We start from the raw sequence: 143265 nt of genomic DNA, 5'->3' as shown, positions 1-143265 counted from the left end.
TTATATATAAGACATATTTAATATATTTATCAATTTTTTCTTAAATTAACCTTATTGCTATTTTTCTAATAATAATTAAGTAGGAAAGAAAGGAATGGAATTAAGAAATTAAAAATGCTTAGAGTTTTTTAGAAAGAAAGTATCATATCAATTAATTTAACTAACATCATTAATTTACTTAATTTAGTTAATTAGGTTCCTATATTAAGGACCAAAGAAGTATAAGATTTAGTTTCTAGTTCAATAATGATTGAATGTAATATTGAATTAAAGAAAAGAAAACTTTGATAAGTTTTTTATATTCAATATGTCAACTTCTCTAATAGTACATGATCATATATCCTTTTTTGTTTCATGTGAATTTATAATTAAAATTTATTAATGCTAATATTTTAAAAATCAGACATATGGTCATTTACGATTGAAAAACTTAACATAATAAATATAATAAATTTGATGTAAGTAGTGTTCTAAGCTAAATTCTTACTAGCAAGAACAACCTTTGTTGCCTTGTTGGTAGAGCCAAAAAAACCAGCTAAGCCCATGGGGGCGACCTATTTAGACTAAAAAATTGTGAGGGTCGGGTTTAGAATTTTTCCCTTCAAATGAGAAGTGGGCCAAGGGGCAGCCCTATAGGGCCAAGGGCTGTTTAGGCCTTTTTATATTTTTTTTAATTTTGTATGTAATTTTAATATTATTAATTTTTTTTATATTATTAATGATATTTTAAATATTTAGTTATTATTATCATTTTGAAATTAAATTTCACAGAATGGTTTGATTATTTGGTTTTAGACAATAATTTGTCTAATTAAATTTTAAAAAATGGGTTAATTTGGACTTAAATAATGATTTGATTTATATATGTGTTGATATTTTTAAACTATATATATTTGATAAGAGAGTATTTTTATGCTTATATAACTTGTGATTCTATAATTTGAATTATAAATTTATGAGTTTTAACAACCATACTTCTCATACTAAAATAAAATAATAGCTAGACTGTAAAATTTAAAAAATAAATTCCTATAATGAAGAAAAACTTGATATTTTTGCTAAGAAAAAAGACCATACTCATAAAAAAGATAAATTGATTATAGTGATAATAAAGTTTCAAAAAATTAATGATAGTATTTGTCTATTGCATATTTGCATTGTTAATAGAACTTTTGAATATTGTTGTTTTGTTGATGGATGTTTTAGATGTTCTTAGATATTGATGGATATTTAAATATGATGATATTTTATATTTTTGACTTAATTTCATTCATATTTATGTCTTTTATTAATCATTTTATTGGTTTGTTTTTATTTTTTAATAAAAAATGTGAGAAATATGAGAAATAGTATTCTTTTTTTTTTTTAAACAGGCTAAAAACCCGTGTGCCGATCCTGAGTCAATTTAAGGTCTGAGACTAACAAATTGATATATTTTGAAAATTTCAGTTTTGTAGAGTTGGCCTTTTTAAGCCTGTCAATTCTGTAGGGCCAGCCTTAAAAGGACCAAGCCGACGGATGTTTTTATCTCTACTTGTTGGTAGATAATATATAAGTTTTACGTCTTTCAAGAGAAAGACCTAGTGACGTGGACTGTTGGTTCATTCCCACTCATTTGTTTCGGTATAATGGGGTCGGTGGAAGTAAAAGCAACGCAAATCATGACAAAAAAATTTTTTATATGTTTATTTTGTTTATCATAAAATTATTTTTTAAAAATATAATTTAATTTTCACCCTAATATTTTCTAGGGAAAATCCCAAAAAAGGTCCTTGGAATATGGAAAATGCCAGATTGGGTCCTTAAATTTCGAAAATGACAGAATGGGTCATTGACCCAATCTGTCATTTGTGAAATTCAGGCGAATTGACAATTTTGCCCTCATTTATTCATTCACTACAATGATTCAAGGAATCACTATAAGAGTTTAGGTGTTACCTAGATTTGTGTAGCGAATAACTACTCACTTTTTCATAGTCAGGTGTCTTGTTATTAACTACAATTAATTCTGTAATCACTAGAACAATGTAAACATTACCTAGATTTGTGTAAAGAATAATTACTCATTTTTTTGTAGTCAGGTATCTTATTATTGTCAGGTACCTTATTATTAACTACAACGAATCTTGTAATCACTAGAACAGTGTAAGCGTTACCTAGATTTGTTTAGAGAATAACTACTCACTTTTGCTTAGGGGCAAAATTGTCAATTTGCCTGAATTTTACAAATGATAGATTGGGTCATTGACCCATTCTGTCATTTTCGAAATTTAAGAACCCAATCTGGGATTTGATATATTCCAAGGGCTTTTTCTGGGATTTTCCCTATTTTCTAAATCAAAGGAAAAGGATCATGTTATGAAGCAGGAAACAATACGCCATATGGGATTGCGCTTACTAAACAATAAGAGCAAAAGGCGTAACCTATTTGTTTTGATTACGAGGATAGCTATGCGTAGCAAAAAAATCATCTACCCATGCTATATAATTTTATGGTATATTGGGCTGCTTATATCTTACTTTTTTAATAGGAAAAATTACAAAAAAAATTCATAAAAATTACAAAATCATAAATTAGGACTCATTACAAGATTTATATAAATTTTGATAGCAATTGAATGGCAAATAATAACAAATCTTTGACAAAATACTTTATTTGCAATTTCTCAATTTTCATGATTTTTTTTTGTTGTTGCAATTTTCCCCTTTTTAATATACAGAATCTATTAGCCGATGTCTCAAAAAAGACAGTAATCGCACGCACAAAAATGGAGGACACTTTCACCAATCCCTTTAATAGATATATGCAACATTTCATAAATTCTTCGTATAGTAAACACAACATGTTCAGATGGAAAAAATCCTCAAGAAAGGGCTTCACACATTGCTCAGCGGGTATTATATTTTCATCAAGATCAGTATGGATTATGCATGGTCATTTTTTACTTCCAACGTCATTTTGGTCATCCACCATTCAACGCCAAAAATATTAATCCATCTAATTATAAATCTATGTATTACAAAATGAGTCTTGCATTAAAAAAATGAGCCGCTCTCTACTCTCGTCAACGAACTTCCCAAAGATTGGGGAGGGTGGTAGTCGGACTGTGGAAGAAGAAGATCTGCTGCAACGAGACACAAAGAAAATCAAGAGTAGTGAAGGTATTGTGGTGCTGGGCAGTAGAGAAGGTAATCGCAGATCGTTTAAAGAAATGCTCCGTGGTGATGTATCGCGTGCTGGGGCTTCTAAAGACAACCTGCATGAAGATGATGAAGTGATTGAGTCTATCCGTTCAGAAATAAAGGTTATTAAACACATGAAAGGCAAAATTGAGATCCCTGAATTTGTATTTACAGAAAAGGCTTTAAACAAAATCCGAAAGCCTTATCAATTCAGTCTGATTATCAAGGTGCTAGGCAGGAGGTTTAATCTGCGCACAATGACTGATCGACTTCAAAAGATGTGGGCAAAATCTGGAACCATAGAGGTGACTGATCTCTCTAATGACTTCTTCATTGTTACTTTTTCTGCTGTTGAGGATTATGAGTTGGCTGTCTTGGGAGGGCCGTGGATGATATCTGATTATTATGTTACCATCAGAAAATGGGAACCTAACTTTGATCCTAGATCTGAGGCTATAAAAGATGTTTTAGTTTGGGTTAGATTCCCAGACTTGCCTCTCGAATACTATGAAGAAGAAATTCTAGAAGCCATGGGTAATGAGGTGGGGAGCACTGTGAAGGTAGACATGTCAACATCACTAAGGTCTAGGGGAGGATATGCTAGAGTAGGTGTTCAGGTGGATCTCAGTAAACCTCTCCTCCCTGTTTACATATTAGATGGGAAAGAAAGGCCTATTGCTTATGAAGACTTACACCTACTCTGCTACGCGTGTGGACGCTATGGGCATACAATCAAGGAATGTCAACAAGAACATACAGAGGCTCAGGAGGGGGAAGGTGGAGAACAGAAGAAAGAAGAGAAGCTGTATGGTGAATGGACTACAGTTCAAAGCAATAGAAGATGGAGGAGGAATGGGGGTGTGAATGGGAAGAGTGCTCCCCACTATGATGCTAGTGGGTCAAGATTCTCAAAGCTTGATGGACTTGAAGAGGAACAAAATGCAGTTGCAGGTATTGAGACAGATATTGAAATGCAAATCCAAGAAGTAATCCCTGCTAAAGAATGGGTTAAAAAGAAAGGAAACACCTCAGTGCCCCATGCGAGCCATAACGAGGTCTCACAGATGGAAATCCCTTCTCAGAAGCATCAACCGAGCCCTGTGAGAGATTTAGCTCTATCCCAAAGATTGACTGAACAGAAGAGAAAAGCAAGGAGTAAAAGGGAGGATGTATCAGTTTCAGAACAGAAAAACAACGATTTGAATGGCTTGGCAGAGGGAAGAGAAGTTTTGGGAGAACTTGATACCAATATTGTTTATGAAACCCCTCAAGCGGCTCGAGAGCTCCAACTACTAAGAGGTGCTGATGCAGGTAGACCTCCTGAGAGTGATATGGTGGATATGAATAATCAGCTAGTGAAAGCTGATGATGATGTAGCCGTGTCAAGCATGCTTGGAGAAGGAGCAACCATGAACCTTGATTAAGTACTGTGTTCTTCTTACCAATTCTACTGTGTTATGGATCAAAACATACTGATTTGGAATTGTCGTGGTGCTGGCAGCATAGAATTTCGCAGGAGTTTGAAACTTATTGTGGAGGAAAAAAAACCTGATATAATAGGATTATTGGAAACCAGAGTTAGTGCTCACAGGGCAGATGGTCTCTTTAAAGGATTGGGATTTCAGAAATGGATTGTAGTACCTGGAATCGGTTTTTCAGGAGGAATATGGGTGGCTTGGAAAGATCAGAAGGTCTCCGTACTACCGCTTAAACAAGATAATCAGTTCATTCACCTGGATGTTGGTTTTCTAGGGGAAGAACGATGGAAACTAACTATTGCTTATGTCAGTCCAAGGGAAAAGGAGAAAAAGCTTTTCTGGGAAAGTCTGGAGGATATCTCTAAAGTAACTACAGAGAGGTGGGCTGTTATTGGAGACTTGAATGATATAAGGGGAGAGGTGGACAAGAGAGGAGGTGCCCCAATTAATCATAGAAGATGTGATATTTTCAATGATAGAATTGATAATTGCAAACTTATGGAAATTGGCGATTGGGGTCACAAATATACCTGGAAGGGTCCTATGATTCCAGGATATGACAGAGTCTTTGAAAAATTGGATCGTGGGCTTTGCAACGATGCTTGGAGATGTAAGTATAAGGAGGCAGTGGTTAAAGTTCTTACTAGACTGAATTGTTCTGACCACAACCCTTTATTATTATGCCTTAAAGAGGAAACTAGAAGATGGGGACAAAGACCTTTTCGTTTTGAGGCTGCTTGGTTGCTCCATGATGATTTCAAACCTTTTGTTTCTGCCAATTGGAGAGATGAGGGGTGCGTTCGTGAAAACTTGAAAGAGCTACAGCAAAAGTTAAAAGTATGGAATGTGGAAGTATTTAAAAACATTCAGAGAAGGAAAAGGCAATTATTATCTCGCATTGATGGGATACAAAAGAAACTGAGCAATATGTTTCGACCTTGGCAATCTCTGACACAGCTAGAGAAGAGACTACAAAAAGAACTAGAAGAAGTGCTGAAACAAGAAGAGGTTCTCTGGTACCAAAAATCAAGAGGAGAATGGATTCGGGATGGAGATAGGAATACTAAATTCTATCATATTCGTACTCTTTCTCGGAGGAGGAGAAATAAGGTTGCAATGTTGAAGGGGGAGCATGGAGAGTGGGTAGAGGATGAGGCTGCATTGAAAGAGATGGCCCGAAACTTTTTTATTAAACTTTTCAGCGAAGAAGGGGAGTTTGATTCAGAGGCAGACCTTAGAACACAAAGCACCTTTCCATCTCTAAATGAGGCAGAATTGGAAAGTATGGGGGAAAATATTTCTGATGAAGAAATTTTTCAAGCAATGTTTGCTATAGGTGCTTTTAAAGCCCCAGGTGAAGATGGCTTCCCGGCTCTTTTCTTTCAAAAAGAATGGAACACAGTGGGGAAGGATGTTTGTAATTTTGTTCAGAAGCTGTGGAATGGCGAAGAGGAGTTACATAGTATCAACCGGACCCTTGTTGCTCTCATCCCCAAGGTGGACAGACCTGAGAATTTAAAACAAATGAGGCCCATTGCTTTATGTAATGTGTTGTATAAATGTGTGACTAAAATTATAGTCAGCAGGTTGAAGAATAGTTTGAAGAAAGTGGTGGCCCCCAATCAGGCTAGCTTTGTTCCAGGGCGATATATTCAAGATAATATCCTCGTGGCTCAGGAAGTGATTCACTCTATGAAGAAAATCAAAGGGCAAAGGGGTTTTTTTGCCATTAAAATTGACCTGGAGAAGGCCTATGATAGATTGAGATGGATTTTCATAGAGAATGTGTTAAAAGAACTAAAATTGAAAGATGATTTTAGGGATCTAATTATGAGATGTATCACCTCTGTCTCTACACAGATACTATGGAATGGCTCTAAGACGGATATGTTCCTCCCTACAAGAGGCATTAGACAGGGGGACCCCCTCTCCCCCTACATATTTGTTCTGGCTATGGAAAAACTCTCCCATATTATCCAGGATGAATGCAGGAACGGTAATTGGAGAACTATTAGAATTGGTAGAAATGGACCAGAGATAACGCATCTTATGTTTGCTGATGACTTAATTGTTTTTGGTGAGGCGACAGAACTACAAATGCAAATAACACTGGATAGCTTGAACAAGTTCTGCTCACTATCAGGGCAGAAGGTCAATGCTGCTAAATCTGCTATATTGTTCTCTAATAATGTTAAGGGAGAAATTAGAAAAAAATTGACTACTATGTTTGGTTTTAAAGAGGAATTAGATCTGGGCTTTTATTTAGGAGTTCCTCTATCCTATAGCCAGGGAAAAGGAAAAAGCTTCAGATTTATTGTAGACAGAGTAAAAAGGAGATTGGCTGGATGGAAAACAAACTGCTTAAGTATGGCTGGGCGTACTACATTAGCTAAATCAGTTTTAGGGGCCATCCCTATTTACCCCATGATGGTGTCTCTACTCCCTAAATCTCTGCTGGCTGAAGTGGAACGAATTCAACGAAATTTAATTTGGGGTCATGACCCTGACACAAGGAAAATACACTTGGTGGGATGGGACCAGGTCCAGAAACCCCGGTGTTGTGGGGGATTAGGAGTGCTAAACCTGCAGGACATGAACATTGCTTGTTTTTTAAAACTAGCTTGGAACTTGAAGGCGAACAATCAAGGGCTATGGAAAGAGGTATTACTTCATAAGTATAATAAAGGTAGGGAATTGGAAAGTGATATCCTTGTCCCTCAGAATGCCTCCCCTCTATGGAAAGATGTTGCAGAGGTTTGGCAGACCTTAAGCAGTAACATATGGAAGGGTGTGGTAGACGGTTGCTCCATGAATTTCTGGAAGGATGAATGGGTTGAGAGGGGGCTGGTTTTATGGAATGAAAGAACCAGTGAAGTGAATGAAGAGGCTCTTCAATGGAAATTTGCTAATGTAATGACGAACACAGGTGAATGGGATTGGTCAAAGATAAACAATTTTGTACCAGCTCTGATTCAAGCTAAAATTCAAGCTTGTGTACCTCCACATGGCGAAGGGAGAGATTGCTGGCTATGGAAGGGTGGAAGAGATGGGGTATACTCGGTAAAAAGCGGATACAAACTACTCCGAGGAGATAAAATGGGAAGTCATGAGAAGATATGGGATCTAGTCTGGAAATGGAAAGGCCCAGAGAAAATTCGTTGTTTCCTATGGCTAGCTGCTCAAGATCGTCTTCACACAGGAGATCTAAGGAATAGAAGATGGGGAGCTAGTAGTGTCTGTGATGTCTGTGGAGACAGAGAAACTACCCTTCATGTGCTTAAGGATTGTAAATATGCGAAGAGTGTGTGGAGAAGCTTGAGATGGACTGATCAGGAGCTTAGAGGAAATTTGTCTAATAATGACACCCCAGAGCGTGAACTTATTCAGCAGTGGCTACAAACCAATTTAGATAACCAGAGAAAACATAGATCCTTACCTTGCGGCGTAATTTTTGGCGTAGCATGCTGGGTGCTTTGGAAATAGAGAAATGGAAGACTCTTCAGGGCCGATCTTGCTGATCCCAGATCATGTGTTGAACGGATCTGGCGACTTGCTGAGGAAATTGTAGAAGCTCAACAGGACATGATTCAGCCAAACAGTCAAACACCAATTATTCATGAGAACTTCTATTGGAAGAGACCAGAAAAGGGGTGGTTTAAAGTGAACTCCGATGGAGCATGTAGGGGAAATCCCGGCTTCTCAGGATGCGGAGGTTTGATTCGGGACGATCAAGGCAGCTGGGTCGGTGGATTTGCAGAGCAAGTGGACTTCTGTGGAGTCTTAGAGACAGAAGCTTGGGGAGCTAAGAAAAGCTTGGAACTTGCGTGGGACTTGGGAATCAGAAATTTGATGCTTGAGGTTGACTCTGAAGATCTAGCAAGGAAGTTGAAAGGCAAGCAAAGTGAAGAATTTTCTAGCAGTTTGTTTCAGAGTATCTATAAGCTGCTGGGACGATGCTGGAAAGTTAGGATCCAGGTAGTGCGAAGGGACGCTAACCAGTGCGCCGATGGTTTAGCAAAGCTCAGCTTTGTGAAGCAGGGACGATGGAGCCACATGGAAGACGTCCCTCCCCACATATTGCAATTGATAGAAAGAGACAGAATAGCAAGTGAAGATGTGAACGGACCTGGTGGGTTGTTGGATCATAATGATCTAGGCGGCTAGCTTTGTCTTTTCTTCGGGCTTAGCCCTCCTTTCCAACCAAAAAAAAAATGAGTCTTGCATTTAAGACCGGAAGAGTAGTATATAGTCAATCCAAATTATGTCTCAAATTAGTGTTGTCAGAGTCAAATTGAATAAGAAACCAGTTTTATATATACTGCCTCCACTAATTAATATAAAACCCAATTGACTAATTTGATAATATTAAGAAAATAACTAAATTACTTAATTATAGTATATGTTATATGATCTTTTTAAAATACTTATGTGTATTATTAGATTATATGTCAATTTATAAGTAAGCGAGACAAATTAATTTGAGAGAAAATGACAAATATAAATACTTTAAAATAATTTAATAATTTTAACTAAGTCTTATATTAAGAACAAAGTAGCGTGTACTTTTGTGTGTGTGTGTGTATGATTCAGAATACTTAAAATTTAAAAACCGGCTAAACGTGAATTGGTGAAGAATTAGTCAAAATTAACTTTTGTTTTTTATTTTTAGCTACACAAATTATGTTACTTTTTGGCTTTTATTTGCCTTTTGGTTAGTTTTTTTAAAGTGTATATTTGATGATTTATTGGTGGCTTTTTATCATGAAAGCATGTGCCGATTTGATCGGACAGTTAGCTGGGTATATCTGATGATTATTTTGGTGATTTCTAATTGACAATAAATATTTTTATTTTAATGTTGACATGATTGACTATAAATTTGTCATGTATAGTAAGAATATTAAGAAATAATATCTGAGATATCTTTATTTTTATACATATTCTTTAAATTACATTAATTTAATTAAAATTGATCGTCCAACTATTAAACTTGAACTGTCCGATTGTGAAAACATTGTCTCATCAGAGGGACAAAAGTACAATGTTATTAGCAACTGTCGAAGGGACAAAAAGTTCCATTACATCAAAATTCTTCTGAGAAAATTCTGAACATATAATAGGATTGGCATGATGCTGCTACACGTACTAGCCATTTAGGAGGCTTGCAGGGGCAAAGATCACGAGAGGAGAATGGTAGACAAGAAGTTAGAATTCAGATTGACGCGAAGAGAAGATTCTAAAATTGCCAAATAAAAATAAAGAACTAGGAAATTTACTACTTAAGTGCATCCAAAGTTATGCTATATACAGATCAACTGTATATCATTCTATCAATGGAAGCTTGTGGTTCAAATCCTTTTGCTTCTTTATAAAAAAGTGCATGTGTTATCTGCAAGGAAAGATGGATACCGAGGCTACCAAATAACTGAGAAGGCAACACATATAGTAATCCAATCCATTATATGAAAAGCTTTCACATACTTTGGATCATTAAATATTTGTGTCCCCCATTGGAGCATGTCTCTTCTGATAAATATAGTCCTAGGACCAAGACAATTTTATCAATTTCCTTAGAAACATAACTATCCAGAAAGACATAATGCTTCTTTTCATTAATATATCACATGATGTGAGAAATGGAAGCCTAACATGCATCCATTTCTCAGGTCGATACAACCCCCACTTCTTATTCATATTTAAGAGTCTCTCGTAATAAAAATATATATATATCAAGGTCATTAGTACTCAACATATATATTTACAGTGCTATATTGATCTCTCATCATTTTTAGTTAAAAATGAGGTTGTCTCTTTAGGATTATTCACTAAAGGATCAGAGGATCTAGGCGTTGAACGTAAATGAGCACTAACATCAATTGTTGGTGAATCTTGTGTACATAGAAGAGACTGCTGAGGCGATACTGACTCTTGCTCCTCTGCTTCAAGAGCCTTTTCCCTTGAAGGATGATTGCTTGATGAGTTGGATCGTCGTGTTGAATATGCATTCTCATCCCTTGCTGGTAACTCTTCTGGATATAGATAAGGCTTTTGAGGCAATTCCAAGTCTTGCTCGTCTCCCTCAAGCATCTCCATAACTCTGTTCATTGAAGGACGGTCGCTAGGCTTGGTTTGAATGCACCACAACCCAACGATAAGCATTTTCCTTGCCACTTTCATTTCTTCCTCTGTTGCATCTGCTATGCTAATTTCATTCCCTTCATTTAACTGATCATAAGCCCAAAAAGGAAAATAAAATTGACTTGATTGCTCAGCCAACACATTCAGATTCTTCCTTCTACCAGCCATCTCCATTAATAACATCCCAAAGCTATACACATCAGCCTTATAGGAGACTCCACCTACATTTTGGTAGAAAAGTTCAGGAGCCATGTATCCTATAGTTCCCCTTGCTGCCGTAAGAGACACAATGCTATCATTTGTCGGGTAAAGTTTAGCAAGGCCAAAATCAGAAACCTTTGGGATGAAGTTGCCATCAAGAAGGATGTTGTGCGGCTTTATATCAAAATGCAGAATTTGCATATCACACCCTTTATGTAGATATTCAATACCACGAGCTACTCCAAGAGAAATGGCATACAATTGATGAAGATTCAAGGATTGCTCATTGTCATTAGGTTTAGAGAGAATGTATTTGTCAAGAGACCCATTTTGCATGAAGTCATATACAAGAGCACGCTTTGATCCTTCCACACAATAACCTACGAGTTGCACAACATTAACATGGTGGATTCTACCAAGTGTTGCAACCTCGTTGATGAAATCCTGACCATTGGCTTTAGCCTTATCCAACATCTTGACAGCCACATCACGACCACTTCGAAGTTGTCCTTTGAACACAGAGCCATAGCCTCCTTTCCCAAGTCTTATTTTAAATCCTTTTGTCATCTTCTTGATGTCATTGTAGGAGTACCTTATAGGGATGATGTTGTTGTCATTTTGCAGAAAATCTTCAATGCTTTCATACATCGATAAATGCCTTTGTCGCCATTTACAGATCAAAAGGGCAATGACAAATGGAGCCCCCAGCACAAATTTACCTCCCGTATACATGACTGTTAATGAAAATTTAAATGAGAAAATAGATAATTAGAAAGTACCCTTTAACTGAAACTAGTATTGAGTTTCTATTGTTTGGCCAGTCATTGAACTGTCTACTCTTATGTTCTTAAAAATTATACAAGTTTGTTAAAGTCAAGGATTACCTAAGATGGCTGACGTACAAGCTGCAAAACAGAGGAAACAAAAATTGATATAAGTTTCTCTTGCGAGAAGGTACTATGATTAATGTGAAAACATTTAGTGCCACATTGGGTAGGCTGTGATGAAGTTGTTATATCAGTATGAAAGTGAGCTCTTGACACTAGCTATTCCTTCGCAAGCTATAAACAATTATTCATGTACCGTATAAGAAACGTAAAATAAAAATACACTATCATTCAACAAAGATTATATTAAAATGAACTAATAAGATGTTGGTTGAGATAGTAAATATCTCATCCTTGTAAGAACGAGGGCACAAATTCGAATCTCAGAAAGCATATTTGTTGAGAGGTTTTAACTTTAATGCTCCCAATCCGAGAGAGAGTCAAATCTAGAATAATTTGGGGAGACTATGAGTTTACACAAAATACAGTAAAATGAATAGCTCATGAAAGTAATCTCTGAAGGGGAAAAGGGTTGATGTAGGACAAATTTGAAAGTAAATTCATAAAAAAAATTTATATATAAGCAGCAGAAATTTATGACTTTTTTCAAAGAGATTAATTCTTTGATCCAGCGCAACTTCCATGCATGGAACCCAAAACGTTATGGGTTATCATGAGATGCCTTACCTGCGATAGCCCAACGGATCCGTTCAAGTATGCCCAATCTGGTTGCTGATGCCGCACCAGATGCACGAATGCATTAGTAGGGATATGTGGTAGAATATTGTAAAATAAAAAAAAATTCACTCACAATAAAATGATATCCAATGTAAACCAAAAAAAAAAGTTATATATTCCTTAAAACTAAGAAAATATTAAATGTATGATGGCCGTCACATAGACATGATACATTGATACGTATTTATTTGACATGTCACACATGATTTTTCTTAGAAATTAAGAAAAATAATTGACAAAAAAAAATAAAAGAAGGAGAATACTAGAGAATAACATGAGTTTTCGGTGGACATTCAAGTGCCAGCGTGCTAATCATTATATCCTTGTGATGGTGGATCACTTTTTCTCTTACACAATGAAAAACTATGATGGGTCGAGCAATTATGGTGGGGAATAGATTAACGCGATATAATTATAAAAAAAATATAGATAAATAGTTGAAAGTATAAAAATTAGAGTGACGTCTTTATATAAATAAAAAAAAAAGTTTAGGAGATAAACAAAAAACATCAAATATAATTTTTTTTTTTTTGGAAAAAAGTATGGTTCTTTTGATAAGTTGTACTTTAGGTTTTTGTTTTTTGGTTTTGCTGTGTGATGGGTTGTATCTCTCGGTTTTATTTGAATGGTTTTTTTTCCTGGCTGGCTATTGGTGTTTGTAATTGTTTTTTTTTTTTGGCAAAAAAAAATCCAGTAGGATAGTTTTGTAACTGTAATTCTAAACTTATTTATACCCAAGTGCCGAGAGACATGACAGCCAGCTATTTCGTCATTTGGTGGGATTTTGTTGTATTACCATTCTTATGTGAAACTGCGGTGTAATTTTTCCTCAAATTTAAAACAAGTTGTCCAACATAAAGAGTTCTTAATTCTTTTTTAAAAAAGAATATAATGTCTCTCCTTTTCATTACATCATCAAATTAAAACTCATTTTCACTCTCATTATCTTTTAATTCACATTTCAATTTCAATAAAAGATTGTTTCATAGACCAAATATGACCCTACTTTTCTTCCTTGGCAAAACTAAAGTTAATTACCAACCAATAATTCTTAAAATTAAACTACAACCTAAATTTTATATCTAGGATGAGAAGTAGTACTATCTTTTTTTTTTTTTTAACCTATGAAATGAGGTAAATTAGTAATCTCATTTTCATTACTCTAAACGTGAATCGCTCGAGTACTTATTATGAGTTTCAAATTAATGGTTTATATATAACAAAAAATCAGTTAAAATCAGTTAAAAGTAATAAATAAATAAGAAATATATTTTTATTTTAAAATATGTCCTTATAATAAATAAAAAAAAGGATAAAATAAAATGCATGGGAAAATATGATGGGAGTGTTTGGCAAAGAAGAGAAAATAATCATTAAGGGCAAAATTGAAAAAAAAAAACTATTAAATGTTGAGACAAAATCTAAATTGAACTTTATATAATGGACCACACCCTTTTCAAATTTAAAGCTTATAAATAGGATGGTGGGAGTAACTAAATACTTTGAACAAAATATTCAAGATATCTTTATTAATAAATTTGATATACTCTTCCGGTCCTTAGTATATGAACTAATTTAAGAGTTGATATTGGTCTTATATATTTCACCTATTTAATATGTTTATCAATTTTTTTCAAATTAATCTTGTTGATATTTCCTCAACAATATTCAAGTAGAAGAGGAAGGAAAATAATTAAGAAAAGTGATAAGGGTGTTTTAAAAAAATTATATTAACTAATTTAACTAATATCTTTACTCTACTCAAATTAGTTAATTAAGTCCTATATTAAGGATGGGAAGAGTATCCTATATTGATAACAATAACATTTAATAAGAAAATCGATTCTATCAAAATGCACTTTTATTCTGGTTCTTATTTTTATTCACAATTAAACTTATTTCATATGCAACAATCTAAAACTTCTTTTTTTTTTTGGCAACGCAACAATCTAAAACTACTCAACTACACAAGTTCGTATTTTAACAATTATAATATAATAATTGAAAAGATTAGATATTTTTATCCCCCAAAAAATTGGAGTCACATGCATAATGTTTTAACAATATGATCGACTTATTTCAAGGAATTCCAAAAACAAGGGATAAGGATAGAGAGAACCAGCATAAATTAAAGACCAAAAATGATAAAAATAAGTTCCAGTTACGTAGAGTGTATACGTATTAACAGGGTATTAAAGCGATTAATGGACTTACATAGACTGGGCCAACAAAGGTCAAAGCCGTAAAGAAGCATATGGTGGATGTCTGTGCAGGACCAAGACTGGTTGCTCTGCGTAGCAGGCCACGACGTCATATATATCAGTTCTATACCACAACCATCGTCTAATCCCAAACCACGGAGAGTTTCGTAGACAACATTCACATGTACATACGAATATGAAGACGAAGGAGCTGTAGCCCCCTTTGAAGTGTTGAAGCAAGGGCCTATGTCCACAAACCCAGGGGAATGCACAGGGTGTTCACACTTTACGAACATCATCATCATATTCCTGTAGTACCGTCCATGCCATAACTGAACTTCATTTTCATTGCTGTAGCATTCATTGCTAAAGTTGTCGTATGCTAAAGAATACTCAGGTAGGAAGGAGGAACCCAACTCCACAATATTAGCATCCCTCACTCTGATTATGTGTTTCTCATAATCAATAGACAAAATACTGTATCTCCCAGACTGCCAGTACATTACTAGTTGGTTGTGCTCGCAAGATAGGTTGTACCGGAGTTCACCACACTGCTCTGGAGAGTCGTTTAGAAGAAAAGGTCTGCTAAAATTAAGACCTCCAGACAAATGAGAACAGTTCTGGTGTCCACCATCTGATGCCTTGCAAGTTCTGCAGAATAACATTATCAGAAACAGAGCCACCAGAAATTGTGTTGATGAGGAGCACATGTCCCTTGTCATGATGATCTCAAAACAAAAAGTTATCAGTGATCTCAACTCTGGAAAGACATATAAAAGGCCTTCCAACCTTGTATATCTTACAATCAAGAAGTTTCCTAGAAAATTTTCTTTTGACACCGACAGTGTTGCAGCACCATAAAAAAATTGACAAACGTGTGTATATTCACACCGTCATAGAGAAGTTGTTTCTTATCACTGAGAGTTGCATAGAAATTATACTGAAGTTGACACTTGATAGGAATTCCAATAATTCACAAATTAGGTGAGAGTTTATTGACGTAAGCAGGTACATCATGCAAGGAAAACGTTAGGAAGCCACACTTGTCTGGAAAAATATCTTGGTTTCATACTTGAGATGAAATCAGGAACTTGTTATCTCATCTTGCTACTCCGGGGAAACCAGGAAATGGAAATCTCACCTGCAAACTCCTCCTTCTTTGCATGTTTGTTTCTAATTCTTGGGTTTTCAGAGTCTGCAGGAAGCTCGAATAGCTGTCCAGAACCTAAAACACAGTGCGGAAACCTACCTGTTCGGTTTCCTTTCTAACTAATAGGACGCCAACCAGCACAGTATGGGTACCCTGGGTTTGATTTACAATGTCCATCTACCAATCATGTTGTTCTTGAGCTCCCTAGGTTAGTCAAGTTCAATGTCAAACACATCGATTACAAAAACCAAATCATTCAGTTATATGATCCTTCTGGCTGTCTCTTGAGGCATGTCCGCGACCTCAATTTGTACCCTTCCCCCTTCCAATTCATATCCCCACGAGACTACACCCTTTTCAATTGCTCATCGCCAAGACATGGAGAATTCTTTTCAACGTGCCTCGACAGCTCTACTTATCAAGTATATGCTGTTTCTTCTGGCGCCTATATCGATGACCTAATTCCCCTTTTCTTGCAGCAAAATATTTGACATTTCATCTGTAGCACCTGAGACTTTTGGTGTTGAAAACACACTTCATTTGATGTGGTCTCATCCAAGGTGCAAATATTGTGAATCAAATCGAACGAGATGCGGATTCAACAAGAGGAATAGTAGTGATGATATTGCATGTTTTGAGGTTCTTTACAAAGGTGATATTCATGTCTTGCATCAAATTAAACCTGCTCCATCTTTTCAAGATGTATGTCATTTAGATAACTCGACCATAGCATGCATCCATGAATAAATATATAATATGTGTGTGTGTGTAATCACCTATAATGAGCATACGAAGTCACACGAACATACACATTTCTTGTCTCATGAAAAGCATTAGAGTCCTCACATGGTAAGTCATGATTGGGTTAAGTTATCATATGAACAAGCTAAATTGATCAATCATGTTAATTTCTTTTGCAGACTCATCACACAAATTTGTGATTCCATGTCAGCTTCAAGTTGGACTTGGTATTTTCTCCCCAAGGCCAATTGTTTTGATCTTGAAACTAAAGTCAATCTCTCACGTATGCAGGATCATGGGCTCACTTCTTCTAGTGGTGACGCCGGTTGTAATTCATTATGTTCGCAACTCCTACAAATCATGAAAAGAAAGCCAAGCAATAATTGAAAATTTTCTGAAAGATTATAGAGCTTGCAAGCCAACCAGATATTCTTATGCTGAAATCAAGAGAATTACCAATCAATTTGAAATCAAGTCAGGGGAAGGATCTTTCAGCACTGTGTTCAAAGGAAGCATTTCATCTGAGTTCAAAGTTGCAATGAAGATCCTCACTAATTCTAAAGGAAATGGTGAAGAGTTCATTACTGAAGTTGGAACAATGGGCAAAATCCATCATGTCAACATTATTCGGTTAATGGGCTTTTGTGCAGATGGCTTTAGAAGAGCCTTAGTTTACGAATACTTTCCAAATGGTTGATTACAAAATTTCATAAATTCACCAGATAACAGGAAAAGCTTTATTGGTTGGAAAAAGCTCCACCTTATTGCTTTTGGTATAGCCAAAGGCATTGAGTATCTTCATCAAGGGTGTGAACAACGCATACTTTATTGTGATATCAAATCTCACAATATTTTATTGGATGCTGATTTCACTCCAAAAATTTGTGATTTTGGGCTGGCCAAATTGTGCTCTAAAGATCAAAGCATAGTGTCAATGACTAATGCTAGAGGAACTTTGGGTTACATTGCTCCCAAAGTATTCTCTGGAAATTTTGGAAATGTATCTCACAAAGCATATGTTTATAGTTTCGGGATGTTGCTCCTTGAAGTAATAGGGGGAAGAAGCATCACCCATGACATCAAAGAAAATGCGACCCATATTTACTATCCCAAATGGATCTATAGTATTTTAGAAAAAAGGGAGGATGTAAGGATTCATATTGAGGAAGAAGGAGATGGTAAAATTGCAAGAATGTTGGGAATAGTGGGATTGTGGTGCATTCAGTGGCATCATGTAGATCGACCATCAATACAAGCAGTGGTTCAAATGTTAGAAGGAGAAGAAGACAAATTACCAATCCCTCCGAATCCTTTTAATTCTGAAGGTACATCAACCAGAAAAAGAGCCAGCATGCCTACAAGAAGTCTGATGCAAGGTTTAGAAATAATCCAAGAAGTAGAGTGACAGTCAATAATGATAAAATATTAACCGGTTTGGTTGATTTGGAAGTTTTCCTTTTGTTGTGTGCTGTTGTGTCATTTGTATGCGTATGTTGTTTGAGCCTTGTTTCTTGAGAATAGAAGGATGCAACATGTAAAGCATATATCTAAGACTTCTTTGTTTTTTCATATGATATGCGTTCAAACCGAGCATAATTGCAGTTTGTAATGGTCAAAATTTATCGCCAATAATTAACATTGGAAATGGATCATCGCTACATATTCTCTCTCAATATCTGCTCTCTTCATAATCTAGCTGTAATAGGCATGATTAATTATCAGTTAAGGGGGAAATATCTCATTCATTCTTAATTAGCATGTTTTTCATATATAAATAGCAGATAAAGCTTTCATGTGGGTTTGCTGTAAAAGGTTTCTATAATGCCCATGAAGTTTACCAAATGTTGGGGAATAATCCATAGATCGATATTTTAGATCACGTAAGGATGGGATAAAGAAGTATCAAGATATACAGAGAATAATATTATGAGGATGCAATTCCCATTGACATTCTCCATATATGTACATGTACTCGAAGTATATGTTTAATAAAAATTAAGAACACGAACAAGAAAAGTTGAGTTTCAAATTCGAAATATACAATTCCCATTGACATTCTCCATATATGTAGCAGAGCATAAGATATTAAATTGATAGTTTGTAATGCAATACAAAAACTGATGGAATCTCAGCTTAGAAGTTCGCGTAAAAGAGAAGAAATGAAATAACAATACTCCTCTAGTCTTATTTACAGGACAAACAGAAAAGATATTTTTTGGTCCTATTTATGGGGTATTGGGAGAAATTTTTTGTATGGATATTCAATTTCACCCTTTATTTATTATTATGTTGACTTTGATTACATGAGATATAATGTATATTAAATAAAGATAAAATTAAAAAGTTGTTGAATTTTAAATGAGTGTTAATAAAGTTTAATGTTTTTCTTAGTTTGTGTGAAATATGTTATAAATAACTTATGAATAGGACCAGAGGAGTATATAATTTGCATATTTTTTTTAGACTTAGAACTCATAATCTATGTAAGTCTTATATATTCAAGTGCTAAATCGGAACATCCCTTCTCAGAGAAATTTGAATCTTGATTTATTACATTTGTAAGAGATTAATCTATTCTGCTAAACCTAATCTTTATTAGCTTTCTATTGGAGACTTGTTCTAACCAAAGACGCATAAAACATGTGGATATAATGAGCCAGCTCAAAATGATGCTGACTAAAATTCAACATAGTTTTTATTAAAATTAATTGTGTAAATCCCAACGTTTTCATGTAGAAGAAAAATAAATTTGTAGATGAGTTAGATTACTCAAAGACTCAAGATCAATGTATTTACAAAAATATTTATAAATTGTTTATCAATGAGATGTTGATATTGATAATAAGATTTAAATTCAAATTCTTATGAAATAAATATAAATTATATCCTTATTAATTGGATCAATTTTTTTTGTAGTACACATGCCTATTTTTTTCCTTCTTTTAAAGACACCTCCATTGCCCAAAATTTTCAGAACAAGTGCGATTTTAATTTACTTGTCCTTTAAAAGCGGAGAGCCAAATGAAACTGAATGAAGAATTGAAGCTTCAGCGAAAGTTTCCAAGACAACGAGATTAGATATGAATTTCGAATATGTGGTTGCTATGGCTTAGACGTCGTCAACAAAAGGGACAACCCTGTCTTCCATCCGTGATTCCTTTTCAAAATACATTGCACATTGGAATCAAAGCGATCGATCAATCATTTCTGGTCATCGCCAAGTGTGTGCAGATGGAAAAGTAAGTCGTCAAGAAGCCCTCATCTGGCCTTAATTTTTTCATCGGACTACTAGAGAAGCCCTAAGTCTAGCTATCCGCAAGGGCTTATTACGAATTAAAATAGTTTAGTGTGGACTTTGATGAGTTTGCAGGAAACTGAGACGCATTTGGGAAAACTCAAACGTGCCTGAAAGGATGGAAATTTGTTTTCTTTAATCTTTGTTCATCCTAAACAACACGGCGCATTGCATATGTTTTTTTGTCGGAAATAATAGATTAAGAGTCCAAATAAAGAAGATTAAACTGTTACTAAAAGGATGAAAAAAATTTGAGCACGAAATGGCTAAAGAAGAAAAAGGCCTGTCACCTAATTACTAGCCTGGCATGTATTTTTTTAGACTTTGACAAGTCTTCTTTCATAAAAGATCTCTACAAACATGTACCGATGAAAAGCCTGTCGGTCCAAGTTGAGCCGCTAAAAAAAAAAAAGTGATTAGCAATAAAATTTAGTTACAAAATTTTTATTTAACAAAAAACTTTGTTTCTGTCACTAATTAAATTAGTGACAGAATTACATCTCTAATTAGTGATAAAAAAATTTCTATCCCTAACTAGTGACGAATTAGTTAAGAAAATTTTTTGCTACTAATTAGTGACAAAAAAATTTTATCCCTAATTTGTTGTTAATCTAAATTTAAAAAAAAATTTAAAATGCCACTTGGCACCTGTGATAGTCACCGGCTACCACTACGTGTCACCACCAAATAATACCTATCAGATGTGACTTCTTCATGCCCAAATAAAAGACCTCATATGCCTATATTTGTTTTTATTAGTTAAGCTGTGATGACCTATAAAATTTAAAGTAAAATTATATATATAAAATATTTTTACCCAAACAATTATATATATACACATATATATATCATTAAAAACTAAAAATAAATTATATAATAATTTAATTTTTATTATGACAAAAAAATTTTAAATATTTGTTTTACTATTTATTTTATAACGTTTTATTTCTTTTAAAAATTATTTTTAACATAATATTAATTTCAAATGAAACTAATCTTGAACTTTAAATCATAAATAATTTTTTACAAATAATTTTTTAAAATTTAATTTTTATTTTTAATTAACATTGATAATATGTATTATATTTTTAAAAATTTACTCACAAATTTTTTGACGAATTAGCTACATAATGAAATTATAAATTTGGGAAGACAAAATAGATCAAAATTTTATATTTAAAATCAAAATAAATTCTTATCTAGCTTTTATATTTATATCTAGAAGTGGAACTAAAATAATACACGCTTCTCTCAATGAAATTGACGCAGGAAGCTTCACCAAGTTTGTCATATTGTTCACTGAGTTGGTCCGCTCTTTGTAGCGAAACCAAAATGAGAAATGGAAAAATGAAAATATCATCACATCATGGAGAGAAGTCTATTAACTCTCTGATTGTGTAGTGTTTGTCACGATGTCCATTGAATTGGCTCATTCTATGGAGCAAAGCCAAAATAAGAAATGGAAAAGTGAATTAATTATCACATCATGAAAAAAAAATTTATGCCTAAGTCTTATTTCGAAAATATTCCTAGCTCCAATAACTTAATTTTGATGTTGACTCACACAAGACCCATTTTACACGCTCTCAACCATAGGAACTGTGATTACGGTAGAGATTCATGATAATTAACTTTATATTGCAAAGTAATTTATTTATGAGTAAAATTCTCTTAAAAAAATAATTGTTATTTGGGACAAAATCTAAAATGCTAAACTATTTTAAAACAATTTCTCTTAGCATTTATAAATAGCTAACTATAAAGTACACTGCCTCCAATCATTATAAAAGAGCTAGTTGACATATTTGAGTAAATTAAGAAAACTAATTAAGTTAGTTATATGAAATAAATAGGTGTTGTCTTTCTAAAATATCCTTACTGATCAAATATATTGGTTAGACTACTATTATTATAAAAACTATCTTAAAAATATATATATATATATACCAAATATGAAGATATCATCACATCACGGAGAGAAGTCTATTAACTCCCAAGTGTGTGGTGTTTGTCATACTGTCCATTGACTTGGCCCATTCTATGGAGGAGCAAAGCCAAAATGAGAAATGGAAAAGAAAATTAATTATCACATCAGGGAGAAAAGTCTATGCCAAAGTCTTATTCCAAAAATATCTCTAGCTCCAATAACTTAATTTTAACGTTGACTCACACAAGACCCATTTTACACGGTCTAAACCATAGGAACTGTGACTAGGACAGGGATTCATGACAATTAACTTTAGAGTATGTTTGGCTCAATGAGAGGAAGGGGAGGGGGAAGGATTTTAATGGAGGGAAAGGGAAGGGGAGGGGAGGGGAGTGGAAGGATTTTACTATTATATTGTTTGGATTTATAAAAAAACGGGGGAGGGGAGGAAAAATATTTAATATGGACAATTTTGCTCTTATTTTATTTAAGGCGTGGGTATAATGGTCACAAACATGACAAAATATAGACATAATAGTCACAACATGACAAAATATGGCATAATGGTCATAATATGACAAAATATGCCCTTTTCCCTCAAATCCTCCCAATTTGGAGGGAGGGGAAATTTTAAAAAATTTTCCCTCCCTCCTAAAATTTGTGTGTTGCCAAACAAGGGGAAATGATTAAAGTCCCTCCCTTTCCCTCCCCTCCCCTCCCCTCCAAATCCCTCATACCAAACACACCCTTATATTGCAAAGTAAATATTTATGTGTATTCGGTTAAAAAAAACTATTTATGTGTAAAATTCTCTTAAAAAATAATTGTGATCTGGGGCAAAATCTAAAACGTTAAACTATTTTAAAACAATTTCTCTTAGTATTTATAAAATAGCTAACTATAAAGTATATTGCTTCTGATCTTTCATATAAGAGCTAACTGACTATTTTGAGTAGATTAAGTTAATTATGTGGAATAAATAATTGCTGTCTTTTCTAAAATATCCTTACTAATCAAATATATTGGTTAGAACTACTATTATTATAAGGACTATCTTAAAAAAAAAAAATACAACGATGAAGATATTATCACATCATGGAGAGAAGTCTATTAACTCCCAAGTTGTGTAGTGTTTGTCACACTGTCTATTGACTTGGTCCACTCTATGGAGCAAAGCCAAAATGAGAAATGAAAAAGTGAATTAATTATCATATGATGGAGAAAAGTCTGTGCCTAAGTTTTATTCCAAAAATGTCTCTTTCTCCAATAATTTAATTTTGACGTTGACTCATACAAGACCCATTTTACACGCCCTCAACCATAGGAACAATGATTAGGGGAGAGATTCATGATAAATAACTTCAAGTTGCAAAGTAATTTATTTATGTGAAAAATTCTCTTAAAAAAATAATTGTTATTTGGGACAAAATCTAGAATGTTAAACTATTTTAAAACAATTTCTCTCAGTATTTATAAAATGGCTAACTATAAAGTATACTGTCTCCGATCTTTAATATAAAAGCTAGTTGACTAATTTGAGTAGGAAAAAAACTAGTTAAGTTAGTTATCTGAAATAAATATATGTTATCTTTCCTAAAATATCATTACTAATCAAATATATTGGTTAGACCTGTTATTATTATTAGGACTATCTTTAAAAAAATTGAATGAATATAGAAAGATGAAGATATCATCACATTATGGAGAGAAGTCTATTAACTCCCAAGTTGTGCGCTTTTTGTCACATTGTCCATTGACTTGGTCTACTCAATGGAGCAAAGCCAAAATGAGAAATGAAAAAGTGAATTAATTATCATATGATGGAGAAAAGTCTATGCCTAAGTTTTATTCCAAAAATGTCTCTTTCTCCAATAATTTAATTTTGACGTTGACTCATACAAGGCCCATTTTACACGCTCTCAACCATAAGAACTGTGATTAGGGGAGAGATTCATGATAATTAACTTCATATTGCAAATTAATTTATTTATGTGTAAAATTCTCTTAAAAAGTAATTGTGATTTGGGACAAAATCTAAAATGTTAAACTATTTTAAAACAATTTCTCTTAGCATTTATAAAATGGCTAACTATAAAGTATACTGTCTCCAATCATTAATACAAGAGCTAGTTGATTAATTTGAGTAAATTAAAAAAACTAATTAAGTTAGTTATCTAAAATAAATATATATTATCTTTTCTAATATATTCTTACTAATCAAATATATTGGGTAGAACTACTATTATTATTAAGACTATCTTCACCAAAAAAAAAAAAAAAACAAAGATGAAGATATCATCACATCATGAAGAGAAGCCTATTAACTCCCAAGTTGTGTGGTGATTGTCACACTATCCATTCACTTGGTCCACTCTATGGAGCAAAGCCAAAATAAGAAATGGAAAAGTGAATCAATTATCACATTATGGAGAAAAGTCTATGCCTAAGTCTTATTCCCAAAAGGTCCCTAACCCCAATAATTTAATTTTGACGTTGACTCATACAAAACCCATTTTACACGCCCTTAACCATAGGAACAATGATTAGGGGAGAGATTCATGATAATTAACTTCACGTTGCAAAGTAATTTATTTATGTGAAAAATTCTCTTAAAAAAATAATTGTGATTTGGGACAAAATCTAAAATGTTAAACTATTTTAAAACAGTTTCTCTTAATATTTATAAAATAGCTAACTATAAACTATACTGATTCCGATCTTTAATATAAAAGCTAGTTGACTAATTTAAGTAAATTAAGAAAACTAGTTAAGGTAATTATATAAAATAAATAGGTGTTGTCTTTCCTAAAATATTCTTACTCATCAAACATATTGGTTAGAACTACTATTATTATTAAAACTATCTTCACCAAAAAAAATAAATATACAAAGATGAAGATATCATCACATCATGGAGAGAAGCCTATTAACTCCCAAGTTGTGTGGTGTTTGTCAAACTGTCCATTCACTTGGTCCACTCTATGGAGCAAAGCCAAAATGAGAAATGGAAAAGTGAATTAATTATCACATTGTGGAGAAAAGTCTATGCCTAAGTCTTATTCCAAAAATGTCCCTATCTCCAATAATTTAATTTTGATGTTCACTCATGCAAGACCCATTTTACACGCTCTCAACCATAGGAATTGTGATTACAGGAGAGATTTATGATAATTAACTTCATATTGCAAAGTAATTTATTTATGTGAAAAATTCTCTTAAAAAATAATTGTGATTTGGGGCAAAATATAAAATGTTAAACTATTTTAAAACGGTTTCTCTTAGTATTTATAAAATGGCTAATTATAAAGTATACTGCCTGCCATCTTTAATATAATAGCTATTTGACTAATTTGAATAGATTAAAAAAAACTAGTTAAGTTAGTTATCTGACATAAATATGTGTTGTCTTTCATAAAATATCCTTATTAATCAAATATATTGGTTAGAACTACTACTATTATAAGGAATATCTTAAAAAAATTAAATAAATATAGAAAGATGAAGATATCATCACATCCTGAAAAAAAGTCAATTAACTCCCAAGTTGTGTGGTGTTTGTCACACTATCCATTCACTTGGTCCACTCTATGGAGCAAAGCCAAAATGAGAAATGAAAAGGTTAATTAATTATCACATCATGAAGAAAAGTCTATGCCCAAGTCTTATTCCAAAAATATCCCTATCTCCAATAATTTAATTGACGTTCACTCATACAAGACCCATTTTACACGCTCTCAACCATAAAAATTGTGATTAGGGGAGAGATTCATGATAATTAACTTCATATTGCAAAGTAATTTATTTATGTGTAAAATTCCCTTAAAAAATAACTATGATTTGGGACAGAATCTAAAATGTTAAACTATTTTAAAACAATTTCTCTTTGGATTTATAAAATGGCTAAAAATAAAGTATACTGCCTCCGATCTCTAATATAAAAGCTAGTTGACTAATTTGAGTAAATTAAAAAACCAATTAATTTAGTTATCTAAAATAAATATTTGTTGTCTTTCCTAAAATATCCTTACTAATATAATATATTGGTTAGAACTTAGAACTGCTATTATTATCATGATTGTTTTTAAAAAATTGAATAAATATAGAAAGATGAAGATATCATCACATCATGGAGAGAAGTCTATTAACTCCCAAGTTGTGTGATGTTTGTCACATTGTTCATGACCTGGTCCGCTCTGTGGAGCGAAGTCAAAATGAGAAATGGAAAAGTTAATTAATTATCACATCATGGAGAAAAGTCTATGCGCAAGTCTTATTCCAAAAATGTCCCTATCTCCAATAATTTAATTTTGACGTTCACTCATATGAGACTCATTTTACACGCTCTCAACCATAGGAACTGTGATTAGGGGAGAGATTCATGATAATTAACTTCATATTGCGAAGTAATTTATTTATGTGTAAAATTCTCTTGAAATATAATTGTGATTTGGGGCAAAATCTAGAATGTTAAACTATTTTAAAACAATTTCTCTTAGTAATTGTAAAATGGCTAACAATAAAGTATATTGCTTCCAATCTCTAATATAAGAGCTAGTTGACTAATTTGAGTAGATTAAAAAAAACTAGTTAATTTAGTTATCTGAAATAAATATTTGTTATCTTTCCTAAAATATCCTTACTAATTAAACATATTGGTTAGAACTGCTATTATTATCAGGACTGTCTTAAAAAAATTGAATAAATATAGAAAGATGAAGATATCATCACATTATGGAGAGAAGTCTATTAACTCCCAAGTTGTGTGGTGTTCTTCACGCTGTCCATTGACTTGGTCCACTCTGTGGAGCGAAGCCAAAATGAGAATTGGAAAAGTTAATTAATTATCACATCATGGAGAAAAGTCCATGCATAAGTCTTATTCCAAAAATGTCCCTATCTCCAATAATTTAACTTTGACGTTCACTCATACAAGACCCATTTTACACGCTCTCAACCATAAGAACTGTGATTACGGGAGAGATTCATGATAGTTAACTTCATATTGCAAAGTAATTTATTTATGTGTAAAATTCTCTTGAAAAATAATTTTGATTTGGGACAGAATCTAGAATGTTAAACTATTTTAAAACAATTTCTCTTAGTATTTATAAAATTGCTAACTATAAAGTATACTGATTGTGATCTTTAATATAAAAGCTGGTTGATTAATTTAAGTTAGTTGAGTTAGTTATCTGACATAAATATGTGTTGTCTTTCTTAAAATATCCTCATTAATCAAATATATTGGTTAAAACTGCAATTATTGTAAGACTATTTTTAAAAAATTAAATAAATATAGAAAGATGAAGATATCATGACATCGTCAAGAGAAGTCTATTAACTCCCAAGTTGTGTGGTGTTTGTCGCACTGTCCATTTACTTGGTCCACTCTATGGTGCAAAGCTAAAATGAGAAATGAAAAAGTGAATTAATTATGACATCATGGAGAAAAGTTTATGCCAGAGTCTTATTCCAAAAATATCCCTAGCTCTAATAACTTAATTTTGACGTTGACTCACACAAGACCCATTTTACACGCTCACAACTATAGGAATTGTGACTAGGGCAAAGATTCATGACAATTAACTTTATATTGCAAAGTAAACTATTTGTGTGTAAAATTCTCTTTAAAAATAATTGTGATTTGGGGCAAGTCTAAAATGCTAAGCTATTTCAAAACAATTTCTCTTAATATTTATAAAATAGCTAACTATAAATTTTACTGCCTCTGATCTCTAATATAAGAGTTAGTTGATTAATTTGAATATATTAAAAAAACTAATTAAGTTAGTTATGTGAAATAAATAAGTGTTGTCTTTCTTAAAATATCCTTACTAATCAAATGTATTAGTTAGAATTACTATTATTATAAGAACTATCTTACAAAAATAAATAAATATAGAAAGATGAAGATATGATCACATTATGGAGAGAAGTCTATTAACTTCCAAGTTATGTGGTGTTTGTCACACTGTCCATTCACTTGGTCCACTCTATGGAGCAAAGCCAAAATGAGAAATGAAAAAGTGAATTAATTATCACATCATGAAGAGAAAAGTCTATGCCTAAGTCTTATTCCAAAAATGTCCCTATCTCCAATAATTTAATTTTGACGTTCACTCATACAAGACCCATTTTACACGCTCTCAACCATAAGAACTATGATTAGGGGAGAGACTCATGATAATTAACTTCATATTGCAAAGTAATTTATTTATGTGCAAAATTCTCTTAAAAAATAATTGTGATTTGGGACAAAATCTAAAATGTTGAACTATTTTATAACAATTTCTTTTAATATTTATAAAATGGCTAACTATAAATTATACTGCCTCTGATCCTAAATATAAGAATTAGTTAATTAATTTGAGTAGATTAAGAAAACTAGTTATGTTAGTTATTTGAAATAAATAGGTGTTGTCTTTCTTAAAATATCTTACTAATCAAATATATTGGTTAGAACTACTATTGTTATATAACTATCTTAAAGATGGTTGCTTGCTAGATTTTATTCAAATGGCACATCACCTCTAGTCAACTAAAACTAACGGCAAATGTAAGGTTAACAAACAGAAGGATTAACGCTAATTATAAAACAAAAAATAAGGATCAAATAAAAAGAAAAAAAACTATAGGACTGAATCAAAATTAAGTAAAACTATAAGGACTTGTAAATTAATTTTTTCAAAAAAATAAATATACAAAGATGAAGATAGCATCACATCATGGAGAGAAGTCTATTAACTCCCAATTGTGTGGTGTTTGTCACACTGTCCATTGACTTGACCTATTCTATGGAGCAAAGCCAAAATGAGAAATGGAAAAGTAAATTAATTATCACATCATGGAAAAAATTCTATGCCTAAGTCTTGTTCCAAAAATATCCCTAGCTCCAATAACTTAATTTTGACGATGAGCCACACAAGACCCATTTTACACTTTGTCAACCATAAGGGCTGTGATCAAGGGAGAGATTCATGATAATTAACTTTATATTGCTAAGTAAATTATTTATGTGTTAAATTCTCTTAAAAAAATAATTGTGATTTGGGACGTATCTAAAATGTTAAACTATTTTAAAACAATTTCTCTTAATATTTATAAAATGGCTAACTATAAATTATGCTGCCCCAGGTCCTTAATATAATAGCTAGTTAGCTAATTTGAGTAGATTAAGAAAATTAGTTAAGTTAGTTATTTAAAATAAATAGGTGTTGTCTTTTCTAAAATATCCTTGCTAATCAAATATATTGGTTACAACTATGATTATTATAGAGACCATCTTAAAAAAAGTTAAATAAGTATGAGAGATAAAGTGAATTAAATCTTATATTTAAGATTGAAATAAAAATAAAATAAATTTTCATATTAACGATATGAGATAGCACTTTAGGGGCTTAAGCACGAGGTGTCTACTAGGTCCTCTCAACCCACGAGGCGGAAACCAGTGGGAGTGTTCAAAGTCAAAGACTATCAAGTGAGAAGTGAGTCCAAAACATAGCGGACTTACATTGAAAGACGAAACACATTGATTCTCCTTGGAGGAGTCCAGGGCATGATATCTATATATATACTGGCCCAGGTCTATCATTAATATTATATACGAAATCCAACGTGGGTATATATTACCAATACAATTCCATTTCTGCTGATCATAGGAGTTAGTCTAGTAGAGAGAATTAATCCCTCACAATATGAGCAAATCATGATTTAAATTCTCATAGGAAGATATGCTCATATTTAATGTCCAACAATGCTTGAAATAAGATTGCCTCCAATAGGATGATGTCTTGTCATCTAACATTTTGTTAGAAGCTTCAAGGGCATATATTATTGCAATTCTACTTGACATCTATTATTAATAATAAATGGCATCAATTTATTTAAGCTTAAAGTACAAGAGACCCTGACATTTTCTAGAATAAGTCTTAAAGATACAAATTAAACATTTCATTAAATTTTGGACATTGTTTTATAAATAGAATGGGGGAGCAAAATCTCAAAATATCATTATTTGAAGGGAGAATTACAATTAAGTTCTATGAAAGAAAAAAATTACAAAAAAGTCTCAAAAATTGTCATTTCCATTATAGGACTTGTTATTATAGGCTGTTCATGTTATTATTAAGACTTTTTAGTAATTATTTCTCTTCTATGAGACTTGATTGTAATTCTCCTTTCAAAATATAATATGCAAGTTAAGACCAAAGTCAGACTTTACAGGTTAAAAATTTAAAAACCCAAAAAAGAAAAAAAAAACGCTGTGCAGCAATCAAGTGAGCTTTTTAATATAAAACTTGTAGAACTTGAGACTTCTGACTCTAAATCTTCACATTAACATCATCTCTAGCGAAGCCCGAATTGATGCGAGGTTTTCATTTGGTGCTTATCACAATAATAAGTACCATGTGCTTATTATTATAATGTAATTTAGACGGTTCATAATTTGATATGAATAGTTTAGATTTAAAATTTTTAATATGTAATTTTTTATGTTAGTTATGAAATTGTTTTTATTTTAAATTTTGTATTTACTAAAATAAAAAATTAATTAAAATATATAAAAATTTAATTTTAATCTAGAACATCCAAAATCAATCTAGATAGTCTAAATAATGATCAACACTCATGTGGACTGTGCTCTGCCCCCAAATTCACAAATGAAACTGATAATTTTATATGAACTATTAAACTAAAGTGTTAATAATTTGTTAATATAAAAATTATATCTTAACAAAAGTACATATTATTTTTTGCTAAAAAAAAATAAAAGCACATATTATTTGACAATGTTCTCATTTAAAACTTGTTTTAGAGGATAATAACATGTGATTTAGATCTTTTCTGTAAGAACACATTCTCTTGAAGAATACATCCTCAGTAGTTCAAATAAGTTAACTGAAAGGGTTAGAAGAGAAACAGAACTTATTTACGTCATAAATTAAGGAACTTGATAAAGAGCTATGCGATTTCAACACTTGTTCTTTGCCAGACAAGACACCTTAAAGGACATATATATCTGATTTTACTGATAAATGATACAACCTCCAATTCTTAATATAAAATTTTATTTGACTTTTATTTTGGTCATAAATATAAGATCCTAATCCAATTTGTCTCTCATATTTATTTATTTTTTAAAGATATTCCTTTTAATAATAGTAATTCTAACTCATGCATTTGATTAGTAAGGATATTTTAAGAAAGACAACACATATTTATCACAAATAACTAACTTAACTTATTTTCTTAATCTATTCAAATCAGTCAACTAGTTTTTATATTTAGAATCGGAAATAGTATGTTGTACCAATTCTTCGGAAAACATACCATAAAAAGACAAGCGCTTCTTTCCATAATTTATCCCACATATCAAATAAAAATGAAAGTCTAATATCAACTTCTCATGCTAATAAAGCAACAAACCCCCCCCCCCCCAAAAATTTCTTATTCACATTTGCGGTCTCTGATACAAAAGCAAAGATACTTGTTGGAAGCATCACTTGTCTCAACAAAGATTAATATACATTAGGATCAGTAGATCGCTGGTATCCAACATAAATTTACTATATATATATATATATATATCTCATATCCTAATTAAACATGCTTCTAAGCGTAGACAGACTTGTTGAACCTGAAAGATTTTGTTGGTAAATTTAGTGCATATTGATGACACTTCTGAGGCAATTTTGAGTCTTTCTCGTCTCCCTCTGGCATCTCTACAATTTCGTCCGTTGAGGAACATTCTTCAGGCTCAGATGATGTAATCATTGAACTTGAATTATTATCATCATCATCAACTGCAGGCAAATCTTGCGGATAAAAATAAGGCTTTTGAGGCAATTCTAAGTCTTGCTCTTCTCCTTCAAGCATCTCCACAACTTTGTTCATTGAAGGACGATCACCAGGCTTGGTTTGAATGCACCACAACCCAATGATCATCATTTTCCTTGCCACTTTCATTTCTTCTTCTATTGCATTTTCTATGTTGATTTCATTTCCTTCGTTTAGTTGATCATATACCTAGAAGGGAAAGTAAGATTGACTTAAATGTTCAACCAGCACATTCAAATTCTTCCTTCTCCCAACAATATCCATCAATAGCTTTCCAAAACTATAGACATCGGCTTTATAAGAAACTCCACCCACATTCCTATAGAATAGTTCAGGAGCTATGTATCCTATAGTCACTCTTGCTGTTGTTAGAGATACGACACCATAATATGTAGGATAGGGTCTGGCAAGGCCAAAATCAGAAATTTTTGGGATGAACTAGTCATTGAGAAGAATGTTGTGTGGCTTTATATCAAAATGCAAAATTTGCATGTTGATTCCTTTGTGTAGATAGTTAATACCACGAGCTACTCCAAGAGAAATGGCATACAATTGATGAAGATTCAAGGATTGTTCATTGTCATTAGGTTTAGAGAATGTGTATTTGTCAAGTGACCCATGTAACACCTCATTTAATTATATCCACATACACGATAAAACACTTTATTTAAAAGTCCATACGTATTTCTAATACTCCAAACATGTCATAATTTCAAAGTATTTTTCTAACATAACAAAATAAACGATCGAAGTCTTATAGTCATGGCAAATAAAAATATAATATAGCATGTACTTAAGGAGCACAGAAGCCGTTATGGCTCACTCCATCGGTGCCTTCCTTTGATTCCTACTAGATCATTCGCCTGAAAATGTTAATATAAGGAATGAGATCAAACATCTCAGTAACTACTAAAATTCTAATCTATACAAGCAAACCATATATAATATACAAAAATTCGTTTATATGTGTGTGAGTATATATTTTGTGTATGAAAATTAAGGATGTATAGATTCAACTTAATTTCATTTTCAATTTAACAATATACCAACATTATTTTCCAATATATCCAAAATAATGTAATATGCAACCTCCCTCATATCACCGTCCACCCTTATACAGCTGACTAGAGCCATAGGTGTAACATACTTTTCAAAGAGAGAGAGAGAGAGACAACTTTCTACCGAATTTGGTGGAAAGTTGTGGCATTTGACTTTGAAAGTAGAAGTTGGGAGAGGGTAGTAAATTAGAAGAATAAAAAAAATGGAAAGAAGGGTGGTGTAAGGTTGAAAAAGGAGAAGGAGTATTAAATGGAGAGAAGAAAAAGAAAAGAAGGAACAGACAAAGGAAGAATGTTGGGAAAGAGTAGCAAATGAAGGTGAAAAATTGGCAATAGTATTAATTGAACAAGGGAAAAGGGAGGACGTAGGTTGGAAAAAAAAATTATAGGGGACAATATAGGTTGAAGAAAATAGGAAGGGGTGGTGGAAAGAATTAAATGTGCAGGGTATTATATACCGTTATCTCGGTTATCTTTTTCCAAGCCAGAGGAAGAGAGCACGGAAGAGGAAGAGAGGTGAGAGAAGAGAAGGAGGGAGTGATAAGAGCTGCAATACGTGATCTGAAAGTTAGGACAAGCTTTGGGGATCATTTAGATACACAAAGATACTTCTTTTTATCAAATTTTCATTATACATATTTTTACTTAGAGATTTATATTATTAGTTTCATTATCATATTTAGAGAAAATTTTACCATTTGGATATGAAGTAAATATAGAGTTTTGACAACATATGATTGTAGAAATTTAAAGATACATTGTTAAAGAATTTTAATTGGTTTATATTTGTTCAATGACTGTTTTGAGAATTTTAGATTAAGATTTCAGTTGAAAAATTTGTTATTTAGACTTACAGTATGTTTTTACTGATTAAATTTAAGTTAAATAATTTATTTGAGTTATTTGATGTATTATTGAGATTTTAATCGGTTTGAATGTTAAATAGGTTAAAGATATATTTTTGAAAAAAAATTTTAAGGCTTGAAAAGTTGTAAATTGAGAATTTTATGAAATTAAATAAAGTTGTAGTTTGTTTATAATTCAAAGAAGTTGTTTGGTTTAAGAAAAGGTTTTAAATGAGATTATAATAAATGATCAAGAATTTTAGTACAAAATATTTATATGTTGGGTAATAAAGATATATTTAATTAAGTTATTAAATTTAAATAGTTTTATATGAAAATTTTATTGTCAAAATAATATCATATTTACTATAAATAGAAAAATTTGGGAGAGTTAATATATATTTATGTAATTTTAATTTAGAGGATAGTCTTAGAATTTTAGAGTAGTTTTGAGGTTATATTAATAAATACTTATGTGCAATTTTGTATATTCTTAAGAATTTTAGAGTAATCTTTGTGTGAATATTTGTAAGCTAAAGAGTACTAGGTAACTCTGAAAATTCTTTCTTGTATATGTGAATTGTGTATGATTGTATTGTTAATTTACTAATTTTTATATCATACTAAAATATAATATTATGATTTTTCAAATAAATGTTTTGATATATTATTTGATTTTGTTAAGATTTATTACTATTAATTATTATCAATATTTAAATATATTGATGGCTACGGAATTGTCATGAGTTGCTATTAAATGGTATATAAGTTTTATTACTATCTTATTTTTAATATATTTGAAGATGTATTTATGATGTGACATTATTGGCATCTGACATGCATTGTTAGGCTAAGGATAGAAGGAGATTGCATGAATATAAAATTATCACGTGGTATGTCATCATTTGGTGCACAGTAGATGACACTTGTCAGGGCCCCTTTTTTCCATGTTTTCCTTTGGCCGAGAATTCAATGGAGCTGTGGGACATGTGAAACCTCCTTATTTTATTTGCAAAGGAGGGGAGCCATAGTCCGAGCTTGAGCTCTATATCTTTAGCTGGATATATCTCTAGTATCGGTGAGCTTGGAATAATTCAGTAAAATGGATTAGTTTCTATCAGACTATGTGTTAGCCTATGACTCTAGTCAGCGGTATAAAGGTAGACGATGATATAAGGGAGGCAGCATATTGCATTATTTTTGGATATATTAGAAAAATAATATTGGTATATTGTTAAAAAAAATAAAATTGAGTTGAATGTATCAAATCCGTAGTTTTCATATATATATATATATATACACCCAGACACATATAAACGGATTTTTTTATTATCATATATAATTTGCTTGTATAGGTTAGAATTTCAGTAGTTATTGAGACGTTTGATCTCATCCCCTATCTTAACAATTTTCAGGCAAAGGATCTAGTAGGAATCAAGGGAAGGCACTAATAGAGTGAGCCGTGAAGGCTTCTGTGCTCTTCGGACACATGCTATGTTATATTTTTAATTCTCATGATTATAAAACTTTAATAGTTTATTTTGTTGTCATGTCAGAAATATTTTGAAATTATGAATTGTTTGGAGTGTTAGTAACGTATGGATTTTTATATGAAATATTTTATCAGGTATATGGATATAATTAAATAAGGTGTTACAATAGGCTAACGCATAGTCTAATAGGAATTAATTCATTTTACTAAATTATTCCAAGCTTACCAATACTAGAGATTTATTTGGCTTAAGATATAAAAGCTCAAGTTCGGACTATGACTCCCCTCCTTTGCAGATAGGGAGGTATCATATGTCCCACAACTCTAATAAATTCCAAGCCAAAGGAAACTATGGAAGAAGAAGCCCTGACAAGTGCCATCTATTGTGCACTGAGTGATAGCATATCACGCGGTAATTTATATCCATACAAATCTCTTTCTATCCTTAGCTCAACAATGTATATGCCATATGCAAATAATATTACATCATAAATATATCCTCAAATATATTACTAAAAATAAGATAGCAATAAAATTTATGTATCATTTAACATCAACTCATAATAATTTCAGACCTATCAATATATTTAAATATTGATCATAATAGCAATAAATCTTAACAAAATCAAATAACATATCAAAGCATGTATTTGAAAAATCATAATATTATATTTCAGTATGATATAAAAATTAGTAAATCCACAATATAATCATACACAATTCACATGTACATGAAAGAATTTTTAGAATTACCTGGTACTCTTTAACTTATAAATTATAAATATTCACACAAAGATTATTCTAAATTCTTAAGAGTCTACAAAATTGCACATAAAAGTTTATTAATATAAAACTCAAAACTATTCCAAAACTACTCTAAAATTTTAAGACTACTCTCTAAACTAAAATTACATAAACTCCCAGATCTAGCTATTTATAATAGCTATAATGTTATTTTGAAAATATAATTTACATATAAGACTATTTAAATTTAGTAACTTAAATATATATGTATATATTTCTTAAAATATAAACATTTTATATTAAAATCTCAATTATTTATTATAGTTTCATTAAAAATTTTCCTCCAACCAAACAAATTTTTTTGAATTATAAATAAATTGTAACTTTATCTAATTTCATAAAATTCTTAATTTATAATTTTTCAAGCCTTCAAAAATTATTTCAAAATATATTTTTAACCTATTCAATATTCAAACTAATTAAAATCTCAATAATATATTTAATAATCCAAATAAATTATTTAATTTAAATTTAATCAGCAAAAACATTCTATATCTTTGAATAACAAATTTTTCAGCTAAAATCTTAATTTAAAATTCTCAAAACAATCATTGAACAAATATAAACTGATTAAAATTTTTTATTAATGTATCTTTAAATTTTTACGGTCATATATTATCAAAACTCCACATTTACTCCATACTCAAATGGTAAAATTTTCTCTCAATATTATAATGATACTAATAATATAAAACTATAAATATATAGAAAATATTCATAAAAAAAATTTGACAAAAACAAATAGTTTTGTGTACCTAAATGATTCCCAAAACTTGTCACGTACTCTGCAATTCAACTCGCTTGCTCTCTTTTCCTCTCTGCCTCTCCCCCTCTCTTTCTCTACTTCTCACACAAAGTGAAAGGAAGACAAAAGCCGCAGGTATTTAATATCATGACATTTAATTCTCTTCCTCAATTTTCTTATATCTACACCCATCCTATTTTTTCTTCAACCGTCCCCTTTTTTTTTCTTTCCAACCTGCGTCCGCCCTTTTTCCTTCGTCAATTAATACTACTCCCAATTTTTCCACCTTCGTTTATTACTCCTCCCCAACATTCTTTCTTCATATGTTCCTTCCTTTCTTTTTCTTTCTTCTTCATTAATTACTCTTCCTTCATTTTTTTCTCTCATTGACTACCCTCCCCCAAAATTCTTCTCCAAGTCAAATCCCCCCCGGCTTTCCACCGAATTTGGTGGAAAGCCATTTCTCTCTGTTTTTTTTAACATATTAATAAAATATTACTAATTTTATATATTTATATTTTTTTAAAAAGTATGTTACAACCCAATGTTTCATGAACTCATATACAAGAGCACGCTTTGATCCTTTCACACAATAACCTATGAGTTGCACCACATTAACATGGTGGATTCTACCAAGTACAGCAACTTCGTTGATGAAATCCTGACTGTTGCCTTTGCCCTTATCCAACATCTTGATAGCCACTTCGAAGTTTTCCATTGAACACAGCGCCATAGCTTGCTTTCCCAAGTCTTACGTTAAACCCTTTTGTCATTTTCTTGATTTCTTTATAGCAGTACCTTATAGGCATGGTGCTGCTGTGGCTTTGCAGAAATTCTTCAATGTTGACATGCACTGCCAGATGTCTTCGTCGCCATTTATGGATCGACAGACCAATGACAATTACGATCCCAAAAATTCCTCTACAAAGGCAAAGTATAACTGCTCACGAAAATTTGAAAGAGAAACACACAAAAAAAAAAAATTAGAATGTGGGGGCTGGCCCTCTATCTCGAACTAACACGTCACTTTTATTGTTTGGTTCAAGCCAAGAAATTACCTAACAAAATGATGGCGGATAATATAAGGGCTGCGAAGCAAAGAAAGTGAGAGGTGATGTCAATTTATATCTTGAGCAAATAGCTAGGGCCACATTGAATAAAAGGGAAATTGTAAATATAATTATTTAAATTTAGGATAACAAAATTTGACAAAATACAACTTGTTATTTAAAGTGCACGGTTTAAGATTTTCAATTAAAGCTATGAATGTCAAGAATCTTAAAAATTTTAACATTTGCTTGAAGACAAATTTAGCCATAGAATTATTTTTACGATATGCATAAAAACAAAATTTTTAGGTCACAAAATCTTTTTTAAAAAAAAATTTGAACAGTAAAAAGTTCATCTGACACTCTAATTTAAATATTTTATTTTGAAGAATGCTATTAGATGAATATATACTTTTACAAAATTAAAAAATGTGTCGTGCTAAAAATGTTACAAGTTCCTTACCTCCTACCCGACGGTACGCAAATACGTAGCGAGCTACAAAGTCCTCTGATAATAAAACAACTATGTTAGTAATAAATAATATGGGGGATTTCTCCTAATTATAAATAATTTGCATATAGGGTGAAATGTTTTACCAATGATGGACTTTATCAGTTCTTGATTAAGTTATTATGATGCAAACCCATTTTCAAAAGACTCGATCCCAACACTATTCAAAACTCAAATTGGCAAGTTCACTCTTGATTATACATGTAAAGGAATCAGATTAATGTTTACGTGGGCTTCGATTCTGAGGGACACTTATAGCAAATTCTTTTCAGCCTGGAAGGTATGAACAGGACAAGAGTGAAGATATGTGGATAAAGACAAATGACAGCGAGGGATGTGGATTAAGTTTGTAAAGCCTCTCTCTCTCTCTCTGTGTGCGTATAAAGATGATAGAGTCGGACGCATGAACATTTTAACAATGTCTATGACAGACTCATTTGAACCCAATTCCAGAACCGGAGAATTTGCCTGATTTAAGTAAGGAAAATGCAAGAGTAATGAAGCTACAGCTAGAGTTTAAGGACTTGCCTACTAAACAGCGTAGATGCTTGATTTCGTTTTGATATTCCTTTCCACCAAAAAATTTCAAAGCCATAAAGAAGCATATTGTGGGTGTCTGTGCAGGACCAAGTCTGGTTGTTCTTCGGAGCAGGCGCAGGACGTCATGTATATCAGTTCTATACCAAAATCATCGTCTAACCCCAAGTCACCGAGAGTTTTGCTGCCAACATTCACATGTGAATACAAAGAAGAAGAAGAAGCTACAGAGCCATTTGAAGTTTTGAAGCAAGGGGCTGTGTCCACCAACACGGGGGAATGCACTGGTTTCTGCACCTTACGAATATCATACTCTGTCAGTTGATTCGATTCAAGTTCCACATAAACACCATCGAAAACGGATGGAATAATGGTGGGGCTATATGGATCGTCCCAATAGCTGAAGTTTAAGTCTGTTAAAGAATAGCCAGGCAAGGAAGGGTGATCCGACTCTACCACCCGAGTATCCCTCACTCGGATCGTACTATTCTTATAATTAATGAACACAACATTATACCTCCCAGATTTCAAAAGCATTAATAATTGGTTCTGCTCGCAAGATAGCTCGTAAATGGGGACACCACACCCCTTCGGAGAGTCTTCTAGCCGGCAAGCTCTCCTAACATTAACATCTCCTTCTGATGCCTTGCAAGATTCGTAGGATCCCATTATCAGAAACAACGGCACCAGTAATTGTGCTGCTGAGCAACACATGCTTCTTACCTTCAAGCTTGGTCCCAATTATATATTTCATAGATCCAAAAGTTGCCTGCAGGATTTCTTCTGACGTAACTGCATAATTATATATTGAAGAGTGGACAATAAACTACATAAACTAAAGATCCACAACCATATATTCCTTATCTTCAAGCAGTTGCAGACTCGGGTCCACTGTCAATGATTTATCTGAATCATGCAGGTACGTCATGTGAGGAGATCAGGAACATTGGACGTTTAGGTGCATCAATTTTTAATTAGTTCCTATAACTCATGTTTCTTACCTTAGACTCAAGAGTAAGTAGCGATTACAATTCCGTAATGACGTTTAAAGCCGAGTCCTCAGTTACATATTTCATCCGATCAAAAATTTGCCTGAAGGAATGCTTCTGAGGATGGCACGAGTTTGGCAGCTTCGCAGTACTACACATAAAGGGCTGTGCGCGGCATAATTATTGAAGATACTCAACCATTTATTTCTTATCATCATGACATTGGCATTTTTTCTGCCCGAATGGTCCTGATGCCAACACCTGAGCCCACTTCAATGATTTATCTGGATTGTGCAGGCATATCATGGGACGTAATCAGTGAAATTCGACCCTTATTCCTTGTACTTTGCACCAGTTTTTAATTTAGTCCCTATAACTTCAGAATTTGTAAAACGGTCCTCAGAATACAGCAAACAACTTCTAAAAAAGGTTAAATGTTACTTTGTGTGTTTGACATAAGGGATTTGGTGGCTCCATAAAAATTTTTTAAAATGCATAAGCCAGTTCGTCCATGTTCGCACCATCCGTCCTATCATTTCATTCATTTGATTCGCACCATCCGTCCTATCATTTCATTCATTTGAGTCTGGTTTTTGGTCTTTACTTCTCTATGCAAAAGGTTATTAACCGTGTGAAATACCTTTTGTACAAGTCTTCATTCGATGATATTGTTCCTTCAATGCCTTTGGATTCCATTAATAGATTTTACAAATTACACACACACGTGTTTCAGTCAAGAACACCACAGCTAAATTACAGAGTGTATAAGATAGAGAAGTTATGGCAACACTATAAGATAAATCTGAGAGAAGTATCCTCTCATTATTTAATTAATTTTTTTAATTCACGTTATAGAGAGTGTTAAGCAATGATATACATAATGATTGCATAAAAAAATGATCTAACTAATGAAAAAGAAAATGAGCAATGCCCCCAAGGCTCTGTTCTACTACTACGAAAACAGGGGCTTAAGTGAATGCATGCGTAGTTAGAAACAGATCTACCATTCGACCAAAGTGATCGTGGTAGTGTGGACCTTGTCAGTATATTACTGTCTCATTTTCCCACATTGCCTTGCCAGGGACTTCTATATAAATTTTAGTTAACTTTAAAGAGTAAGAAGGTGTTTGAATAGAAATAAAATTATGATTTTAAAAGTACTTTTATAGTATATGAAATAAACATATGTAGCAATTTATCTCGATCTATAAAAAAATATTTTTGAAAAGTATTTTTAGGTTACCAAACACCCCTAAATTTAATAACTCTTAAGAAATTTTGAAACTACAAAGACTAAATTAAAAAAAAAACAAAAATCTAAATTAACTCATTCTCAGAAAGCCAGAGGGGGGAGATGATGAGAACTTCAACAGTAAACTCCTTCTTCATCATTTACTTGTTGCTAATAGGTGGGTTCTCAGGATCTGTAGGAAGCCAAAGTAGCTGTCCAGAACCTGAAGCAAAATGTGGAAAACTTGCTGTTCGATTTGCTTTCCGGATAATAGGACGCCAACCTGAAGAGTGTGGTTATCCTGGGTTTGGTTTACAATGTTCCTCTACCAATTTTGCTGTTCTTGAGCTACCTCCTTCAATCAAACTCAATGTCAACCACATTGATTACACTTGCCAAACTATTCAGCTCTATGATCCTCATGGCTGCCTCTCTCTGCATCTCCCTAACCTCACTCTTCTTCCTCCTTCCCCTTTCCAGCTCAAAGCCAGGTCGTTTCTTGAGGATGATGACGACAACTTCACCGTCTTCAATTGCTCGCAGCCGAAAAGCTCCGAGGATGTGAAATTAATCTCAACTTGCCAGCGTAGATCTACCCATCACGTATATGCCATTTCATCAAGTACACACATCAGACGATTTCCGTTTTTGTCTTGCACCAACGTATTTAACATTTCATCCGTCCCAGGAGAGATTTTTAGAGATGATTACAGTCTTCATCTGAATTGGTCTAATCCTATGCGTAAACATTGCAAATCAACGGGAAGAAAGTGCGGGTTCAAGAATAGCAACATTAGTAATGAAACTGCATGCTTTGACACAGGTATGATCTGGTCTGCTTTTTGGACAAATCTAAATGGTAGACCATACCATGGATTCATTCATATAACTGTCGCTTCCAATGGATATACAAATTCACATGAACATGGAAAGCATCAAAATTCTTATTAAGATGAGTCATGGGGAGCGGGGTGTAAGCTACCCCTTGGTGATGCCCCCCGCTTCCTTTTAATTTTGGGCTCTTCCCAAATTTTTGTTTGTTGTTCTTTTTATTATTAAATTCTATACAAAATGAGTGATATTTGACATCTTATTTATAAAAAATGGTATAGTTTTCAAATTTTTGTGATTTTTTTAAAGATGTAGCACTCTAAATTAAAAAGAAATTGAACCATTTTCTACAAATAAAATATCAAACTATGTAGAATTTAATGGTAAAAAAATAGCAAAACATTTTTTTGGAAGAGCCCCAAAATTAAGGGGAAGCAGGGGCAGCATCTAAGTAGTAGCTGACACCCCTCTCTAAGTCATGTGGGCCTATGCTTTCTAAAAAGTCTACTATATAGAGAAATATAATAATATATAAGTACTTGAGTACATGTGCAAAGCTGACCAATATCATGTTAATTTATTTTTGCAGGTTCATCAAACAAGTTTTTAACCGAAGGTTAGCTTTCAAATTGAGCTTAGAATTTTCCAATGGAAGTATAGTTTTTTCTATTAAATTTGAGTTTTTATATACGCAGAGTCATTGTGGGCTCATTTCTTCTAGCAGCAATTATTGTTGCAGTTCATTACATCATCGATTCTTACAAATCACAGAAAGAAAGCCGGGAAATGCTTGACAAGTTTTTGAAAGATTGTAAAGCACTAGAGCCCACTAAGTATTTTTATGCTGAAATTAAGAGAATTATCAATCAATTTAAAGAAAAGTTAGGAGAAGCATCTTTTGGTGCTGTGTTCAAAGGAAACATTTCATCCCAATTCCAAGTTGTAGTGAAAATTCTTTCTGATTCCGAAATAGGAAATGGTGAAGACTTCATCATGGAAGTTGGAACCATGGCCAAAATCCATCATGTCAACATTATTCGCTTAGCCGGCTTCTGTGCTGATGGCTTTAGAAGAGCACTTGTTGATGAGTACTTACCAAATGGTTCATTACAAAATTTCATAAATTCACTCAGCCAAAGGAAAAACTTTCCTAGTTGGAAAAAGTAACAAGAAATTGGTTTAGGCATAGCCAAAGGAATTGAGTATCTTCATCATGGTTAGAGCCGGGAAAACGGGCCGAGCCCGTCGGGCCGGCCCTTTTAGGCCCTGAAATTATGAGGGCCGGGCTTGATATTTTTCTCTTAAAATGAAACATAAGCCCTGGAGGGCTGGCCCTGGAGGGCCGAGGGCTTAAAAGGGCCAGCCCTGGAGGGCCACGGGCCGGCCCTTTTAAGCCCTTTTATATTTTTTTATTTTTTAAATTTTTTTATATAATATTAATGTTATTAATTTTTTACATTGTTAATAATATTTCAAATATTTAGTTATTATTATCATTTTAAAAGTAAATTTAGTTTTAGATAATAATTTATCCAATTAAATTTTTAAAAAATGGGTTAATTTGGACTTTAATAATGATTTGATTTATATTATATGCGTTGATATTTTTAAACTATATATATATTTGATAATAGAATATTTTTATACTTATATAACTTGTGATTCTATAATTTGAATTAGAAATTCATGAGTTTCAACAGCAATGTTTCTCACATTAAAGTAAAATAATAGTTAGATTGTAAAATTTAAAAATAAAATTCTTATAAAGAAGAAAAACTTGATATTTTTGTTACGAAAGAAAAGTATACTTATGAAGAAAAGTAATTAATTATAGTGATGATGAAGTTTCAAAAGATTAATAATAGTGTTTATTTATTGCACAATTGCATTATAGATAAAACTTTTAGATGTTGTTATCTTGTTAATGAATGTTTTAGATGTTCTTAGATATTGATGAATATTTATATATGATGATATTTTATATGTGACTTAATTTTATTCATATTTATGTCTTTTATTAATAATTTCATTGATTTATTTTTATAAAAAATATGATAAATATAAAAAATAGTATTTTTTCTTAAACGGGCCAAAAGCCCGCGGGCCGGCCCTGGCCCTGTAGCTTAAGGGCCGGACCTAGCAAATTGGGGTATTTTTAAAATTCCAGCCCTGGAGGGCCGGCCCTTTTAAGCCCGCCAGCCCTGAAGGGCCGGCCCTGATTCCCGGCTCTAATCATGGTTGTGAGAAATGCATACTTCATTTTGACATAAAACCTCAAAATGTTTTATTAGATAATGATTTCACTCCAAAAATATCTGATTTTAGGCTAACCAAATTATGTTCTAAATCAAAGTATAGTGTCAATAACTAATGCCAGAGGTACTTTTGGCTATATGGCTCCCAAAGTATTCTCTTAAAACTTTGGAAATGTGTCTCGCAAAACCAATGTTTATAGTTTTGGAATGCTTCTACTTGAAGTGATAGGGGGCAGAAGGATCACAAATGATGCAGAAGAAAATGCAGCACACATCTACCATCCTGAATGGATCTATAATATTTTAGAAGGAAGGGAAGATATAAGAATTCATATTGAGGAAGAAGAGGATGGGGCTGTGGTGCATCTAATGGCATGCTATGGATCGACCATCAATACGGGTGGTGGTTCAAATGTTGGAAGGACAAGGAGACAAATTACCAATACCTCCTAATCCTTTTGACTCTGAAGGTCCTTCAACAAGTATAAGAGCCAGTGAGCCTGCTAGACGGGTGATGCAAAGTTTAGAAATAATCCATGAAGCAGAGTGAGAGTTAATAAATGTCAAATATTAATATTGGTTTTCCTTCTGATTAGTGAGCGTGGTTCTGTCATTGTTTAAGTTTGTAGTTTTAAGTCTTCAGTCACTCGAGTATATATAGAAAATGCAATATGTAAATATATGAAAGCCTTGCTAATTATTTATATGATCAATATTTATTTTCTTTTTGAGATGGAGATGCCAATAAGCTAGGAACTCTTTGGTATCGACTTGAGGACCTTGGATCGTGTTGCTTTTCTCTCTGTCTCTCTCTGAGTTTTTTGGTGCATAATAATCTGAAAATTAGCATGTAGCAGTCAAATTCCTAAGAGAGTCCTCAATTCTGGACTATTTTTTTTCCTCCAGTTAAGCATATGTAAAGTGCTATGAAGAATATATTACATCTGATCTGAATCCTGATGTTTTGAGCTCAAATGTAGACTAACTGTATCTATAGGTTGTATACTGTTTCATGACAGAGTGTAGCTTAGCATTGATACTTGGGAGAGACTCTTAGCGACATTTTATTTGCAAAACTAAGTAGAATAGACTTGAAGTGCATGTTAGGATATTTATATGAGTATTTATTACGTATTAGTTTAAATCTATTTAATATAGAATGGATGCTTCCAAACAATTTTGTATAATTCATTTAGGAATGCTTTAAAAAAGAACTTGGCCCATTGGCAATATTTTTTGATCGTTTCTGCTGCATATAAAAATAACAAGTGTTATCCAAAGAGACATAAATCCTGCCAATGCCAAATAACCGAGAACAACAAAATAATGGATTACGTAGAAAGCTTCATACCGTGAGTCATTAATGATCCGTGTTGCTAAGATCCTAATTCATTCTACAATGTCTAATGCATAAGGAAACTCAACACGAAGGCCTACCACAGAAACAAACCATGCTGACCTGTTTGGCCAAAAAAATAAAACTGTATTGATCTAACAAAAGGAAATATTCTTATTCATAATTAAGAACCTTGCAGAAATGTTTGGAGAACTATAAACAATGCTATGATGATCTTCCATCTTCTTGAGCTGAAAATGAAGTTGTTTCTCTATAATTACTTACTAATTGATCACAGGATGACACTATCGAACTTGAATGGTTACTAACATCAACATTGGGTACATCTTGTGGATAAAAATAAGGCTTTTGAGGCATTTCTAAGTCATTCTCCTCCCCCTCAAGCATCTCTGCAACTTTGTTCATTGAAGGACGATCATTTGGCTTAGTTTGGATGCACCACAGTCCCACAATCATCATTTTCCTTGCCAACTTCATTTCTTCTTTCGTTGCATTTTCTATATTAATCTCATTTCCTTCATTTAATTGATCATAATTCCAAAAGGGGAAGTAAAAATGACTTGACTGTGCAGCTAACACATTTAGATTCTTTCTTCTACCAGCAATATCCATTAATAACTTCCCAAAACTATACACATCGGCTTTGTTAGAGATCCCACCCACGTTTCTATAGAAAAGTTCAGGGGCCATGTATCCTATCGTACCTCTTGTAGCTGTGAGTGACACAATGCCATCACTAGTAGGGTAGAGTTTGGCAAGGCCAAAATCAGAAACCTTAGGGATGAAGTTCTCATCAAGAAGGATGTTGTGTGGCTTTATATCAAAATGCAAAATTTAAATGTTGCAACCTTTGTGAAGATATTCAATACCATGAGCTACTCCAACAGAAATGGCATACAACTGATGAAGATCTAAGGATTGCTCGTTGTCGTGTTTAGAAAAAATGTATTTGTCAAGAGATCTATTTTGCATGAACTCATATATAAGAGCACGTTTCAATCCTTCCACACAATAACCAATAAGTTGCACAACATTCATATGGTGGATTCTACCAAGTGTAGCAACTTCATTTATGGATTCTTGGTTATCAGCTTTGGCCTTATCCAACATCTTGACAGCTACCTCACGACCACTTCGAAGTTGTCCTTTGAACACAGAGCCATAACCTCCTTTCCCGAGTTTGATTTTAAACCCTTTTGTCATCTTCTTGATTTCTCCATAGGAGTACGTCATAGGCATGATATTGTTGTCACTTTGCAAAAAATTCTTCAATGTTGTCATACATTGATAAATGTCTCCGCAGACAGTTATAGATCAGAAGGGCAATGACAAATGGAGTCCCCAGAATGATTTTACCAAGAGTATGATAAACTATTCATTAAAATTTAATATTTAGAACGTACCCTTGAACTAGTACTTCATTATTAGTGCTTGGCCAGTTATTAAACTATCCATATTCACACTCTTATGAATTAGATAATTCTGTTGGAGTAGTCAAAGGATTACCTAATATAGTGTGTACGTAGTCCACAAGATCTGAAAAATAGAGAAAACAAAAACTAATATTAGCTTCCGTTAAGAGAAAATAACTGTAATGTTAAAAAAGTTAGTGCCACATATTGAATAAGTTGTCAAGTCGTCATGTTAGTATGAAAGTGAGCTCTTGGCATTAGCTGTTTCCTTCACAATGTATAAACAATTATCTATACATCGTATAAGGAAAATGAAATAAAAATGCACTATTATTCAATAAAGATTATAATAATTAAATGAATATGTCATAAAAATTATTTGTGAAAGGGGAAAAAGGTTGATGTCTAGGACAAATCTTTAACAGTAAATTCATAGAAGTTTTATACATGAGCAGCAGAGATCTCTGACTTTCTTTTTTCTGTGAGATTCCCATTACAGTGCAACTTGCAAGGATGTGTTATGCAGGAAGGAATCAAATAAGTTAGAAGTTATGATGGGGTGCCTTACCCTGGATAATCGAAAGGATCATTTTAAAAATGCTACTTGTTGCTGCTACACTAGATAAACAAATGTATTAGTACAGGGATATGGTATATATATTTTACTGCTAATATGCGGGCAAAAAATATATATATTACAGCTAATATGATAAAGATTGAGATTTTATTCTGTCTGCGTGTTGCTAGCTCTTCACTTTTAAATATTTAAATTTTTTTTATGGATTAAAAAAATTCAAATAGAAAAGCATTCTTTTCAAAATACAAGTAATATCTTCCAAATTTGTCAATAGCAAAAAATAGTCATCTCAGTGTCCTAAGGGTAATGGATAGACTCCTATTAAAAAATAGTCACCTCTGTGTGCTAAGGGTGATGAATATTCCTATTAACTAGATATTTTATTGCTTTCTTTATTTCATATACAAACCAAACGAATTCAATTTCATCCACACTAGTTTTTTAATTATATTTTTTATTTTAAAAATATGTACGATAACAGTGGAATGCATATGATACACACCCTGAACCAAAAAATGATATATTTTTCCCAAAAAATGGTTTTGTACCACATGTATAATATTATTAGCAGCCAGAATTGCATCAAAATTCAATAATGGACCATCAACGTAAGCAGGAAAAAAAAATTAATGGACTTACCTATTTGACAGCGTGGTTTCTCACCACCGACGCCGAGAATTATTTCATAATCATGTCCAGAATGTGGGCAGAAACTATTGATCCAAGAGAGCTCAAAGCCATAAAGAAGGATATTGTCGATGTTTGTGCAGGAGCTGGACTGGTTCTACAGAGCAGGCCACGAAGTCATATACATCGCTTCTATACGGCAATCATTCTCGAGCCCCACATCTCTTACGTATCCACTGCCGACATAGGCATACAAATTCGATGATGATGAAGAAGAAGAAGAAGAAGAAGAAGCCACAGAGCCATTTGAAGTGTTGAAGCAAGGGGCTGTGTCCACAAACCCAGGGGAATCCATAGGGTGTTCACACCTTACGTATATCATATTTGTGTTCAATCCATACCATTCCCAAACTCCATTTTCATTGCGCCCATCGATGGTGGAGATATATGGATCCCTTTGGCTAAAGTTGTAGTCTGTTAAAGAATACCCAGGAAGGGAAGAGGAATCCAACTCTACAATATTAGCGTCCCTCAATCGGATTGTGTAGTTCTCATAATTAATGGACACAACACTGTATCTCCCAGACTGCCAATACATTACCAATTGGTTGTGCTCGCAAGATAGGTTGTACCTTTGATCACCACACTCCTTTGGATATTCTTTTAGCTAAAAAGGGCTGCTAATGTTGTGATCTCCACATAAAATAGAGCAGTTTTGTGTCCATCTGATGCCTTGCAAGTTCTGTAGAATAACATTATCAAAAACAGAGCTACCAGTAATTTTCCTGTGGAGGAATACATGATTCTCAAGATCTCCAAATGAAGAGTAAATAAGAAAGAGACTTACAAAGCTAGTCAGCCATATATTTCAATGTTATTGCAATCAAGAAGTTGCCACTAGCCAACTTGATAGCATATATGATGTCAATATATAATTCATAAAGGCGTGTTTACACGTAAGGTGGTAGGTATGCCATGTGGGGAAATTATTGGGAAGCTAACCTTGTTTGAAAAAGTCTCTGAGACTTTGTATTTTAGATGCAACTGATCTTAGCTACTTGGCAAGCCAAACGCTGGAGATATGGAAACTGCAGTCGTAAACTCCTTCTTCTCTGTATGCTTGTTGCTAACTCTCATGTTTTTGGGGTCTGTAGGAAGCTCGAATAGCTGTCCAGAACCTGAAACATCATGTGGAAAACTTCCTGTTCGGTTTCCTTTCCGAGTAAAAAGACGCCAACCAGAACAATGCGGCTATCCTGGGTTTGATTTAGAATGTTCTTCTACCAAACATGCTGTTCTTGAGCTTCCTGGATCAGTCAAGCTCAGTGTCAAACATATTGATTACAAATCTCAAACCATTCAGTTATATGATCCTTCTGGTTGCCTTCCAAGGCATGTCCGCAATCTCACTCTAGTTCCTTCTCCTTTCCAGTTCATAGACCGAAATCTTAATGACTTTACAATTTTCAATTGCTCGTCGCCAAGAGATGGAGCGATTATTTCAACGTGCCTCAGCAGCTCTGCTTACCATGTGTATGCCGTTTTGTCTTATCGTGAGATTGGACAACTTACCTTGTTATTTTGCAGCAAAATATTTAACATTTCTTCTGTCCCACTTAAGATTTTTGATGTTGAGAACACTCTTCATTTGATGTGGTCTAATCCAATGTGCAAACATTGTGAATCAAATGGAACAAGATGTGGATTCAAGAATAGTAATATTCAACTATGATATTACATGTTTCGGGGATCGTCACAGTGGCAATATGAAACTCTTCCATCAAAACTTTTGCTCTTCTTTTTCAATACACATGTATGGTGATTTATATCATTTACATAAACTGGCCATAGCATTTGCCTAGAATGTTAATTATCTGTTCTAATAAACATACAAAATCACCACACATTTCTTGTCTCATGCCGAGCATCAATGTTCTTTACATGATAAGGCATGACTTCTTTGGAATACCTATATCAACATGCTTAGCTGACCAATCATGTTAATTTCTTTTGCAGGTTCATCAAACAAATACGTAATTGCAGGTTAGTTTCCAAAATGAACTTAGTATAATCTGCTGAAAGCAGATTATACTTTCTAAAACTAAATATTCGAGTTTGTGTTATATGTACAGGATCAATGATGGGCTCACTTCTAGTGGTGAGTACTCTTGCGGCAATTCTTTATATCAGCAACTCTTATAAATCACGGAAAGAAAGCCAAGCAATAATTGAGAAGTTTTTGAAAGACTATAGAGCTCTCAAGCCCACCAGATATTCTTATGCTGAAATCAAGAGAATTACCAATCAGTTTGAAGTCAAGTTAAGGGAAGGGTCTTTCGGTATTGTGTTCAAAGGAAATATTTCATCTGAGTTCAAGGTTGTAGTGAAGATCCTCACTAATTCTAAAGGAAATGATGAAGAGTTCATCACTGAAGTTGGAACAATGGGTAAAATCCATCATGTCAACATTATTCGCTTAATGGGCTTCTGTGCTGATGGCTTTAGGAGAGCACTGGTTTACGAATACTTTCAAAATGGTTCATTACAAAATTTCATAAATTCACCAGGCAATAGGCAAAACTTTGTTGGATGGAAAAAGCTCTATGAGATTGCTTTAGGTACAACCAAAGGAATTGATTATCTTCATCAAGGCTGTGAGCAACGCATACTGCATTTTGACATCAAACCTCATAATATTCTATTGGATGATGACTTGACTCCAAAAATATGTGATTTGGGGTTGGCTAAACTGTGTTCCAAGGATCAAAGCATAGTGTCAATGACAAACGCTAGAGGAACATTGGGTTACATTGCTCTAGAAGTCTTCTCACGAAATTTTGGAAATATATCTCACAAAGCAGATGTTTATAATTTTGGAATGTTGCTACTTGAATTAATAGGAGGAAGAAGGATTACCCATGACACAAAAGAAAATGCTCCCCACATTTACTATCCCGAATGGATCTATAATATTTTTGAAGAAAAGGAGGATGTGAGGATTCATATTGAGGAAAAAGGGGATGCTAAAATTGCAAGAAAATTGGGAATGGTAGGCCTGTGGTGCATTCAATGGCATGCTGTGGATCGACCATCAATGCAAATAGTTCTTCAAATGTTGGAAGGAGAAGGAGACAGATTACCAATGCCTCCAAATCCTTTTAATTCTGATGGTCCTTCAACAAGAGAAAGGGCTAATGTACAAGCAAGAAATCTGATGCAAGGTTTAGCAATAATCCAGGAAGTAGAGTGAAAGTCTGTAACAGTCAAATATTATATGAACTTGGTATTGTAAATATTTGCTTTTAAATTGTGCGGTTCTGTCATTGATTGTGTTTGTGTGTAGTTTTGAGCCTTCAGCACTTGATTATAGAAGAATATAATGGATCATAGAAAGCAAATAGCTAAGCCTTCTTGATTCTTCATATGAACATTAATTAAAATGAAAGAAGTACATTGCTATTCCGTGGCTGGAAAGGAAATAGAAACAGAGAAGCTTCGGCCACAGCTTCCAAGAGAATCAGACAGGTTGGATATGAATGGATGGAATTCCGTAAATGTTATGGTGCGCCTATGTCCATGTGGTCAAGGAAAGCAACTCCATTAATATCACCAATCATTTATATTTAAAAAAAAATCAATCATGAAAAGGAAGGATCCAAATACAGTTGTTAATCCTACCTTATTTTCCTCCCATCCTGCTTCTGAGTCAATACACTGATACTTGTGATTCCCACCAAATTCCTTCAAAAATCAGGAAAGACAACCTCCCAAAAGAATATATACGGTTAAGATATAAATTTGTCTTGAAAATTTTTATTCAGAAGCACTAGGCATTCGAAAGTTTTTTTTTGTTACAAATTTGCCTTGGAAGTATAAAATAGTAGCAATTTTACGCCTACCATTAAAAAAAACTAGTATTGACCGTTAAAACAGGGATACTAACCGTTAACATTTTTAATGATAAAAAATAAAATTGTAAGGATTTTAAATTTTTAGAAAAAATTTACACGAATAAAAATTTTCAAGTTCCTAATACTCCTGAGTCAACTTCCTGAACAAATTTACCTCTTAAGTCAAATATCTATATGCACAACAAGGCAAGGCAAGGCAAGGCAGAGACAGGGACTGGCGGAAGCCATAGCCTCGAAAAGTTTTAGCTTTTACTGTTATAATGGTATTATACAGGTATATATTTTATTTGTAGCCATTAAAGTTTACATTAACTTTTTTTTATGACAAAATTTATATTAACTTTCATACTGTATCTTTTTCATCTGGCTTCCTTTATTCTTAAATCCTAACTCTCTCCCTGTGTATGAAGTTATACTGCTCATGAATACTTTACCCCGTTTTATAAGAAATAAGATACATAAATATCCTAAAAATATTCACAAATGAGCACCCAGTACCTGGAAAATTTTTTTTTGCTTTTATATGTCCTAAGTTTCATTTTTGTAATATTTCTATCATGAACTGTTATTGACTATTAAGTTTAACTGTTAAAGACACAAGTCAGACTGTATAATTTAACAGTCAAACTTAACAACAAATAACGGTCAAAATATTTTTGCTGTAAAAATAAACTTTCGTGGCATATAAAAGTAAGAAAAAAAATTTTAGGTGCTAAGTGCTCTTTCATTAATACTTTTGGGATATTTAAGAACCTTATCTCATCATATAATATTTTTATTTTTTTCCAAAGAAGAACTATGTCTAAGAACCAAATTTATGAATCTTTTATTCCTAAGGACCACTAATGATGAATAATCATTGTTCCATTTGTAGATTGTGCTATTTGAGTGGTAAATAGTGTTGAATATATTTTTAGTTGTAAATTCGTATTATGTGAATGGTAAATGCTCATAATTTGAGGAGTAAATATTGTGCTATGTGAGTGATAAATACAAATACCTTCTTAATAACTAATTTGTGAATCTGATCCCTAACTAAAATTCTCCCTTTCTTCTGTATCTTCGCACAAATCTTGGCTGGATTCTAATTATAAAGAATAATTACAATTTAAAAAATTTTAAATTATTATCTATATATTTTAAGGGAGAATTACAATCAAGTCCTATGAAAAAAAATGACAAATAAGTCCTAGAGATTGTCATTCTCTACTGTAGAACTTGTCATTACAAGCTGCTTAAATTGTTATTAGGATCTTTCAAAATTATTTTTTATGAGACTTGATTATAATTCTACTATATTTTAACGAGTGAAATATTTATTTTTGGGAAAAAATAAATGCAACAACTAAAAAATGTCCAGAATTTAATAGATAAATAAGACAGTAGTATTTCAAAATAGAAAGTGGGCTGCCGACAAATGAAAAGGAAGCATCGTGCACTTTCCAAAGTTGGGGCTGTTAAATGAGAGGAGTAGCCAACAAAAGCAACTTCAGTGTCATCCTTGGCACAGAACATTACGAGCCAACTATCCCCACTTCGGAAGCGGAAAGTGCCCGATGTCTGTGTGTTGCTAACTCTATGATTTTACATATTTTAAAGGGAAAATTTCACTGTAGGACCGCAGAAGACAATTAATTTCAAAGAGTCTCTAAAACTTTCTGAAACTTCACTGCAGGACCAAGGGGGCAAAATGATATTAATTCCACAAAGAAAATGACGCTATTGCCCCTCATAATACTTATTGCAGGGTGACATGTAAATGGACTAATTTCAGTTGTAATAAAGGTATGTATGTTGCAAATTGACTAGTCCCACTTGCAAATGGACTCTCTCACACTTATTTACTCACAGGCACCTTTTTTCAGGTGAATGGGTGATACGTAAATGGACTAATTCTAATTGTAAATAAATGTATGTATGTTGCAAATTGACTAATCCCACTTGCAAATAGGTGCTCCCACACTTGTTCACTCATAGAGACCTTTTTCAGGTGAAAGAAGTGACATGTAAATGGACTAATTCCAGTTGTAAATAAATATATGTATATTGCAAATTGTCTAGTCCTACTTGCAAATGGGCTGTCCCACACTTGTTCACTCAGACACATTCTTCAGGTGAAGAAGGTAATATGTAAATAGACTAATTTTAATTGTAAATATATCTATGCATGTTGTAAATTATCTAACCTCACTTGCAAATGGGTTCTCCCATACTTGTTCACATGAGGGGCAATAGGGTCATTTTCTTTGTGGAATTAATATCAGTTTGCCCCCTTGGTCCTGCAGTGAAATTTCAGAAAGTTTTGGGGGCTCTTTGAAATTAATTCTGTACTGCGGTCCTTGAACGAAATTTTCCCTATTTTAAATGTTTTTATAGATTGAAAAAAATTCAAAGGAAAATCACTTTGTAAAACTCAGTGGTGCCTTCCAAAGTTGTCAATAGCAAAAACTCACCATCGTCTCAACGTTCTAAGGGTGATGGATTGACTAGTTAACTACTCTTCCTGTCCTTAATATAGGACTCAATTATTGAGTTGGTTTTGGTCATAAATATAAGACTCATTTTTTATATTTATCATCTTTATCTAAATTACCCTTATAAATACTCTCTCAACCATAATCAAGTAGAAGAGGGAGATGGGGTATTAAAAAAGATGATTAAGGTGTTTTAGGAAAAACGCGTCACGTTTCTTATAATTAACTAACTTATCTAACTTCTTTAATCTAATCAAATTAGTTAAATAGGTCCTATATTAAGGACCGAAGGAGTAATTAGTCTATAATCTACTATCGCTTTACCACCTTAAAATATTTTCCGAAATATATCTAATATTTTAAAATATTTTGTGGTACATTTAGAGTTTCAAAATATATTTTAAGTGTGTCTAACACTTTAAAATATTTTTTATCTTGGTGTTGGATGCACTAAAAAAAATTTTGAGTGTTAAACAAATCTAAAAAAATGTTTCAAAATACTGGATATACCAAACAATATTTTAAAGTGTCGGACGTATTTTTAAAAAAAAATATTTCAGAAGGGTAGATATATTACAAAATATTTTAAAATATTAGATACATTGAAAAAATATTTCAACTACTAGATTCACCTTAACTCTTTTTTTTTAATCATATTTTTTATTTTAAAACTTGTACGATAAGAATGGAGCGTGCGCATGCACGCCCACGTACACACCATTAATCAAACGTGACATGACTTTTGACCATTAATGATTCATGAAATTTGTTCCTTAATCGTTCGCATCAAAACTTTTAACAATAAAAGTCAGTACAGGTTAATTCTTATTTTAACAATCGTATTCACATATATATAATCTCCTGTCTTAATTATAAAATTTTTTTAATAGTCAACGAGATTTTATAATAAAACCAAAAGTAATATGATATTTTAACAATGACATTACTCCTCACTTTTAATATAATAAAATTAGTTAAATTAATTATTCATAATAAATAAATGTTGTCTTTTTAAAAATACAATTGTTCATCATGTGTATTGAAACTTTTTTCATGAAAATTCTTTAATACGATAATCACTATATGGATTATTTGGAACCAAATTGAATTTTCAACCAACTCTTATATTAAGGAGAGAAAGTAGTAAACTTATATGAACCAATTTCAAGTATAGGGGGAGATGTATTGATAATTTTCCCCTGAATTAGGAAAGAAAATGCAAATATAAACACCACTTTAAATCAATAATGGACTTTCAGCGATAAAAAAAACAAAGGGAAAAAAAGAAAGAAAGAAATCAAGTAATGGAGTTGCCTATCTGCAGCGTGGTTTCTTACCGCCGACACCGAGAATTGTTCAGACAAGAAAGGTCAAAGCCATTCAGCGTAGCATATAGTAACTCTTCTATCTTTGAGTTGAGAAATGACAAGTTTTTTTTTTTTTTTTGTGTATTACTGTTGTATTTGCCTGGTAGCTAGTATGTGATTTCATTTTTCATTCAAATAGAGTTTTTCCATCTTCTCGTGAAAGCTTTTTCTGTCGGCGAGCTCTTTTCTCAATTGGTGGGATGAAATGCTTCATTATATTTTTATTTATGTCATACATCGATTATTTAAACCATTCACAGGTTGAAGAATTAACTTAACTATGAATGATGTAACTTCATTCGAACACTGAGGCTATTAACATGGCCCGAACTGATTGGGCCTGTGGGTATTATAAGCTGAGAGAAGAGGGGGAACAGGTGGAAGAGGCAAGCCCAATTATAATAGATTTCCTTTATGGATCAGATACCCAGAAATTTTTTTTGGAGAAACAAATTGAGAAAATGACAAATAAAAACCTTGAAAATTATGAAATTGCAATATAGGTTCTTGAATTAACAAAATTACTATCAGAGATCAGATCTTTAATACGAATTATGAAATGTTAGTTAAAAGACCAAAATGTCCTTCCCTTCTTCCTCCTCCTCCTCTTTTATTCTTCTCTTCCTCTCTCTCTCTCCTCCTCCTCCCCCCCTTCCTCTTTCTTTTCCTTCTCCCCGAAACTCCTCTTCTCATCCGCACTCCCATCTCTATTCCTTCTTACATCTTCTTTGCACTGCCTTTCATTCCTTACCACTATTCACCACAATGGCCGAATTCTTTTTACTTTCTCTTATGTCTCTCCTTGTTGTGGCCACCTTCCTCTCCGTCGTTGCCTCCTTCCCTTCAAACTTCATCCAATCCTCCTGCAGCACCACCACATATCCTTTAGCTACCTGTATGGGCACCGGAAGTTTGGTGGCCATGTCAAAGTTGGAAGACATTGTTTGGGTTTTGCAAGTTGAAGATGAAGTTCCCTTGAGCAAATTAAATTCCTTCTCTTTTCAAGATTGTAGTTTGTAGATTATTAACTATTAATAGATAGATATTGTTTGGGCACTATGTTCATATGATGATCAAGAAATGCTAGTGACAAGAGAATATTAAGTGGATAAACTATGCTAATGTCTACTTATCAATGAATATTATAAAATCGATTGCTATCAAAGCACTCTTGGTTTTTTGTTATTTGGCTTACTATTGTTGTAATTTCCCTTAGTACTATTGTAACTACAAACTTGTCAGCAACATGACATGATGATATGGAAATGTTGGTATTTTGTTTATGGGTAGAATAATGTTAACATTTTGTATTTATCAGTTCTAGATGATAACAATGTTAATCTATTTAATATTTTGAAGTTAATGAGAAACACAGTCACAGTCTTGTAGCTTTACTTACCACACTTGTTATTTAACTTACCACTCTTGTCATTTTGCCAATGAAATGTAAAAATAATGATAACTTTTCATAAAACTTAATTTTATCATAAACCCGGTCACAGGCTTGTCATTTTACTTACATGACTTGTGATTTGTCTTACCATTCTTGTCATTTAGCTATGAAATGTGAAAATAATGGCAGCTGATCACAAAACTTAATTTCATTCCAATGACGCACTTGTTATTTCCCTTAACACATGTATCATTTCGCTATGTAATGTGCAAATAATGATGATTTCTCATTAAACTCAATTTCATGAGAAACCCAATGACACACTTGTTATTTTACACTTGTTATTTTGCTCAACCAGATTTTTGCTAAAACTAAAGTTACTATGAATAATTTTTCAATACTTTCGTTTTTCATACTAAACTGGTCATTTTTCATACTAAACTTGTCATTTATAGATAAATTGAAAAAAAAATGCCTATTTCTGCCAAAATTTAAGTTAATATGAATGGTTTTTCAATACTTATTATTTCTCATGGTAGACTTTTTATTTCCAAATAAATTATAAAAATGTTGCCAATTTTTGTTAAAACTTAAATTAAAATGAATAGTTTTTCGAAAGTTATTTTTTTATACTAGACTTGTTATTTTTCATACTAAACTTATGATTCGCAAATAAATAATGTGAAGGCATTATGGGTTTCACAACTGATGTAGCTCCAGGGACAAACATTGTCTCTTAACCACTAGTCTATCAACTTCAAGTCCTTTCATTTTGCTCCATATCTTTTCCCATATCTTCTCCAACATCTGCTTTACTTCTCCAACGTAATGACTAGAACCTCGAGCCGTGAGCTTTGGGCTTGAACTATATCCAACTCCAGCAAGATGATACAAACATAGCAGATCAGAAAACACTTTCTTCAAAAAGAAATTGGTTAGAAGTTAAGGGAAGTCTTGGACAACGAAGAAAGTTTAAAGCATTTCACCGCCCTCTGCATGCCCATCCATTTTGGTTACAATCGCAGCTCCAACTTCAACGCCGTACCATGTTTAAATACTTGAGCCTGATCAAATGCAGCTTCACCAATACTACTAACCATTCTGGACAAAGTAAAGTTGAGGAATTAGATATTCTTGGCTCTAGAGAGATACAAATATAGCAGATCAAAAAACATGGAAGAAAATTATGGTTTTGGAGCAAACGACTAAGTAATTTTTTAGGCATTTGTGGTGGTTTAATAAGCTCACAGGAGAGAGAAGAGAAGGAAGAGGAAGGAGGAAAGAGAACGAAAAAGAGGGGGAGAGGAGAAGGGCGAAAGAAAAGAAAGAAAGAATGGTTTTTTGGTCTTTTAGGTTTGATTTGATAATTGCAATTTGAGACCTGGTCTCTCCAAGCAATTTCCTTTATTCAAGTGTCTATTTTGCTGTTTTGTTATTTTAAGGGTCTTCTATTGTGATTTTCCCAAACAGATTTGGTTGTCAATTCCAGCAAAAAAATGTGAAAAATGATAATTAATAATATACTCATTCAATCCTAAATATAAGACCCATTTTATAATATAATTTACATTATGAAATTAGTCTTATATTTAAAACCGGAGGGAGTAATAAATAATGATAACATAAAGAAAGGGAGGAGAGTCATAGCTTGACTGAGATAATAAAGGCGCACAATAATAAAGAAATGCGATGTTTTTTATTCATTTGCTTTCAGCAATACAAAATAAAAAAATTTCGTTGACCTGACTGGACAATGATATTTGAGGGGGGAAAACAAATAAACAAATAAATCCTCATTCATTTGCTTTCAACAGTGCATGATTTGCTCTAACTTCAGAATTAATCCCGCCAACCTTTTTTTTGCTCTTTACTTTTTCCTGAGTCGTTATTCATCTTATCTGCAGGCTTTGAGAATAAATGGAAAATTCAAAGATCAATTCAGCAGCATAGCAAGTCAATCTTGATTGGCCAGAGAGGGCAATTTAAAAAAAAAAAAAAAAACAGCAACGAGTCAGCCTTCAACTTGCAAAAATCACAAGGAGAACGATGAAATAAAATAAGTCCGGCCGAATTAAATTAAACATTACCCCTCTGTTTTTTTTCCCAATACAAATTAAGCACTATCTCATTAATTCTGACTTCAAATTCTAATAATTTTATATGGTGGTGGCACTTCCCCACTTTCTGGATTGTCATTATTTTTGTATTCTTACCCACTAAACTCTGATCCGCAGTTTGAAGCACAACAATATGGTTCTCTGCTCCTAAAATAGTACTTTTTTTCGAACGCGCGTTTCAGGCGTTAAATAGTTTAGTTCTGCTGTATTAATATATTTTTAAGCATAATCCTTTGACAAATTCCATACGTTCACCCAGCAGAGCACTCATTCAATATATATAATTTTATTTCTGACAAATTGTTTATTCAATTTTTTTGGTTTAATTTTTTAATTGATTTTTTTTTTGGGGCAAATGAGCCATTATTTTCAAACAGTTGGTATCATGGACTTCTCAAATAAGAATATTGTCCTGATCAAGTTAGTTAATACTTAACAACAATATAGGGCAATACTATTTAACTGGACCGGCGCTATTATCGTTCTTATGCTTCCCTTTGTTGCGACGCAATATGAAGCATCGGCTTGCTCTAATCATTGTGGGAAGCTTGTGATATTTAATTTTTTAAAAAAAAGTTTTGCCAGTAAATAAAAAAACCTTTATTCAGCATAATGTCTATAATTAATGTGTTTTAATTCAAACTTTTTCGTGTAAGTTCATTATGATAAAAATTTTTATATCCATAAAATACATTTAACAATTATTGAAATGGACATAAAAACTTAAGTTTTCTGGGTTGGTTTGTTTGTTTAATTGTATATATAGAGTGAGAGGCAACAATCTCTCTTCCAGTTTCATAAAACCATTTCTATAAGTTTGGTTTGGCTAACGAAAAATTCGGTTGTCAATTAATAAGATTTATGTGAAGAATAATGATTAAAATATATTATAAACTAAATGAATTAAAGGGAGGGGAGGAGCCTCATAGCTTGACTGAGATAATAACCGTACGTACTTGGCAAGCTGACAAGGTAAAGGAAAGTAGGATACTATTTTTTTTTTTTGTGGGGTGAATGAAGGTCAAAGAAGCTCTACCTATGTATATTACAAAGAAACATATCGAAAGATTTGTTTCTTAAAAATTTTAAGTTGAAAAGTCTTTAAATCTATACAATTTTAAAGACTCAACTTACCAATAAATTTTAATAGATTTATTATCATGTTTTTAAAAATTACTATAAATTTTGGAAATTTAATTATAAGTACCTTTCCTAATTTCTAAATAGCAAGTTTCTAAAATTTAGCAGTAAATTTCACCCTATATTTTTTTTAATTAATTAGAAACAATCTGTAAAATATTTTAGCTTTTTTTTTCCGGGAAAAAGAATCCAGCAGGCAACCATATAGGTATCCAAGTGCTAATGATACACAGTCAAGAGACAAAAATGATACTCCTCCGTTTCTTAATATATGACTCAATTGTTGAGTTGGTTTTGGTCTTAAATATAAGAGTCATTTCTCATATTTATCAATTTTCTCTAAATTACCCCTATGGATACTCCCTCAACTATAATCAAGTAGAAGAGGAAGATGAGGTATTAGAAAAGATGATTATGGTATTTTAGGAAAAACGTGTCATATTTCTTAAAATTAACTAACTTATCTAATTTCCTTAATCTAATCAAATTAGTTAAATGGGTTTTATATTAAGGATCAGAAGAGTAATAAAAAAATGAGAAGATTATTATCCACCCATCCATCAAATCAAACTTAATTATTAATTACCGGATTTTCATTTCAAGCATATATGAATCATCCCCCGGGGTCCAATCTTATCCCAGCTTAGCTTTCCTCCTTCCACCGTATGAGTAGATTATAAAAAGGAGATTTCTAGGTTTTAAAGCAAACAATCCTTTCAGTTACAGTATCATCATCATGGGGAACAAGAACAAGGCCATCAAAGAAAGGAAACTGAGTTGGTACATAAAAGCTCCGATCCGATTCCTCACCAGGGCTAGGGACTTGTACGTCAATGGCATGAACCGCCTCTCTCCTCACTTCAACTCCGTCGACACCGCCTTCGGCTGCCCCGCCGCCCATCCCTTGGTCCTCCCTCGTAGCTTCAGCGCCGGGCCTGCCACATCCTCACCTTCTTCTGATGATTATAGGGAGCTCCTGAGGGCTAATTCTGTGCCTTACCGCCATCGCGGTAGGCTCGATCTTTCAGTACCTCAGAAACAGACGCGGTCACCGTCGTCACAGGCGCCGGGTAAGGCGTCTAAGATGGCGGTGCCCCGGAGTCGCAGCGTGGCAATCGGAAGGATCAACGAAGATGAGCCGTGTGAATTTGAAGAAGACCTCAAGACAAAGCCTTCTGTTTATGCTAGAAGCAGAAGCTACTCCGTCCGCAGAAGTGCAAGAGTACGCTCTTAGCAGTAAATTATTCCAAGTAACGTAAGGATCTGATCATGAGAATTCTTAAAATTCTTGTTTAATTTGTATATCTGTATTTTTGTGAGAATTATTATGTTATTAATTAGCTTCTTGATTTCTGCTCTTCGGTTATCTCAACCGTATTTGTGCGAAATGTTGAAATTGTTGATTCCAGAGTGTGTGTGTGTGTGTGTGTGTGTGTGTGTGTAGTGTGTCGTGATTCATGAGAACTAGAACCAGATTGAGTAATTCATGAGTTTCCATTCGTGTGAGTTTGGCTGCGTACGTACATAACTTCTCTTATCGAAAAAATTTAGGTTGTCCTCATGACAAAAAAACTGAAATGCATATGGATAATAATATAAGACATGAAGAAAAATGATAGAATGGAACAACAAACATGTCAGTAATTCATTGCTATTCTGAACCTTTCACTTTGTACCTCTCCCAATTCCGTACGTGTTAAAAACTGCAACAGGATTTTCTGCAGTTGCTAGCTATCTTAGCTTAATTCCTCAACCTCTATGAAGAGGGAGATGTAAATTTATCATAATTAAATAACATAAAAATAAATCCCGATGATTATATCAGCTGGTTAGGACTATTCTAACTAAACTACCGGTCTCGAGTTTGAGATGTGGAAATGTAGCACTTGAAAGATGACTTGACTTAGGATACTGGGTGCTTATACCAAAAAAATAAATAAAAACAAGTTAAAAAATTTGATCCACTTTTTGTTATCTGATATTTTGAAATTTGAAATAAAAATGGATTGTTTAAATTTATTATTATTATTCAAATCTCATATATTCTCCATAAAAAGTAATCAAGGCATGGAAAAGGAGAAGCTATAAATATTATGGGTGCGGTTGTACAAATCCGATCTATAGTTATATGGTATTAATGATGTATATTTGACTTTATATTAGAAATTAAGAAAGCCATGTCTTGCTGCAGTTTTATATAGTGGGGTTTCAAACTTTCAATAATGGCGAACGAAACTAACGTGCATGCACTACTACTACTAATTGATAAGTTAAGGCTTTCACTTTAAAGCGCCAACTTGTAGGATGGAGAAAATGTTTGATTATTAAATTAAGTGAAACGACTGAAAATTGCGCAAATAAGAGTGTGTGGAGCAATATAATTTGCAGCTATAATGGTACTCATCAACCGCCATGACTCACGCCTATTGTGATGATTCATATTCATATTACTCTTCTGATCCCTAATATAGGACTTAATTGTTTAGTTAATTTTGGTTTTAAATATAAAAATTATTTCTCAAATTTATCAATTTTCTCTAAATTACCCCTCTAATACTCCCTCAACCATAATCAAGTAGAAGAGAGAGAGGCGGTATTAAAAAAGACTACCATGGTGTTTTAGAAAAAACATGTCACATTTTTTATAATTAACTAACTTATCTAACTTTTTTAATCTAATCAAACTAGTTAAATGGGTTTTATTTTAAGGATGAGAGGAGTAATAAATATAACTTGTTTCCTGAGGCAAGCAGCTTCCCTGACTTTCTTAATTGTTGGTAGACTTGCTGATACTTCGCAAGGTTGAGTAATCCATACTCAACTATCTTTTCCACTTCCCAAAAATAAATATCAACTCATGAAATAGCTGTTTATTATTTAAACCAATAATGTTTTTTAATTAACTCGTGATAAGATATAATATAAGGGCCATAAATATAGTTATGTTCGTCATGTTTTTAATTTCGTCAGAAGTTTGACAAACAAACAGGAATCATTCATATTCACGTGTGGGACCTATATATGTATGAATGTAAAATACTTTGGCTGGTCTTTGATGTAAGAACAAGAGAACTAATTTATAGATATTATACAAATTAGTTAAATTAATTATTTATAATAAATATGTGTTATTTTTTGAGATTTTTTTCTAATCATGTGTATTGTAATTATTCTTTAATGAAAACCGTTATGATATATAAAATTAACAAAAATGTTTTAGAAAAAAATTATCAATTTAAAATAGAAAATAAATTAATTAAAGTCTTATATTTTACGTCAAAATAAATTTTTTTGTTTGGCCTTTATATTTAGCGGTATGAATTGTTGACAAAGTTGATTGGAGCGGATAAGAACAAAGTCACGGTAATTTCATATATAATAGGACTTTTTCAACTATTGCCAACTATTCCCCCTTTTATTGTTAAAAGCTCATTTTGTTGAGCAGAGATTGATGGCATTTGATCAGTTAGCCTCAGCCCTGAATTCTCTTTTTTTTTTAAAAAACAGAGAGAGAGAAAAGTACAAAATGTTAAAAGAAAGTCAGAGGAAGGATTTATTCATTTCAATAACTAATATTTAATGTTACTGCCTTTTTTAATTTTTCAACCAAAACATAAATAAAACGTAATTATTATAATATGATCTTTTTATTTCATGAAATTTAAATTTGATAATTTGCTCTAAAAGAATTGAGTCCTGAAATATATGTATTCTAATTAATTTTTCTTCGACACATCATTTATATCTCCGTCACCTTTTCCTTTACTAGGAAAACCAAATATTAACTATGAGGAAAACCAAATACAACTATGCACACATGGTTGCGAAAAAATGCTTAACTATGAAAATTTTGAATTTTAATAATTTCATCCACAATATGAAAGGAGTTATTGGGCAGAAAAGTTGAACTGAAAATTCGCTCATATCATATTTTATAAAATATGGACAATAGAGTAAACTTTGATTTTAATATGTTGTATTATAAATTAAATGATATAAAAATATATTTTCACAAATTAATATCACAGAAGTGTAGTTTTTCTTTTAAATAAAAATATGTTGAAGCCAGTGTTAAAGTCTTCCATCAAGATTTCATTTTTTATATCAATTCAAATTAAATGGTTGAGCTTAGTTTCCAGTCCACAGTTTGTTGAAGAGCAAGCCCAAGGATTATATTTTTCAAAGAGTTCTATACAATTCTAAACGCCCGCCGCATTAAAGTCGTTTCTTCTAGTCTTCTAAACACATTAATAAAAGCCTTCAATGCTTTGATTTCAACTCGTTCTTCAACTGAATTGTTTTTATTTTCAACTTTCAAAGTAGAAATCTCACGCAAATCAGATGTAGAGTGTAGACCACAAAATATCGATTTTTTTACATATTTTTAATAAAAATGAGCAAGGGATTCGGTCCCCATGAATCTATATATAATATTTAAAAATATATACTTCCTCTGGTCCTGTATATAAGCTTCAAGTAACCAAATCACGTCTAACAAATTAGCAGCTAAAATTAATTAAAAATAATAAATATGTCAGAAATATATTTTTTTAAAAATTTGCTTTTATTTATTAAGAGAATAAATGAGAGAGGCAATAAATAAATAAAAATGATGAAAGAGAATATACGGGGTAATATTAATGAGAGAATAGGAATACTAAATACAATCAACTAAGGTTAAAATAAAGGGAAAAAAGTAATAAATGTTTAAACAAACTCAAAAATGAAGCTTATAATTTGGAAGCAGCCTCTTTTTTAAAAGTAAAGTTTATATATAGGACCGGAGGAAATATTTACTGGGAAAACTAAATCACTTTGTCTTGTATCCCCACTTCTCTCTCTGTTCTTCTGTTCCAGTTCTACTGCAAATCGTTGGTCAAATGGATTATAATTACTTGTTACTATATGTTTGTGGAAGATATTAATTATGATTGAGAAACGTGGAATTTGAAGCAAGCTGGCTTTGCATTGAATCGTACGTATAGCAAACTAAAGCACGAAAGTGCCTCTAGGATTTGACGTAAGTTCTTGGTTGATTACAAACCGGGTCCTGCCAGTGAAGATTTTGGCGTATAGGATAATGGAATATAAATATAAATGGAAGGTAAAACGTCTCAAAACTCTCGAGTCTCGAGTAATATCCAATTACTTAATTAATATTCTTACTAAAATTGTTTTCATTGACTATGTAATTGAGCAGCCTATCTAAGCTACAATAACGTAAAATTTACTTTACTAATTCCAATAAGAAAATATATGAGAGGATTCTCCTGTTGTCTGGATTTCGGCTCACAAATGGAAATTCAGAATTTTATAAAATGTCACAGAAATAGTGTGGTTAAAATCAGTCTCACTGTATTCTTCCTATTTTTTCTTGATTAACTAGTGTGGGTACTTTAGAACATTTCTCCGTCTATATACAGAGGTGGGATAAAATCTGAGTTGTGTAAGAAGTAAACCAACAACCACGGCAACAATAATAGAGTAACAGTAGTACCATCTCTTATTTTACTTTAATTTCATAAATTATGTAGATGATATGATTTATATCTTCATATTTCTCATTGTATTGAAGCTGAACTGAACAATAACAATCGATGCTACATCCTCGACAGGGCTAGAATACAGCTCGATATAATAATAACCATGCACAAATTGTCATTTAATTGTACCAAAAAATTGTCATTTATTTATTTTTCTAAGTATAGGTATCCTTCAATTGGATGTAATTCTATTCGAGACACTATTATGAATGTTTTTTTTAGCCAAAATTCGAACCTTGATTTTTTACGTAGTGAGAAACGTATTTGTTTTTTAGTTAGACCCAATTCTTGGTCGTGCTCCGATTTTTACACTGGTTTTTACTCATCTTTGTACAAAGAGGGCCTTAGCCCAGAATTATAAAATCGAACTAATACTTCAGACTACAATATGAGTGGGCTAGGCTTAAAAGTTAGAACCCATATAAAACAACTTGATCCATTAGGCCCTTGGACTAATCCGGTTAACCCATATTATTCTCTCTCTCTCTCTATAGAAAACTTTGACTGACTTACCATTTATTATTTTTTTTTTCAATGAACTATTAAGATTTGTTTAGTGTTTATCACTTCATACTTTCAGATGGAAGAAGATTTGGAGCACTTGTAGATTATTTTTTCGCTTTCGTTATGTCGCCCTTTATTATTAGTTTTTTTTCCCCTGACCCCTTATTATTAGTTTTTTCAATAGTTATGTTAGCTTTTTTAAACGTTACTTGATGTTATATAATACATACGGATCTCTTTTAATATTTTTCAAATTATGGAAAAATTCTCCTAGCAAATTATAGGGTTCATAATCATGCCTGCATGGGATGCATATTAAATGGATAACCTATTAAGATTGTAGAACTATAAAAGATGTTTTAAAAAAAAAAAAAAACATTGGGTGGCTAGCCTGCTACCTCATCTCGGTTTGACATAGGCTACCCGTTAGATTTGCTGAAAATCATTGTTATTTTTCAGTCAAAATTTAAAAAACAAAACAAATTTTACCCTAGTACAATGGGATGTTTTACAGCAGGTAAATGGAAACTATAGAAGTAGGTAAAATAGACTAAAAAAATGGAAACTATTATACTTGCCCTGGTGATAAAATAATTTTATGCAAATAAAATAGAATAAAAAAAAAATCTATATATATATATATATATATGTGTCTTCCCTGTTCCCACGCACACAGACGTTTATACTCTTTTTTTTTTTTTTTTGGTCAACACAGACGTTTATACTCATATGCCTTCAATCTCGATTGATTCCTCGAAGTTTAATTCTTTCTGAGGTTCACTGCTTCAGTTCAAGTACCAAGACAAAAGAAGACCCAGAAGGCGTTTCCGTATTGAAGCCAAATCAGCAGCACTACTGTCTCAAGTTCTCAATTTTGGTCGTTCGTTTGGCTTTCATGAACCGGGAAGAGAGAAAACGCAGGTTCAATGAGGCCATCGTTGACATGCTCTTTCCACCTCCGCCTAAAGATGAATCGCCTCCATCCCCAGTACTATGTTTCTCTCACTTCCCCTCTTCCTTTCTTTTCTTTTCTTTTCTTTCACTTTTTTCCTGCATTCGTTTTGATGGTAAATGTAATAGTGTCGTCATCTTTAGCCAGAGGAAGAGTCGAATCCTGTGCAGGCTTCGATCGAAGGTTTTGGTTCTGATGCTCTTCCAGGTTCGAACCCATATAATTTGTTTCAACTGTAACTAGCACTCGCAAACAGTAACCAAACTTCTCTTTTTATGGAATTATGACTTGTAGATACTTTGGATGTTTATGAGAATGCATCTACAAGTACCGAGGAACAACAGGAATCTGACTTGCCAAAGCTAACCAGGGCTCAACGGAAGAAAATCCGTAACAGGAAGCTCAAGGAAGAAGCCCTCCGTCGCGGAAAACTAATCGGGCCGTTGTTACCCACCGATCAGCACGCGGATCACCCTCCAGCTGTTCGATCAAATGCCTCTGAGAGTCAGGAAAATTGTGGACCAGACAAGCCAGGTCAGAATCATTTGTGCACTTCTCGTTGTGTTCTCCATGAAATTAACAGCTCGATATTATTGGGACGTTTATTATCACATGACTTGGTTTAGGCCCTCAAACCTCGAAGAAAGTAAATCAGCGAAGGAAAGCAAAAAGAATGGCGAAGGTGAAGCAAAACTCCTCTAATGCTGAAAATCTCAATCAACACTCCGCTTCAGAACCTTCTGTTGACCTGAAGGAAGACCATTAGCTTCTGATTTCGAAGGATGATGACTCTTCTGTTGAATTTTGCCGTTGTAAACGGGAAGTACTTGACCAGTGCAGTAAATATTACTTATCTGAGATGTTAGCTTATGTGGTTTGAATTCGTGAGAAAAATGCTTCAGAGTTGCATTGTAATTTGTTACTTATTAGAGGATCTTACGGAGCAACAGAAACCTGGTAACTGATGTGAGTACTGTAATATTAAACGGAAGGAATTTCAATTTTGACGATAAGATTTAGACTTTCAAAGTACAAACACATGAGCAGCTACGAAATAAATCAGCTTGTTATTGTTTGACACAACAGATACAACTACAATTTTGCAGAAACATCAAGTTAATTTATTTCTCTACTGTTACAACCTACAGGAAGATCCAAATTGATATCCATTCATTTTGCTGACTTGAACTTCTTGATGTCCTCAAGGCAGGCGTTTTTGAAGAGGATTACATCCACATTAACACGGATCAAGCGATACCCACGATTCTGATATTGTTCACGTCCATCACCTGCGGCTCCAAACCTCCCCAAGAAAGGCCCAACTCCGTCTTTGCCTTCAAGGCCTAAAACTGTCTTTTCCACTTCGTCGATCATCTTCTTCACCCTCTCATTCTTGGGGTTCGTCAAGCAACCTATGCTGGCGCTCAGGTCAAGCGGGCCCACCATTATCATGTCCACACCGTCCACGCTCGCAATGTCTTTCACGTTCTTGACGCCCGCCTCTGATTCTATCTGACAAATAATCAGCAACTCCTTATCGGATTGGTCCGGGTAATTCGGATCGAGCCCGTATCTCGACGCTCTGGCGATGGATCCGGCCACTCGAACTCCGGCCGGTGGATATCGGCAATACGACACCGCCTTTGTGGCTGATTCAGGGTCATCAATCATGGGGAAAATGATACCCTGTGCGCCGAGGTCGATGGCCTTCCTGACCCAAACGGGGGAGTTCTCGGGAACGCGGAAGATGGCGGGAGTTTGGGTGGCGGCGAGTGCGTGGATACAGGGGAGGGCATCTGAGATTCCGCCGGGGCCGTGCTCCATATCGATGAGGACAAAGTCGTAACCGACGTAGCCTAAGATCTCTGCGACTGTCGGGGAGAAGCTGAGGAGAGATACCCCATAGAGGACCTCGCCGTTTTGGACTCGGAACTTGAGAGTTTTCGTGGTGATGATGCTGCCATTGTTCATGTTCTCCATTACCAGTATAGAAGGGTTGGTGAGTGCAGGATGACCGAAGAGCTAGCTCATAACGGAAACGATTGTGGAAGAAAGCTAATTGAACAAGTCATTTTAACGGTAGAAGAGACAGATAACTCATTGGACGCATTATACTGTAGCATGGAGGCAGTCCTGTGACAAAGCACAGTTGCGGCTATTTGGCTTTGGGAAGTGGGAACGTCATTTTTCATTCTCCAAAGTTTTTGTCTGTTCCATCAACTTCACTTTCATACTGAATCATGGTCGAAGAAACGCAAATCAGGAGTGCAACTCTTTTTTTTTTTTTTTTTCCGGCGTAGTACATTTTAAACTTCAGCTATCAGAAAAAGTTATAACAAATTTATTGTTTTTCTTACAAAATTTATTTGTCGAAATGTCATTTATTAAAAATTAGTTTTTGTAACGAGATATATAAAACAATTGAATATCAGAACATCATAGAAGCATATCATGATATTGCTATACATCTAAAATGCACAGAGAGCCATTCCAAGTGGTCAGGATAGAGAAGGGAAAGACATAACATAAACTTTTTTCTTGGGGTCCACATAAAAAAAAAAAAAAAGGTACAATATTGTGAACGAAAAGCAAGCCTAACTGGAAAGCTATCCAGGACTATTGGCAATTTGGCATGCATAACCTCAACAAACGAATCGGTTCCCGTTTTCCGCTTCTATTGCCCGGATCTTGATATGTGGCTCCCGCGCCCTGTTGGCCCAAATCAAACCCGCATGAGACACTCATTGGCCCAATATGGCCTAAAAATTGTAAAACTACCAGAAAACATAACACGCCCTAGCTGAACAATGCTCTGGCTTTATTTTTTTAATAGAGCATATAAAATTAATTAAATAAAAAAATAAATAATGACCTGAAGGATATGTCAGGCAGGGTAATCGAAAGGGATAGGAGAAACGGAGTTATCCAGTAGATCCGGGTGTACGTAACCATAATTACGCAGCACCTGATTATCCGCAAAATTGAGAGCCTTCTTCATTCCATTCCAACAAGAGTCACCTGAATACATCTCATTGTGGTTTCCATTGCAAGGTTGGCAGCCGGTGAAGTGTGTTATGAACGGCCTCCTCCAACTCGCCTCCTCCTTCTTCAGGTACTTCTCCCTCGTCTCACTGTAATTCTCACTCACCATCTCTGCATGTCTCCTCCTTAGCCTCTTATCTTCTCTATCCACCTCATTGTATCTCTCCGTTATATTCTCATATGTCCCCACTAGATCCTCCCAGTAACCCGAGAACGCGTACTCTGTTTCTAAGTAAATCTTGTTCCCCCATTTCTCTTTCTCTTCCACGATCAAGTAAGCCAGCCCCGCCTGATCATCCGACTCCGGGTAATTCTTGTCCTTAAAGGTGTTTTTCTGTATTTCTCCCCACTTTTTGTACTCCGGTGACTGTGGGCCCATGTTTGCCCACTCTTCCATGAAGTCCAACGACCACTGGCAGTTTCTGATCAGGAACACGCCGGCGTTCAGGCCCATCGAGCTTTTGTCCTCGTGTACCAGGCGAGGCCACCCTTGAAGCATGAGGTTGTGGTTTTTGTAACGATGCAGTGGGAGCTTGAAATCCATGTCTGTGAACATGGCGTCAGAGTCGATCCACCAGATCCACTCGACCTCCGGATGGGCCATCATCGCCGCTTTTATCATCGGATACTTCGACCAGTATGTTTGCATATTTGGATGAAGCAGCACGTTGTTGTAGAAGATGTTGTAGCCGTGGAGACGGCAGTAATCCACTTTGTTCTTGAAGAACCCGAGAAGCAGGTGATCGCCGATCGGATTCTGACAAGGAAACGGCTGAGATCCCGTCACCATGAGGATCCGCTTTCGCGCTCCTGGGATGAACGACGGATGACGTAACAGCCACTCTTTGCGCTTCTCGTCCCAGTTCTTCATCGGTTTATCTAGTGTGTAACCCATTTCAGGGTCATCGTAAAAGGTTTTCTCCGGCGGGTCGTGTCGGAGATCAGGACCATGCGTACCAGCACCACAGATAAGAGCGCCGTCGGGACCTTTGAGGGATTTCAGTCTAGTGGTGACGGACTGAAAGTTGGGGGTCTTGGGAGGAAATGGGGCTATGAACGACCAGAAACCCCAAACCACGAAAACAGCAGCAAGCACACCTCCGAAGAAGACACAACCATCGGAGAACCATACGGAGGATTTGTTTCTAGAATTCGACCTGGCCATGATGGGCTAATTGTAGAATAGGAGGGCTCCGGAGATGCCATTTTATAGTAAAGGAGACGGCGGTGGCTTAAAGCACTTACCAGCTGGCTTTTGGTTTTAGCCCACTTAATTACCTGGTTGGCGGGTCTGATATATAGCCGGGTAGCGTCTCGTCGTGGAAACGATTTAGCTTGCGTTGCGTGAACCATATTTGGGAGTGTCTCTGCTAAAGTATAAATTAGCAGAGGTCGTCAATGGTGGAAAAAGAGTAGAAAATTCCAAACTCCATCCCTGAAATTAAGTACAAAGTGGTGGATTCAAACGTGTAGGAGCTGGAGACGAAAGCTATTTATATTGTGATGCGCATTGTCGTCTACATAATACTAGAGGGAGGTAACTGGTAAAGTGTTTGCATGGTTTCTGCACTTATGTTTACGTGTACAGTATAGAAAATATAGTTCATGTTTAGGCACGTGGTATGTAAACGACAGTTCGCACCGCCAATTCCCTTTCTTTCCAATTCATCTTCATTACCCAGTTCACATGATACTCATCCTACCCCTAATATAATATAATATAGTACCTAATTGAGTTAATTTTGGTTTTAAATATAAAGATTTATTTCTTATATTTATCAGGTTTTCTTAAATTACCTCCATGGATACTCTATCAATCATAATCAAGTAGTAAAAAGAGGGAAAATATTAAGAAAGATGATCATGGTGTTTTAGAAAAAAAAAAATGTCATATTTTTTATAATTAGCTAATTTACTTAACTTCTTTAATATAATCAAATTAGTTAAATAAATATTATATTACGGAACGGAGGAGTCCCACAGAAATGAGAATAACTGATTTCAATGCTCACCATTATCATGCACACTGCTGTGTGAAATCTATACTATTTAGATACAATTTTAAGGGTATAAATTTAAAACTTTTAACTAATAATTTTTAAATAAAAAATTATTTTTAAGAAAACGGACAGTTAAAAGATCATATTTATTTTGGATTATCTACATAATAAATGAAAACATTTTTAAAAACAAAATATAAACAATTAAATCTCAACCCATAATATTAAATTTGAATGGTTGAGATTTGATAAGTATCATGGTGCTCATTACTTTGATAAACACCGAAACTAGTTTTGAAATGAGATGATATGTATTTTGATGTTAGCAATAATAATGTTTACGTATTATATGTGACTTGTATGCTTAAATTCACTGGATTATATACATATGTGTGTCTCTAGTGCCTTGGAAATGACTTCCTTTTTTCAATGTGAAATATGGTAGCTTCTTCAAATATAAAACTTATTTAACTTTTCTCTTAGATTAAATCAATTCGATTACTAGATCGAACACGGGAGTGGATGCATAAAGTATAATAATTTCCCTTTATAATAAATCTGCGCCTGATCTTTTCTTATATTGTTTAAAACTTATACTATTAAATTGAGGTTAAATGTGTACAGTCGAATGTGATATACTACTTACCATGTCATAAGGGGGGATAAAATGTTACTCCTCCGGTCCTTAATATAGGACCCAATTCTTGAGTTGGTTTGGTCCTAAATATAAGACTCATTTCTCATATTTATCAATTTTCTTTAAATTACCCCTATAAATACTCCCTCAACCATAATCAAGTAAAAGAGAGAGAAGGAGTATTAAGAAAGATGATTATGGTGTTTTAGGAAAAATGTGTCACTATTCTTATAATTAACTAACTTACCTAACTTCCTTAATCTAATCAAATTAGTTAAATGGGTCTTATATTAAGGACTGAAGGAGTATGTAGTATAATATCACGTGATATATTGCCGATCGAATATGTGTTTACTTTTAATATAGTTGTGGGGACGTAAACACTCAGTTGTCTTTTATATCGATGTTATCTAATTTAACTAATTAGTTTTTGAATAAAACTTGCTTAGCGTAACTTTTAGCCTGCAATGGTGTTAATTTATAAATAAAAGTAATTATTTATCCAATACATAAATAAAACTAATGTAAATTTCTCAGATGATACATTCTCAGTAATCAACCAATAAAATTTAAATTTATCGGCATAATTTTTCAAGTTTGAACACAACTATAGATTTGAGACTTGTATTTTTAAAAACTAATTTGTATCCTCATATGTCAGGAAGGTCTACAGTAAAAGTGATATATTTACTAAGAGAATTAATTGAAAAGTATCAAAGAAAAGGAAAAAAATTTGCATATAATTTTTATTGACTCGAGGAAAAACTCATGATCGTGTATTGTTTAAGAAGTATTTTGAAAAGTCTTGGAAACAATAAAAGTGTATGTGTTGTACATATTAAAATTATACAACATATGCATGAGAGAGTAACTATTAGTATAAGAGCATTTAGAGCTAAGACAAAATAGTTTTTTATAAGGATTAGCCTATGGTGGGATTGTTTGAGTTTTAACTTGTTTGACCTAATTTTAGGTTTTTAACTAAGCATATACAAGACGAAAGATATCAACTCTAAACTTGAGTTGCAGAAGATCTTAGAGTTGAAGGACTTCTGGCTGAGTAAAAGTAAGATATATAAAAATATAGAATGCTACCCTAGTCTTTGTTACAAGTCATTTGTAACTCATTTTCACATGCCAAGGAATGGATTAAATTGATAAAATTATTCAAATTTACTCTTATTAAAAGTCTTTTCTCTCTCATTATTAACAAATCATTCTCATATATCTATTCTCTTTTTTTCTCTTCCCAAATAAGAATTAAACAGGGGTAAAACTGAAAAATAACCCTTCTTAGATTTGTGACCAAAAATTTCTTTTACAAGTGACTTAATTATAATAAGAATCAAAGTGGTACATGCATTCCAATTTTAATAAGAGGTAATCTAGAAGTCATTTGAAGATTAAAATGAAAGATTATTTATCAAATTATACTTCAAGTGAGGCAAAAGAATCCAACAATGATTTCTTATTTCTGTTTGAAAACAATATCATTCCAGTTTACGATTTACTCCTTTCATAAATTTACAATTGCAACTACATGCAAACCACTACCAAGCAAAGAGATTTTTTAGTCTTTGTTGTTTTGGGGACGATGGAGGATAAAGTAGAAGATTAAAAAGAAACGGTGAAACAAGGTGGAAAAGGACACAATGAGCAGAAAGAACAAGTAATTGCTAATTTAAGGAGACGTTTTAGCATATGACATGCAAAGAACTTGGATTATATATATGTAGACGAAACAGATTGCACAGAATTAATGTATTTTCCCAATTTAAAACTAGAATGCGGTGAATCTTGTCGCGTTCGGATTCAATGCCAGAAGTTAATTCTCAAGCTCAATACTTTATACTCCTCCGGTCCTAAATATAAGACTTTTATACCAGTATGTATAGGGGTCTTATATTTAGGATCAAAGGAGTATCGTGTAGAGCTCAAACACACCTGTAAAAGGAACAAACACATATATTATAATTATAACATATTTATCGTCTTTTTAAATTGAACGCTGCATAAAAGAAAAATATTTTAAGGGGTCCAAATCCTTGATTAAGAAAATTTTAACCTTAGCCATTTGGCAAGGCAATCTTAATCCAGAAACAAGCCCTACGAAAACAATGCGGCTTAACTTGATTGGAAAATATCCCAGGTCAAAAAGAAAACTTGATTGGAAAATATATTTGGGTGAGGATAATGCAGATGAAGTCTAGGAGTCATGGGCAAAGATGGAAATAAGTTAGATTAGATTAGGTTTTAACTGAATAGGCTTGAGGGTACGATAAAAATCTAAAGCCTGATTTTAAACCTGAGTGTGTGTGTAAAAATATTTTTTTTTTTTTGGCTTAAACTTGTTCCTTTAAAAGGCCTTACAATGCCTGAAAGTCTTTTTAAAGGTCTATTTAAAATGTAAGCTTTTAAATAAACTTAAAAGCCTATGTCTCACTGATATATAACATTTCAAGCCTACTTAGAAGTTTTCTTAAGCTTTTAAATATGTTTTGAGGCTATACAAATATTATATGATTTAATTATTTAAATAGATTCAATTTAAACTGATAATAAAATAAAAAAATTTCATTCATTATAATATCTCATAATTACAAGTTTACAATAATACATATAGGATAATTTGTTTATAATAGTAAAAGAAGCAATGATCCTAAGAACTCATCATGATGGCACCAATAATCTTATATTTCAACATAATTTCTTGTTGTACTTTTACAACGGAAATCAAGATGACAAATTCTTACCAATGAGATTATAATGATTCATTTGAATGTCATTAAAATAAATTTATAGCAATTACTCCTCCGGTCCTAATTATAAGACCCAATTGACTTATTTGAGGAGATTAAGGAAGTAAGTTAAGTTGGTTATTTATAATAAATAAGTTGTCATTCCTAAAATATCCTTGCTAATAAGTATATTGGCTAAAACTATCATTATTAGAAGGATTATCTTGGAAAAAAAATGCATAAATATAAGAGACAAAATGGATTGGGGTATTATAATTAGGACCAAATAAAAAGTCAAATGGGGTCTTATAATAAGGACCGGAGGAGTATTATGTTTCATCAAACAATGCATATTAAGGAAGAAAGAGTGAGTTAGTATTGCCATCTTTGAGTGATTGAAGAGAAGAGAGAAAAAGGCGAACAACTAATGAATCAAAGAGTTGAGTTTATATGTGAATGACAGGAGGTGAAACTTTAGAATTAAAACTTAGTAATTTTATAAATAATTTATAGGGGAAATTGCAAAAAAAAGACTTTGGAATTGCAAAAACGCAGATAGGGACTCTTGACAACTTCACTTTGGGTTTTGACAACTCAGGGCATATTATTCTTGTCAAAACCCAAAGTGAAGTTGTCAAGGGTCCCTATCTGCGTTTTTGCAATTCCAAAGTCTTTTTTTGCAATTTTTCCTAATTTATAAAATTAGTGTACATTGAGAATCCCATAAAAAAAGTTTAAAATTACTAAATTCCAGATCAAAATAGATTTTGACTATTCTGAACTTGTAAATAGCAATACAATTTTGTAGGAATTTTTGATTCAAAATTTAGTAATTTTAAACTTCTTTTTATGTGATTCTCTCTAATTTATATTATATATAATAATGCAAATTTAAAAAAAAAACTAAACGCTTAGAAGAAGAGAGAGGGGGAAGGGTAACGTTACAGCAACGCAGTGGCTATAGGAAATTGGGAAAGGAGGAAAAAAAAAGAAAAGGAGGCAGCAGAGAGAAAAGAAAAGAAGAGAAACCGTTTTTCATTTAAGGGCGTGTTTGTATTTACTTTTATTAGTTTATATAAATCGACACAAAATTTTTTTTACATATCTATCTTTTATCCTGTAAATAATTATTAAAAAAGTATTTCCAAACAAGCTTAATCCTCCTCTCATCCTTTAGCTTTCTCACTCTCCTCCAGTAAATTTGATTTTTTTTTTCCCCGGTAGAAAGTAAATTGGAAATTTTTTTTTTTTTTGGTTGCCCAGAGTATCTTCCCACCCGAACGGTAAGAGACTAATCTCTCGGGGTACTGTCAGGTGCCGTAACGGGGACCCCTCCCAACAGTATCTTTTCCATACGCACCGCCCCAAGGATCGAACCTAGGACATGATGTTTAAGGGGCCCAAGTTCCTTCCACTTGGACCAACACTAGTTGGTAAGTAAATTGGAAATTGTAATGGAGGGTCAAGTATTTTGACAGTGATTGGGCCGCAGATGAAGTGGGTCCTCAGTTCTGAAGGTCCAAAATAGACATTTATGAGACACCCAATATATTGCTCTCCAACCGACAAACCCAGCCATTCCCACATGCGGACGAAACAGAGACTCCATAATGCTATGAGGATCACATTATTGGGTTGCATGTCCCTGGCCGAACAAAACAATTGTATCATTTGAGTCACATGTTGTTCTCAAGACTTAAACAAGTCGTTTTTTAGGTAATACTGTATACTCCTCTGGTCGTGGGATAAAGAAAGAAAGTATTTTTTAATCCTATTTATAGACACTGAGAGAAATTTATTGTATAAATGTACAATTTTACCCTCATTTATTATTGTATTAACTTTGTTTATATAAGATATAATATATATTAAATAGGGATAAAGTTAGAAAATCATTAAATTTTAGATGAGAGTTAATGAAATTTAAGGTTTTTCTTAGTCTGTGTGAAATATAGTGGAAGTACTTTATAAATAAAACCGAAGGAGTAATAGTTTACAAAATTTATTAAGTAGTCCATTTTAAATAGGTTTAAATGCGTAACATTATCTTTTGACAATTATTGAAAAGTATGTATTCTTCGTAAATTTTTATATCTACTTATTATAAATTAATTTAAATAAAAAGTATTTTGATCTACAAGTCATTCTTATGTTTAATTTTTTGGAAAAAAAATCAATGAAAATAATTTGATAATTGTTATTTAAATCCATTGTTGATGATCACCCAAAAAAAAACAAAGTCAACACACGGGTGTACAGATACCACGAATATCTCTTCGTGTCACGAGACTCACGACTCACCATTTCTAATTGAATCTGTTGGTTTCCTAGGAATAATTAATTGCTTTAATTTCTTTATAATTACACGTTACTCCTACTTATATATCACCCGTTTGGCCACTTCCTTTTATGAATATTACGGAAAATAGATGCTGAGGTGGCGTAAATCGTATTCGAAAATACACGTATATTTAGTTTTCATTGTCATTAATTTCTTAACCCACATGTATCTTGCCGTTGAAAATAATCTCATTTTGAGAAATGATTTGGTATTAAATGTGTATACCTATTTCAATAGAAATTTCAATCTTTTTTTTTGGTAAAATAGAAATTTCAATCTTAACTATAAGGAACTAACTTATTCCACCAAACCTAACTCTTATTATTTTATTAACATGAATGCTAAATAAAAAGATAATAGTCCATATAAAACACATTTGGGTTAATATAATTTTAGTCATCTGTGTTTATTTTTATTTTAATTTTGGTCCGTCAAATTTAAATCATAAGTTTTAGTTCTTTAAATTTTTTTTCATTTAGAATATTGGTTTTTATAACTTAATAAATACTCCCTCCGTTCCTTATTATAAGAGACAAATAACCGAAGTACATTGATAAAAAAAACAGTTAAAATTAGTTAAGAACAATTAATGTGTAAAAAGTATAATTATTTTTCTAAAAATGCCCTCATTAATAAGGAGAGAGAGCATGAGAGAGAACAATTAAATTATTAAAAGAAAGAGAAGTGGGAGGGAGAGAGAGTGTGAGTTGGAGATAATAAATATAGATAAAATAGAAAATCAACATACAAAAATAGAGACAACTTTTAAGTGTCTCTTATATATAGGAACATGTCATAAGCATCAAATGTCTCTTATAATAAGGAACGGAGGGAATACCAGGATAATTTTGTCTCTTGAGATCTAAAACTTATTATTTGAAATTTGAGGAATCAAAAATTATATTAAGTCATCAGATTTTGTAACAATTTTAAGTTGGCAGCACAGCACAATTGTGAGCAAAGACATAGACGTCAAGCCAAGTTAGTTGAAATGGAAACAGTTTTTGGGTATAGCGAAGTGATAAAAAGTGTCGAGTCGTTTTCAACTTCCCAGGTCGGGGGGAAAACAAAAAGAAGTCATTTTCAACTTCCAGGCTTTCACCGAGAAGCATAAATTAACAGACTGGCGAGTCAAGGTATAAACATGATCCAGTAAAAAAAATGACTATTGAAGAACAAAAGGTACAACCACCAAACCAACATTCTACATTTTCTAGGGATCCAGAACCAGAATAATATCATCATATACCGCTTCATTATGCATTAATTAAATGTCCCTTCGGGACATCCGATTATGCATTAATTAATCACTTCCCCCCACCAATCACTTCCACATGCACCAACCCATCATGACCATAAACATAAAATATACACAGAATCTCAGTGTGCATTGGTCATCCATAATTGGATCTCATTAAATAAGTGTAATTAACTTGTAATTTATTAATTACCTAACTCAGGTTCTCTCCTGCACTGCAGGGTAATCGAAAGGGATTGAGGCAACAGAATTATCCTGTAGATCCGGATGCACATAACCGTAGTTACGCATCACCTGATTATCAGCAAAATTCAGAGCCTTCACCATTTTGCCCCAACACATATCTGCCGTATACCTATGATTGTAATTTCCGCTGCAAGGTTGGCAACCCGTGAAGTGCGTGATAAACGGCCTCCGCCAACTTCCTCTGCCGTTCCCTGCCTCCTTTAGGTACGGTTCCCTCACCGCGCCGTAACTCTCACTCACCTTCTCGGCGTGCCTCCTTCGTAGCCTCTCGTCCTCCCTCTCCAGTTCACTGTATCGCTCCGTAATATTCTCGTACTGCTCTGCTAGTTCCTCCCAGTAACCCTCGAAGTAATACTCGGCTTCCAGATAAATCTTGTCCGCCCATTTCTCTTTCTCTTCTGCGATCAAGTAAGCGAGGCCCGTCTGATCGTCTGACTCCGGGAACTCCTTGTCCTTGAAGGTGGCTCTGAGGGTTTTGCCCCACTGTTCGTACTCTGGCGTTTGTGGGCCCATGCTGGCCCACGCCTCCATGAGGTCCAACGACCACTGACAGTTTCTGATTAAGAACACGCCGGCGTTCAGGCCCGTCCAGCTTCTTTTTTCGTGAATTAGATGGGTCCACCCGTGAACGATGAGGTTGTGATCCTTGTAACGATGCAGCGGGAGCTTGAAGTCCATGTCGGTGAACAACGCGTCCGAGTCGACCCACCAGATCCACTCGGCCTCCGGGTGGGCCAACATGGCAGCCTTCACCACCGGGTACTTCGCCCAGTATGATTTCATTCTCGGATGAAGCAGCGCGGCGTTGTAGAAGATGTCGTAGCCGTGGAGACGACTGTAGTCCACTTTGTTCTTGAAGAGTCTCAGAAGTAGGTGGTCGCCGATGGGATTCCGGCAAGGCGACGGCTGAGATCCCGTCACAAGGAGGATCCTCTCCTGCGCTCCAGGCACGAACGACGGGTGACGCGACAGCCACTCTTTTCGCTTCTCGTCCCAGTTCTTCATCGGTTTGTCCATCGTGTAGCCCATTTCGGGGTCATCGTAGAACGTTTTCTCCGGCGGTTCGTCTCGGAGATCGGGGCCATGAGTGGAGGGGGCGCAATTCGTACCGCCGGAGACAGTTCCTGGGAATTTGAATGATTTCAGTTTAGTGGCGACGGACTCAAAATTGGCGTTTGAAGGAGGGATTGGGGCTATGAATGACCAGAAACCCCAAACCAGGAGAAGAGCGGAAAATGCTCCCCCGAGGAAGAGGCAACCATCGGAAAAACAGCCAGAGGATTTGTTTCTTGAGCTGAACTTGGCCATAGAAGAGCTACTACAGAAATGTGAAGCCTCAGCAGACACCATGTTATGCCCGGAGAAAACGGAGGTGGATGAAGTGTATCATGCTTAACGCCTCTTGTTAATCGTCGCGTGATGGAAACTCTTGGCCATGTGAAAGACCATCGTTCGCAGGAGTACGAATTAGCAGAGCGCGCGACGGAGAAGATCACAACCTGCCTGAAGCTGAAACTACACACAACAGAGGGTTTTGGGAATGGCAGAGAGTGAAGAAGGAAGCGGAGTTGCCGAGTGGAGAAGCCAAGCCACGATACGCAATGTCGTTTATAGGAGAAAGAGCTAACTGGTTTCCGGCAAATAGCTAACGTGTTAGCAGTAGATTGCAGGGAGTGATAATAAATCACTATGGACACGTGGAGAGCGACCGACAGTTGCCCCGCCATATTCCTTTCATTCCGTTTCATTGTCTAGCTTTTACTTTTCACGCTAATTTAATTAATTGATTTGGACTTGGATGTCACAGGAAAAAAGGCGAAAGCAGTGAGGGGCCATAAAAGAATGCATGAGAAAAAGAAGAATCTTTTCTTTTGAACAATTATAATCAAGGTTAATGTCAGTGATGCATATAAATTAAGTACCATTAATTAGGTGTAAATATAATTTGGATTCCGTGGTATGGGTGCCCAATGAGCTTTAACAAAGCATCTTATGATCCGCTTTCATGTGGGAAATGATGGGGAATTTTCAAAGTAAATGTGACGTGTCTAATATCTTTCAAATCAATTAATCAAACCGATTAATTTGACACTTTAGCCCGTAAATTAAATCAACTCATTTGGATGTTAGCGAATGAAACAGTTGAAGCGTGCGTGAGTGTATGTTGACAATTTCTAATTTCATGTTAGGCTCCAAAACTGGGAGGCCGTGATTGTGGGCTTGGAAGAAGAATTGAAACTTTTTGGTAATGCATTTTCTACGCCTCAAGTTTCTCCGTCCTTGGAAAATAACATTAAAGATAGGAAGTTATTATTTTTGAATTGTGAATCCCATTTTTAATCTTATATATATATGACGTGTAAAGAGTTGCAGGCTGCATCCCTCGTGTTTTTTGAAAAGGTGGGAAAATGAAAAATAATATCCTTCAATCATGCATTAATTTATGGCCCAACACATGAAAGGAAAAGCCAATATCATCATATAATATATATTTATATATATATATTAATATGCGCATTCAAATGCTCAATCAGAGAAAGCATTGAAAACAATCCACACATAATCCAAATTCAATTAGTATATTAATTTTAGACGCCTATGGTCAATAATATTTTCAATTAAAATATGATATGTTATATATGGTATAGATGTAGAAGTTATCATCCGCCGAGTATATGTGGCTGTGTATCATATTACTATTATTATTTACAGTCATATTTTAATTTAATTTGATTAAAAAACTTGATAACATAGCCTCACACTAGTTTGTGCATTAAAAAAAAAAAAGGTTTTCTTGTTAAATACTTTAAAATTCCAAATTTGTACAAATAATTTGTAGTGGTGATAAACTTCTGGAAATCATCATATGATGGGGCCCTGTGTTGCACGGGAGCCTCATGTAATAAGTGGCGGTAGGGCTTGTGTTCAGTGAGGCTCTTATAAACCTACTAGATGATATAGATAGATCAGTTAATTTGGTATGTTACTTCCAGAAGGTCAGATTAAGAGACTTTCTACCTGAAAATGTGAGAATGCAAAATATAAAGCTCCTCCCACAAGAACCACCACATGATTCTTCTTCCTTTGAAAGCCAAGAATGCTGAAGTTGCTCCTCCCTTGGCACAGAAGCTCTCATTCTAAGTAAGCCACTAGTCCCCTGCTCGGCTACTCTTCAAAGAACCTGTCTTCCTGGTTCAAGACAAGTTTCTGATATCTTCGGTTTGACTCAATTCGCTTTTGGTTTTATTACTGCCTTCGTGGCTTCAGGACATGCAAGGTTTGATGCCACGTCTTCTTCCTTAATTAAAAAGAAAGAAGAAGAAATCCTATCAGTAAAGGACAAGTCCCTATGATTCTGTGATTCCTTCCCCCTCTTGACTTGGCCTGTCCCAGTGCCATTTGTGAGACCTTAAATGGCAGACTCCGTTCAAGGCCTTTACAATTACTATTTGTTTCATTCGATCTCTTCCTCCCTCATATACAACTTCATATTTAATTTGTTATTTTCGTCTTTCAAAAGGACATATTGTATTTATCTATCAAGGGCAGGTATTAAGAGGTTACAAATAATAGGTCAAATCCGAAACTTTCCACGTATATACCTTTCATGCTGCTAGCTAGGGTCATTAGCACATGCAATGGCATTTTGAACTGTAAAAATTAATTAGGCTGGCGATGAAGAGGATGAAGACGCAGTAAAAGAAGGCAGAATAATAGATAAAAGGAGAGTCAATACAAGTCAAACCAGGGATAATCATAAGGGAGGAGGGACACGGCTGAGCTATGAAGATCTCTATGAATGAAACCATAATTGCGAATCACCTGATTATCCCCAAAGTTCAAAGCTCTCTCCATCTCCTTCCAGCATTTCTCCCCATCATAACTGGGATTGTGTTCTCCATTACACGGCTGGCAACCCGTGAAGTGCGTCACAAACGCCCTCTTCTTCCTCACTCCCTTCCTTCTCATATACTCTTCCCTTTTCCCTCCGTACCACGCGCTCTCCTTCTCCGCGTGTCTCCTCCTCAACCCCCCCTCTTCTTCTTCCATCTCCTTGTACTCTTCCCTCACTTCCTCATAACCCTCCACCACTCCCACCCAATACGCTTCCAGTTCATATTCCCATTCCAGATATGTCTTCTCTCCCCATCTCTCTTTCTCTGTAAACAGCTTATAAATCAGCGACGACTGGTCATCTGGTAATGGAAATGGCTTGTCCATGAACGTTGATTTCAATATCTTCCCCCAGTTCTCGTAGTTCTCACTTATTGGGCCCATCTTGGCCCATTCGTTTATCATATCCATGGACCATTGGCAGTTCCGGATCAAGAGTGACCCGGCGTTTAGGCCCGTCCAGCTCTTGTTCTCTTTGTCTCCGTATACCATGTTGGGCCACCCGTGGACCACGAGGTTGTGGTTCTTGTATTTCTCCATGGGAAGCTTGAACTCCATGTCTGTGAATATTGCGTCGGCGTCGACCCACCAGACCCATTCGATCTCTGGGTGGGCCACCATGGAGGCCCGGATTATTGGGAGCTTGGCCCAATACGAGTCCATTTTGGGGTGGAGATGCGCGTTGCTGTACAAGATGTCGTGGCCGTGGATTCGGCAGTAGTCCACTTTGTTCTTGAAGGCTCGCAACAGCAAATGGTCGCCGATGCGATTCTTGCACGGCGACGGCTGTGATCCGGTCACGAGGAGAATCCGATCCTGTACCCCGGCGGCGAGGGATGGATGGAGTTGTAGCCACTTCCTTCGCTTCTCGTCCCAATTCTTCATCGGTTTCTCGATGGAGTAACTCAGTTCCGGATCGTCGTAGAAGGTTCTGTCGGGCGGTCCGGGCAATCCGTCTGAGCTGGTTTTGTTGATCCGGCCAGAGAAGTAAGAGTGGAAGAATAGCGTCAGGTGGAATCTGGTGGAACACAGAGTCCAGAGGAGAAGGAGAACGAAGAGCGTTGCGCCGAGGAGGAGAAGGCCATCGGGGCAAGGTTTCTTGCGAGGGTTGGGCTTGGCCATTTGGAAAGGATGAAGATTCGATTGGATTTGAAGAACAGTGTGAGTTGAAATTTATAGTGAGAAGGGTTGGTAAGTGGGAATATCATCAGGATTTGTGAATTCATTGGGTTGACTGCGAATGAGGCAAGTTCAGGAGTAATAATGAGAAGAGATTTCAGTTCAGAGGAAGAAGAGAGTAATTAGTGAGGGGAATTTAATGCAATTGATTTGAGGGATGATGAATGCAGATTGTGATTTTGAGTCTTGAAATCAGTAGCGAGGAGGGCCACTTAGAAGGAAGTTCCATAGCGAAGGTCATCAAAGTTGACCAACGTCGGGGCCCTCAAGTCTCAACGATAATATGGGAATAAGTTCGTACCGTCATGTCCTTTGCGGTGATTCCGTCGAACATAGAATCAAAATTCAAAGGATGAATAAGAATCCTCTCATCAATAATTCCATTAAATTTGTCACTAAAAAAAAAATAATTCCATTAAATTTGTTACCAAAAAAGAAATAATTCCATTAAATTGACAATTAAAATGAAAACAGTAAATCGTTGGCAAAAAAAAGTGAATGTTTTTCAGTTAAATTTATTTTCCTGTTAAGTTCTTCATGATTATTTTAAATTTTAATAACATTTAATAAAAAAATATATTGCACTGAAGTTAAAAATAGTCCCTAGTCCCTGGGTGCGCAACATAGTACCTTTTTTCAAAAAAAAAAAATGAAATTCAAACGGTAATGGAGAAAATTTAAATAAAAATTTCATATTTTCTTGTTATATTTTTTTGTGCTAAAAACATAGTAACATTAGAACGTTTATAATCCGGTAAGTATTTTACAGAGGACCAATACTATATTATACTACCTCCTATCCTCAATATAAGACCTCGTTTGATTTTTATTTTAGTTTTAGTTATAAGACTCCAATCCACTTTATCTCTCATATTTATATATACATTTTTCAAGATAGTCCTTCTAATGATGGTAATTCTAAGCAATAAATTTGATTAGTAAAGATATTTTAGGAAAGATAACATTTATTTATTACAAATAACTAACTTAACTTATTTTCTTAATTTTTTCAAATTAGTCAACTAGTTTTTATAATTAGCACTGGAAGTAGTACTAGTTTTAGTTTTATAATTAGGGATGCAAAGTTTTTTTTGGATGTAATTTAGGATATGCTTAAATTATTTTGGATTTGAAACTAATCTTTGTTGAACTGAGAGTATTTAAGGTTCAAGTCCTTTTAATAAATATGTTTCTTAAGATTTGAATTTGTCATCTATTTTTTAGGAAATGCCACTACTTACCAGTTACCACTCAACCAACAATATTTGCATCTTTACAATACTAATTCTTATTGAGTCAAAATTGATTTATGAAAAAAAAAGAAGATGGGAAATTGTGGAGCCTACCTCAATATCCATTATAACAAATACTTTTTTAGTTTTATTTATAGAACAAAGAGAGAAGAATTTTTTTTTTTATATATTTAGAGGATCTTAAGAGAAAATTTTTTATGGATGTACAATTTCACCCTTATGTTGGTTTTATTTAATTAGGTATAATGTATATTAAATAAAAATAAAGTTGAGAAATTTTTATATTTTAAATGAGAGTTAATGAAATTTAAAAAATTTTTTTGTCTGTCTAAAATATTTTTAAAATAACTTATAAATAAAATTAGAAGAATACTCCCTCCGTTCCTTATTATAAGAGACACTTGATGCTTATGCCGTGTTCCTATATATAAGAGACACTTACAAGTTGTCTCTACTTTTTTGTGTTGATTTACTATTTTACCCATATTTATTATCTCCAACTCACACTCTCTCTCCCTCCTACTTCTCTTTCTTTTAATAATTTAATTATTCTCTCTCATGCTCTCTCTCCTTATTAATAAGGGCATTTTTGAAAAAAAATTATACTTTTTATACATTAATTGTTCTTAACTAACTTTAACTGTTTTTTTTATCAACGTACTTCGGTTATTTGTCTCTTATAATAAGGAACGGAGGGAGTACTAATTAAGCACTAGGAGTTATTACGGGTTGGCTGTCAATGATTTATTAACCAGTGTTAATGACACACTCAATGCCTCCCGCTAAAATCAAGATCAAAGTCACCACTCAACACTGACAAAGTGACGAGGCTTTGGTTGAGAATGCTGCCGCCTTGAAGATGATATTCTGGCATCTCAATATAGCAGTCAGTCTCCTCAGTCCCTTTTTTTTTTTTCCCCCTCCCTTTCTGCGAATATTTCTACCCGGCAATGAATAAAATAAATATTCTTCTAAAAGAAAATACTTAACCTTATAATTTATTTTCAATATTTCATTAACTCTTTCTTGAAATCCAACAGTGTTTTTATTTTATCATTTTTTTGGTAATAAAAGTGACCCATTTTATCCTTATTTAATATACAATATAAATAAAATTAACATAATAATAAATAAAAAATAAAACTATATATTTATATAAAAAAAACTTCTCCTGCAATCACGTCATGCCATCTATGTTAGTGAAACAAGACTTGTTGCATCAAAACTGCTGTAAATAAGCGCAAGAATACCCAGCCTCTCAGAAAATTAGAGAAACACAAAGCCAGCATACTACAAATCGCTCCTCGATCGGACCAGAGAGACAATTAGAGAGTAACATCCATACTGTAAATTTCCATTACTGACTTGTTCATGCGAATACAATATGCATACACAGAATATGCCCGGCCAGATGCATAAACCCCTCCTACCAGGAGCACGACTATATCATAAATTTACATCTTTCGAAGACGTAAACTCTCCATTGTTATTGACCAAATTGTACCTATAAGCTAAACCCTAACATCGTCATGTGCATAGAAGCTCACTGAATCAACAACCACGAAGGTCACGCCACCTGAGATAAACCAATCCCGCACGATAGTGAGTGTATGCACCAGCTACCACTAATATATGAAATAATTGGTGGCTATGCCCAGCAATGTCAAATTTCCCAGGTTTCCAACGTTCTGGGATCCTAGTAGCATAAACTAGCGCTCCAATCCCATAGAGAGCGCCCATCAAAATCTCATACCCTGTTGTGCGGAACACCTCAGGTTCACCCCAGAACAAATAAAGCTTGTGGAGAATAGGTGCGACACCCGAGAGACCCATGCCGAAGAAGAGGGATGCCCGTATTGTGCGGAATTCTGGGTTCTGGAAGACCGGAAGGAGAGAAAACAAGATGGTGGAGATACCCAGCAGTGTTATGGATAGTAAGTAGAGGTTGCAGAGTAAGGGATTGCACATAAAAGAGTAATACACTGGAGGGTAGAAGGAGGTGGATATCAGAGCTGCAATTCCAGCATAGTCGAGCCTTAGCATGATGTATGCCATGCGCTCTGAGTGACAAGAGAGGAGGTGGCATACACTGCTAGCCAGCAAGCAAAACATGGCACCCCCTAAAAATGCAAAAAATGGCCACCTTGTAATTGGTCTCATCATCAACGGTGCAATTATGTTAGCTAGGTCCTCCTTCACACTATGCTGCAAGAAATAACCAAACAAATAAGCAAATGGCTCGTTAAAGCCAGTCAATCATCTAGATAATCTGATGAAAATTGTACGCGGAGCACATCATATCCTAGTGAACGTTATAATCATAAATTCAATGCAACTAGCAGGCCTGCACCAGGAACTTAAGCTTTCATTGACAACCAGCTATCATTATCATTTACTCTATGTTTCGCCTCAACTATGACATCTGAATTTCTTCCACAGTCTAAATATGCAATGAATTGTAACCTTGGTGATATAACTACCTAATACTACCTCCGGTCCTTAATATAAGACCCTGTTTGACATTTATTTTGATCCTAAATATAAGACCCCAATCCATTTTGTCTCTCATATTTATACATTTTTTTTTTCCAAAATAGCCCTTCTAACAATGATAGTTCTAGTCAATACACTTGATTAGCAAGGATATTTTAGGAAAGACAACACCTATTTAGAACAAATAACTAACTCAACTTATTTCCTTAATCTCCTCAAATTAGTCAACTGGTTCTTATATTAGGATCGGATGTAGTACAAAATTGAATCTGTGCATTAATCACTCACCAGTAGTCTGACAAACACACAAACTCAAAAAGAAGAAATTATAGGCAAGTAGGTAAAAGTGAAAGTTGCCCAGATATCAATAAGAATCCAAATCTTATGATATCCCTCTAAAAGAAGAATTAGAAAAACTAGTAGTCTGTTGTAAAGCAATTACCAGAACACAACCATCAGTATGATTACCACTGGAAAATCGTTCTGGCAAACAGTTATACAGAAGTTCCTTTACATGCCAACTTGAAAGTGATGTAAGCATATCCATTGAGGGCAATGAAGGAAGGCATTTCAGAAGTTCTTCTTGCAATTTGTGCAGATCAGCCTTCTTCACAATGCCATGAAAATGCTGAAGAGAATGAAGATCAACTACCTTCGGAACTTTCATGGCAGTGTATATGGTCAATGCCAGAAATAGGAAGAATCCAATCAAATGCCTGTAGTAATAACAATTTATGATTAGGAGTAAGAAAATTACATACAAATAAGAATGTGCGTTTCAGTGATCAATATTCTTAAAAGGGATTAGACGACAAAAGAAAAGCAAATGAATAAAGCAATGGATTCACATATTTTCTTTAACAACACTTAGATGGAGGAGGGAAAAGGAGGAGGAACACTAAACAGAAAAGGGCGAAAAGGAAAGGCACTGGCACAATTTTGTTGTACAAAAAGGCATATGACAATCCATGTGTATTTAATATTCATTTTCTGAAGCGTTCACAATAGCTTTTGAAAAATTTATCATCCACACAGCAAGACAGAGCAAATAGTCTATTCGAAGTAAATGGCATTTAGAAAATTGCACGTTTATTCTTTTAAATTAAAATCTGTTGCTTCCGTAATACATAATGGAGATAAGCTGCAATAATAGAATCAACCAATACATCCCCGGGATCTAATGAATGTTAAGAAGCAGTTCATTTACGGAACTCATTATGAACAAAAAGTCCAGGTCACATCCAATCCAATGGTCCTAGTTTTCCTTTCCAAATAGGCAACTTCAAACAAGTAACAAATTACATTTTCCGTCTGCAGCTGTACCAAGTAGTCTGTAAAATAATTATGATTAAGACACAATTTAATAACACTCCATCGCAGTCGGATTCATAGATAGTAATTATATCCTTAATTAGCCACTGCATGCCTTTTCACATCACAATTTATGGAAATTGTTAACACAAATAATTCTTGGCAACCTTATGCTAAGATGTACAGACAAGACATAAGAAATCAATATAATAAAAGCGATGATAAATTACATCTTTTAAATTCAATTTTCATCAACTACAGCAAGAAGTATTAAGAATAAGGAGGAAGAAACGCTAATTAAATAGTTTGATAGAAGAAGTCTTACGTCCAAACATTCAGTGTTTCATTATGAATGCTAAAGACACTGAGCAACGCCTGCTTCAAGGGCCATTCTGATCGGTAATGACCTAGAATGTATTCATTGTCTCTCAAGTAACCCGGCAAGCAGTGGTACTCAACCAGTTGGTACTTCACCTTCTTCCACAATCTTTTCCCCTTCCCCGCCCTAGCAGAACATCTCCCATGGTTCTCCATCGTTAATCCAGAAGACTCTACCATATCGTCATATTTCGCATGATGGCCAGCCATTCTCTACTACTGAACAAAGTGAAAGAAACTGTAAACACATACAATTACGAAGAAATATATTAAGCAGAGCTATATTCTGGCGTAGATAAATGTTGGCGTCATCCCATCAAAGAAATTTTCGCAAGCTATTCGATGCGTTCCAGATAAGAACAGGAAAGAAAAAAAAAATATTGGGAAAAGATCAAGATAATGCATAAGTACGTGAGAAACAAAAGATTCTTCGCTACATCTTCTATGCCCCTAAACATCAGCCTATGTGAGATCACAATAGAATATCAAATTCAGAAGATAATAGAATACCAACAGTCTCCAACACTGATCAAACAAAATTCCAAATAATACGAAAAGAATTACCTGAAGCCGAAGAACCACCAGCTAAGAACGACCCTCAGATGGAGACTCTTCTTGTAATATGTAATCTATTCAGAAATTTGTCCTGGCGAGGAAATTGAAGGCCGAAAAGAGCTGTAGTAAAGAGCGAAAAGAACAAAATATTGAAATACAGAGGGAGGGGGAGGAAAACGACCCCCCGGGGGGGGTAAAAAGGGCAAGTGGAGAAAATTCCAATTAGCTGACTGTGGAATGAAACGAATTTCCCAGCTATGCGGTGAGAGATTAACGATGGAAGAAAAGACGAGATCCCTGGACGAGATGCGGAGTCGTCGACGGACGGAGGAGTAGAATTATATATAAATACGTATGATTGTCTCGTCTGATTCGTTCGCTCCGATTTTGAAGGCGACTTACCTGGGTTCCTGGCTCTCCAGTTCTCTGGAGTCTTTGATCTGGAGTCTGAAGTCTGGACCGGGCGGGCTTCCATTTCGGTGGGAAATAAATAAAATTTATTTGTAAAAACTATTCCAATCCTTAATAAGTTGATTAATTGTTTATAAAAAAAAAGTTGATTAATTATTTGATTGATTAATTGAGTAGATTAAAAAAATTAATTTAATTATTTATTTATATAATTATATTTATTTTTCTTAAAATATTTTTATTAATATTATTCATTTAATGAAATCTTTAATATGTGTAACTATTATAAAGAGAACTATTTTGAGAAAAAATAAACAAATATAAAAATAAAATAAACAGAGTCTTTATTTAAAACCAAATTGAATATTAAATTAGTTTCTATATTAAGGATTGGAGATGTTGTTTAAACAGCTTGGATTTTTTTTTGGTCAACACAAAACAACTTAATTCTAATAAATTGGAAAACATGATGAATGATTAATATAAAATAATTATGTTGACAAAAAAATATATATGACTATTTTCCGTTCTTAATATAAAAGTTAGTTTGAAATTCAATTTATTTAAATATAAGAACTTAATCCACTTTATTTTTTATATTTATTTATTTTTCAAAGTAATCTTTATAGTAGTTATATGTGTTAAAATTTCATCAAATGCTAGTTCTAACTAATATACATGATTAGCAATGATATTTATTATAAATAACTAATCTAACAATTTTTTTAATTTATTTAAATAATTAATTAGTTTTTTTTATATTAAAGATTGAAAGTAGTATAATTAATTTTTTTTATTTATATAATTAAATACATGCAAATAAATATACCGACATCATATATGCAAATAAATATACCGACATCATATCATACTTAAATCTGAAATCACATATGGACATGATGAGTGATGTACAACTGACCGTTAACTTCGCCCTTAGGAAAGGGGGAAAAACTTCAGGCAAAAAAAAAAAAAGGAAGGGGGGAAAAACAGAAAATAAATGAGACTTGGATGAAAGAGAGGGGAAAATATCTTGGAAAGGACAAGGGGTTCGGGAGCATGCGAAAAGTAAGAAAGCGAAGATGTCCGCTCGTGAAGTTGAGTAGAAGTTAGTGTGCAGCACCACGTGGCCTAATATTCCGAAGCATATTACTCATACTTGTCGCCATTCTGAGGTCCCGTGCGCATTCAGCATGCCTTTCTCCCTCCTCGTCCGCAGCCACAATTAATAATATCATTCTCATTTTAAAATTTGAAAATTCATTATTAAAAAAATAAAAAAATAAAATGCTTTTACAAATAATTGAAAATATAAAATTACATCCTTTTAAAACGAGTTGCATCCCATCAAGGACTCGCTCAAAACTTGAGTCCCTGGATGCATTTGCAAAATCAATTTTCTAATTAGGGACTTTTTTATATTTATATTTATGTTGAAATCAATGTTATGCTAATTATATATCCACTTTAAACAGTAACCTAGTTTAATGTTTCATTTTAATGTTACAACAGAATTTAACATCAGTTCAATTATTTTATTATTTTATTCACCATAAGAATTTACCATTAAATATAAAATGAGCATTTGAATATAAATAATCTGACAAGATCACAAAATTCCAATTCGAATTATTTTCGCTTTAAGATGCCATCTAAAACAAAAGGAAATGAAAAACTTCAAACGAATTATCAAACTTTGATTTATCATTATGATTTTTCTTAATGGAGTATTATTATTATTATCATCTCCTCCTGGCCTTATAATGTTTCGTTTCCACTGCATAATTGCAAAAAAATTTCAAAAAAAAAAAAAATTGTTTATATTTTTTTTTTTTTGGTTACAAAAGAGGGCTGAACCCAAACTAAAAAATAAACTAACTCAGGTGGGATTAATTCCCACATTCTCTTTCTCCACACAAGCCCTAAGTAATCTGGGCAAAAATCATAAAAAGAGGATTTAGAAATTCCCAATTTAGCAAGAGCATCCGAAATTTCATTCCCGCCTCTACATATATAATTTAGCTCAACTTGCGATTGGAGATTCAGCATATCTTGGTATCTACATTATCATGAGGGGATGCAGTGTCTCTTGTTTCCTTCTTTAACAGCATATCAATCAAACTCTTGTAATCAGTTTAAAGCGCGAAATTTTTTTGCGAAAAAAATTTAAGTGAGTTAGGTTCTAAGCTTATCAGAGCCAGAGCATGTTTCTAGACTCAAAAAACACTTACAAAGATACTTATAGATCACCTACTAACAAGATTCTTATATCAGCAGTGGATTCAAACTTATGATTTTATGAGTTATGAATTGATTTCTTATTAACAGGACTAACTTTTATTGGTACAACCATCACTGTCTTGAAACCAAAATCCCAGTCTATTGCAAACCTTTGAAGATATATTTTAGCTTGCAAACACTACATTTCCCGATTTGATAAGAAAAGCCCACAATCCAGTGTCCGCTGTGATTTCTAATAACACCTATCCTGCATGTGCCCAATATCTTGACGCTGCTAAAAAAACGTTTGAAGAAAGTCAAAAACTTGATTATGTAACTGGGCCACGCCAAGGCCCCAACGCCAAATGGGTTCGTCTTTAGTCCACACTCACTCCATGCCCAATTTTCTAGATAATGTAAGCTTTCCTTTCTTTTTTTAGTAAAGATAGTATAATTTGTTCAAAAAAAAGATAATTGAAATATTATATTGATAAGGAAAAAAATCAATATATCTATATGTAATATAAAAGTGTAAAACTGTTAATAAGCCGTATTCTTTTTTTTTAATATACATAATAAGAAGGACTCCAAAATAAGCTATTATTTATGCAACACGTTACACAATACATTTTTGACACTGGACTTCATACTCCTTTTGTTTTTTGTTAGAAGCAAGCACAAGGGAAGGACACCCCATTCCGTCTCTAAGGATCAAACTAGACAAGCCTCTACGAGGCAACACAAACTTACACAAACCTTCATCATAGTGAAGACTAAAGTTCGCGAGCCAATCTGCAACAAAGTTATCTTTTTTGTACGTGTGATTTATTCACACCTGGGCATCTTTGTTTTGTGATTCTAACCAGAACCGAATAATTCTATTAATCACCGTCTTATCTTTCCATGCCTCTTGAAATAAATGAATTGCTACAAATGAATCACCTTCAATGATGATCCTAGTGATTCTCTGAGCTAATTTCAATTCATTACTATCTCCCCATAATTCTGCAAAAAGGGCATTGCAAGTTTCCAGAAAAATCACAAATCCAACTCCCATTCTCAGTCCTCAGCACACCCCCACACCCTGACACCCGGCGTCTCCTGGATTTCTTTAGTAGCACCATCAAAGTTAAGCTTCGCGCAAGCCACTAGGAGAAAAATTCCATTTAATGTTCTTCACACATCTGAATCTGCCTTTGCTGCCCCCTTTCTGGAAGTAGGTGTTACATTTCCCCAAATATTTTATGATGATCAGATTTTCATACTCTTAATTTTACGATAACCCAATGAAAAATAATGATGCTAGTATGCTAGCCCCAGTGTTTTTTATTTTTTGGCCTACGAGATGCTACCCCAATGTTAATTTATATCAATAAGTAAAAGAGAAAACCATCTTGCGGTTATTGTATCTTTTTTATTTTTTAATTTGCTACTTATATTTTTATTCTCTTAATCAATGCTTTAATTTTGCTTTATTATCACAGTTGCCCCCTATACAAATGTTAATGATACCGACATAGCAAAATTAAAGAATTTAATTCACAGAGGAAAATTCAAAAGTATCAAATTAAAAAGGATTATTTAGATACAAATTTGTCTTGAAAGTTTTTATTTAGGTGTATCAGGCACCTAGAAGATTTTCAATGTGTAAATTTTTTCTGAAAATTTAAAATAATAACAATCTTGTCCCTTATTATTAAAAAAGCTAATGTTGACCATTAAAATAATAATGTTAATCATTAACATTTTTAATGACAGGAGGCAACATTGTTATGATTTTAAATTTTCAGGATAAATTTGCAACTCACCTAACTCTCGTAAGTGAAAACTTTGAAAGCAAAATTTCACCTTGAATTATTTGTTCAACAAGAAAGATTGCTTGCGGGGCTGTGAATTTTGAAGGGTAAGTTGTAAATTGAGTCCGTAATACCCAATTTTAAAAGAAAGCCTTTTATAGATAACCTCAAGTTCAACACTTTTCACCTGTCACAGAATCAAAAGGAGGAAAAAAATCGATTCATTGAGAGGTCCATTGCAAAAGGAAGCTTCCTCTTTCAAGTCACTTTTTTGCGTTTATAATATGATTCGTAACAACCACCTCACGAGGTAGACAATCTCTGATTACACAGCAAATCATTCTCGTATTGTACCCACTGTCCTATTTGATAATATGTTCTGTGTGTCTCTCCTATTTGATATTTCCTGGTTCTCTCTTTGCGTTTTGCCCCTCCTTTTTGTCTCTTTCTTAATAAATTTTACTACATGCTTATATCTCAAGCAAGCTTTCAAATTGGAAATGGTTATCTTGTTTAAGCTTATATATGGCAATCTCTTTGTCTCTTCTCCAGTGGAGCCTCTTTATATTTCATCCTCCCATGCTGCTTGTCTCTGCCCTTTTGCTTCAAAAACTAATCAATTTTCTGTATTTGGCAGTGTGGCATTTGTGCTTGTTCAATTTTGATTAAAATGACAAGGTGGAATCTTATTTCAATGGACCACTCAATCAATCATGGAGTTACCATCAATGAGTAATTTTAAAGTAAATGATTGAAAATGATATTTAAAAAAAATGAAACACATGCTTTTTTAATTGCACGTTAATATATGCAAATTAATTAATAGTTCATATATTATAGATTTTTTTAATAAAGAGATCTATGTTATAAAATCAAAAGAGTTGTATAATTAAGATTACCGTTGAAGAGGATAGGGAATAGGAAACTAATAAAATGACACACATTTTTAATTGCACATTAATATATGTAACTTAATTAATAGTTCATATATTACAGATTTTTTTCGATAAAAAGATCAAATTTATAAGATAAAAAGAGTTATACAACTAAGATTACCATTAAAGAGGTTAGAGAATGAAAAACTAATAAAACATTAGTTTTGTTAAAAAAAATAATTTGAGAAAGATTGAAGCAGCATTTTGACATCCTTTTTTAAAATGCCATTGAGATGAGAATGATCATGTAGACTATTAATAAAATTTTCTTATAAGAAACAACATTAACCTGACTCAAGGATCTAGAGAGAAGTGGTGCTACTTGTGTAATTCCTGGAAAGGAGAAGTTCATATGTTGTAGATAGAGTCAAATGGAGTATGTCATAGCCTGCTATGTTATTTTACTTTATTTAAATAAACGCTGATGTGTTTGATTGACCTCATAATTCAAGCGTACGGCAACTTTGGATAAATTTAAATAGTTCACTTATCATCGAGGGTTGAATTACTTCTATTATTAATATTAAAAAAAAATCTAAGCAGTTAAAAAGACTAAACAATAATAAGTGATTCAAAATAAATATTTTTATTTTGCATGGAGAATATTCACACTCAACCCTAATTTCACAATAATTTTATTTCGGTTCTGTGTAAGTTATGTTGAGTTCAAAAAGTCATAACTATTAAGTGTTAAACATCCAACCCTTTAACTTGTTATAGAAGATAAGCCAACTGTTAGAATTCAAAGACAAAGCATGATGAACATTACGGCCCTCTAAATCCAACGGTACCCAGATTAGTACAAAACAGTTGCTTTTGTGCATCTGAACCTTCTTTTATCTCCATTGTGAATCCATACGAGTATGAAGATCTTGTACAAATATAATCTCCTACAGAAACAACGTCAGCTTGCATATTGTATTTTGTCACTTGTTTTTAACATGACAGAGTCGGATCTCATTCTCACAATGGCTTATTCAAAAAAAGAATCTTATTATTTCATGAAAAAATTCAACCAGTCTAATAAAAACTTTCCACACCTTACACTGAAAACAAAAAGAAGAAGCATCAACAACAAAAATTATTTCAATTGGTAAAGAGTCGGCTCATAACTCACAAAATCGTGAGTTCGAATCCCGCTACTGATATAAAGACTTTATTGGAGAGCAATATGTAAGTACTTTTACGAGCGTTCTCTGAGCCTGGAATCAGTCCTCATCTTGGAGAGATGAAGGCTCGGGACGAAACTCATCTAGACTTTCTTTGTATTTTGAAAAAAAAAAAAAAGCACACTGCACACACAATCACACCAACACACCAATGGGGGAAAAAGTAAAATGAAAAGAATCAGGAATGGAAAAATTGAAAGCAATTTCATGGCACTTGTTGGCCATCTTCTCTTGACGAAACACTTGTGAAGTCAAAGTCACGGGTTGTGATCCTTGCTGCTTTCTTGCATAGCTGCAAGATCAAGCACACAAGTAGGACTTAGGGGCAATGAATCTAAATTCGTTGCTGCAAAATGTTCTGATCGGAAACTCCTCTGTTTCATGAGGTTGTAACATTTCTGCACCATCTCCTGTGCTCAACATCAAAACCAACAAGATTGTCATTAAACGGTGGAAATTGAAAAAACCTTTATTTATGTTCTGTAACAACGTTGTTCAGGCTTACTCCGCTTATATTCTCGTGGAAGAAGCTTAGATTCTGTTCATCAACATATTGATTGGTTGTCCAAAGCAGAGCAGCGGCCGCTATTGCAGATGGAGGGTACTCTAAGAAATCGGTTACTGTTTAAAAGAAAAATAATCGAGTTATCATATAATTGTTTGGAAATATTGATAGCAGTCAAAGAAAAGGATAAAAACCTTAAAAATTGTACCTAAACATGTTCTGATTAGAATATCAGAGACACGAGAAATAATGTGATAGGAGGCAGAGCATGATAGCTTGGCCTTAGCAATGAAAAGATGAGCGAAATCGAAAGGAGTAACAGCACGCAATCGCCACCTGAGAGCGGCCATAACCAAAAGCTCCATTCTTTGAACTGTCTTAGGCTTAAACAAGAACCTAGGCTCTATCATTTGTAAGTCTACTAAAAGTGGCACCCTTGTTTCTTCCATTTTTGCCGCCACAGACAGGCAAGCAACGGCCACTAGCTGCAAAGGCCATGCTTCATCTTTCTGCACATATTAAAACCTTCATATTATGACAGAAATTTGCATTCTAAATTCTCTATCCAAATCATTCTCAATCTGAAAACTATACCGGCAGTGGGTGTGACAAAAGAAAACGATCAAGATAGTTCACAGATAGATATGCTGTCCCTGGTGTAAAACTGTAGTAACCTTGCACCTACACAATCAGAATTCAGAACAATATACATATATCTCAGCACCATTGCAGACAGGTCATGGATGATGGGAAGTTATATGAACGAACCTTCAGCATCCACTTTATGGCTTCTTCTCGAGCAGTTCTGAGCCATGCTTTTTCATGAAGCAGTGCAAGTGACTGTTGTCTTTCCTGTACTTGATCAACCTCGGAATCTAGTAAGGTTAAGACACAGCTTTCATCATCGGAATCCCATGGGACACTCGAAACCGCCAATGATTCACAGTTGGTAATATTGGAATCCGATGAAACCACCTCGCTAGCTGCTTCATTGCAGAACAAGTCAAGATTTACTAGGTGGTTCGGGGACACGGACATGGCGATTGAGTATGTGTATCAGCTGTAGAACAAAACAATGGAGAATACCCACTTGAAATTATTAGATTTATATGTGATTGTGTGAACATGTTACAAGAATCAAGATTACGTCATAAAGTTAATTTACAAGCCCTGCAAAAGCAACGTACCAAGGGGGACCCTGTACAGTTTCTCATGAAACTTCGTTGAAAGAGAAGCCAAGCTTGGTAGGACCGTTCCAAAGAGAACGGATGCTTCATCAGATGATTGTGTTTGTGTGTATATGAGAGCCGTCTCTATCATATTGACCATAGGATTGCAATTTTCGCATTATGCAACAGACATTAACTTATACACACACAGCTAACACCGATTGGAGAAATCACGGGTGGCAGTATGTAGATCAAACGCACCTACAGGTTGAACGCTCCTACTTTTGTTTTCTTTTGTTTTGTGAAGTTAAAGGCTATGATAGTAAGCCGTACAAGAAGAAACTTAGGTGCAAGTAGCAATGAGCTTGTCATACACATCAAACCATAAGAAGTTCCTACAGTCTATGGGAGTGAAGGCCGTTAGGTTGAATTCTTGTCATCATCATTATGACTATGACCATTTAATCTCGCATCAAGAGCTCCCTAATTTTATTAATGGTATTTATCAATTGGTGGTTACTTGAGTATTCTTTCTCAATTGATTTTAAAGCTTCTATAGAGTTGTTACACATACTAACTTTTCTTAATCTCAGGTCCGAATTAAGTTTGAGACGTTCAAGAATCCTCTTCCACCGGAACAAAGTGCTTGCAACTGAGAGCATAAAAGTTTCCTGTTGAATGCCCTAATATGGCATTTTGTCACATATTGTTAGACCATAGCATGTGTCAATATGTAAATCTATCTTGATTAAGTAGTTATACAACAATACTCACACATATTCTGTTATTAATTACTTTTCTGATCTTATTTATAAGTTACTTCCAACATGTTTCATACAAATCAAGAAAAACTTTAAATTTTATTAACTCTCATTTAAAATTTAACAACTTTCCAACTTTATCCATATTTAATATACATTATACCTCATGTAAATAAAGTCAACACAATAATAAATAAAAAATAAAATTATATCTCTATACAAAAAAATTTTAGGACTAAAGAATGTCTTCTCTCTCTATCCTATAAATAGAACCAGAGGAGTAAGTTATAACTAATCTATCTATGTATTTGATTATAAATACTTTGAGTCACTAAGTTTATTTTCCACACTTTCTGAAATCTTCACCTGTATTAATCAATATCAAGTAACTTCAGCTCTTTGGTTCGTTGATTTATCCACATCCAAGAGAACCCACCGTACTTTGGTAGGGCCGGATCCACCTAGATTGTTGACGTCTTTTTTTGCTCAGCTGCTAGTGGTGTTTCCATTTGCTTCCAATTTGGGGTCTTCAATGGCTTGCTAGGAGTTGGGGAAGATGATATCTTTCTAGATTGTTCTCTCTCTAGTATATTTTCCTGCATCTTGATTTCCACCAGTTTAATGAGCATGGGTGAAAATTCTTTACTATGCAGGTAATCTTATAGGTTTTTCATTTCCCATCTCTCGTTCTTGACATTTCATAGAATACAAACCTTCTTGCTATCGGAAAAAAGATGTGTATGTTACGCGTTGAATCTTTAACAAGTTAGGCAAAACTTCCTAAATTCTACGTAACATGAATAATATGAAATGATAACCTGATATAATTTGCTCATTACTTTGGCTTGTATCATGACAATATAATATTTGTCTATAGGCTATACTGAGTAGCTTGAGGGATGGAGTTATAAGTAAACCAAAATTATAAGGATTAAAAGATTAATTTTTTCCCCAAAAAAAAAAGTTGATCTTCTAAAAAAAAGTGAATATTCAAATCTTGATTTGGCACATTATGAGGAACTAGCATCTTGCTGTAGATTCAACCCCCATTTGTTCCTCACACACATATTTTTTTTTCTAAAGTTAAGGTATCCTCCTATTATAGGCAATCCTATTCGAGGTACTGTTAAGCACTAAATGTGAACACCTCTCCCAACAAAAGTTTAAATCTTGATTCACCATGTTGTGAGGGATTAGTCCTTTCTGTTAGACCCAACTCCAGTTGGTTGCTCACACATGCATGAGAGACTTGATGCGGATTACAGTTATTTGGGCTTGCAATGTGGGCCTGACGAAAAATCTCAAAGCCCAATGATGGTATTGGATTACAGGAACACAACATATTTTACGGCTTCGAAACCGGGTAAGTGCTGGGGCCTACAAAGTTTGGATCCAGTTTCCCACTATTTTTCCTCTTTCCATCTTTTCTGTTAACTTTTTGTTTTTTTTTTTCAGCCAACCATCTTTTCTGTTAAGTTAGTGTGCATAGCATTAATTAGTTTTAACTTTTAATCAAGCGGGTGTTTGGCATCCCCCAAAGTTGAATGGGTGGGGAAAAAGGGTGTTTTGTCCTTTATTTTTCTTTTTTTGACAAATTAATGCTCACGGTCTTTATCTTGATTTTTCGTTAATAAAATAATTTATAAAATTAAAAGTGACAAATACTTCTTTTCATAATTTCACAATTATCAAGAACACATGTTGTCATATATATTTATTTTTTTATAGTAAATTACGGTAAATTATACAAGTTTTCTAAATTTTAGCATTTATTTTCAGAATGTGCGTACTTTTCTTAATATAAAATTCGCAAATTTTCATGAATTTTGCTTCTAAATATATGCCGATGTGTCCTTTATTTTCAACATATGTAAGACTTTGCTTGTAAAGAATACAAGTCTTTCTTGAATTTTGTTGATATTATTCAAATTTTTTTATTTTGAAAAAAAAAAAGAACTTACATCAAATTTTTTACATTCATTTTATCAATTTTTTCAATTACACATGGTCATTTGTCCTATTTTATTCATAAAATAGAACACATGACCATAGGTAATTAGAGACCTTGACATAATATATATAAAAAATTTGACCCTGGTATTGTCCGAAAATGAAAATCTTGCCTATACTTTAAATTTTAAACATTGGAAACACATAGAAGCTTAATGGAATTAAAAATATCTGAGAAAATTTTAATTTTTAAAATAAAGTAGTTCAGTGAAATTTTTATAAAAAATGATTAATTTTTTAACACAATGACAGAGACTACAACTGTTAATTAGGCATCGACGACCACAAATATAAAAGAGGAATTAATGTGCAAAAACAACGGATGGTTAAGGGAAGTGATATTTTAACTCAACACGTACAGTCTAATCTTGTTTGACCTGCAAGTATCGTGGGCTGCTGCTGGCCATGCTTCCTCATTTTTTAATTAATTAGTTAATCATCAATTTGTTGTTATTTTAATTTTTTTCAAGGCAAGACAAAAACAGCCTGTGACGAAAAGATAAGGGCTAAGCAAGATTCAAATAAAAGTATAAAACTACGTCTCCTCAACGCTCAGCTGCTCCCTCAATCACCCGCCAGACACAGCTTAGTTTAAAAAACCAAACGAAAGAAAAACTCATTAGATCCTTATCAGCATGAAGAATACGTTAAGTTGATGCCCCATCTTGTCGTATTACCTTCCCAATACGAGTGATTTTCCCGGAACGACAGCAATAATATAAAGAGAAAGTCACTATACAATATACCAGAGAAGTTACATAATTACTAAAAAAATTTGATAAGTTTTAACGTAGAAAATGACAAAAAAATTTATACTGCTTACTTATTATTAAAAATTTTCATATTTATATTCTTTTTTTTTTACAACTTTATAGTGATTTCCTTTAATATAAAATGAAGAAGAGATTTCAAAAAATAATGAGGCATCATTATAACTCGTGGGAGTGTGGTGCCGTAGACTATATACAGATATTAGTAATAACAAATCTTATCTCATTAGGTGAAGTAGAGCACATAGAACAAATGATGTGTTCTATGAGTATATAGATTCATTGCAGGCAAAATCTTTAGATGGGTAGATTTACATGGAGCTTGAAAAATACTCCTCCGGTCCTAATTATAAGACCCAATTGACTTATTTGAGGAGATTAAAGAAGTAAGTTAAGTTAGTTATTTATAATAAATAAGTATTGTTATTACTAAAATATCCTTGCTAATTAAGTATATTGGCTAAAACTATCATTATTAGAAGAATTATCTTTGAAAAAAATGTATAAATATAAAAGAGAAAATGGATTGGGTCTTATAATTAGAACCAAATAAAAAATTAAATTAGATCTTATAATAAGAATCGGAGGAGTAATATGAAATGAATCTTTGAGTGACGATGAGGAGGGAGAATCTCAAAATGAGACGTCACTGACCTCTAAATATTCCAAAACCAGGTATCGATGTGATGATGCCCCGCAATAACCAAGAGTTGCTGGCCCGCGGGATGAGTCCCGAATTCGGAAGCCTGTGAGTTTAGACTTGATTCCATTACGTTACTTACAACAGCATCCCGCCAAAAAGATCGAGACTTTGAGGGTCTGTTTGGCTTAATAAGAAAAAGAAAAAAAAGAAGGAGAATTTAATGGAGGAAGAGAAAGAGTGGAATGATTTTAATATTACTTTATTTAGACTTATAAAAAAGAAGAGGAGAGGAGTTTTAATATTATTTTATTTGGTTCATGAGATGAGGGGAGGGAAAAATATTTTAACATGTACAATTTTACCTTTATTTTATTTAAAATAAAGACATAATAGTCTCAACATAATAAAATATGAACATAATAGTCATAACATAGCAAAATATTACCCTCTTCTTTCAAATTCTTTCAATTTTGGAGGGGAGGTTGAGGAGGAGAGGGGAGGAAATTTTTTTTAAAATTTTCCTTTCCTTCTTAAAATTTATATATTATCAAATAAGAAGAAAAGATTAAAATTTTTCTTTCTCTTTTTTCTCCTTTCTAAATCTCTCATACTAAACACATATAAAGAAAGGGGAAGAGAGAGAGAATGGTAAATAACTGAATCATTTATGAAAGTGGGTTCCACTTTTAATAAATGAACGAGACAGGCCCCACATTCTTCCTTATATAGAGTGCAAACACAGCAATTCGCAGACCCACTTCTCATAGCTCGCCCTCACAATTCACAAAACGACGACGATTCATGCTCGTCGAAACGACCCTCCCTTCCCTCCTTCATTGCATATGACTATATGATACAAGCTTTTATGAACATTGTTCCAACAGAATTTACCCTCCTCACGCTCGCAATCTTCTCAGGTTTAGCTCCGATCTTATCAAAGCTCAGCCAAACCGACCATTGCTCAATTAAGAGGCATCACTTATTATAAGCTCATCACTATAATTTCTCGGTTAGCGGTAACAGTTGGTCACATCCATCCATCAGCTCTCCCTTGATTCTTGGCGTGCGTCAGTGAACGTGGAAGAGCGTCAGATTCATTTATAGCTCACGCTCTCTCTCTGTGTCTCTCCGTAAGCTGATCTCTCTCTCTCTCGTTTTTTTTTTTTGGTTTTTAATGCGTCTCATTCTTCCATCAGAAACAGTTACCCCTGACCTGCTTAATGCATGCTTCTCAAACGCCTTCCCTGTTGAAACGTAACGCGACAATTGAATTGAAGCGTTTTCATTGTTATTCTGCTCAGTAGGTGTGCTGCGATCGACTTGAGTTCCGATCATGGGGAATTGTCAGGCAGCGGAGGCGGCGACGGTTGTGATTCAGCATCCCGGGAATAAGATCGAGAGGATTTACTGGTCGGTGAGCGCTCACCAGGTGATGAACTCCAATCCTGGTCACTACGTTGCTCTCGTTGTTACTTCGCCCACCCTCAAGTCCGAGAATGGCGCGCCATTGAAGCAGCTCAAACTTCTCCGACCCGACGATACTCTGCTTATGGGCCAGGTTTATCGCTTGATCAGTTTTGAAGGTTCGTAATGTTGCTGCTACTATATTACTCTCGCTGTAGCTCTTCTTTGTCGCTGCTTTTTCCTTTACCGCGAAAGTTTTTGGATCCGCAGATGTATTAAAGGAGCTGTCTGCAAAAAAATGCGTTAAACTCGGGAAACTGCTGAAGGACAGAGGCGGTCTTGGCGTTCACATCAAACACAGAGACTCCAGAGCACCAAATCCGAGTCCGAGTTCGAGACCCGATTTTGCTCCCTTGAAGGTAAATATCATATGGTGCTCTGTTTCGAAGTGAATAGTGCTAGCCTAAATCACATAAGACTCGAACATATTTTTCACTCAAATGATGAAGTGTTAATAATTGAGGTTCAGCATTCTACTTTGATCGATTCTTTTTGGGGCGTAAGAATTGTTAGTGATTTGATAACTAACGCAGGGATCACGTTGCACAATGGAAGGCATCTTTACTTTGCATTTTTTACCTTGTTCTTTTTTTTCAGTGGGTAAATTTATAGAAAACCTTATCTTCTTTGCCCCTGGAAGAACCTGATAATTGTTTAATTAAGCACGAATCTCTAGGCTGATCTTTTTATTTTGTTCAGCCATATGTGTTAGTCAAATTTGAAAGAATAACTAATCACATCATGAATATGGAAGAGATTAGCGTGCCTTACCATTGCACGTTGATTCGGATGCATCAGGAGCGTGCTCATACCATATTCTCTTGCTTTTAAGAACTAGAATCATTGCGAGTGCATGCAATGATTGTTTTGATTTGCGCAAAGCTGTTTGATATCTAGCATGGCTATCTACAATCGATTTAAAGTCTTATTCAGATTTTCATGGGGACAAGCTATTAAACAAGACAAAAAAATTTAATTTTGTTTGCGTGCTATTAATGTTAAAACTTTGCCATCATGATGATATAAAATAAAAATAACATTAGGTTTGTGTTGCAAGCTTTACCTAGGTACATGATTGGCACACTAATTACTTTGTCACAAGATTTTGACTTCTAGGGTAATAGTAAGCGAGAATCGTACGTCAAACAGTGCATGCTCCATTATCCAAAGGATAATACTATAATCGTAGTGCTTTTGTTTGGTTACTTAACCACTTTTCTAAGTTTCTTCCCATTTCCCCTTCATGAGCACCACCTAATTTTAAAGTGACGTCACGACCGCCTTTGAGCTAATCACATATGATGGCGAGGATGCTTTTTGTCAAAGAAATCAATTCAAGCTGGAATTCTCTTGAAAGTTATTTCATTTACAGTAGTTAGTTTCAAATTCTCAGTCAGCTGATTATATTATTATTCGCACATGTAATCTTTTACCATCAAAGACAGAAAGATGAGCATGTCAATCACATTAAAGTTAAAACTTTGAAAGAAAATAATAAAAAAAAAAGGTAAAAAGATAAGGGATAACGATGTCACGTAAAGTCGTGCTATACTGCTCTGCACACTATTCATAAGGATGGGTGTGTATCAAAATGAGATGTCGTTTTCTTTTTGCCTTCATCGCTCTCCTTCATAACGTGTGTCTATCCAATTGCGCATAGCCATAAGTGGCCTTTATTTTATGTGTGTCAGGTGGAACAGGAGATTCACCGAATGGGAAGCAATGGCAGTGGTAGCAGCAGTCACAAAGTTGTGGGAAGACAATTTGGTGGTGGTGGGGGGCAATGGAGGCCAGCCTTACAGAGCATTGCAGAAGTTGGAACTTGAACGCACTATTCTGCCCTCGACAAATTACAAGCCGCAAACCAACCTTTCTTTTCACTCTTTCCAATACCATCATACAGTATCCGTCCTTAATTCTTAGAATTTTCCTGATATAATAGGGTGGTTTATGATGTAGCTTTCTTTGGAATGACACGTTTACTTCTTAGCTTTACATATCAGCCCCTAACGGCCTAACCCAATTAGTGTCGTACGTGTAATAGCAATTGCCTTTCCGTCTGTGAAATATTGTCGTTGTTCTCTTTTGTTGAAGTGTAGAAGTTTGCTTGGTAATTTGATAGTGAACTGGTTCTTGGAACGTGGATGTCCTGCGGGCAACCAAAAACGGCTTTTGCATTTTTTATTTTTATTTTTATTTTTAAAACTGTGAGCCCACGGAACCAGGAGGCTAGATTTATCTTAGGTGGTCCTGCCCCATTTTGATAATTTGATTCGCTCTCGTGTATAAACAGAGACGTACGTCTATAAAACTGTTTTGCTTCAAAAGTTTGACGGTGGCATTTATTCCCACACGACCATGAGCTGGAGCTGAATGCCTGTCTTGTGATCCGACGAGGCTCCGATCACACCCCTCTAGACGTTTTCTAATGATTTTTTTTTTTTTTAAAATTCGTGATGCACCATAAATGAAAGAGACCGCAAGCAAGGGCCTAAAATCAAGAGGTAAAGAGAATAGAATATGGAATGAACGTAAAAAGTGATTTTGAAGAGAAAATTCTGTATTCTTCATATCAACTGGATTTCAAATCAACCGAGCAGAAGTGAAGAACATTAAATTCATATCTTTCTGTTGTTGGCAATGAGGATAAAGGGGTTTGTAAGGGACTTTTGTTCTCTTAGTCCATTCTTGATGTGCTTTTGGTTTTAGAAAATCTGTGCACTTTACTCGAGCAATTTTCTGTTTTTGGATTTATCAAGTAAATATATTCTGAAGTGATAAAATGAAGGCACCAACTGCACCATGATACATGTTTTTTTAAGAAGAAACAAAATATCCATTCTCGTCTCTCTCCGCATACTAAATATTAGACTGTGATGAAACAAAAGGCGCAAATGAGCATTTGCCTTGGCACGCCTCCATAAACCTAGCTAAAGCTTTTTATGGAACGATGATCACTTTCATAAAATGGGCGAAAGCTGGATTGGAATTTTTAAATCTGATGAAGGCAATATATAACATCCACTTTGGCTCCTTATGAAGGATAAATCCACAGCAAGGGTTGCGGACGGAGCAAAGAATGAAGTTGTCCACTGAGCAGAGGAGAGACAAATTAGAGTTGAGAATAAAAACAAAGATAATGCACTGACTCAAATCTCGGGATCCGACATGTTTGTGTTCCTCTGCTAATAGTGCTGCCTCCACTATAACACCATTCATAAATATTAAAGATTTGCATGTAGTACGTACTTTTGCTTTTAATTTGATGTTTGTTGCTTTCATCATGAGTCAATAATGCACTCACTTTTCCCCCTTCTTTTCCCACATTCTTGCCTTTTCCCTCAAAAGCTTCAAGATCTTTGTTCTCAAATGTGTCTACCACTCTTCTTATTATTCACATGCATGATGCGCCTTCTTCCCTGTTTACCACCATTCGAACACGACACCTAGCAGCCTCGCTGTAACACAAAATTAAAAAGCCCCTGCATTTCGTTTATTTGTCCACAATAAATACTCTATTATTCGTTTGCTTCTTTATTCAATGTCAGCTCTGTAGAGCATTAGATTGATTGGTGAAAGTTGCTGTATTTGATCTGGACTATTTTTCTTTTTCTGTTAAAAGGGAGTCTCCTCAACTATCAATTAAAGAATTATGATTTAAAATATAGCAGTAAAAAAAAGCTCGAATTCAGATTTTTCTATATTTTATTCAGACCTGTTGGTATTTAAAAATTCCTAATGTTTGTAATGGCCAGCAAAATCATGGTTAGATTCTAGTGGTGATTTTTTTTCCCTGAAAGCTACGTACAATTGACATCTCCCCTTCCCCGTTGATCTTTTATTCTGTATTTAATTTCAGGAAAAAAATTATAATTTTTTCAAAAATGAAAAATGACTTTTTTTGAAATTAAAAGTTTAGTATTAGACCTTTTTTTTTATACGTGTAAGTATCCTCCTATTAAGAGCACTATTTGGCACTAAATGTGGGTACATATCTCATTAGGAATTTGAACATTAGTTTGCTACGTTGTAGAATACTAGTCCTTTTTTTTTTTGGGTGACAGAGGATGGGCTAAGCCCGAATACTAAGTGTGATCAACGTATCTTGGCACTCCTATTCCTAGCAAGTACTCCTTCAGAATTTCCTGGACAGCCTTTGGTGGTGTGAACCAAACCAATTTCTGCTCCGTTTGGCTTGCACCAAGGGATGCTATTTTGTCGGCACATCTGTTTCCTTCCCTGAAGACATGATTGAGTCGAACATTCCACTCTCCCGACAGCAACTCCTGAATAAGTCGGTAAGCTTCACTTCTCCTTTGTAGTTTTTTGTTTATTGCCTCAACTACTTGTAAAGCATCGTACTCTACTTCTACATTCTTGAACCCCATCTGCCAGTATATTTTGAGTCCCTAATATATCCCCCAAAACTCTACTTCCAGTGTTGTGCAGCTTTGCAGTTTTACCGAATATCCTTGCAACCACTCTCCACAATGCCCCCTTATCACTCCCCCACAGCCTGCCGTTTCTCCATGTGAGCTCCATCCATCCGAGTTCAGCTTGCACCATTACTTCTCGGGTGGCTTCCAACTTATCATTATTATCTCTCCTCTTCTCTCCTCGCTTACTCCAGCAACAGATTTGTTCTTGTAGTTCCGAAGATAACTATTAATAATGTCAGCTTTGTTATACGGTCTAACAAAATCCTGATCATGTACTTGGAGATTTCTCCATTTCCAGATTAGCTAGCATCCAATAGCAAATCTCTCTGGCCAATCATAATCCTTTATTCTTCTCCCCTTGTTTTTAATGTTTCGTTGCAACTAATTTCTTCCATTTACTTCGAAAAATAGTCGATCATGTTTCTGCCATTCCATTTTCTTCCACACCTGTTGGGCATAGGGGCAGTCTGATAGTGTGTGTAGCCAATCCTCACGTGCACTATAACTAATTCTGAATATATCTAAGCTACCATTCCATTTGCCTATAATTGCTTCAGTAGGTAGCCGCTGGTTGAACATGATCCACATGAATGCTCTGACTCGCTTTAGGGCCTGCAGTTTCCATAATTGTTTCTAGGGACTCCATGTCATTGATTGCGTCTCATTTCGTAACCATTTGTAGGCATGAGCAGTAGTGAAGGAGCCATCCTTGCTGATTTCCATACTGGTTTATGCACTTGGTACTGCTCCTCCCACTCAATATTGCTCTGCAACGTTTCTCTCAATTTGACTAGCTCTTTCCATAGTCTAGAGTCTCCTTGCTTGGCTTGAAACATTTCTCCCTCCACTGGTTGCCTATCATACTTTCCTTGCAGTACACGAACCCATAGTTCATCCGGGCTTTTATGCATCCTCCACATTAATTTTAACAAGAAAGCTTCATTCATCAGTGAGAGTTGTTTCACTCCCTGCCCTCCTTCCACCTTCAGCTGGTAGACAGATTTCCAGGCGATTGGATGCCATTTTCTTTTTCCATCTTGTTCGCCCTATAGAAATTGTCTCTGCACCTTTTCCACATCATCAATCACTCCTTGTAGAATGTGGTCATATTGCATAGGGTAGAGTGCCCTGGATGATGTCACTGAGTTGATTAAAGTCATTCTTCCTGCCAGAGACAGGCTTGCTGCTTTGTAGCCTTGTAGCCTTTTCTGTACCTTAGACACAATTGATCTGTACTTGTCTTTGCATCTCCTGAGAAAGGAGAGTTCAGCTCCTAAGTATTTTCCTAACTCGTCAACTTGTTTGAAGTTACTCCTATTGCATATAATTTTCCTGGTGTGCGTACTTACATTTGGGGAGAAATAAATGTGAGTCTTTTCTTCGCTCACCTTGTGTCCTGAAATTTCACCAAAAACCTGCAAACATTGTACAATAATATCAATTTGGTCAAGCCTTTTCAACCCACTTTCAAGCCTTTCTATTTTCTCTCTCTCACTCTATCCATGATTAAGTGTGTGAGTTTTTCCATGCCGAGCACAAAGAGATAAGGGGAGATAGGGTCTCCTTGCCTAAGACCTCTGGTCGGGTTCATCTCTTCAAGTTTTTCTCCATGCCACAGAATCTGAATGGAAGGAGTGTGAATACACTCCATAATTCTATGGACCATCACCTCAGGGCATTCAAGCTCCCTCAGCACTTTTTCCATGAATTCCCAGCTTATTCTATCATATGCTTTCTCCAAATCAACCTTAATCACCATAAATCCTTTCCTCCCTTTTTTTCTCTTCATCGAATGTATCATTTCATTCACAATAACAACGTTATCATGAATGTTTCTTCCTAGTATGAAACTAACTTGGAAGGGTGACACTATCTTGTTCATGATGTTTTTCAGCCTTTTAACAATGATCTTGGAGAGGTTTTTGTAGATGACATTGCACAAAGAAATCGGTCTGAATTGATTGACTTTCTCAGGATTGTCGATCTTAGAGATGAGAGAGATGAGGGTAGAATTCACCTTCTTAATATTTTCAGGATTTTCCCACAAACTCCTCACCGCTTGACTCACGTTGTTTCCCACTATTGCCCATTTCTTCTGGAAAAACACTGCTAGATAGCTATCGTCTCCCAGCGCTTTTACTCCTCCTACTGGAAACATTGCTTGTTTTATCTCGGTGTCATTAATGGTTTCTGAAATTTCTTTCCATTCCTCCCCTGACACTCTCGAGCAAGTGTGATGTGTTTGTATCCAAGGTTTACTGATATTATCTTCATGGAACAGCTTCTTAAAAAATTCATTCACTATTTGACCCACTTCCACTTTACCTTCCACCCAGTTATTCGAATCATCTCTTAGCGTTGTTACTCTGCTCCTTCTCCTCTTGATATTGGTTTTTGTGTGATAGAAGGAGGTATTTCTGTCTCCCTCATTGAGCCATTTAGTTCTGGCTTTCTAAAACCAGAGGATTTCTTCCCTTTCCAGCACTTTATTAAGTTCCTCTTTAAGCTGTAATTCCAGTGATTCCAATTTCCCATGTTGTTTCCCTTGCTCCACCTTCTGAATTCCTTCTATTCTTTAGATAAGTTCTCTTTTCCTTTTTCCAATGTGGCCGAAGACATTTTTGTTCCAATGCTATAACTTTGGTGTTAGTGAGGCCAGTTTTTGTTCTATTTCCCCTGATTCAACCCAGCACATTTCCAGGAATTTTTTAAAATCAGTGTGTCTTAGCCAAGCTGCCTCAAATCTAAAGGGCTGTTTTTCTCTCCTTCCTCATTCATCTTCCAGGTGTATCAAAAGAGGGTGATGATCTGATTGAATACGAGGTCCTATCTTGACAAAAGCTTCATTGAATTTTCTTCTCCATTCACTGTTGCGCAGTGCTCTATCTAGCTTTTTATAAAGCCGACTCGCATGTCTTATAATTGGTCCTATCCAAGTGTATCTAGGTCCTTCTAATCCCATATCAATCAAATTATAAGAGTTGATGTAGTCACAGAATCTCTGGCATTTTCTATCATTCAGTCCCACACCCCCACATTGTTCATGTTGATTTTTTATATCATTGAAGTCTCCTGCTAACAACCAAGGTGAGCAATTACTTTTAGCAATGTCTTTAATTCTCTCCCATATTAATCTTCTTTCTTGTTCCCTCGGGCTAGCATAGATTGTAGTAAATCTCCAAGTATCCCTCCCTAATCCGGATATTTCGTAGTGTAAAAATTGTCTATGGGCTTCCAGCATTCTAATCTTTATTTCATCTTCTTGCCACAGGACCCAAATGCCAAATGACATACCATTAGCTTCCACAAGCAATTGTTTTTTAAAGCCCAATCGCTTAATAACCTTCTGTGCCATACTCCCACTACATCTTGTCTCTAATAACACAACAATGTTAGGACGATATTTTCGTCTTAATTCCTTACATTCCAAACCATTATCATGGAAATACTATTAGAAGTAAGGAACTTACCAGGTTAAGCATATCCTCTAATTCTGTTGAGTTAAATCACCTCTTTGACCATTGCTCGATCATTCACCTCCTTGCCCCGTGCCTAGGTCATGCTTTCCATCTCCGAGTTGCCCATTAATTTCCCTTGGTTCATTGAGTCTGGAGGTCTTCCTTCATCTAGTTCCATACTGTCTTCTTTTTTCTCGGGCAGACTCTTCAGGAAATGGGTCACAATATTTTTCTCGTGACTTTCTGCCCTCAAGTCTATTGGGTCCTGTTGATTTTCATTACATGGGTTCAGTGAGTTTTGTTGGGCTGGTCTCCTCATTATCTCCTCTTTTCTCCCTTCAGGCCCATAATTTTCCTCCCCTCTCAAGCCCATGTTCTTTTCCCTGCCATTTTTCAAATCTATTCACTTTTCTTCTCTCTCTTGGTCAGAGTCTTTTCACCTTGTCTGCACACCCTGCTTTCGACGTTGCCTTTCCCTTGGTTTCTTTCGATCCCCTTGTTCTCTCCTTTTTTTCCAGGTCTCGTCTGTTCCAATGCTCTTCTTTTTTGTACGACTCAGGCCCTGCTTCTTTTCTCCCTTCCTGACCACATTACTTTCTATCTCCTATAGCGGGCACCTGCTAATCTGCTCTGTCTCTTCTTTTTCCATAATATCCTCCTTTGACTCTAGTGCTGCATATCTCGGGGATAGCCCCACTTTAGTAGGTGTTTTGATGTCCTTTTGACAACCGTCGATTTGTTTTCCCTCTTTAGCAGTGTTCCTTCTTCCTCGTCTTGTTTCCTGTACCGTCATCCACTCTCCATAGACCTTCACCGGAGAGCTTGCCGGAAGTTTAGTCGGATGAGACCCCTCAACCACTTTTTGTTTCTACATATTTGCTAGCGCTTGATTATTCTCCTCCGGTTGCCTTTTCTGTGGACAATGGTCTTTATCATGACCGAACCTTCCACAGGAGAAACATATGAGGTGGAGGCCTTCGTATTCAATCTTCAGCTCATTCCCATCCACTGTGTATGACGAAAGCAGGGGAGCATTTAGGTCTATCTCCACACACATACGAGCATACATTGTTCTGGCTCTTAGGAGAGTCATTTCGTCTACTTTAATTGCTGTTCCTATCTTGTTTCCCAGATTGTAGAAGAACTTATTGTCATAGTAATCTCCTGGGAGTCTTGGCAATCGAATCGAGGCTACTATCTTTTGGATCTTTTCATTCCGTATGTTGAAGTTCCTTTTCCATGTTGGCACTATCAGGTAGTGGTTTGCTATTAGCCAAGGGCCCCCTTCGAGCACAAAGAAGTAATCATCGCGAGATTGGAAAGTAGCTATCATATAGCCATTTCCAATGTCCGAGAGATTGACGTTCCCTGACTTTCCCCACATAGCCTTCACCTTCGTCCTCAGTTGCATAAATCCAAGAGACCCTCCCAAGAGTTTAATGATTAGAGAATCCTGCCATTTCATCTCCAGTCTCCTTTCTTTTTCAGAAAATTCAAGTCTTGGGCCCTTGTCTGTGTCAGTGACGGTCACTCCTTCTGTGAGTTCTTGCTCGTTCAACATCAACAGATTTCCATCCCACTGGTCCTCCAGTTCCCTTTCCTATTCGCGCCTTCTTTTCTACTCTATACGTGGTTTCAGCGCATCTCGGTATGAAATCCCTAGTTGCTGTGTAGGAGGCACTCCCCCTTCTTCTTCTAACATCCAATCCTCCTCTCTTTGGGCCAGTGAAACCTCCCTAGTAAATCTTCTAGCAGTTCTTTGCATCTTACCCCTTGTTTTCGTGTTCATTCCATTTTCCTCTCCATTCCCCTGTCCAGAGGTCTAAAGTAAGGTTTGCCTATTTACGTCCATCTCATAGGTGCTCGATGCAACTTCCTGTCCTTCTTCACTCACCTGCAGCTCACCCATGGGGCGGTCTAGTGGGAGTTTTTGAAGGTTTTGGTCAAATAAGTCCATGGAAAAACTGAGTGCATCTCTCTCTAACTTTCTTTCTCTATTGGATAACCTGTCAAAATGCTTTATGTAACACCTCACATAATTATATCAATATACGCAATAAAATATTTAATTTAAAAGTCCATACATATTTTTAATACTGCAATTAAGTTAAAATTTCAAAACATTTCTAACATAACTTAACAACATAAACTATTAAAGTCTTATAGTCATGGCAAATAAAAATATAACATAGCATGTGCTTGAGGAGCACAAAAGCCTTCACGGCTCACTCTATTGGTGCCTTCCCTTGATTCCTACTAGATCCTTCGCCTGAAAATTGTTAATATAGGGGGTGAGATCTAACGTTTTAGTAACTACTGAAATTCTAACCTATACAAGCAAATCACATATGATAAACCAAAAATCCGTTTATATGTGTGTGTATAAATATATTAAAAATCACGGATTTGAGACATCCAATTCAATTTCATTTTTTTTTCCAACAATATACCAATATCATTTTTCTAATATATCCAAAAATAATGCAATATGCTGCCTCCCTTATATCACCGTCCACCCTTATACCGCTGACTGGAGCCATAGGCTAACACATAGTCCGATAGGAACTAATCCATTTTACTGAATTATTCCAAGCTCACCGATACTAGAGATATATCCGGCCAAAGATATAGAGCTCAAGCTCGGACTATGGCTCTCCTCCTTTGTGAATAGGGAGGTGTCACATGTCCCACAGCTCCAATGAATTCCCGGCCAAAGGAAAACATGGAAGAAGGGGCCCTGACAAGTGCCACCACTGTGCACCGAGTGATGGCATACCACGTGGTAATTTCATATCCATGCAATCTCCTTCTATCCTTAGCCCAACAATGCATGTCAGATGCCAATAATGTTACATCATAAATACGTCCTCAAATATTTTAAAGATAAGATAGCAATAAAACTTATATACCATTTAATAACAACTCATGACAATTCCTCAGCCATCAATATATTTAAACATTGATCATAATTAATAGCAATAAATCTTGACAAAATCAAATAACATATCAAAACATTTATTTGAAATCATAATACTACTTTTCAGTATGATATAAAAATTAGTAAATCCACAATATAATCATACACAATTCACATGTATAAGAAAGAATTTTCAGAGTTACCTGGTACTCTTTAGCTTACAAAAATTCACACAAAGATTACTCCAAAATTCTCAAGTCTACAAAATTGCACATAAATATTTATTAATATAAACTCAGAATTACTCCAGAGCTACTCTAAAATTCTAAGACTACCCTCTAAACCAAATTTCATAAACATATTAACTCTCCCAAATCTAGGCATTTATAATAGAATTATTTTGAAAAATAATTTACATATAAGGCTATTTAAATTTAACAAAAGTATATATATATATATTTAATTATAAACAAACTATAGCTTTATTTAATTTTACAAAATTCTCAATTTATAATTTTTCAAGCCTTCAAAAATTATTTCAACATATATCTTTAACTTATTCAATATTTAAACCGATTAAAACCTCAATAATATATTAAATAACTCAAATAAATTATTTAACTCAAATTTAATCGGTAAAAACATATTACAAGTCTAAATAACAAATTTTTCAACTAAAATCTTAGTTTAGAATTCTCAAAGTAATCATTCAACAAAAATAAACCGATTAAAATTCCTTAATAATGGATCTTTAAATTTTACGGTCATATATTGTCAAAACTCCATATTTACTCTATACTCAAACGGTAAAATTTTCTCTAAACATGATAATAATACTAATAATATAAAGCTATAAATATATAGGAAATATTCATAAAGAAAATATGATAACAAGAAGTAGTTTTGTGTACCTAAATGATCTCCAAAACCGTCAGGTACTCTGCAACTCGACTCTCTCTCTTTTCTCTATGCTTCTCTCTCTCTTCTCTCTTCTTTGCTCTCTTCCTCTTCCGTCTGCTCCCTCCACTTGAGAATCATCTGGGGTGAATGTATTTAATAGCCCCAGGTTCAATTTTTTCCACTGCCTACGCCTTATCCTATTTATCTTGCAGTCGTCCCTCCCCCTTCTTTTTCCTTCTTCATTAATTAACCCCCCCAAATTTCAACTCACCGTGGAAGGGGTTTTTTTTTTTTTTTTTTTTTTACTCATAAAGTATTATTTTAATAAGATATTATAATAAAATATTATATCTTTTTTTTTTTTGCACGTTACACTTTACCAAAGACTAGTCCTTTTTAGTAGACCCAGCATATTGGTTATGAGACTCTTTTTGAGTTGCCCTATTATTATTCTTGTTTTTTTTTTGTGGTAATTTTTTTGTGATGAGTTTTTCGGTCTTTCATAAAAGCAAGAAGGAAAAACTCCAACCCTAAATGCCTGGGCTTTAGTTATATGGGCTAACCAAACCTAGGAATCAAGATCTGGATTCCCTTGCATTGGCCTGCTATAACTTCTTTGGGTCCAGTAGCGTCATTGTGGGATCTTCGAAAAACGCCCTTCTCTCACCCAAAAAAAAGAAGGGGGAAGCAGAAATCAAAGTGCCTGTCAGGCCCGAATGCCCGGAGTTTGTACGAAATAGCAGAATTACCCCTAACTTTTGACGTATTTTCAACGCGCGCTTTACTCTTCCCCTACCATCCCAGCCATGGTGGTCACCCTGCTGTCCCCTCGCTCTGTTTGGCTCTTCTTTTTCCTGTGGGCTTCTGCTGTAATCCTTGTATCAGGCCATGAGCATTCCTTATGTATGTCTTGCTTTGCCCTCTTTTTGCTGTCCAATTTGATTTGGATTTAAGGATGGGTTTTCACCGTCGCTGTTAGAATCCATAAATAGTAAATACTAGAACTAGAATGAGATGGCTTCTAGTAGAAATTTTGTCTGCCAGGGTACTCTCACAATGAAATGGAAGTTTGATTCATTTATTCTTTCTCTTCTTAACGCAAAGATGGTTACATCTCGAGAACAAATGACAGTTAATTTCAATTGACAAGAATGAGAACAGATAATAGAGCCTCTTTAACCCAAACAATGTACGGCATAATTAAGTTCGGATTTCTAAGATACTCAAGCAACAGTAAGCTTCCTCTTCTTGTTTAGTGCTACTATACTATTATTGTTACTAGTATTATTATTTTTGAATGGTGTCGTTAGCACCACCATCATTAATATCATGTCTGTGGGTGTAAAATCTATCTAAGAAAGGTGGAGAGGGGGGCTAGCAGGGGCCATGGCCCCCAATTTTTTCATTTTTTTTTTCTTGTGTTGTAATGTATTCTGGCCCCCTCAAAATTTATATAAACTCTTTATTATATGTGCCTTTTGATCTTGACATCCCTCGTTTGCCAATCTTGGTTCTGCCTATAGACAGTGTGGCTCATTTCTCAAACTCTCTGCAAAGTATAAGACCAATATCTGGTTGTTATTATCGTTGTTATTATTACAAAGGAGGAACTAAGTCTTCGGCAGCAGAGATCTGTTTTAGGACCCAGGACTCTTACATCTCCAAGGGAGGTGCAATTTGGGTCAAGACCCTCCTTTTTCATAACCTTTATTGTAAGTTTAGGTCTCAGGCTTTCGTGTTGGTTAAGCAAATGTTTTAAGAAATGAAGTGCAAGTTTGCTGACCATTTTCCCCTATTCTATGACATATTGCTCTTTGGAGGAAGGGTTGGATTTTGGGTTTGGCTTATAATTCTGTTTACTACAGCTGTACTCCACTGTCATGCTTGTAGTGGGTGGATGTTGGCCTCTTCTTATTCAGTAGAAATCTTAAGTCATAAGCATTTTGAAGTTTTTTCTTATGCTTCTGCTTTGATTTATCCTCTTTTTTTTTTTTTGGTCATTTTCTAGTTTTTAATCAAAATAACACACTGCAACTATCACGGGGCTTACCTGTCGAGAACTCTCCTGGTTCTAAGCCCGGTGCTAAAGTGTTATGCGAAAGAGTTTATATACATGGACTATCAAGGTTCCAAAACCTGGGGAAATTTGCCCACTCCCTAAAGGTAAAAGTGCTGCCCACAAATTCAGATGTTCGCAACCCAATCATTGAGATATGCTTTCACAGGTACGTATGAGCAGTAGTACATGCCCTGTGTATGTTTCTTTATGTGGCTGTAATCTGCGCATGGTTGAGGCCTGCATTTTAGTTTTCCTGTACAATATAGTGGTTCTTTGCATAAACTAGATTGATGTGTGGACATGATCAACATTTAATCATCGTATACAAAAAAAGTGTCTCTTACGTTAAATCTGAATTTGATTATTCAAATGAAAGAGCTTTCTATTCTCTTATAATGAATGTATGATGGATGAGACCTGCAAAACAATAATTAAAGTTGGTTTCCACGTAATTGTGTATCTCGTGCAGGAATGTGTCTATTAGTGTGGGGATGTGTCCACAAGGCCAGTGGGAGAAAGTTAACAAGGGCTCTTGGGTTCGGTCTATTTCTCCTTTTGACCACAAGCTCTTAGATATACGGACTGGTGGCTCTACGCTGGAAAACTTTGAGGTGACCATTGAAGAAGGTAAATCCTCCTAGGTTTATGTATTTTTTATGATTTTCAGTTTTTTTAAGTAATGTGGAAATTTATCTCTTATAAGAGTGGCGACCTTCAGTACTAAGATTCGTTTTACTCCTTTGCAGAATTCAATCTGTTCCGTATACTTTTCTTAATAATTGGCGTTATCTTGTTGAACCTGGCATCCTTTCTGAGCAAATCATTGACATTTTATTATAGTAGCGCAATGGCAGTTGGGATAATTCTTGTCATATTGATGATCCTTTTTCAGGTAATTCATTTCTGTTACTTTAATTCTAATGTATGATTATGAAAATTAATTTTTACCCATAACATGGACTCCTCTTTTCATTGACAGGGGATGAAATTGCTTCCAACTGGTCGAAAAAATTCTCTTGCTATATTTTTATATTCATCTGCTGTATGGCCAGCCTCCTTCCTTTCTATCTCATATGCTAATTAAGTATGAATGCAGGTGATGCGAATTTAACCATTATTTCTATCAGTTTGGCTTTGGGACTTTTCTCCTTCGCTATGTGCCTCGTCTGATTCGTTCGGTACTTACAGAGTTAGGAATTAATGAAGACATGTATAGTCCTGTAAGTTATCTCTATGCTGTTTGATAATTTGTTTCCACATCTATGCTGCATGGCCAAAATTTATGAACTATTTTCTTCTGATTCTTATTGTTATTATGGTTATATTTTTGGCTTCTTTTATCTGTAGATTGAATGACTTGCTTTTTGATGGATGACTGAGAGGCTTTTTGGTTTTTTTTTTTTTTTTTTTTTTGAAATTTTAATTTAATAAAAGCTTCTAATTCTTTGTGCATCATCATTTCCCTTCCACACAGGAATTTCATTTTCTTATTACCGAAATCAGTATAGTTATGACTTTACTTTATTCTTATGCCTTAGCAAGGAAATTTTTGACAACTCAACTAATTTATTTACTTTAGTAAATGTGGGTCAATGCACACGTAGAACGTGCTTGTCGATGACAATGCTTCTTATTCTTCTTCTCTCCTCCTCCCCTCCTTCATCTTCTCTAGTAAATGCTCACCATTTATCACGCTTGTGGAGTGACAAGACAAGGGCACGCTATTATTTAAGATGCACACTTTAGAATACTCCCCATTCACCACATTGGAATGATAGGACACTGGGAAATCTGCATGTATTTAGTTAAATTTCTGTAACTTATCCTTGCATTTTGCAAGACATTGATTGTTTGTCGATTTTTAGTTTGGTTCATTTGTGCAAGTATCCTAGTATATTCTTAAGGGGATTTTGGCAAACATATAATGTAACCGAACTGGTTTTATATAAACTTGATATTTGAAATGAACTATATATGTTGGAATTAAGGTAAACCTGAGGCTATCATTAGGGATGGATCCTAGATTTTTGGCATATATTTAGTTAGCAAACAACTTCATGTTAGAATTTGAATTAGCCCTATTCTATAAAGGGACAGATTTATTTTATTAATTAATTTATTTATTGCAAGCAGTGACGATGTAATTTGTTCGTTGTCCTGGCTACTAAAGTGCACATTAGCTAGCAGTTTTCCTTTTTATCATTTGCTTATGTTTCAAATATGAATTCTTGAGCATTGTTTTTGAGGTTTTAATTGATAATTCATAAATTATCAATTGCAGTTGGCTATATTTCTTCTGGCTTTTGTTGTGCTAGCTGGCGCCTGGTTGGGCTTCTGGGTTGTACGCAAGCTTGTTCTGGCAGAAGATGGGTCAGTGGACGTAAACACCTCTCACTTTGTTGCATGGTCCATCCGGATATTGGCTGCTGTTATGATCCTTCAGGTTCTTGCTGTCCCTCCCCTAGGTTGCTAGGAACCCCTTTTCTGATATGTTGCTTTCATGGTTTCTCACTTATGAGCACCGATAGCAAATTTGATGAGAACATGTTACTTCCAGAGTTCCATGGATCCTATATTGGGAACATTGGCATTATTATCTGGGCTGGTCCTCCCTTTGCTGAAGAGAATAATTGGATTGAGGTTCCTCCGCCGCTTACGTAGGTAAAGTCTGCCATCGTGAATTCTAGAGCTTAATTTTTTATTTTCAGTTATCAATATCTTCGTCTAGATTACTTCATAAACATAGGAGGATGACTGGAGGAGCTTCATTCTATGTATTTTGAGGATGCTGCATTCTTCTTCTTTTTTTTTTTTTTTGGGGGGGGGGGTATTTGTAGCTTTGGTTAAAAACTAAAGTGGAATTTTGGGGAGTTTGGTGGTAAATATTTGATTCATTTGGAGATTTTACCTTTACCGAGCGTTGAACCATAAGCTCTCTCACTGTCACTTGGGGTGTTTTTCCGCTTATGGGTCATATGTGCTTTACTTTGCAGGAGCTTGTTCAAATCCCCCAAGAAAAATAGGAGAAGATCTGAATTTCTTGATTCATCACCTTTTGATGATTCACATGATGAATACATGTTCAATATGCAAAGACAAGAGGACTTCACATTCTCATGGCCTCGACAGAAAAATTTCATACTATCTCGGTGCAAATCTTCTGGACGAGGTCTGGTTCATCTCTCTTCTGCTTATTTTAACTCATTGGAATTTCTTCTCTCCCGTTCTTTTTCATGACTATTTGGGGAGGAAGGAAAAGCATAGAGATAAATGGTAATTAACACTAATTTTGTGCCTCAACAGGTTTCACTAGGACACCACCTCCCAAGCTGTCAGACACATACCCTTCTACCTTCCACGCTACGCCCGAGAGAAGAAAATATTCAGAGGCGGAGTGGGATGCTTTCACAAAAGAATCTACTGAGAAAGCCTTGGAAGAACTTGTTACTTCCCCTGATTTCAGTAGATGGTTGGTCGCCAATGCAGACCGGATAAGTGTAACACCCAACAGCAAATCAACTGCTAGGCGGCGCAGGTGGCTGTTTTGGTCTTGAGCCTCCTCAGCATTCTTTGCACAGTCAGGATAATCCCGTAGGTTCCGGTTAGATGACCAGGAGGTCATATACTTCCCTCTTTTTTGAGGATACATTGTGACTCGATGTTGTAGAATAGGGAAATTCATTTGGTGTAACATTCTCGTGACAAGCTAGTGTTTTCAAATAGGTAGATACTAGATATTCATGCTTTGTATTTTGTTAGTTTTCCCTGGGGGAAGATTGGAGGAATTGGAGATTTAACTTGCGTTCATTCCACGAGATTAGGCCTTGGTTGTATGCTTGTATTCATTCATCTCACTGAGTTGTAAGCTTTGTAATATGAAATCGATGAAGTAATGGTTCCATTTTCCACCTTGAACATATTTTCCCTTGTTGTATTCCCTTTATATTGAAGTATTTGTATTTCAAACTCGAGCATGAGGGAAGAAAAATTCTGAATTGCTACTCATTCATAATCTTAACGAACTTTACAACAAAACGAAAATATATCATCAAATCCGATATTCCCACCATATAGTGTAAAGAGATTTCGTAGTCATATTCTGCTTAATTGAGTTATTTATTGTTATGTTCTGTTTTGATAAATTTCTGTTTTTCTTTTCTTTTTTGTTTTTCCTTTTTTTTTTTCTTTTTGCGGAATTGCTAGAAAATAATGCGGAACATGTAAATACAAAATAAAAGGGTAAGAACCCTATAAAGAAGCTGGTTTTTTTGGGCTGAAACATAGATATTTTCATATTAGAGGTAATTCTATTCATGTGCTTTTCGGCACCAAATGCAGTACTTCTCTTTGTGGGGATTTGAATTTTAATTCATCATATTGTGAGGGATTAATCTTTTCTGTTAGAACCAACCCTATTGGTAAGAAGCTGGAGGTATTAGTGTCGCTACAATCAACCGAAAAATGTCCTTCGCCAATTTCCCCCACGCAAAACATCTCACTCTTAAGCTGGGGGTATTGTATCTCATATTATTATCGGGAACGGATTTTTCACACCTCGGTTACTATAAACATGCTAACTTCCTTTCACGTGTAAGTTCAACATCTGCCTTTGTTCATCATATTTAATGCCCATGCAGTGTTAGTGTCACATTATTGCCTTCCCTGTGTTTCTCGCTTTTACACAAACTTTCCTTACCTAAGGATGCATAAACGTCAAATATGAATCATTAAATTTTTCCCCGCTTTCTCCTTTGTTGTCACCGTTTCAGCTGAACATTCGTATTTTGTATGATAAGGTGTGCCTAGTAGTGCAGATGTCAAGTTTAACCGTATTTAGTAACCTCGTTGGAGTTATTTTACAAACCAAGTTACTCAGGACCCCAGTCACACGTAGGAGTAGACATCTCGAACGTGCACTTTAACAAGTAGTACGTTGATTATGGCAATCCTCTCAATTTTACACAGACCAAAAAAAAAAAAAAACACTTTAATTTTAAATTCACTAATTCTTCTAAAATTCAGTAATTTTTAAACGTTATTTCTATTAATATTTATCATTTTTTTCCAACATACCCCATGGGTAAAAGCAAACATTCGCATATAATATTTTTTTTCTGTGTCTACAAGTGTCTACCTTACAAATCTAGAAAAGTATCCACTCTTTTTATCTTTATTATACGTCATTTTTAACTAATTCACACATATCAATAAAAATAATTTTAAAGTATTAAATTTGTCATAAAATTGAAATGATTTACAATACTCTGTCACCCATATTAACCACACTAATCTCCAAACATCATGTTAACTTTTATTCTCTAGACATATATCAAAGAAAATATTTAATACTCATTAAACTAAATACTCTTCCAGTCCTAAGTATAAGACCCATTGACCTCACTTGGAGCAAAATAGATTTTATACTTAGGACCAGAAAGTAATTGTTTTATTAAAAAAAAAACCAAAAATACTAGTTAGTTGATGCATGCAGCAGCATGCGGGGTCCTTGCGATAATAATTTATGCAACCGTGAGCTGAATGCATTTATGTCAAGTAAATTGCAAGCGCCCAGTTAAGACTGAAATACACAGTCAAAAAAGGATCCACTTAATAGTGCATACCCACTCAAGTATTTGTTGACACTTGACAGGAAAAGCAACCCACTGAACTTCACATTATACAACTCCTTCATATTTTATCGTGTCAATTGATAGCTTATGGGGGACCACTCTGAAATTCCCCCACGCGTGTGAAATGTTCTAATAAGCAATGTTTTCCGAGTGACTGTTTCCGTGAAAATCCATAAAATTATTCTAAACTCTCCAAAAATGAGAAATAACCGAATGTTCATAAAGGATTCTTATCGTCTTTAAACTTAACTCTGGCGTAATGCACACATTTAACTCTGGCGTAATGCACACATACAGTTCAGGTGGTGGGTAAAGGACTTCGGTTTGATTAAAGGGGTGTTTGGATAGAACCAAACCATGATTTCAGAAGTCTTGTTACGGATTACGAAGTAAATGTGGAGGAGATTATCTCGTTTTGCGAAAAAGTGCTTCTGAAACCACGGTTTTTTCACCCAAACAGGCCCTAAGCAAGCTACTAGCCTACTAGGTCAGCGAATGATTGGTCCCTAGCTGATCAAACCCCCCTATATTCCATCCTAACTGCTCCCTAAAACCGCTAGACAGAACTCGACGGTAAAATGATCACATATGACACACAAGGCCATCTTTCCAGATTGTGTTAGCTGAAGACACCTGTGAAAATGACTACAGAATCGTTATACCCAAACAACGCGAAACAACCAAAAACCTAAAAGAATATTATTGTAGTTGACATTCAGTTGTTTATGCTCATTGCCAAAGGCAATGCATATCAGGTCAGGACACAGAAGATAGATGCCTTGGTTAAAAAATACGAAATAATATAACACAAAGATGCAAGTGATTAGTTGAAAGTTCAACCTCATTTATTTTCAATCAAGGACATCATGCTACAGTTCTTCTTCCAAGAAAAGATGGGATGGAAAAAACTGCATCATTCTGAACTTTCCTGGAAAGGAATACAACCAATAAATCATTGCTCCTCGACTTTTGGCGGGCCCTTCCACTTAAAGTTGTCTGCATATGATTTAACCTGCAACAAGTCCACAGGCCAACGCTTAAGGAGTATATAAGCATTTTCAAACAAAGTACTTTCTTATTCTTATCATTCACATATGTAAAGCCACTGGGTTTCAAGATCACCACTTCAAGATATTAACCTACTGCTATACAGCCGAGGACATCAAGAACCACCACTCAAGATTTTAGGGGAGAAAAAGAAATTATGATATTATGAGAATAAAAAAATAATATAAAATGGCCCATCAGCCAAGACCAGAAGGAGTACATAGATAGAATCCCAAAAAACACCTTAAAGCATATTTGAAAATTCACGGCTAACAGAACCCACAGGACTCATAACCCCATAAAAATTCATAATTCATAGTTCAGCTAAAACTACCGTAATAAAAATTGCTAAATCATAAATAAACCAGGTGAAAGAAGCTCAAACCTTCAGCAATGGTGTATGACGCTCCTTGACCTGCATCAAGTTCCGAGATTTCATAAATAAAAATAGAAGAATACCAAACTTGAGGACAACAGTTTGTGATTTATCAAGAAATTTTTTTCCTTTAGCAAGAATCTTATTACTAGCCTAATGGTTGGAAAACCACTAATTGATTGTGACAACTCTATTCATTTCATAAATCCATATCTCAACTCAGCTTTATCAGAACTACTACGCAATCACAATATTTTACTAGCCTAATGGTCGAAACAACGCTACTAACTCAACCTGAACTATATTCTTTTTATGCATTTCCGTCTCAATTAAGCCTTAAGGGAACTGCCTCATGATCGTCAGAAATGAAAGGCATTATTTGTTTACTTCAAAATGTTGGGAGCAATAAAGATACGCTCGTTATGATCTTTGTTGGACTGAGTAAGAAAAGATGAATCAATCCACTAGACAATAAATCTTTTAAATAAAAATGTGTGATAAAGGCTTGAATTTGCTCAATCATCCAAATAATTGATTAGTGAAGCATACCACATATTCCCAACCATGCTTCTCAGCAAATGCTTTTGCAGCTTCTTCACTATCAAAACTCAAGGCAGAGTCACCAACATTGGCATATGGGTCCCCAGTTGACGTCCATCCCATGAGAGGATTCTCCCACCTAACAGAATAATCGTTAAAAATAACAAGCAGTTCAGCCACAATTAATGTTTACAAAATTACCACTGACTCAAGTGATAAGATCAATAACCAAGTTTACTTAGGATATTGTATAGAATTTTCAAGTAACTTCTCTCAACTAGAGGGATATCCACATAGGGAAGAGTAGGAAGTCGGATATCAAACAAGGAAGAATCAGCAATACCATAAGTGAACTCTGGTGAGTAAGTTTCAAACTTTTAAATATATTACAAGGGGAAAAATCCAAAATGTCATCTAGCCTGATGTCAAATTCATCACACAGCATCTCATCACATGCAATCAGGAACAGAGAATCCATGTAACTGTAATTCAGATCTAATACAGCAATACTGAAGTTAAAATAAATGGTGAAAGAACCGGAGAGACTAAAGAATATACTTTTGGGTTGACAAAAAGTTGATCTTCCATCTTCCAACCTTGCCAGACCCTTGTTGAGAGGCAGTTCTGGCGGGCGAGTAAATTACAACCTGCATCACACATTGAGGATAAGAAGAACAATTTTGAGTCTCAGTGGCTGGCAAGAAAGGAGGAAGGAGGAGGTTGATTTAGTGGCACTTCAATATCAGTCAGATTTCAAGTTGGCATCGGTACATTCCTATATTAGAGAGGGATGACTAGGCATATCACCAGTTAATTTTCCTCACTTGCTTAAACACCCCACCCCCCCCCCCCTAAAAAAAAAAAAAAAGAATGCCTCGAGCCAAGCCGGGGAATTAGACTACAGAGCACCATTCTTTAAAGTAGCACTCATCCAAACACTATTATGGCATGCGCCGCAATGGAATGCACAGAGACAAATACAAAACCCCTCATCAATATCAAGTTTCAGATTGGAGCGTATCTGGGAGCCAGCGAACCCTAGATTAACTAAGAAACCACATTGGCAGCAGAAAAGAGGAATCGGTAATCCTAGTCTCTAGTTTATAACACAATAAAGTGAAGGTGAATTAGAGTAAAATAGATTACCCTCCTACGAAGGTGTTCTTCAGGAATTCCAGAAACCATTCCGATCTCTCCGGGTTTGACCTCGACCAATGCGTCTGAAGAAAATGGCCGGCACAGAGGGGCCAAAGTGGCGCGCAGGGCACGACCATGATTCACCGCGCGTTGCAGTGTACTAGCCATCGTCAATGAACCAGGATCTCCAGGCAATCACGCTCGGCCCAGGAAAAGTAATCAATTCTAAGCACGACACAATGCGACCAAGGGAAAAGGAAATGACACAACTTCAGCGATGCCCATGTGAGATTCCATGTTGCGCTAAATTTCATTTCTTATATTTTAAAACGGACCATCAAGTCATGGAATTTTTTTCTGGTAAAAAAAAAAAAGTCATGGAATTTTTTATTTCAATTTTCTAATTTTTCTTCTTTTTTTTTTCCAAACTACGATTCTCTAATTTTCATTTCTCTATTTAATACTTTAAAATTTAAATTTCATAAATTAAATTTTAAAACGTAAATTAATTTTATAAATTTCAATATCTTAAACTATTTTTCAAAATATTATATTCCTATTACTTTAAATAATAAAAATAAGGAATCAAATAATAGAAAAACCTGTCTAGTTTTCTTATTTTTATCTCTGTTGCATGAGGCAGGCTCTTCACAATTTAGAATCGAAATATAGAAATTATTTTAAATAAATTTAACTGACTTAAATCTTTCATAATTATTAAAAATTATTTTATATCTTCAATGAAAGATTTTAAGACTTTTTAAATAGATTAAATAAAAAATTATCTAAAATGAATAATTGAATAAAAAAAATGGACTCTTCTTCTACACCACAGAAACGTATAGAAACTCCCGAAAGGGACTGTATAGATTTTAAGCTGTAAACTTCTCTAGAAAAGATTGAGAGAAAGTTATAGCCACATGAAAAGAGATGTTGAGAAATTATTCAAGACTACCTTGTCATCAAATCAAAGGATAATCCATAATTAAAAAACTTCATATAATTTTAAATTTTCTTAATCTCAATATCTCTAACTAAGGGCTAATAATGATATAATTTTTTTATTACACATGTATGTCATTTTTACATAAAAATGTATTATTTCCTAGTTAAATCAAACATACGTTCTATTACGATTGAATTCTTTAATTATGTTTTAATTAAAATTAAAGCTACATAATTCCACTGTGGGGTGCATGGATTGTTCATTTGTTCTTATCATTGCATTCGAATAATAAATAATTATTGCATTTAAAGTTCACAATTAATTAATTACCTAAGTGAGCAGAAACAATTTTTAAAAAGAATCTAAACCTTCTTCGAGAAAATATAATTGAAATACAATAAATTAATATTATGTGGCTACGTGACTTCTTGCTTACTATCATCATTAAAAATTAAGTAAAAATGTGATTTAGCAAAATTATGCATCAAATGGTGCAGCCATTTAATTTTTTAAACATTGTTTGTCTACTTAGTCTTTACTATATGATCATGACCTGAAATAAATTATTTATATATGTAGATCATCGATTTTAATAATAAGAGTATCACTTGAAAATATAAAATGATAAATACAGATCAAATAAGATAATAGTAATTGCATGGTTGATGTGAATCAAGAGAAAATACATGCAGATTTGGCACGGCCACCGTGGAATAAGTTTCATACATTACACAGCCAAATGGGGTCAAATATGCATTTCCTTGAAAAATTTTAATATTTTACGTAATGTAATAATGATATAATTACTAAACATGCATGTCATTTTTTCGTAAAAATGTATTATTTTCTAATTAACTTTAGGTTAAGGTTTTGTTCTGAAAATTTTTATTTAGAAGTAATGTTGCCTCGAAAGTTTTTTTAGTTCAATATCGTCACAAAAGTTTTAAAATGTAACAATGTTACCTCCGCATCATTAAATAACCTACATTATTAAAAAGTTAACGTCAACCGTTAACATTTTTAACGATAAAAGTAATATTAGTTTATTTTAATACTTTCTAAACAATTTTAACACAAAAAACTTTAAAACTAACATTACAATAAAAAAACTTTCAAGACAAATTTGAATCTTAACTTTAAATCTAATACACGCTGTATTATCACTCAACTCATCAAATACACATTTCTTGAGCGTGTGTGTGTGGGGGTATGACTGCTTTACAAGTGGTATTAAGGTCCTGTTAGTTTCAACCCCATTACAAGTATGTAATGGTAATTCTTATTGCATTACCATAAATGATGTGTTTGGTTGGTCTTGTTAATGGTAAATAAGATTACAATGGTAAAGAATATTACACATTTTTTGATAATATCTATTCATAGGGGTCCCCCTATGAATACTCATTGCAGACCTGTAATCCATTATAAAATGTCAATTTTGTCCTCTATCACCCATATGAAAAGACAACAACTGCCCCACCAACAAGCATTGGGTGCAGTGGTAAAGGCACCTGACACACTCCAGGAGGACAAAGGTTCGAACCTGGAGCCGCGCTTGTTGGGAGGGGTTTACTACTGCCTTTGGTGCAAAGCACCTTAAATAGGCGTGCCTAAAACTCAACCCCGCTCCGGATTAGTCAGTTGCCCCGGGTTACCTGGTCCAGTTTAAAAGGCCAGGGACTCAGGAAAAGGTGCTGGATATCGGGGGGAATCGCGGGTCACTCGCCTTAGATTATCGGAAAGACAACAACTGCCCCAAGATTATTTTCGCCGATACCTATTCACCACCGTTGGCCTGGCAACACTTCTTCCGTCATCGGCTCCTTCTTCATTTTCATCAATGGTCTTCTTCTTTGAGTAGACGTGTTATTGATTGTCAAAACATCTAATAGATTTTGATTCTTCTGTCCATCCTAAATGCTTTTATCTCCATAGATTTTAATTAATGCTTCATTGCCTGTTGCTACTTAATGATTTAGGTTCATCTATTCAGCAGTTCGGAGATTCTTTTTCTTTTTCTTTTTTCCCCAGAACGAGTTCATGTATTCAAGTTCTAGATCTCAGGTTCCATCTAATGCTACTTATCGATTTTGATAATTAAGACTTGAACGACGGTAATTGGTTTCACGCCATTAAGACATCAATTTATTGATTTCATTTTTGTGAATTTTGATTTTTGCCTAATTTTGTGATTTGTGTCGTTGTTGCAACTCTAACTCATCGGCAATAGGATGGAGGAGGCAGAGGGAGAAAATTTCCTTTAATGACATTTTTGTCTTTTCACAATTATTTATATTTAAATTAATTAAAAAATTAATGCCGTCTCTCATCCTTTTAATATCATGCCAAGCAAAAACATGGTAATTAAAATTGCATGCATTATAGATTACACTGCATTACATTGCATTCATAACTTGTATGCAATGGAACCAAACGGGCTCTAAGTTTTGAGTACGAGTAACGTACGTCTACATTACACTACAAAATGCAACTAGTTACTTTTTATGGATAATTAGAGAAACAAATTTTATCACTAAGATATTTAAAACAACTTGAATATACGATAGACCCTTGCACAAAAGCATTCCAAATATTTTACAATGTGAGACGCCTTTGTAGTAATAAAATGCCTTGATTTTAAATTTACAGATATAACAGAAATTAATAATATATCACAAGAACAAGATTATGAAATGAATTACAGACTTGTAACCCTTCAATATTTTTACAACGTGTTACTGTCAGCTCTACCTTAGTCGTGCTAGCACATTGAATTAAAGCACCTTAGTGTCATTGTGCACTTTGTGATTTAGGATAACTCCCATCCGCCTTTCTCTTTTTCTTCCATTCTTCCAATATTTCATATGCTGAGGGCCTCTCGAATGCTGTCTCGTCCTCTTCAGTGCTTCCATCAGACAAATCCCACTTCTCATGTAGAGTCTCAAAATATTCGTCAAAATCCAGATCATCAGCAAATCCCCGCCTATCAGTAAAAAAACTTGTTCTGTCTACATTATCAGAGTTTTGAGGCCTAGAAACAATGGCAATATTATCATCATCATCATCACTGTTGACACGATCATCATGGGACGAAGTTATATTTGGATCGACATGGGAACTGCCAACAATGCCTCTAATCCATTCAGCACCTTCGTTCATTGTTGTCTCTGAACTAAATGGCACATTTGTATTTCCACCATCATCAGTTCTCTCACTCTCATCTTTGCTAGTATCTTCACTTCCAATATCAATGGTACCAGAGACATTTCTTGTTGTACCACTTCCACAAAGAAAATGCAATGATCTCGATAAATTTGAGACTGTTGGCTCATATTGAACATCACACTTGCCAAGAGCGTCCAACAAATGCTCCAGATTTTCGAGATTTATTCTGCCTTGATTTTCCTTAAACAGGTCAGTCCAGTGCTTCTCGCTTACTTGAAATGGTGCATAAGCCATAGTGGTAATAAGGACAACAGCTCTTTCATAATTATGATAAGCTGTAGCTTGAACTACCAGTTCCATAAAGAAAAAAGGAGGAGGGATTTCTCCGGCTTCCAGAAGGACATCGAATGCATGCTCCAGTAAATGCCCCTGAAATGAAGCCAAGTAGGCCAACACATTTAACGAGTCAAATTAATAAATTTGCAGGGCTAGAAAGGGGAGAGGATATAACAATGATGAATGGCAAAATATAAAAACGACGGAAGAGAGGAAGAAAGCATCATCAGCTTAGGGGGTTATACAATTAATTTTCCTCAACTTCAAAACTCGACTGACAACCCAAAAAAAAAAAAAATCATTTTTGTGCAGGTGCAGCACAATCCTTTCCAGTCCTAACCCTTGCACATATTCATGTATTGTCAGTTGGGGGAAAAAATATAATCTGTCGTCCAAGTGGCAAATAAAGATTTTGGTCACTTGGAACGACAAGAAGGCGTATTTTTGCTGACCTTGTCACTTACAAGTGAGTTTTGCACAAACTCCAAATACAGGTGGAAGTCTCATTTGCATTTTGGCCAGGATATCTTACGTGATTCCCCTGGCTAACTTTGTAATAATGAGACAAAATTGCAGTTGACCCAAATCATCTCAGAAATAATTCAGAGCTTGATGATAAAGGGAAAAACCAAAATCACCACTATTGAAATTCTAAATAACACCTCAAGCTCATACTCGAAGCCTCATGAATATGCCTTTTGTGCTGAGTCCTGTAATCATGCTTGTGCAAAAATAACTAATAATCCTACCAATCAAATAATAGATTATCTTTCTACATGACGAAAAAGAATTCAATAATATATGTCTACTACCTTGCCCGCTGTTGATGCTTCAACAAGCAATGACGCGTGTTTATTTTGATCCAGCTGATAACCAGAGAGTGTCATTTCTCTGTACACATGCTCAAAATATTCCCACTGGAGTGCACTGGCAGATGCTTCCAACATTGAGCTATATGTATACTCATCTGGTACAATGGATGGCTCGCCACCATCTCCTGGGATCCATAACAATCTGATTTAGCTCGCTTAACCTCCTCAAATAACTCTTTAGCTTTAGAGAACATATCATTTCGGCCATAAACTTTCAGCATGGCATTTATAGCCCCTATGTTAGGAGCACAGTGTTCTTTCATGTGTTCGAATATACATATGCATTCTTCAATGTGGCCACCATCCAAGGAAGACATTATCATGCCAGTGAAGGTAACCTCCAATGGCCTCGCATGAGAAAGTCTTTTAATGTTCTTAACCTGTGCCACATTCCAAAGAAAACGTATTTTATTCCTGGTTTACTGAAGAAGGCATAAGGTGCTTAAATACCCCCAGAAGTATCCATAAAGAAGCACTCAGTACCGGGAATTTTTTTTTCTTTTTTTTTTTTTAAGTCTTATATGCCTTGGAAGTTTATTTTCGTAGCGAAACTACCCTAGCCACTATCCACCGTTAAATTTGACCAGTGTCTTTGACAATCAAACTTAACGGAGGATAATAGTTCAAGGTAAAAATTCTAAGAAATAAAACTTCCACAACATATAAGAGCCAAAAAAAATTTACAAGTGCTAGATGCTCCTTCATATGTACTTCTGGGTATTTAAACACCTTATCCCTACTGAAGAAATAAAAAACAATAGCTATTTGCACAGCCATAGCATAACAATGCAAATGAAAACTTTACCTCTAGCATAGCATTTTGCCATCTCCCAAAGTTGCAAAGGCAACAAGCTAGCTCATAATACACACTGGCTGTTCCTATGATTCCTCTTCTTTCCATGTTCCTGACCGCTTCCACAGCTTCATCAACTTTGCCTTCCTTCCAGAAAGTTTTCACCAACACTGAAGAAGTCCGATAGGATATGTATGAGCATGCAAACATCAGCACCAAATAGCAAGAATGAAGGAACTAAATAAATTACCTTTATATGTCAGAGATTTGGTAGCCTCCCCGCTTTTTATCATCTTTCTAAACAACTCATGGACAAGGTTATACTTGCCTGATTGCAACATTACCTTATAACAAGGACCACTCGTGAGACTTGAATGCATATGCTTTAAACGTAAGCATTTGGAAAGTAAGAACCTTCCCCAAACAAGTTAACAAAACCAGCTTTCCCCATCAATCATAAAGACTCTCATGCCTCAAAAAGGATAGAACTTAAAAGCGGTTTGTTGTACATGAGAATAATATGAAAATCTGAGCCTTCCTATTAACATGGATACCTACATCTCTATATAAAAAAGATAAGGGGGAAACGTCCTTCACCCTTAACATTATAAAAAAATTTGAACAGAATAAACCAGGTAAATCGTTTGTTTGAGAACTGTATTTCAAAAAGAGCCGATACTATACATACGCATAAGAGATGGGACTGCCCACCTTGAGTCCTCAAAAAGCTAGAATTTCTTAACTCATGGGAACTATATTACCCAATCAGAGCTAAGTTATTCGCAGTATGACGCATCATTGGAAAGAAGAAAAATAAAAGTTATACTGAATTTCCATATTCCAATATTAGAGTATGCATGCTTCATGTTGATAAATTACCTCCATTGCAAGTCCATAAGTTGCCCCATTTGGTTTCAGACCACCCTTCCTCAGTTGCTTAAACACCCATGACACACCTTTCCACTCCGTTGATGGAACACAAGCATTCAGTATCTGACAGCAATTGAACAGTTAGTCAATCTGATAAATGGCACTACCAGAAGTTCCTCAGTGGCCTAATAGACATTTAGTTTCTTTCTTACAGCATTATATATAACCACATCAGGTTCAAGGATGGGATCCCAGTCCTTCCGGTTCATAAATCTTCTATTGGGCTTCTGTCTCATGCACTCCACAACTTTCATCAACTCTTTCAGAAGACCAGCTTGACCAAGTGTAACAGCAATGCTGTGATATGCAGCAATATCAGGATATATGTGGAGATCCCCCTGAATAAGCAGAAAGTAAAAGTAAATCCAGCAATATTCTAATAACAATTAAGGAGGAACCCTCCTCACAAAACAGTCTAGGCACTTGATTTTACACGCATCAGATTGAAAACTTGAAGGGCCTCCTTTGGCCTTCTTGCCCTCCCAAGAACCGCAAGAAGTTTTGTGTAAACAAACCTACAAGGTCATTGCAAATCTCTTTAGAACAGGCAGTAAGCAATTAGATAAGCAAAAGATTGGCATAATACCCACATATACAAAGTGTGTGCGTGTGTTAGGCAGTGACGTAGTGTTTTTCCAGGAGGGAGACATGCACATCTTGCATTTCTCCAATCAAAATGTCTATCTCCCCAAGCACCATTCTATATTTGGGCCTCAATGTAAAACTATAGAAGCAGGTGAATTATCAGTGTCAATCCCAAATAAAAGCTATTCACTCCAACCAATAGGTCTGACTGATTGTATTTGCGCACGATGGAGCACATAAATAACGAAAACTGAGGAAATACTTCCAATCGTAGGTTTGACTTAGGAATTCATACAACGCAAAAATGTCAGGGGACCTTAAACAATCTTCTTAAGCTGAAAATAATTTCTCCAGAAGACAATAATAAGCAAATTAATCACCGGCTTTTATAATTCCTGTTGTCACTTTTATTGTACACCCAATCCACCACAGAAAGCGCTTGTTTCCAGGTTCCTTTAGCGCCAAGCTTTTCGAGAATCTTCAGCAGCTGACCCTCAGTAAATTGCAATCCAGACAGCTTCATCATTCTTGCAAATTTCCAATCCTTTATAGTAATCTCCTTAGCACTTAGCCTAAATTTAAACAAAAATAGAAATAAAAATCCCTCAATAATACCTCAGCTCACAGAATCACTCTAAAATTTAGCCAGAATCGAAATTCACCACTAACCTATTAACGAGAAATCGTATCACCTCGGCCTCGCTGCGTTTCCTTGTCTTCCTCCCAGCCGCCTGGTTTTCATTTTCACCACTGAGCCAATCCTCATTCACTTCAATGTCATCGTCTAAAGCCCACCGCAACTCATCCAGCTTTCGCGCCTCAAACATTTCTTTCAATTCCTTCAAACTCTCCTTCCGAAGCTTTTCACCACCATATTCCTTCGTTCGCGCAAGCTGTAGAAATTCAACCTTCTTAAGCGCATCCCATGGCCTCCCCACCATCATGGCTTCAGCCTTCTCTCCTACTTTGGCTTCTATTGCTCTTGAAAATTCTTTGTATTCGCTCTTTAACGCCTGGAATTCGTATTCTTCCAAGAGTTCTTGCTTTTGGGACCGAGAAAGCCGAGGGACGTGGTCATCTTGTTCGGCAAGACGCTTAAGTTTTCGATTATGTTTTTGGATTTCTTTCTTACGAAGAGTGTGAATGATTTTGGGTGTCGGGTAGACACCCTTCTTGATGAGCTTCCGTTTGATATTCTCAGTGTCTGGCTCATATTGGACGACCGAAGGATGAAACACTGCTTGCAAACTTTCCATGACGAAGTTCAGAGCATTACATTACAGACCGCAAGATAAGAATGGCGGGGACTCCCAACGAGCAAGATATTCTGTGTCACCGCTTACAAGCCGCAGCGCGAAATATCAGTCATCAGAGGAATGAGAGGGAATTTATTTCCTAACAGATTATTTTTTTATTTCTGGTCCAAAAAAAAAAGATTATTTTTTTATTATAATTTTTTGCTGAAAAATTTTTGAGATAATTTGAAGGAAATTTTATCTTATAACACTAGTTCAGTTATATGCACTAGTAATTTTTTGTTTGACACCCTTATATGAACTAGTAATTAGTAAATATAAACCCTTGCAATATGGGTAAATTCAATATCATTTTTAATTAAATTATAAGGACTAATTTATCATTAATAACAGTACATTTTTTTGGTCATTTCTCTCTTGAGATTTTGAAATTTTTGAAGTAATTTTTTTTTAAAGTTCTCCCTTTATTATATCAAATTTTTTATTAGATCAAATTTCTAATTCACAGACTGTTTTTGAGCAAATAATTCATCAGACTGTTTAAGTTCATTTTTTTAAAAAATTGGCTTTTTAAGTGAGCATTCCGTTTTTCTAGAAAAACCAAAAACCAAAGTATTTCGGTTTCATCGATTTTTTGAAAAGGTTATTAAATAGGGAACCATTATTTTGAATTTGAATTATGATTACGGGGCCGGGACCTGGACAGAAACACATAGGACCCATCGTTCTACCTTTATTTATTTATTTTTTTTTCATTTGGTTTTAAACGAAATTTTTTTCCCTAATAATCAAACACCAAATATCTATCAAACAAAAACCAAATCAAAAATATCAAAACGAATTCAGTTTAGTTCGATTTTGCTTGCCCTAAATTCTTATAGTTTCAAACCTTCAAGGTCTTCTCCAAAGGCCTCCGCTAAAGCCACCCCGCAATTTTTCCAAGCCAGAAAATTGAACTATCACTTTTTATACAACGAATTATCAAATTTTCGTACAACTAAAGTACAAACACGATGTAACTCACAAGAACTGCACTAAAAGTAATCCCTGACAAATATGGCATATCGTTCACGTCCCCAAACGATAAGAATGATATGATATTAACATAACAAAAATCCGAGAAAAAAACAAAGGGCAAGAATAAGGCTATGTGAAACCGAGTTTTAGATACGCAAATGCCACCACCAACATCCAGACTGAGCAGTTACAGCAGAGTTCAAAGCAGAGAGGAACTTCTCAGCTCTTTGATTTGGAATGCTTCACGAGCCAATCTATAACAGAGTCAATATTAGTCGAGTTTTTGCACGAGATCATGAAGCAGCAAACTTCTCTGTCGGTAATTGACGTCAAATCCCTGCACGCCAGGCAGCTCTTTTAGCACACAAGTAAAATCAAGGGAATCAAATATGGAAGACGCAGAATGAGCAGATCAGTACTCATTAATTTTACGCATCACTACATGCTAAAGATTTAATCTGTTAATAGAGCACAAAGGTACCGATCCCACCTAATGAGATAAAACTTTGTTGTTATTATTGTCTATTATTTACAAGAGTTTACCATAGTGGTATTTATCTTACATTTGATCAGTCAATGCTTGTTTGGTCAAAGCCCCCGACTTGTCAATCTTGTTCCCCAACACCAACAAGGGTATACCATTCAATGATGGTTTACTCAACAAATCATGAAGTTCGCTTTTTGATATGCTAAGATTGTCTGGATCGGCAGCATCAACAACATAACTGGGGCAAAGATGAGATAAGAACAATTGAGTTTCACAGATGAAATTAGATTAACAGAAACATAATCATAACCAGATTAAGAAAAATAGACTACACCACTAGTGCAACTTCACTAGTACAGAAGGCCTCATTTCAAAGAAACACGAGCAACTAATACTAGGTCAAATAAGGCAAAATCACAGTACTTAAGAGGCAATAACTAGCAGCATCACAACTTTTTCGTTCAAAATGTAACCATTTCGTTTATAACATAGGCAGTCAAATGCTTCTTGAACAAGACATCAGGATTTGTGTAGTAAAACCGATCTAAATCTAATGACCAGTAATCAAATCTAGGCAGAGCTTCCAGTAGCAGTCACTTCCTTGCCCTACAAATAATTTAATCATGATGACCAATATCACGTAGAAAATTCACCGCCTGAGACATATGTCAATGACAGAGAGGCAAATATATTTAATGAATCAAGCAAATGAGGGCGGAGTTCCATGGACAGGCATCAAAGTAACATGCATTTATTAATCAACTAAGAACTGCGCCTTAGGCCATGACAGGAAAAATTTAACGTGTTTAGTTCTGCTGTGGAAACAAACATGCACTTGATTCGACAATTAAAGAAATATAATTAACAGAACATAATCTGGTTATAATGAACATTCAATGAAAGATTGAGCTAGACAACTAAGCAACTTGATCAGACAAAAACATTCGAGTGCTCTATACAGAACTTAACAGTTTACAATTTACCAAACATGCTGACACCATCATAAACACAAAAATGAGTCACCAATGAAAAGATACAGATCTACACTAGTGCACGAGTACATTCATCAGTAAATGCCTATGATGAACTATAATTGCATTTATCATTTCACTTTTGAAAAAATGCCAAGTCACAAAGAAAAATAAAGAATCTTCAAGGTCAACTAGAAAAAAAAATTTGGTCAATACACGATTGCGGAAACAGCACGACAGTAACGCTCCCACATGCTGCGGAACCTAGGTTGCCCTCCAAGATCCCATAACTTAATTGTAACATTGCCTTTTGTGACTTTCCTCATATTGAATCCCACCTGTAATCAGATTACATTAGTTTAGTTTAATCAGATTTCTATTATCCTTGATAGATAGAGAACTTGTCTATGCTTATGACTCATGAGTGGAGAAGAAACAAACAATATAAGCATTTGGGAAACAGAACTTACCGTTGGAATCATGTCCTCACTATAGCCCCCAGTCTAGAAATCAGATCATGGAGCCAACTTTCAGTGAATAAGGTCCAAATTATGAAGAATGAAAGAAATAATACATCAAATGAAATTTAGTACTGTTATTGTACTTACAGCAACGACATTTACAAGTGAAGTCTTTCCAGCATTCTGAAGTCCTATCAGAGATAACTCCATTTCCTGCTTGAAGAAAAGGCTGCAATCAAATTTACAACGTATTAAGCTTAACCACATTGAAGAAATTGGACAAATAATTTCATGCAAGGACAAATTACATGATAGAAAAAGACACTGCACATGTCCACTAAGCTCACACATGCATCCATAGGCCATGCATGCGAATGCGTGTGTGTGCAAGATACAATCAAAAACTGAAAAAGTGAGTTAAACAATGTCCTTTGAGATATGTTTACTTTCAGAAGAATTTTGAAAACAGTTAGCTTAAAGTTGATAAGGACTCGAATTTCCAATGCAGCAATTGGATTATCTTCAAGCTGTCTCATCACAAAAGACGCTCCTACTAATATTTCTGTGATGAATGTTCATAATTCGTTTAGAAATAAACTTCTTCAGACGAACTGAAACCGTCCAATACAGACACACTTTCTTCCTCAATATCAATTAATCCCTTGCAGCATTACAGACAACATTAAAATTTCAACTTGCAATTACCATACCTTTTTTCTTATCTTTTTTCGTCTTTCCGATCAATGAGAGAAAACTCAAAATTTGCAAGTCAATTTACGAGTTGCCACTAAACAACTAAATAAAATCTCAGTGATAAGCCTCCCATCCAGAATCCAAACTTAAGACCCACACAATACACAAAACGAAGGAAAAGGACAATGGCGAACTGAATTGATTTCATGAAAACAGGTGTCAATTTACGCAGCCAATGAAGGCAAAGCGAGAAAACCAACCTGCGAAGCCAATTGAGAAAAGCTTCCCATAAACCCATTGGTTCTGATCAAATACAAAATAGAAAAGGGAAAAAGTAGATCTACGATTCCTCTGTTTGAATTTGGGAGATCCAGGGGCTTCGCATCCAATTGATCTTTCACAATCGTCCTCGTACCCTCTTCCTACCTAGCTACTGTTCATCACATCCACATTTCATGGCTCCTACCCAGATTTAAATAACCAAAAAAAAAAAAAAAAGAAACTTCGCCTTTCCTCCGATCGATGTACGAATATCGAACGGTCATACGCAATTGAATCAATCATCGTGTCCGTTAAACCAGGCGGGTCCCATACCATAATTGAACTCAGCAAATAGCTCCGGGATCATGCCATGCCACGATTGCCTATCTGTTCTGTTTTTATTTTTGGTTTAAAAAATGAAGATTCGATCGAATGGGAAAGATATCGAGAATGGCCTTCTTCCACTCTCAGTGATAGCGCGTAAAAGACACACACTGCCAGGGAAGGGCAGAAGCCAGGCAGCTGGCACTGGGATAGCAATTGGGCCCTGGGCCCCCTCTCGGGCGAGTGACCAATGCCTTCACCTGTTTTTTTTTTTTTTGGGCAACAGCTTTTTTTTGCTTTTCAGCTGTGCCAGACTCGAGCTTCCAACTGGCGCGTAAGAATGGGGAGAAGTCACTTTAAGAACAGGGAAACAAATAATGCAGCTTCCTAGTTTTTGGTTGCAAAACAAACAAACAAAAAAAATTGATCAAATCAAAATATTCTTGCTTTAGTCAAAACCGTCCAAAACAAAGCAACCTGTGGCTGTGGAAACTAAAGAACACATTTGGTACCTAAACATTAAAAATGGGAAGTGGGAAGTAAAATTGAGGTTAAAAAATATGTCAAAAGATTTTTTTAATATGAGTGATTATTTATTATTTGGGAATGGGTAAATCATATATGAAATTGAAAAATATCATGGGGAGAAGTGTAGGGGCGAGTAACAAACCCATTATCCGCTAGCCCGCCCATGACCCATGAAATTTTTGCCCATTTAAACCCGCCCAATTAGCCCAAATAAGAAATTATAAACGGGCGGGCTTAAATGGGTAGGGTAACCTATTAAACGGGTTGGGCTATGGGCAAGGTATTGGGCTGCCCATACCCGCCCGTTTAAGTTTTAATTTTTTAAAAATATTTTTATTCTTCATTTAATTGATGATATTGTTTCTCATTCATCTTTTATCAAACCTTATGCTTATCTAAGCTTTTATTTTATCCTTTAGGTGAAAGTTGGAACTTTCAAAGTTTGTGAGACTTTATGATTGGCGACTACTTTTATGATTTTATCAGACTTTGATTGTTTGCGAATCTAAGTGAGGTTGGGTGATTGAATATGATTGATGTTATTTCATATTTGATTTGCTATTTGGCATACAAAATTTATTGACAGCTTCATAAGGTTACATATACAAAATAACTATACTGAAAAAAAAATTTAAAAAAAATAAATGGGTTACCCCGTAACCCGGTTAGCCCAAACGGGTTGTTCCGTAACCCATTTAATACGGGCTAAATGGGCTACTACCGGGTTATGGGTTAGCCCATGCCCATTTATGAATAAATGGGCGGGCTATGGGCTAACCTTCGGGTTAGCCCACCCCGCCCATTGCTCAGCCCTAGAGAAGTGGTAATCTCCAATCCCACCTATATGAGATTGTGTAATCCAATATAACAAAAAATTATTCATATAAACATTCTTTAATGACTTTTCTCAATCTCAACCCTTATCCCTATCCTTTATTTTCTTTTTCTTTTTTTTTGGTAAGAAAGGGGGCAAAACGCCCAAAATTAACTACTACTCAAATTAACCAGTCTTCAGCATTCAAAGCCCGTTATATCTCTATACAGAAACATCCGCAAACCCACAGGAGGATCATGCAGAAGCTATAAGCCAGGACCTTGCAACAAGCTCCAGTTGGCAAGCCAATCAGCACAGGAATTTCCCTCTCTAAGAGTATGATGTACACATATATCCCAATCCTGTCTAATCATTCTACGTATGTGTTGTAAAAACCTATTATCAATTCTTTGATCACTACAAAAATCAAATAGAGCATAGACTATGGTAGCAGAATCAGACTCCACAATGATTTTCTTGAATTCCTTGCTGGCAATGAGACGAAATCCAGACCATATGCCCCATAACTCTGCAGTAAAAGTTGTACAAATGCCTATAGTATTCACAAAACCACCAATCTATTCACCTCTTTTATTCCTCAATACTCCTCCACAACTCGCTCTTCCTAGTTGTCCCTTGGTAGCCCCATCCACATTCAACTTCACCCACCCTTGCTCAGGGGGTACCCATTTAATATTTCTCTAAACCTTCAATCTATCCACTTATTCATTCAATAGGGCATCCCTAACAAACTCTGCATATCTCCAAATTACCTCTACTTTAGCACTATGATCATCAAAAGACTCATCAAAGAGGGCCTTGTTTCTCCATAACCAGATAAACCAGCAAGCAATACCAAACACAGAGTTCCATTTAAGATTTCTAGAAATAGTATTATTACATTTCAGGTTAACCTCCATCCATTTCTTTATATCTAGATTTAAGCATAAAGGAATAGTAGTACCTGCCTGCAATTGGTCCCAAATTCTCCTTGCATATTGACAGTCACACAGCACATGGGAGAGGCCTTCCACTTCCCTTTTGCATCTGCAACACAAAGGGGATCTTATGCCCACTCGATATCTTCTCTCCGACATGAGAAGGTCGTCATTTGCCGCCTTCAATAGAAACATTTGGATATGACGAGGGCCATTCCAGTTCCAAATCGCCTTCCACAACACCTCTCCTTCGCTCTCCAACACACTAAATTCCTTCCCTTTCACTCCCATCCATCTCATACAATCCTCTCCATCTATCTCATTAGGGGGAAGAATTGCCAACACCAAATCAATGTCTTCTTTAGATAAGAAATTGTCTAACTTCTTCACCTTCCAACCATTGTTATCAACATAATCAGCAACACACTCCTGTAACTCCTCCTTGTTGGGCATCATCACACACTTATCCACTAAACGAGTTTGTTTATTAACCCATTTACTCTTCCAGAAGTTTATCTTCCTCCCATCATTCACCTCCCAAACTAGATTCTCTATAATCGCTAGCCATAATGCTCCCAATCTCTTCCATAATGGTGAGTCAGAACTCTTCACTATGCATTCAATCATTACATTTGCATTTCTTCCATATCTGTTAATCAGAACATCTGAGCTTAATTTCTTTGGATTCGTAATCACATCCCACCCTGTTTTACAGAGAAGGGAATCATTCATTTTCTTCAGGTCTTTAAAGCCAAATCCTCCTACCTCCTTTG

General features: G+C 34.7%; 16 protein-coding genes, 2 long non-coding RNA genes and 3 pseudogenes across 24 annotated transcripts; 8 read left to right on the top strand and 13 right to left on the bottom strand.

The window, feature by feature from the left end:
- Positions 1-10185: 10185 nt before the first annotated feature.
- Positions 10186-11663, bottom strand: LOC114729898 (rust resistance kinase Lr10-like). The gene has a single exon (XM_028916922.1). The coding sequence runs from the start codon at positions 11646-11648 to the stop codon at positions 10428-10430; it is 1221 nt and encodes a 406-aa protein (XP_028772755.1). The 5' UTR covers positions 11649-11663; the 3' UTR covers positions 10186-10427.
- A 4782-nt stretch (positions 11664-16445) lies between these two features.
- LOC114729899 (uncharacterized) lies at positions 16446-17118 on the top strand. Its single transcript, XR_003738788.1, has 3 exons — positions 16446-16568; positions 16837-16863; positions 16949-17118. It is a non-coding gene; the product is annotated as an uncharacterized LOC114729899 (long non-coding RNA).
- A 14373-nt stretch (positions 17119-31491) lies between these two features.
- LOC114729943 (rust resistance kinase Lr10-like) lies at positions 31492-39426 on the bottom strand (annotated as a pseudogene).
- A 1674-nt stretch (positions 39427-41100) lies between these two features.
- Positions 41101-44613, top strand: LOC114729942 (rust resistance kinase Lr10-like; annotated as a pseudogene).
- An 809-nt stretch (positions 44614-45422) lies between these two features.
- Positions 45423-47326, bottom strand: LOC114729940 (rust resistance kinase Lr10-like; annotated as a pseudogene).
- A 1791-nt stretch (positions 47327-49117) lies between these two features.
- Positions 49118-49768, top strand: LOC114729939 (RING-H2 finger protein ATL22-like). The gene has a single exon (XM_028916968.1). It carries the CDS (start codon positions 49118-49120, stop codon positions 49766-49768), a length of 651 nt encoding a protein of 216 aa, XP_028772801.1.
- A 277-nt stretch (positions 49769-50045) lies between these two features.
- On the top strand, positions 50046-51332 carry LOC114729901 (rust resistance kinase Lr10-like). Its single transcript, XM_028916926.1, has 2 exons — positions 50046-50079; positions 50169-51332. The coding sequence occupies exon 2, from the start codon at positions 50174-50176 to the stop codon at positions 51284-51286; it is 1113 nt and encodes a 370-aa protein (XP_028772759.1). The 5' UTR covers positions 50046-50079; positions 50169-50173; the 3' UTR covers positions 51287-51332.
- A 9793-nt stretch (positions 51333-61125) lies between these two features.
- LOC114729904 (uncharacterized) lies at positions 61126-61929 on the top strand. Its single transcript, XM_028916928.1, has one exon. The coding sequence runs from the start codon at positions 61175-61177 to the stop codon at positions 61670-61672; it is 498 nt and encodes a 165-aa protein (XP_028772761.1). The 5' UTR covers positions 61126-61174; the 3' UTR covers positions 61673-61929.
- Positions 61930-67325: 5396 nt separating this feature from the next.
- LOC114729905 (uncharacterized) lies at positions 67326-67772 on the top strand. The gene is made up of 3 exons (XR_003738789.1): positions 67326-67473; positions 67581-67644; positions 67732-67772. It is a non-coding gene; the product is annotated as an uncharacterized LOC114729905 (long non-coding RNA).
- Positions 67773-68063: 291 nt separating this feature from the next.
- LOC114729903 (2-keto-3-deoxy-L-rhamnonate aldolase-like) lies at positions 68064-69419 on the bottom strand. Its single transcript, XM_028916927.1, has one exon. It carries the CDS (start codon positions 69415-69417, stop codon positions 68608-68610), a length of 810 nt encoding a protein of 269 aa, XP_028772760.1. The 5' UTR covers positions 69418-69419; the 3' UTR covers positions 68064-68607.
- A 902-nt stretch (positions 69420-70321) lies between these two features.
- On the bottom strand, positions 70322-71644 carry LOC114729896 (galactomannan galactosyltransferase 1-like). The gene has a single exon (XM_028916921.1). It carries the CDS (start codon positions 71642-71644, stop codon positions 70322-70324), a length of 1323 nt encoding a protein of 440 aa, XP_028772754.1.
- A 7690-nt stretch (positions 71645-79334) lies between these two features.
- Positions 79335-93793, bottom strand: LOC114729926 (galactomannan galactosyltransferase 1-like). Its single transcript, XM_028916953.1, has 3 exons — positions 93783-93793; positions 86531-86537; positions 79335-81202 (listed from the first exon to the last, which is right to left on the bottom strand). The coding sequence occupies exon 3, from the start codon at positions 81047-81049 to the stop codon at positions 79652-79654; it is 1398 nt and encodes a 465-aa protein (XP_028772786.1). The 5' UTR covers positions 81050-81202; positions 86531-86537; positions 93783-93793; the 3' UTR covers positions 79335-79651.
- On the bottom strand, positions 83429-84977 carry LOC114729938 (glycosyltransferase 6-like). Its single transcript, XM_028916967.1, has one exon. It carries the CDS (start codon positions 84713-84715, stop codon positions 83429-83431), a length of 1287 nt encoding a protein of 428 aa, XP_028772800.1. The 5' UTR covers positions 84716-84977.
- LOC114729927 (heptahelical transmembrane protein 4) lies at positions 87351-91114 on the bottom strand. 5 transcript variants are annotated; one of them, XM_028916957.1, is made up of 4 exons: positions 90772-91114; positions 90155-90445; positions 89171-89234; positions 87351-88230 (listed from the first exon to the last, which is right to left on the bottom strand). In XM_028916957.1, the coding sequence occupies exons 2-4, from the start codon at positions 90415-90417 to the stop codon at positions 87577-87579; spliced, it is 981 nt and encodes a 326-aa protein (XP_028772790.1). In that variant the 5' UTR covers positions 90418-90445; positions 90772-91114; the 3' UTR covers positions 87351-87576. The 5 variants fall into 5 exon arrangements, with proteins under 5 accessions (XP_028772790.1, XP_028772789.1, XP_028772787.1 ...); XM_028916956.1 differs by having other exon boundaries at positions 88961-89234; positions 90155-90420; positions 90772-91100; XM_028916954.1 differs by having other exon boundaries at positions 88961-89234; positions 90772-91098.
- Positions 93794-95551: 1758 nt separating the features above from the next.
- LOC114729912 (uncharacterized) lies at positions 95552-106477 on the top strand. Of its 2 annotated transcripts, XM_028916935.1 has the most exons (5): positions 95552-95562; positions 104089-104278; positions 104450-104731; positions 104823-104971; positions 106304-106477. In XM_028916935.1, exons 3-5 carry the CDS (start codon positions 104482-104484, stop codon positions 106436-106438), a joined length of 534 nt encoding a protein of 177 aa, XP_028772768.1. In that variant the 5' UTR covers positions 95552-95562; positions 104089-104278; positions 104450-104481; the 3' UTR covers positions 106439-106477. The 2 variants fall into 2 exon arrangements, with proteins under 2 accessions (XP_028772768.1, XP_028772769.1); XM_028916936.1 differs by lacking the exon at positions 95552-95562 and having other exon boundaries at positions 103924-104278; positions 106313-106477.
- LOC114729911 (cyclin-D1-1-like) lies at positions 97095-98837 on the bottom strand. The gene is made up of 5 exons (XM_028916934.1): positions 98564-98837; positions 98390-98476; positions 98004-98304; positions 97796-97911; positions 97095-97700 (listed from the first exon to the last, which is right to left on the bottom strand). Exons 1-5 carry the CDS (start codon positions 98831-98833, stop codon positions 97548-97550), a joined length of 927 nt encoding a protein of 308 aa, XP_028772767.1. The 5' UTR covers positions 98834-98837; the 3' UTR covers positions 97095-97547.
- A 2220-nt stretch (positions 106478-108697) lies between the features above and the next one.
- LOC114729937 (uncharacterized) lies at positions 108698-109000 on the bottom strand. Its single transcript, XM_028916966.1, has one exon. It carries the CDS (start codon positions 108998-109000, stop codon positions 108698-108700), a length of 303 nt encoding a protein of 100 aa, XP_028772799.1.
- An 8123-nt stretch (positions 109001-117123) lies between these two features.
- Positions 117124-122287, top strand: LOC114729914 (uncharacterized). Of its 2 annotated transcripts, XM_028916938.1 has the most exons (11): positions 117124-117229; positions 118335-118551; positions 118855-119012; positions 119132-119277; positions 119365-119427; positions 119513-119605; positions 120667-120828; positions 120943-121046; positions 121379-121554; positions 121689-121961; positions 122012-122287. In XM_028916938.1, the coding sequence occupies exons 1-10, from the start codon at positions 117133-117135 to the stop codon at positions 121937-121939; spliced, it is 1467 nt and encodes a 488-aa protein (XP_028772771.1). In that variant the 5' UTR covers positions 117124-117132; the 3' UTR covers positions 121940-121961; positions 122012-122287. The 2 variants fall into 2 exon arrangements, with proteins under 2 accessions (XP_028772771.1, XP_028772770.1); XM_028916937.1 differs by having other exon boundaries at positions 121689-122287.
- A 2555-nt stretch (positions 122288-124842) lies between these two features.
- LOC114729916 (NADH dehydrogenase [ubiquinone] iron-sulfur protein 4, mitochondrial-like) lies at positions 124843-127395 on the bottom strand. Its single transcript, XM_028916941.1, has 5 exons — positions 127125-127395; positions 126537-126625; positions 125988-126117; positions 125448-125477; positions 124843-125027 (listed from the first exon to the last, which is right to left on the bottom strand). The coding sequence occupies exons 1-5, from the start codon at positions 127281-127283 to the stop codon at positions 124968-124970; spliced, it is 468 nt and encodes a 155-aa protein (XP_028772774.1). The 5' UTR covers positions 127284-127395; the 3' UTR covers positions 124843-124967.
- A 3318-nt stretch (positions 127396-130713) lies between these two features.
- Positions 130714-136088, bottom strand: LOC114729917 (pentatricopeptide repeat-containing protein At5g67570, chloroplastic). The gene is made up of 10 exons (XM_028916942.1): positions 135412-136088; positions 135123-135314; positions 134591-134672; positions 134310-134495; positions 134107-134220; positions 133478-133571; positions 133240-133397; positions 132576-132814; positions 132375-132540; positions 130714-131655 (listed from the first exon to the last, which is right to left on the bottom strand). The coding sequence occupies exons 1-10, from the start codon at positions 135996-135998 to the stop codon at positions 130852-130854; spliced, it is 2622 nt and encodes an 873-aa protein (XP_028772775.1). The 5' UTR covers positions 135999-136088; the 3' UTR covers positions 130714-130851.
- Positions 136089-136944: 856 nt separating this feature from the next.
- LOC114729915 (ADP-ribosylation factor-like protein 8a) lies at positions 136945-140090 on the bottom strand. Its single transcript, XM_028916940.1, has 6 exons — positions 139888-140090; positions 139082-139163; positions 138944-138976; positions 138690-138811; positions 137579-137740; positions 136945-137352 (listed from the first exon to the last, which is right to left on the bottom strand). Exons 1-6 carry the CDS (start codon positions 139923-139925, stop codon positions 137235-137237), a joined length of 555 nt encoding a protein of 184 aa, XP_028772773.1. The 5' UTR covers positions 139926-140090; the 3' UTR covers positions 136945-137234.
- Positions 140091-143265: the final 3175 nt, after the last annotated feature.

This window comes from Neltuma alba, unplaced genomic scaffold (genome assembly GCF_004799145.2).
Source record: "Neltuma alba isolate B1F8T4 unplaced genomic scaffold, ASM479914v2 tig00012694_pilon, whole genome shotgun sequence".
Lineage (NCBI taxonomy): Eukaryota > Viridiplantae > Streptophyta > Magnoliopsida > Fabales > Fabaceae > Neltuma > Neltuma alba.
The sequence above is the reverse complement of the archived record's forward strand: the minus strand, read 5'-3'. Positions and strand labels throughout refer to the sequence as shown.

Coding starts and splice junctions, on each gene's coding strand:
- LOC114729898 (XM_028916922.1), bottom strand. CDS start 11,648: ATGTATGAAAGCATTGAAGATTTTCTGCAAAATGACAACAACATCATC.
- LOC114729939 (XM_028916968.1), top strand. CDS start 49,118: ATGGAAACTGCAGTCGTAAACTCCTTCTTCTCTGTATGCTTGTTGCTA.
- LOC114729901 (XM_028916926.1), top strand. CDS start 50,174: ATGATGGGCTCACTTCTAGTGGTGAGTACTCTTGCGGCAATTCTTTAT.
- LOC114729904 (XM_028916928.1), top strand. CDS start 61,175: ATGGGGAACAAGAACAAGGCCATCAAAGAAAGGAAACTGAGTTGGTAC.
- LOC114729903 (XM_028916927.1), bottom strand. CDS start 69,417: ATGGAGAACATGAACAATGGCAGCATCATCACCACGAAAACTCTCAAG.
- LOC114729896 (XM_028916921.1), bottom strand. CDS start 71,644: ATGGCCAGGTCGAATTCTAGAAACAAATCCTCCGTATGGTTCTCCGAT.
- LOC114729926 (XM_028916953.1), bottom strand. CDS start 81,049: ATGGTGTCTGCTGAGGCTTCACATTTCTGTAGTAGCTCTTCTATGGCC.
- LOC114729938 (XM_028916967.1), bottom strand. CDS start 84,715: ATGGCCAAGCCCAACCCTCGCAAGAAACCTTGCCCCGATGGCCTTCTC.
- LOC114729927 (XM_028916956.1), bottom strand. CDS start 90,417: ATGGCTGGCCATCATGCGAAATATGACGATATGGTAGAGTCTTCTGGA. Junction 89,235..90,154: donor GAAACACTGAATGTTTGGAC/GTAAGACTTCTT, acceptor TTATTACTACAG/GCATTTGATTGGATTCTTCC. Junction 88,231..88,960: donor ATACTGATGGTTGTGTTCTG/GTAATTGCTTTA, acceptor TATTTCTTGCAG/CATAGTGTGAAGGAGGACCT.
- LOC114729911 (XM_028916934.1), bottom strand. CDS start 98,833: ATGTCCGTGTCCCCGAACCACCTAGTAAATCTTGACTTGTTCTGCAAT. Junction 98,477..98,563: donor CCATAAAGTGGATGCTGAAG/GTTCGTTCATAT, acceptor CTGATTGTGTAG/GTGCAAGGTTACTACAGTTT. Junction 98,305..98,389: donor TTTTGTCACACCCACTGCCG/GTATAGTTTTCA, acceptor TAATATGTGCAG/AAAGATGAAGCATGGCCTTT.
- LOC114729912 (XM_028916935.1), top strand. CDS start 104,482: ATGGGGAATTGTCAGGCAGCGGAGGCGGCGACGGTTGTGATTCAGCAT. Junction 104,732..104,822: donor TCGCTTGATCAGTTTTGAAG/GTTCGTAATGTT, acceptor TTGGATCCGCAG/ATGTATTAAAGGAGCTGTCT. Junction 104,972..106,303: donor CCGATTTTGCTCCCTTGAAG/GTAAATATCATA, acceptor TATGTGTGTCAG/GTGGAACAGGAGATTCACCG.
- LOC114729937 (XM_028916966.1), bottom strand. CDS start 109,000: ATGGGGTTCAAGAATGTAGAAGTAGAGTACGATGCTTTACAAGTAGTT.
- LOC114729914 (XM_028916938.1), top strand. CDS start 117,133: ATGGTGGTCACCCTGCTGTCCCCTCGCTCTGTTTGGCTCTTCTTTTTC. Junction 119,278..119,364: donor TATTGATGATCCTTTTTCAG/GTAATTCATTTC, acceptor TTTCATTGACAG/GGGATGAAATTGCTTCCAAC. Junction 121,047..121,378: donor TTCCTCCGCCGCTTACGTAG/GTAAAGTCTGCC, acceptor TTTACTTTGCAG/GAGCTTGTTCAAATCCCCCA.
- LOC114729916 (XM_028916941.1), bottom strand. CDS start 127,283: ATGGCTAGTACACTGCAACGCGCGGTGAATCATGGTCGTGCCCTGCGC. Junction 126,626..127,124: donor AAGAACACCTTCGTAGGAGG/GTAATCTATTTT, acceptor TGTGTGATGCAG/GTTGTAATTTACTCGCCCGC. Junction 126,118..126,536: donor AACTTTTTGTCAACCCAAAA/GTATATTCTTTA, acceptor TTATTCTGTTAG/GTGGGAGAATCCTCTCATGG.
- LOC114729917 (XM_028916942.1), bottom strand. CDS start 135,998: ATGGAAAGTTTGCAAGCAGTGTTTCATCCTTCGGTCGTCCAATATGAG. Junction 135,315..135,411: donor ATACGATTTCTCGTTAATAG/GTTAGTGGTGAA, acceptor GTTTAAATTTAG/GCTAAGTGCTAAGGAGATTA. Junction 134,673..135,122: donor AACAGGAATTATAAAAGCCG/GTGATTAATTTG, acceptor ATGACCTTGTAG/GTTTGTTTACACAAAACTTC.
- LOC114729915 (XM_028916940.1), bottom strand. CDS start 139,925: ATGGGTTTATGGGAAGCTTTTCTCAATTGGCTTCGCAG. Junction 137,741..138,689: donor CGTGCTGTTTCCGCAATCGT/GTATTGACCAAA, acceptor TCTTTGCCCCAG/TTATGTTGTTGATGCTGCCG. Junction 137,353..137,578: donor CAAGCATTGACTGATCAAAT/GTAAGATAAATA, acceptor CCTGGCGTGCAG/GGATTTGACGTCAATTACCG.